Here is a 144,179-nt window from a genome sequence, read left to right as displayed (position 1 = left end):
ATGGTAGGAACTGCGCAAGGTCTGGGACAGGACAGCCCAGGACTGATGAAGGTCAGGGTCTGCTAGCTGCAGGCATCTTGGCTTTCATGCCACTGCCCAGATGTCTTGGACCCAGTGGTGGCACACTGTGGTATACATCATCTGCCCCTATGCCCCAAAATAGGGGCATATGTCCTCAAACACATGTTCTCTGCTCTGTGGGAAGGACCCTGGAGAACTGGTCACAGTAAAGAGCTTTGCCTCCCCCCTTACTCTCCTGCTTCTCTATGGAGGGCAGCTGGGCAGCCTGCCTCCTGCAGCTGGTCCTGCTGCCACCCCACAAAGAGGGGTGACATGTTTAGTGTGCTGCTGTGGCCCAGGCAAGCAAGGGGGACACAAGGAAAAGGCTCTGGGATGGGATTCATCACTCCTCCCACAGCACCGTGAAGCTGCACGAGGTCTGCTCGGATGCATGAACAAGCTGAGCTGTGACATTAATTAGAGCTGACAGTGTTCCTGGAGGGAGTGGCAGAGCAGCAGCACCAAAGCTGCTGCTGCTGGCTCTGTGTGCAGAGCCAGGCTCTGCACCAGGCTAGCCTGGCCACGCCATGGCCCTTGAATCTTGCCACACTGGGGTCTGTGCTCACTTCAGCTCCAAAGATCACAGTGGGAGGTACACTCTCAGCCCCAAGGGACAGGAGAAGCAGTGCCTGAATCCATCTGCCCAGCATTGCTCTGCTCCTTCCAGCCAGCCCTAACTGCAGCTGAGCACTGCCTTTCCCAGTCCTGCACACTTCCCTCTGGCTCTCCCCTCTTATTGTGGCTCTTTGCCTCCAAAGTGCTCGGCCCTCAGCACCACTGTTTCTCAAAAGCTCTTTTCCCATCCCAATTTCCTGCTGAGTAACACTTGCTGCTGTTTCACAAATGCCACTGAGGATTGTCTGCACTGGAACACAGTGCAGGCAACCCAGAGCAGTAAGGGTTCCTCCTCCACTGGGCAGGGAACGGTTAAGGGAATTAGGATAAAAAGTTGATATAAATAATTTGGAAGCTCCTGTAGGAAGATTGCAATTTAGCTTAATTATCATAATTACATTTTCAATCTTCCTGCTAATACTTGTGAAACAATAGAGTCAAGTGTGAATGCAGCTGCCCGCATTTCCTACCAGTAACTCTCATTCTGCTGCTTAAAACAATTCCATGGGGACATTGAACCAGCCAGCAGGGGCAGCAGGTAGGAATATGGTATTTACTCAGCACCTTGTTTTGGGCATAGGGAAGCCTCATTCCCCTCTGTCTGCCACAGGGATTTTAACTTCAGCTCCAGGAACCTTTGGTGTGAAAACATCATCTCTTCTGCTGGAAGTGGAGTCTGGAAATATTTCTTTCTGAGCAGGGAGACTTGCACTTTCTCTGCGCAGTCTGTGGTTGATGACCCCCCCCCCCCCCGCCACCCCGAGGCAGCTCCATCCGTGCTTGTGGGGGCCCAGGAGATGAGACCAGTGCAAGCAGAGAGCCAGGCCTAGGCAGCTACTGGCAGGAATGTTCATTTACAGCAGCTCATCAAAGCTGAGTGTTAGTGATGACTTCTGAACATGGCCAAGACCATGTTTGCCCTGCAGCCTGCTCCTGCCTTTTCTCCCCTGGGAAGAAATGGATGCCTATCTCAGCAGCAGAGGCAGGTCCTGGGGTCTGTGCCCTGCCCACTGCCTTCTCTGGGGGTCCCAGGAGAGCCTGACCAGAAGGTGTCTTGCCAGCACCCCGGCAGCAACAGGCACCATGGCCAGGAGGCAAATGAGCAAAGGGAGGATGCAGCCACAGAGAGCTGAGTAAGTGCTGCCTCCATCGTGCACAGACACCTGAGGAACACCCAGGGCCATGGGAAATGCTTCCCCATCCCAGCATCTGCCTTCATTTGAGATGTAGCACACAATACACAGAGCACTGCTCTGCCGTTGGCTCAGCAGCAACTCCATCCCATGTCCCAGTGTCCCCCCAGGCATCCCCAATACCTCCACACATCCAGCTCTGATCAGAGCAGGACCAGGGCAGCTGTATGAGTTCAGGATCCCTCAGGGCAATCTGCTACTATCCTTGTCATCCTTTGGTGACACTGCGTCCTGTCCTGCCACAGTGCTCTGGCAAGTTATGGGTTGGGAACTGAGCTGCTTATCTTTAGTGCTGCTCTGATCTAATTTTACTTTCTTAAGCAAAGTCCAGGCTTTAGAGAGTGTTTTGTAATGCAAAGGCAATGCATGGCAAGGAGGGGAGTCCCTGCACTAATACAGCAGCTATCCTACATGTACTGGTACAGCAGTTACCCCCACACCAGTACAGCAGTTATTCCCCATGCATGCCTTTGTTGCTGAAATCCTCTGGCTGCAGTGCTGGCTCAGCAAATTTCCAGCAGAGCATACAGCATGGTACAGCTGTGCAGGAGACCTCAGGTCCACCAGGGTCTGCTGGAGCTGGAAGTCACTGTGAGATCTGCCTTCTCTCTGTTTGGACTCCCAGTGCAATACCATAAAGACCTTTTAGTTACTGCTGTTTTGAAGTAAGCTGAACCCCTGCCTCTGCTGTTATCAAAGAGAGAAACACCAAGGAAATCAGACCCTCTAGGCTGCCACCAGAGAGGCAGAGGAGCAAGGACCACTTCAGGCAAAGGGCCTGGTGTGCAGCAATAGTAAGACCCACAGTCCTTATTGCACCTCTAGGCTAACCTAGAGGTGAGGTTCATCAGCCAGGCCATTGATTTTCATTATTTCTGCTGCCTAGTCTGGGCTTCCAGGACTTGGGATGTGACCTGAGCTCAGGTGCACTCCATGGCTGTGCAGCCTCCCTGGGAAAGCAGCTTCATGTACACTTGCACTCATGCTGCCCCATGGCACCTCTGAAAGTAAAGCTCTGCAGAAGGCTATTTCAGGACCCAACATGACTCTCCCTGATGTCAGGACCAATTAGTTATATCCTGCAAAGGAAAAAAAGTCTACTAAAGCCAGCTCTGGTGGACAATGACATAAGAACTTCCAGGTGCTCATCTGGGTTCCCCAAGCAAACCAAGAGCTAAACATAGCCCTGGGAAAGTGACAGGAGGAGGTGGCTTCTGCCCTGTGCACTGAGGTTTCCTAGGGCAGTCATCTCCTGTGTGGGCCATCCCTCCTCTTTAGTGCCCTGACCTTCCCTTGCTCTGGCCCTGTGCAGAGCATGGCTCCTGCACCAGGGCCATAGCTGAGATCAGTTTGAGCTCATCTTGGTGGGTTTGGTTCATGCTTTATCCCACTCAACCAGGCATTAAATCTCACTATCATTTTCCAAGGAGGAAATTTTTTCCTCCCCATTTGGAGGAAAAAGAGGAAAAATAATTAGTCAAAATAGTGAGAGACAGAGAATTTTAGGCATTTCATATTCTCATTGTCCTCCCCCACAATGGTATTATCCTTCTCTAAATAGATGCTGAGCTGAAGACATAACAACACCCTACTTCCCCCAAATAGCTCAAGTGAAACAAATGCAGGAAGTTGGAAGGGGTTGGAGCTGTGGCCAGACAGGAGCCTGGGCACCCCCATGGGTTCCTTGGGGCCACGGGGGCTTCACAGGACTGGCAGCTGAGCTGCAGTGAGCCAAGACCCAGGGTCTTGCCCTCATGAAAGAGGGGCTGCTGCCCTTGCACTGCAAAAGAGCAGGAGGTCCTGGCCCTCAGTCCGCATGTCTGGTGCTGGTGCTGTCCCCCTCCCTAGGAAAGCACCAGCAGGGCAGCCGTGAAGCATGGCAAAGGCAGCAGGAGAGACACAGACTCCACAGCCCATCACAGCTGGCTCCTAAAAGCTGGTGGTGGTGGGCTGGCCTGTCTGTCCCTGGCACAGCACAGCCCTGGGAGCACCTGCCAGCCAGAGCAGCCCCAGTGCCAGCACCTGCCATGGTGTGATGGGAAGGAAATTGGTGTCCCTGGCTGGGTGCACCGGTGCCTGCTGCAGTGTGGGGAGCCCTGCTGCTCCCACTGTGCCATGCATGGCCTGATGGGGACACTACAGTCCTGAGCAGCTGCCAGAGTAAGGTGCTTCATATGGGGGCTTGAGGCTCCCCTGTCACACCTGTGTGCTGTGGGGACAGCACCCCCTGCCCTCTTCCCAAAGCTGAGGTGACGTTCTCTCTCCCAGGCAAGTGCCAAGCCTCACCAAGTACCTGGGGCTGTGTTGGGACCCCAGCAGGAGCTGTTTTATCAGGACCAGGGGTATCACACGCGAGGGCAAAGCTCCTGGCAAGAGTCACGCTGGTTTGTCTCTGGGGAAGAGGCAGCCCCTCCAGACAGCACCTGCCTGCAATCCCTGTGAGCCTTGAGCAGGTTCAGCTCTAGAGCAAGGCACAGTCGCTGCTGCGACTGAAGATGTTCGACTGAAGTCACAGTACTTCAGCAACTTTCCACAATTGTCTTTAATGGCAGAAGTCACAGTACTTCAGCAACTTTCCACAATTGTCTTTAATGGCAGAACCATCAGGAAGGCACTCGAGGTGCAGTTAGACCTTCCCTCCCTGAGGAATGCTGTTAACTGAAACCAAAGAACAGAGGCAAGGAAATTGCTCGATGAAGTAGTTTGGTAATTGTGAAAAAGAAGAACTTGTTTTCTTTGTCTTGCAACAGCAAATTGCACAACATGACCTGCAGTGGCTTCAGCTCTGCAGGTTTTCAGGAGGAGGTTGTGGGGTAATTTAAAATCCACTTTGTGAGGAGGGGAATGATTCTAAGCCTGCTCTGGACTGTATGGTATCCATAGGGAATGTGGCAGTGGCTGATTGAGGTGGCAGTGATTGTGTTTGGTTTCCTATTCAGGTGCCCTACCTGGGCATGGGGGAGCTCTCCTCTCCTCTCCTGTTTGGGGGCCAGCTCAGAGAGGACCTGGCTCAGCCTCAGGGCTTGCCTGTGTTCCCAGGGTAAAGTGAGCTAAGGCCCACTGATGCATTAAGCAAGAGGAGCTTTTATGAGCTCATTCTGCTCTGTTGTTTTAAGAACCATTATGGTGATGATGACTTTTAGCCCTGTAACATAAAAATACTCTTTGTCAAGGTGAAGAGATGCTCTGCAAGTCAACCCAAGATGGAAAGAGAAGAAAAGTCACTAGGAGAGGTCAGTTAGGATTAATTACTTGTCCTGTTGTCATCCCTATGGACCCCAGGCCCAGACATGAGCTGGATGTGCTAGGTGCAGGACAATAAAAAATAGAAGACAAAAATAGGTAGTGCTGAGAGGAACCAGCAGCAGATACCAGAAATAGCCCAGGCCGGGAGAGTAAGCCCAATCTGAGGTCCCTCTCCTTCCTCTCTTCTGATTCTTTCCCTCTCCAGGTGCTGCTGCCTCATCCTGGCTTTGTCATTCAGATGCAAACGGGAATGCTCCAGCATGAGGCAGAGGCCACTGATGCCTTACATTTAATTCAACTCACAGAAATCTACCGGGGGCTAGGAGGAAAACAAAAAAATAATCCCACAAAAATCTTCCATCTCTGTTTTGTCCCAGTTTTAAATGGTACAATCTGTGCTTTGTTCTCAGCTATTGTTGCAAAATTGAACCACTTTCAGCCTCTCACCTTACTGAACTGCAGGCTGCCCCCACGCAGAGCTGCTGAGTGCAGCACGGAATGAAAGCCCTCACTTGGCCTAGAAACCTGGAATGTGCGAACCTCGTTAAAATGCACACAGGGAGCTGGGCTTTGAAGTGGAGTGAAGCCAAAAGCCAGCCAGCCCCCAAAGGATGCTGTGTGGCTGTTCCCAAGATAGGAGCACACCTCCAGCTGGGAGACATGCTGTACCTGACAGTCCCGTAATGCCTCCCCGTAACAGCCCTGGCCTAGAAATAGTTCTGTGCTGGATGATGCTCTCAAGAGAGTGATGAATGTTGCTGACTCTCTGCAGCATCCCAGCAGCTGCCTCCTGCCTTCCCTTGGCTCACCAGCACCAGGCCCTTCCTTGAGGACCTGCAGCACCCTTGTCTGATGAGCACCGAGTTTTGCTCAGCTGGGATGGAGTTAAAACATCTTTGGTTCTGCAAACATTGCAGGCACATTAGCCTCCCCTGGGGCTCTGCCTGCCTGAGCAAATCCAGCATGCAGAGCTTCCAGGATAGTGTTTCCCTTTCTTTTTGGAGACGTGACCCTGGGAAGAGAATGAGCTCTGTCACCTCCTCCAGCTGGGAGAATGCCAGTGCTCGGCAGTGCCAGCTGGTCACTCCCTGGTATCACCATGTCCTGCTCACCCATGGGCTGCACACTCCCCTGCACTCTGTGGGGCCAGGGATGCTGCAACAATGAGTCCTGAGGCCACTCCAGCCCTCTACATACCCTGGGACTGAGGCCACTCTGAGCTGGCTGTAGGATGCTGCCCCCCAAGTCATCCCAGATCCTCCTTCATCCAGTGGCAGGTGGCTCCTGGAGAAGCCCTGGCCTCAGCCAGGAGGATATGGGACAGCAAAGGTACTGCAATCTGCCCAGTTCTTCCTGCCATGCAGCCAGATCCCTGCTCTTGGCTGCTGTGCAGGATCTCTGTGCAAAGCTGAACAGCTGCTGCACTTCATTTCCCAAGTGGCCAATGAACAAAGTGAGCCCTTGCCCATGTGAGCAGTGCTCACCAGCAATTCTGCACAGCACAGTGACCTGCAGTGCTGGAGGGTCAAAGTTCAGAAAGCCATTCTCCCATCCATCCATCCATCCATCCATCCATCCATCCATCCATCCATCCATCCATCCATCCATCCATCCATCCACTCTCTCTGCTAAGAAGGCAGGGATGCTCCTCCTCTCAGCAGCTAATGTAGGGTGGATAATTCACTTATGAAGTAATTTAGTGTAATTCTTAGTTATTAATACTGTGCTTTATATTTTTTTTAGGGTCTGTGTAATTGCTCCCCTGCTCTGACTCATGCTGTTCCAGGCAGTAAGAGCTGTGCACTGTATTAGCACTGCCTGCAAGATGCATGAGCTCCTTAGCTCCTGCCTAGCCTGGCTGAGGGGATCCCCTCCCCTTCTTTTCACACCAGACCCTGACCTGCCCCTGCAGTGCAGCAAGGACAGACTGATCTCTGTAACCTGCTCCAGCTCATGGCTCTGGGCTCCTGCAGCAGCACTGATTTCTCTGCAGTCACCCTACAGGGGAAGCAAAAAGCTCCCTGGTATGTTTTGTCTGTGTCCGTCTTAAGCACTGAAGAAAGGTGCTATTGGAGCCCAGCAGAAGGGTAATTTTTTTTCTTTTTACATGATTGAAATGAGAGTTATATGTGCAAAGCCATAAACTGTATCTGATGCCCATCTGCTCTTGTTCACCCACAGCATCTTTCAAATAATGTCCCAGATCAGCACCCTGGGGGCCCAATTGGCACCCAGGGATCTCCAGAGGCCCCAAGCCTCCCCCCTGCCTGGTTTGCTGTCCACAAGGCCCATTGCATTGCTCCCAGAGGCTGGGCAGACAAAGGCTCTGTGTGAGCAGCCTGGTTTCTGACCCAGACTCCAGCTCCATGACAGGGCTCCCAGCCTCAGCCTCCCATTCCAAGAGTTCATTGAGTGGCCTCAATCCAACCCCTCCCTCAAGGACAGGGTATTTTGCTCAGTCACAGCTCTCATATCCTCCCTACAGGTGAAGTATCCCATACTGTGGGGCCTGGGGGTGTGTTAGTTACACAGCAGCTCTCATCATCTGACATCTGCAGTGAGACGACAATGTTTCCAGAGTCCAGCACGGCACATTTGGCTCGCTGCTAAGCCTGCCTCAGTTTCCCTTCTAGGTGGCTAAGCCAAGAGCCAGCAGCCACATCCCCCTGTGCTCCCTCCAGGGGACTGCAGCAATGACCCTGCCCCTCATTCACATTCCCTTTGGCTCCTGGATTCCATCACCCTGCCTGGGGTGACCCACACCAGCCACCCTGTGCAGAGCCAGCAGGACGTGCAGGGTGTGTGGGGGAGGCATCTGACAGTGAGGCCAATGCCACCCTGCACTGGCACCCTCTGCCAGCCCTCTCCTTGGCAGGGCCTGGAGGCAGGGGATGCTCTGCCTGGGGCTGGCATCTATGGCAGTTCTAGGTAGCTGTCCAGAGGGTCTGCTGGGCAGCCAGGGTCCATGAGTTATTTATTAGCTCTGGGAGGGAAGCAGTGATAAATAATACATTGGCACTCTCACATTCTGTGTGCATGTATCTACAGATAAATATTTCATTCTCGAGGAATACACACAGATGCCTGTTGATAAATAAAAATTGGAAAATGTTCTATTGGATGGTGTTAAATATGACTCTCCCTTTGCATCTGAAGAACATGGTGTACCTGGTGTACAGCACGAAGATGCTAATTTCCCTCAGCAGAGGCTGCCTAAAATGTATCACTGCAGCACACTGGGCACGGTGCCTAGTGTAGCACACACACCCCAGAAACACACAGCCCTGGCTTTTCCTTCCACACCATTATTTTAACATCACTTTTATAACAACACTATTCAAGCAGCTTTTCCAATTATACCTTGCACCGACTGGGCTCAGGACACAGCAGGCAGCCTTCTAAATATTAGCAGAGAGACCCAGAAGGCAGCACATTTCCTCTTGTAAGTGTCATTGGAATTTGCAGTGTGCTCAGGCATGACTGGTGATGCCAAGCTTGTTCCTGCTGTTTAATTAGGCAGGTGGCTTCTCCCATTGGAAAAACATGAGATTCTGAGTGGGATGTGAGAAAACCCATGGGTCCCACTGGCCCTGCCAGCAGCCTGGAGCTGCCTTGTGCTGCTTCTTACAGCTCTTGGGGACCCAGGGCGCTGCTGGGCTTGAAGGCAGCTGGAGGGAGATGCAGCCCTCTCTCCAGAGCACCTGCCCTCAGTGCTTGATGCTTGGAAAGCCCAGAGCCCATGACCCGGTGCCAGGACCCACATGCAGCTTTGGCCTCTGCCAGCCCAGCACCAAGGGCAGGTGAAGGAGTTGTTTTTCCCCTAAATATGTTTTCTAGAGCAGGTCACTCCTGGCTGTCTCTGAATGCAGTGCTGAAGTGGATTTAGCAGGGTCATTTTTCAACTTGGCTTTCACAGAGAAGGTCATGGGCTGCAGATGTCCTGGCAGAAGTCTCTGGCACAGCCTGGGCAAGCAGCACACGCCATGCCTGGCTGGTTCACCAGGAACGCCTATGCAACATACTGACATATTTGGAATTTTTCCAATGGCTGGAGTTGGCTGCACTGACTTGTGATTTTTTATGAGTAACCCTGTTTTGTGCCCTGTTATCACAGCTGGGTGCTGTGCCATGCTGGCTCTGGTCCCAGCAGTGTGCAGGAAGCTCCCAGCATCCATTATACCATGCTTTGTGCCACCACCCAGAGCAACAAGGAGGGATTTCCCACCTGGAAATCCCAGGGACTGGGCCAGGCTGCAGCAGCAGAGCTTGGCGGGGAGACTTTGATCATCAGCCAGGGCTTGTCCCCATCAGCGGTCCCAAGCAGGGATGCAACACATCAAAGGGCAAGGAGGAATAGCTCCTGCTGAGCACAGCAAGGTTCTGTGCCACCAGAGACTGCCCCGGGCCCCTGGGAAAGGCAAGGTCAGGGAGCCGCTGCCCCAGGGAGGGGAGGCTCAGAGGAGCTGTGAGGCAGATCCAGGCTCACAGAGGAAAAATAGGGAAGATGGTCCAAGGAAGGAAACAAAGCAAGGAGGCAGTGGTGGTAAAGCCAGTCAGGAGGCTGGGGGTGTGCCTCCAAGCATATGACTTGTGCTTTCTGGAGCCATGAGGCACCAAGTCACTGGCGTTTGTCTTTAGCAACCCTTCTCATCCCCATCCTCATCCTCATCATTATCCTCATCCTCAGCTGAGCTCCATCACTAACAAAGGTGTCCATCCAGCTGATGATGAAATTGTAGCCATGTTCTTTCCCAGCATTCCCTGATGGGCATTTTATCCTGAGCTCCTCCAGGAAACTGCTCTGCCAGCCAGAGGAGTTAGAACACATGAAGCTCCATAGGGAGCAGGGAAGCGCTGCAGGGTGCAGGACTATTCCAAGAGGTGCTGCAACTCAGGTTTTGGAAACTGGACTGCCAAGGGGACACACCTGGCAGTGCACTGGGGGATGCACAAAGCACCCCAAACCTGGCAAGAACCTGTGGATGTGGTGGTGCAGGATTGCACCTTGCAAAACACGACTTGGCAGGCAGTGGGGAGAAGTGCTTTGATGTCGTGTCAGCCAGGTGGAATTTCAGCCCTGTCCGCTCTTCCTTGAGGGAGATCTGCATCCCTGGGAGGAGGCTTTCAGACAGGAGGGCACCAATTGACACTAACGGGGGCTGCACTGCCTGTTCCCTCTGAGCATGGACTGCCATCCCTGCTCATGCTGTACCTTTATCTCCTGACACCTTCTCCCACTTGCCATGTGGCATCACTGCCAACTGCCAGGAGAGGTTCCTTTTGCCCATCCTCCTCTTTGGCAAAGATTTTTTGTGTGGTAGCACCTTTTGCTTTTCCCCCACCTGGTACTTGCATGAATCATGCAGAGAGATCATTGTGTTAAGCCTAGGAAGTCTGAAGCCACAGTACACGTAACTAATGGAGGAAGTGTGGGAATTTTATTTCTAGTCTGATCTAATCCCTATGCTGCAGGTCCCCACTTCTTCCAGCTCCATTAGGAAATTCCCATGCTGAGTAATTTGGCAATGAATTGACTCAGAAGGAAGATACATTGCACCCAAGCCTCATCTCATCCTACTTTACTATTGGTTTATCACACTGAATAAACTGGAGCAATTGTGCAGAAAATGGCTCCATCCACATCATGCCCATGACACATGAGGATTTTCTGCTCTGAGTAACTTGTTGTCACCAGTGGCCAGCCCCACGTCAGGCAGCAGTTTCCTGGGAACACCAGGAAGTGTAAGGGTGCTATGGGGCCAGGGGCTTTACCCCCTGGGACAGCAGGGCAGGGCCTCACAGTGGGACAGAGCAGGACACAGGGTGCAGTTCCATTGCTGGGCTGCTCCAAGGATGAGGTCAAAGTGGGAAGTCCACCTGCAGATCTGGACCAGAGGTGCTCATGGCTGGGCAGGCCAGGTTGGTGCTCTCCTCTTTACTGCTGGTTTGGGGAGTGATGCCTTCACAGTGGTGGGGCAGGGGCACAACCAGCATCTCCCCAGGAATATGTGCCTCCTCTGAGTGGTGTCTGCAGGCAGGGCAGGCTCTGACCAGTGCCCAGGCCTGGGGCTTTATTCCTCACAGACACTGACCCCACATCCTGTTCCTGCTGGTCCTGGCAGGGGAATGCTGGGATGGCAGGGACAGGCACAAGCAGGTCACAAGGACAAGTGACTGAAATGCCCTACATAACAGCGTGTGGGAGAAAATCCTCTACCCCAAGGACTCTTGAACTGCCTGTGACAACCAGAAAGGGAATAAAAATAGTGCCTATTGTTGTGTGCAGGCAGCAGGCTGCAGCAGGGTTGTGTAATGGTACCAGCCAGCACAGGTTGCCTCTCCCAGACATAGCAGGGCTATGTGGGTCAGCTGGGCACAGCTCAAAATGGGGCCAGGTGGCAGTGGTCCCTGGTGGACAGGAGGAATGACCCAGCCACTCTCCTAATGCCCTGCTGGACCTCCAAAGCTCCAGTCTGGGGCTGCTGCCAGCAGCTGGCACAATTCTCTGCTGTGTTCCCCCAGCCTGCCCTTCCCTGGAGCAGACCAGGTCCTGCACCTCTCCTCTAGCCCTACCCAGCATGCCAGCTCTCCTCTGGGTGCTATCCACTTCCCCTGCTTCCTCCTGAGTTAAAGATCCCAAAGCCAGCCAGGAGCAGCCTCACCACTGCCCAGTGGAGAAGACACTCCCCACTGTGTCCTGCCCACACAAGGGATACATTTACCCCTAATCCTGGTCTGCAAAACTGTGACATTAAGAAGAGGAAGAGCTTCCTAGCAGCCAGCACAGCATCAGCAGGGGCCAGAACGGCTGGACTTGCAGCCGTGCTCCTGTCCTCACCCTGTGCACTGTCAGATTCTGCAGCTGCTGTGCTTTGCTGACTGGCTCACAAATTGCTTTCCAACACCATGGTCCTGTCAAGTGTTTTAGCAAAGTCAAGATTTTGCTCTTTTCTGGATTAAACACAGGCTTGTTGACACCAGCAGGAGCTGGTCTCTGGCCAGAGGTGTGGCTGCAGGGTAAGTGGGTCAGGGAAGTGCCTTTCACAGACACCAGCCGGAGCTCGGGGCTGCCTGCCCGTTAGAGATCGTGCCCGGCACTCCGAAATCACTTGCAGACGTGGCTCAGCACAGGCAAGTGCTAACTGCTACGGCATTAGTGGGTGTTGATGCACCACTATGTCTTAGCCTGACAGAACCCCCTGGCTGTCAGTGGGCTTGGTTGGGAGTCTGACAGGGTCCAGGACAGGGAGCAGAGCAGGCTGGTGTGACTGTCTGATCCACCGAGCACCAGCCTGACCTGCACTGGGGACTCAGGGGGGATGAGCACACACATCTGCAAGGCAAGGGCAGGTGGTCTCCCCCAGTCCCTGCAACCTGAGACCCCATCTGAGCCCTCCGCTCTCCTTAGTGGCAGCAGAAAGCAAAGGAGACAGGTGATAAAGGCAGGAACACCAGACATTCAGCCCAGCAGTAACCCCCACCTCATTGTTTCATGACACAACTTTTCATTCAGCCCCGGGCACAACTTTTCTTTTGAAGTGCCCGAGCAAGATGTTCTCATCTTGCTGTAAATCTTCCCTGTACTCACCAGCACTTGAAGTTTGTCCCCACTAAATCCCTGTGTGGCTCTCTCCCTCCATCTGGGGAACATGCAAATACCTTTAGAGTTGATAAGTCCTTTCTATGCCAACTTTCAGGTTTATTTATACAGCAAAATATGGGTTCATTATAATGTAAATGAGGAATCCCTGGGAAGCAGTCAAAGCAAGCAGGGACATTTGTTTGCACTGTTTCATGTCAGGGATGAAAAGATCAGCTGGCAGGAGCCTACAAATGCCACCTACAAGTGCCACCATGCTTTTGCCATGCTCATGTGGAAAAAGGGCTGGAGGAAAATGGGGCTCCTGTCCATGCTAGCTCTGCTAGATAACCTTCCTTCCCATGGCTCCTGGCCATTACCTGATCTGCCAGTGGCACCAGAACAGATTCCCATTAGGTGCAGCACTCCCCACAGCAGACACCAGTTGTACTGTCTGGCCAGCTCAGCAGCTGCTGGGCTCTGTTCAGCCCTGCACCCAGCAGCCACCCAGCCCATTGCCCAACACCCAGTGCTGCTCACAGCCCCACGCTCGGTCCTGTCTTCTTATCCTGCTCCTTTGGCTCTATGGCCACTAAAGCAGCAAAGCCCTCTGAGCAGGTCACTGGTGCCCAGGATGGCAAGGGGCTGAGGGTTGTTGATGCCCTGCCTGTGCATGCAGCAGGGCAGCAGAGTGGGCAGCAAGAAGGAGAAGGACAGCAGGTGCAGCAGTGCCAGTGTAAGACCTGGCACAGGAGATCATGGTGCATGCCAAGCAGTCACCACAAACAGCAGATCACTACCTGTCCCCAGGGGAAGAGACGGGGACCATGGCCACCACTACCAAGTGTGGGACTGCCCAGGTCCCCTCTGGGCACCCCAAGAGTGCGTGGGGCATGGGGACAACATCCCCTCCCCAAAGGCACTGCAGCCACAGGGACACCTGCAGGGGTGGCAGCTGGTGTTGGTAAAGCAGTTGCTTTACTGGTTGGCCAGTAAAGCAGGTTGCTGGTTCCAGCTGGGAAGGCAGGATGCTGTCCTGGGCAAGGAGGCAGGGCTGTGCCTGCAGCCCCAGGCACCCATGGAACACTGAGGAAAGAGGACCTTTGCCCACCCTCTTTGTGAGCAGAGAGATGGGACAGGATCCATGAGAGGCTGCTGGAGGTTCACCAGCTGCAGGCCTTGTGTGCTGTAGAGGGCTGGATATTTGCAGCTCAAGAGAAAAGCCTCTGGCACAGCTTAATCCAGCTGAAACAACTGTGTTTAGGTAGAGCCACTAGGTGCAAATAGCACCTAGTGACTCTGTCTAAGCACAGGTGCTTCAGCTGGATTATGAGGGAGTTTAGTTGGATGAATATTTCTAGATCAATTGCAGATTTGCTTGATAACACTGGCAGCCTAAGTGGGTTTGAACTATCATTTGTATGGGGAGCAGAGAGCTCAGTGCCTGGTGACAGTGCTCCTGGCCCAGCTCTCAGGGGGTGCCCTGTTCACATCCCCATACAAAATGGGCTGATTTTCCCCGGGATCCAACTGTCCCTGCTAGGATGCCCACATGAGAAAGGCTCCTACCTAGGCAACACCAAATATTTAGCTGAAAAGGGTCTTGGGACACATGTGTTCCTCTTCCCTAAAGGGGTTCATTCCCTGAAAATCCCTGGCACGAGCTTGACCCACTCTAAGTGCCTCCCTATAGGAAGATGCCGACATTGCAGAAATAGTCAGCCTATTTTTAAAGGTTAGGAATGCTCCTAGCAAATCCTTCCCTGAGTTTCCTTCCCCCCAGCTTTTTCTCACCCTCTGCCTCTCCCCTGAGATAGCAATCAGTGATACCGCAGGTTTAATTAATGTTTTTGACTTCCAGCACAGGGATGTGATTTCTCCTCTGTGCTTTTGCCAGGAGTGGTCTTATCCTGCCAAACAGGCAGGTAATCTGGGCAGGCAGGACTGGCTTCATACCTGCAGCTCTAACAGGGTTGTGCCTTTGGGATTTGTGGTAGTGCTGGCAAGGCAGCAGAACCCCAGTACTTCCACCAGGCATCTAGCAGTTGCTAGAAAAGCTGTGAGCTGAGGCAGAGTAATGCCAGGACCTACACAGGGAGGGGAGGAAGAGGAGGCACTCCCTGGCACAAGGGCAGCCAGACTGGGTTTCTGCCCAAGAGGATGCCCTGGTGCAGGGAGGACAGCAGCCAGGATGCTGGCATGATCACAGTCACAGAACCAGTGCATTTAACTAAATAATATTTGCTTTAAAGCAAGAGCAGCATCAGCACTGGCCTTGCAAACCTCAAGCCCTGGCAATGACTTCTCCCCACAGCAAGGAGGGACAAGCTGTTCCACAGGAGCCCAGCCCATCACTGCTGCAGCCCCTCAGCCCTCACTGCCAGTCTCTGCCATGATGCAGCACTGGCGTCAGCATGGGGACACCCAGAGAGTGCTGAGAGCAGCTGGCACATTGCTGCTGTCCAGGGCTGGTCTGGGGCCCTTCTAGTTTTGTCTGAGTATCTCAGACAATATAAAATTAGATTTAGCCTTAGTGCTAAAAAAGAAGTGCTAATACCATTCAGCTGAGGGCTAAAGATGGGCCCACATCTATTAATAACCCTGTCATTTTCACTCTGGAGTGGCATTTCAAGCCAGCCTGCTCCAGCACAGCTGAAGACACTCTGTTACTCGAGAGCCACCTTTAGCTGTGTCTCTGTTTCATGCAGGGTGGCAAGAACACTCCCTGCAGGTGCTCACTTCTCATTACAGGGATGCTTTTTCTCCCGGGGTGTTTGTTCAGTGCTGAGCAGCAGAGATATGCCATTAGAGCTGAGGCAATCTCTGCTGGTCAGTGTGGTCTGGAAGATGGTCAGGCAGCCCTGGGAGCAAGGCAGCAGTGAAGGCAGGAAGAACAGGGAGCTCAGGGCATGGGCTGCACTCAGCAGGCACAGGTCGGTCCAGCACTAACAGAGGCTTTCGGTCCCCAGGGATGTCAGTGTCAAGCTGGGAAGGCAATCTGTGCCAGCAACAGCAGGGAAAGGGAAGGAGGCCTGGACAATTCCCAGTGTCATGGGTCTCCTGTTCTCATGCAATGCATGTTGCAGATGAGGAAGGGAAAGTTCACTGCCACTGCCCCCCTCCCAGTGGTACCCACCCTGTCTCAGGTGGAGCAGGGAGACAGGGGATAAGAGGAGGTGATGATCCTGTTTTTCCCAGTCCTGCCTGCATTCTCATGTTATTGTACTTCTGAGAGCCCCAGAAAAAAACCAAACTGCTATGGTGCATGTGAGAGTTAAGTCTGTTAATTAGCTATTAAACTAAAGTTTTGAGTTAAAAGCTTGCCAGAAAGGTGCCAACTGCATGCAAAGCAGGAGTTACCCAGTTCACATTTTGCTGAACAGGAGTACAAAGCATACGCCTTGCAGTGAAACAAAAAAGCCACGAGTGGATGACATACCCTGAGAGCAGAGCTTTGCCTCTTCCCAGGCATAAATCATCCATGAGTGGGCTGTGATGTTCTCTGCTGTGCCTGTTATCTGCTGTGTGAAGCTCCCTGCAAACATTCCCAGCTCTGCAGGCAGCTTGAGTGCTGCCTCTGGGATGAGAAGGCAGCACCCTGACTTGCTTATTTTACTGTCAGCATCCCCAGGGTCCCTGGGCTAGCACAGCCTCATGAAGCAGGACATCAGCTATCCACCAGGCTGCCTCTGTGCTGAGCCAAGGACAATTTTGCTTGTTCTGCCTCAAAGCATGTCCCATGAACATGACAAACACCCTATGCCTTCACAATAGCTACCCCTCTTCCCCACAGACCCTCCACTGCTGCAACAAAACCTCCAGTGGATTGCCCTCAGGTGCTTCCTGCCCCCCAAACCTGCTGGGTGGGGGCTGTTGGTGGCAGTCTGCATGGTGAGTGAGTGCTGGGCACCTGCTGCAGCCCTGCCAGGTACAGAGACCCCCACAGTGCCTGCTCCTGCTGCTTCTGGGGCCCCAAAAAGAGCCATGCCAGCAGCCATGCCTGCAAGGGGAGGAGATGACCAGGCAGGCAGCCATGGTTGCACAGCCCCTAGTTTCCTTAGGAAACCAGCACAACAGAAGCTCTACTTCTGCCTGAACAGGTGAAAGCAGGGATGGGGCTTGCTGGAGGAGACAAAGAGCAGTGTCAGAGACAGTTACTTGGTCCCCCAAGGAGAGGACAGTCCTGCTGTGGCAGCAAAGCCAAGCTCTGCAGGCTGGCAGTGGCCAGGCTTGGTCCTTGTGGATGCACCCAAATAATGGCTGTCCTGCACTGCAACCCCTGCCTGCAAGGAAAGGGCTGGCTGCTTTTCCCAAAAGCAGCCATAAATGTTGGGTTGTGCCAAGAGCTCTTCTGCTTGTTTACCCATCCCTGGTGCTGCTGGTGGCTGCACTGAAGCACTGAGCACAATGTGTGCTGTCCACCAGCCAGCTTCACACTTCTGATGAGCAAAGAGCAGGAGAGATGGCAGCTTTCTCCATGTCTTGTGTGTAGGGGTGCTGGGAACCATCAGCCTGACTGGGAGACTGCAGGTGGGGCTGCAGGGTGGCCAGGAGAATTTGTTAATTGCTGGCTGTCAAATGCTGTAGTTTGTGTGAAACTTGGGACAGACACCTGCTCACTTTCAGGCACCCCTGCCTGGGCCATCAATGCACACCAACCTCGGCCTTGCTGCTGCTCCAGAGGCTGCTTGAGCAGGGAGCCCAGCCTGGCTCTGCCTGTTTCCTGTTGCCCACTGAAGTATTTCCCTGGCAGCAGGGATGCTGCACTGGCAGGGGCACGGCCAGAGCTGTTGACAGCAGACAGTCAGGGATGCTGGGGACTGTGCAGCCTCCAGGCTGGGTCCCTGCATGCATCAGGCCAATGCAAACCTTCAAGGGCATCCCTGACCCTTGCTTCTGGGGCTCCCTGCTCTTCCTGGGGACCTTCATGTACCCCAAAGGCAAGCTGATGGGCAGCTCCATCCACCCCCTTGCTCTCCAGGCATCACAGAGTGGCTCTGGCTGGCTCCAGCCTCCCCATTCAGTCTGGCAGGGGGGCAGCAGAGCTGTGCTACCAAGCACAAATCCCATTAAACGCTCCACAGCGCTGAGCTGCAGCTCCAAGCTCTGAGCCTCCCAAAGGACATAAGGCTGCTTAGGACACCCTAAGCTCTTCATGCAGATGAGCACTTGAGGTCATCAAAGAGGTCTTAAAAGCTTAAGGCAGGTAAATGTTTAAACTGCTCTAAGTCCTCAGTGTCACAGCCGGGCCAGAGGGAAGTCCCCAGCTAAAAGCCATCTCTGCATAGTCACCCTCTGCCACAGCACAGCAGCACTCAAAGGCCACCAAGCCCTCCCTTCCTCAGCTGCATTGCTCTCCCAAGTCCATCCTTCTGTCCCTGCCATCCTCCCCCAGCTACATCCTCACAGCAAAGGCTCAAGCTGCCATGTCTCTCCCACCATATTTATTTCCTGTCTAGACAGTGGTAGTTTTGATATGCAGCCCTCCAAATCCCAGCTGTGCATTCTGCTACCTCTCATCAGGAGAGTAATGAAATGAATGCTTTTTCGTGGGCAGTTACATACTTAATTCAAGCTTCTACCCCTGAAAAGCCTAAATGAAATTGCATGGAGTATAGCTGGTGCCCCAGAAGTGTTTTCATAAATAAATCTGGAGGTTTCAGTGGGATCTTTCGTACACACTAAATAGGAGTCTGTCACAAACTTGTCCTCTTGCAGAGACACAGCAGAATATCTTTTATCCACAACAGCAGATCAATGCACAGAGATTTTCCTCAAGTGGTTTCTTGGTGTTACTAATGACTTGTTCCTTCTGGTTGCAAAGAACTGTAGTTGCACTAACGGGATACCACAAATTACTTCACTTGCTTCCAAGATGCTGAAGCTGCCCTTAAGCTTAATACTGCAAGTTATTGCAGGTATCTGTGCCTCTCCTCTGAGGTACCATGAGAAAAGCCTTGCTGCTTGTCTCCTTCCCAGGTCTTGTGTTCCTACATGTTTATTCTCAGTGTGGGAACAAACTCAGCTTTTCAGTTTGAACTGTGCATTTGCCCCAGAGAGGACCCTGGATGTGGAATGCTCACCAGCTGAGCTTCCATCCTGCACCTGCAGCCATTTCCCTCCCCAGGCTGTGTTAACTCAGGAAGCGCCACCAATGTAGCATTTCCAAACATACTCCCACACAGCAGGAGCACTGTGCCCCTGCTCAGAGCTGCCTGCCTTGGAGCAGGACTTACTTTCAATCTACCTCTTCATGTTAAGGAATATTTATTGTGCTTTGTTAATCACCAGACTTGATGGTCCTAGAGGTCTTTGCCATCCTAAATTATTTTATTCCTACATCATCAACCTTCAGTTTGCTGTTTAACTGTGCTGGGATACACACTACCTGCAGCACACATGCATTGCAAAATCAAAGCAAATCAATGTTTTATTTTAACACAAGAAACATCACATCCAGCCAAGAGGTTTGACACCTGCACACATCCTCTTCAGCATCCTCCCCAGCCCAAGCCACTTTCTCACCTTCCCACCTTCATCCCATCTAGTGCACAGCACTGCTGCTCCTCCTGTGGCCAGTCTGGTCCTCGTCTAAAATGACCCCATAAAGGGCATCTTGTGACCTTCCCAGCTTTTGCAAGGAGATGACACAAGGACCAGTTGTGACCAGTGCTACAATCAGCACCATTCCCTCTGCAGTTCAGTCGTTCCCAGCCTTGCACTGTGAGAGGGAGGGGAGGGAGGGATGGATGGATGGATGGATGGATGGATGGATGGATGGATGGATGGATGGATGGATGGATGGATGGATGGATGGATGGCCAGCATGTGATGGATCACCATTTTAGCCCCGTGATAGGCATGGGAATCTACTGTTGGGTCTTTCATAGGTTTTATCTCAATGCAGAGCCATAAAGAAAGTGGAAAATGCAGCCAAGCACTTTGATGTGGATCAACACAGAGAGTTCCCAGTGTTCAGGCAGTCACCTCAGACTCCACAAGTCACCAGAGGATGTTTTCTTCTCCCAGCTAAGGGCAGAGACCTCTGAGAAAACCCTGCTCCAGCCCCAGGAACCTGGCATGCATATTTGGAGGGAGGGGAGAATTTCCATATGAAAGAAGGAATTGACTTGAGAAGAAATAGGGAGACTGCAGCATGACACTAACATGAAAAGAACATTCATGAATATGGGCTGGGTAGGAGAGCCCAGAAACACTCATTTCCACATTTGCAAATGCAGATTTATTTTGCATGCAGAACAAGTGCTAAAGGGGCTCCAGGTCCTCCCAGCAGAAACCTGCAGCAGCATGCTTGGGATGCTCCTGGGCTGCTGCACCAAGACCCTGTGGAATGGGGACACATCTGCAGGTCTCATCCTAAAAGGCACTGCATATCACAAACCCCACTGTTGGGATAGGAATGAGGGATCTTCAACACACTGCTTGCAACACCACCTATTCCTCCTGTTCCCTTGTGTACAACTCTGCTCCCTAGCTCACAGTCACAGTTGGGGAGACCCCAGATCCCCAGCACAGCAAAGGTGCCCTTTCTGCTGAAGGATTCTCACATGTACTTCTCAGTTTCTTTAAAAAAATCCAAGCCTGGTCCAGCAAACTGAATCTTTTACCATGGTGCTAATTTTCATACAATTTCTAAACCTAAAAAAGCAATTTATTAAGATCCTATAACTATACCATTACATCATGAGACAGGAAAACAGTGAGAGAACTTATAAAAAAAAAAAAAAGCTCAGGCTTACTCAGCTCTTAATGTAGCCCAAGTGATCATTCAGGCATCCTTGGAATGAGAATTTTGAATTAAGGGTGATGATAGCCTTAAATAATAACCTCCATACTGTCTACAAGGCTTTTATTCTATTAACTCCAGCATCTCAAGCAGGATGATAAATTCACTCACTAATGGTCAAATAGCACTTTTTCTTATAGCTTGTATTTTATTTCTTTTTGGCAGATACCATCTCTGCAATCCAGCCTGTGCCGGTGCTGACAGTACTTGCAAGAAGCTTTTCTATTCAACTGACTTTTAATGACTGAGCAGCTTTGCTGCTAGGGAAGTTTTGGTCCCTGGGATGAAAATAAATGGGACATGCCTTTATTTCTAACTACTCTGTGCTTTTCCAGTTCTTTTTTTGCACAGAAATATCACCCGAGTCCCCAGGACATGAAGGAGCACATTCACAACCCCAGCCCTCTGGTCTCTGCTGCCTGGTTCAGCTTCATTTCTCTTCTCTAGGTTCACACACCTTCATAATTTTTAGAAGTTCAAGATTCCCTGAACTATCATTTATATCCCACACCTGGTCTGTCACTAAGTTTGTGTCAGGATTGCTGCAAGAGTGACAAGGACCCTGCCACTGCTGTGGGAATGCAGTGATTCAAACAAAGCCTTGCCTAAATATCATGTCTTGTCTATGGACAAGGCAGGCAGCAGCAAATAAGTTTTTTGATTTATACTTGGGACACAGGTACAATAAACAATTCAGTAAATAACATGAAATGCCAGCTGGGTATGGCTGAGGCTCTCAGGGAATTTTCCTCTTCAGAAAAGAGGACTATTCAGCAATCTGACATTTAAAGTGTCCTAAATTTCTTAAACTGGACTCATAATTGGAAAATGCAATGGTGGCTGTCACCTCTGTAGTGACAAAGGGGAAAATCCAAGTTCTGATTCCCCTGGCCCCTTCCCCTGCCTGGTATTTTTCCATGGCCTGGTTACCCTTTGGACACATCCCAAGTTCCTTCCTGTGGTGGTCTCTGAAATTCATTTAAATCAGGAAATTACTCTGCCTGTTTTTCTCCACAGACTACATGTGTCCAGGCTGACAAATCACAGCAGGATGGATGTCAACCATGATTTAACCCTTCATATCCATGGCCAGGCCCTTCTGAAGGCTGCCTTTCCTCACTTTCACTGTAAAAAGTGTGCCACAGCTTTGGGAAAGGATAATTTTATTTACCCTTGACTGGATCCTCCTTGACTCCAGTTCCTCATCCTCGGGAGTGCTCACAGCCCCTGGGATTCAGGTGTTTGATGTGGGTGCCAGCTTGGCTGCACAGTGCTGGCACTTGGCTGCCATTGGAACTGCGGGTGCTGCAGGCACTGTCAGGACCCACAGCAGCAAGACCAGCACCCCTGCCACAGGCTGGGCATGAGGGAAGGAGCCACAGGGCTGTGCAGAGGCTCAAAGAGATCAGAGGTTTGCAAGTGTTGGTACAGGATGGGACAAGGCCAGGGCTGTTCTGCAGCCAAGCTTGGGGCAGCTGAGCAGGTCCCATCTCCCCCAGAGACACGTGAGCCACAAGTGCCTTCAGTGATTAACACACATCAGCTCCTGACAGCTCCATCAGCCTTTCTGGGGCATCAGCTCCATGGGGAGGACCAGGGACTTTCCAAGTCTGGAGCACTCCTGGCACAAATGCCTCTGCAATGACCTGGCAGAGGTGCCACCTGAGCTCTTGCAGTGAGAACTGACAGGTGAGGAGGCCAGGCCTGCTTAACAAGGTCCCTACTGCTTTTTTAAATGACTTTCCCAATCCCCATGTGGGAACAGATCACACCCACAGTGGGGCATGGCAGCTGTGGCAGATAGCCAGGCATAGGTTTGAGGTTGACTGTAGCCTTTAAATTATTATTGGGAATGATTTGGGGACCCCAGGTCCTCGTGCAGTGGTGATTCATGTGGCAAGGTCATGTATGTGGGAAACCTCCTAACCTGGAAGCATTATTCCAAGCAGGGCCAATAGGTGGTGCCCAGTCTGACCACCAGCAAACTGCCCAGGCTGGTGCATCCTGCCTGGCACGGCTTTCTGCAGAGGACCAGGGTCAGGAGGAGGGAACTTAGAGAGATGGGCTACACCAAGGATAAACCAGGCAAGCTTCCTGTATCCTCCAGCTCAAACAGCCAAGCAGAGCCTGCTGCTAGAAGACAAGAAGTTGGAAAACATGATTAATAGAGGCTTGGGAACAAATTTGACTTGATTTCTTTTGAAATGGAGAGCAGTTCCTCAGACAGCAGCTGGCATGAGCCTGCACAGCTTCCAGTGGGAAGGGAGATAAATGCCTGCCTGGACACCGTCCAACCCAGTGTGAAAGGACACATTAAGGAAGCAAACAAACCTGTTGCTCTCAGTCCCAAGGTGCTGAGATGGGCTTGTAAAACAGCTTGGGCAGGGGCCACCCCAGAGCATTCTGCCCTCTGCCATCAGACCAGGAGGCAGTGCCAGGCAGTGTGGCAGGGTCACAGCCACTTATACACCCACCCCTGTGTGAGCAGAGCAGGGGCCAGCAGGAGACAAACCCTTCCATCAAAGGCAGCTGGACCAGGAGATGTGGGGAGATGGGTTACAGCCCCTGGAAAAAGTTCCAGAAGCTGGCCAGAATGGATATCAGAGCTGTTGGTTGTTTCAAAGCCTACATTGCACTCACCCTATAAATCAAACAGGAAGGTGCAGCAAACTCATCACAGTAAGATTAAATTGATTTCTTACTGGTGTTCTGCCAATGCCATGGAGCATTGCTTCATCTCACTCATTTCCAGGGGTTTTAATTAAAAGCTTTTTCCCTGCACTGTTTGTGATGTGGGTAAACAAAGCACCAACTCCTGGCCAGAGTGACAGGGAAAGCAAGACTGAGCATCTGTGCTGCACAGCACCTTCTGCTAAATGGGAATAGACTGGGGTCAGTACTGCAAACCCATGTGAGGGTGGGGCTCCAGTCCCCCTCACCCAGGAGGATTAGAAAGGACCTGCTGGTCTCCACTGAACTGCTCCAGCTTGCAGATGTGGCTGGTAGTCCAGCCACAAACCACATAAGTGAAGGGAATTTTATTCTTTTAATTAGAAACAAGCCCCAGCTCTTGAGTAGCCTGCAACACCTAAAGGGCTGTTTGTAAAGAAGATGTTTTATTTCCAGGGAGATGGCTCAATTTAGATGGCTGTAAAACCCATTAATGAGAGGATAAGGGTTCTAGAGCTGTTATAAAATCCACTGGCTCATTTCTTGCTGTATTGTTGCTTACGATTCAATTTTCACACAGGATCATTTGTTTAGCAGACGTTAATGCAGCAAAGGTGAGTTAAGTGCATCCAGCACTCACTCACTCCCAAGGCACAGTCACATGCTCCCAAAAACCTGTCTGCATGACTCCTCTGCCAGGATGGGGCCAGCACACAGCCTCTCCCCACCACAAGCACTGGTGCACGTGGTCCAAGTGCTGCTTGCTGGTCCCTTAGCAGTTCCCTGGGTCACAGAAGGCAGCTGTCCCTCTCCAGCCCACCTCCAGCCAGGGCTGCTCAGATGCCTGCCTGGGGCAGTTCTGCAGAGTCCCAGCATCATCTTCTGGGCTTTGCTCCTCATCCTCACAGTGCTCAGAGTACCCTGCAAAAGCCAGCCCATGAGGACAGGTCCCTTCTTGGCAGCTGCTTTCTTGTACAGGGCAGCCTGGACTATTTTATCAGAGCAAATGGGAGTGGGAAGAATGGGCAGCTACCCATCTTAATGCTAATCCTCTTCCATAGGGATAATAAAAAAATACATCCATTCCCATAGGAACACCATTCAGCTTTGCAGCATTGAACAGAGAGTCTCTTAAAGCAGACAGCTTCTCCTGAAGCTGGCTCTGTATAGTTTAATTAAACTTTACAGACAGCTTCACACACCCAGCTTTGACAGGAAGGCAAAAAACCCCACTGCAAAAGCTCCAGCAAAGTCACACCAGGGCAGAGACATGGCCCCCAGTGGGGAGGAGATGTCTGGGGCAGAGGGACTGCTGGCAATGCCAGTCCTGGGCACTTTCTGTCACCAATGCCCCCACGATGCTGAGCTGTGAGTGCAGCCTGTGCTGGCTGCTGCCTGCACTGAATTGCACTGCACTGTCTCCATTTATTTGATTTGTATTGCCCGAAGGAAAGTGCTTTTGCTGTCTTCATGCACTCTAAGCATTTGGCTTCAAAATAAAAGCTCTGGGGACCTGTCATCACATGCTTTCCTTCCCATAAAGAAAAGGCAAGTTCCAGTCTTTTTGAGCTGAATTGCAGAAAAGTGCTCAAGCCCACCACTGCTGCTCTGCCTTGCTCAAGGATGACCTTGCAAAGGTTATTTTTGAAAGCTGCTGCCTCCTCCTGCTGCAGTCTGACATTGGAACTGTCACATCCTGCCTTCCTGCTTTACCTGGGGGACTCCAGCCTTTGGAGGAGTCAGAAAAGTAGCAGCATGGCTCAGGTTCTTCCTCCTGAGCAAATGCTCTCAGGATTTGATCCTACATACCCACATGCATGGGTGTCCCTGCTCTTCCCCTGGCATCACATGGATGCCCATGTGCATGGCACAGCCCTGGGCCGTGGTGGGATGGGAACAGGTCATGTCTGCTGGGTCTTTCCCCTCTGCATCCGGTGAGCTTCGGCAGGATTTCCTCCTCTCCAGACACACAGAGGCCGTGGGGGAGGCATGTGATGGTGTGTGTGCTTGTGTGCTGTGCTCAGTGCTGCTCCTCCTGCCTCATACACACATGCATGGCCCAGACCTCAGCTCCCAGGGACAGTGGCATGGATGTTAATGGCCTGGGTGAGTCCAAAATGAAAGCCCAGATCAGAGTTGCTGGGAAAGAATTTCTCTGCTCTTGGGAATAAGGAGAGGAAATGAGTATCTACCAGTGCAGATACTCATTCCTTTCTCACCTCAGACACTTTTGTGCAGTACACCTTCTGTGGTCCATTACACAGACACACAGACCATGGGGGATGTCACTGCTGGCAGGGACACCAGACAGCTGCAGTGTGCTCTGGGCTCCACTTTCTTCCAGACACCTTCACACAGCTTCCTGGCACCTCTAGTGCTACCCTGGCACCCACCCACAGGAGCACAGCTTCCTTGCCAGCCCACCACCAGCCAGGCAGCTCATTTCTTACTCTAAGAGGAAGAAAAAGAAGTATTTTAATTATTTAATTTGCAATTGACTCCAGTCCCTCAGATCAAGACATTCAGTACAGAGTGGCCAAAAAATCTGACCCTCTGTTTTGCTCTAAAATATTTTGCTTGCTCCAACACTGGTACTGCAGCAGCACTCACTCCTCCTGTCTCTCACTTTATCTTTGCCTCTCCTCCCTCCCCCTCCTGTTTTTCCCATCTGTGTTTGGAGCAGAGGAAGCGGAGATGAAACACAGGCTGCTGACTCTTCCTGCGGCTCTGGATTGCCCAAACCAATCGACTTTGTTCAGTCTCTGCCTTTCCCTGCCCACTTCTGACAAGCCCTGCAAAGATCACAATGTATTTACTCTTCTCCCAGTGCAGTGAGGAAGATGAAGCACGAATGCTCAGTGTACTGGTACAGAAACTACAAACAAAGGCTCTGCAAATGCAGTGGTCAGAGGATTCCGAAAGCTCTGACCTGACCCAGCACAGAGCCCTGGTTAAACGATTTGCTGAGAGCTGCCAAGAGGCTGTGCAAGCATCAAGCAATGTGCTGCTGGCTGCACAAACTACCTGCTTATTCCCTTTGTTAGGGTTTACACACACACCATGCCTCTGAAGGAATAAAAAAACGGGTCTTGAAAGCTCCTACCGATTCTGCAGTGAACTGTGGCATTAAGGATCTGGAGGGAGGTGACCCCACCAGCTCACGGTTCATTCAGCAGCAGCTCGTGGGTGTTGCTCACCAGAGAGTGGAGCCGTCTCTGGCAGCTCCCTGCCCTACTTCTCTTTCAGAAATACATAATTGTGACATTGTGTTACATAATTTATCATGTTACATCGAGATTGGGGCCGTCCTTGTGCAGTTTATTCTTCTGGGTATTTGAGCTGCCAGGAAGGAGAGACAAGAAGTGCAACCCCACAAACAGCCACTACTTTAGAAAAAGCTTTTAGAGTTTAGAACAGTCTGAGACACCCCTATCCTTGAGCACACAGTCAAAAGGAGTGGCACAAGCAGAGCTTGGTCTGACCTGTGAGATGGCATCTCCCTGGCACGCTGCTCTAACTTCATTCAGGGTGTTGGAAAGGACCCCAGTACATCAGCAGAGCTCTCCCCAGACAGCCTGCTCCTTTTCCAGCACTTCCTTCCATGCTGACCAAAGGCCCAAGAAAAAGGCAGCTGTGAGTGGGTGAAATCCTCCCCACCACTGCCAACCTCACTGGCAGCACCTGCAAGGTGGGCTGTAGAGCCAAGCCAGCCAGTGTTTGCTGGACAAGCACCCTCCCAGAGCAGGGTTACACACTCACAGCCACAGGCAGGCTAAACTGGCCAGAAAACATCTGTGCAGAGCAGCAGAGACTGTGGTGCAAGGGCTCATCTCCATGAAGGTGCTAATGCAAGCAGAGGCTCCAGGTGCCAGCACCCCCATGGTGGCTCCACACCTCCCACAGGACAAGCTTCTTGCGTGCTGTGTTTCCTCCTTCTCCTCTCACCAGGAGGATGAGGTTCAGCTTGTCCAGGGACAGGCACTGCCTGGAGCCCTGTCTTTGCACTCCCAGTGCAGCCTGAGCTGCAGCTCCCTGTGCTTGACATGAGGGATTTCACTGATGTCCACCACTCCCCCCGGCAGCTGCCCCTCTCATCCCACCAGTGGCAGGATGGGCAGCTCCAGCCTCCATCCTCCCCTGTGCCAGAGTGGTAGGGGGGTGTCACCTGCTCAGGTGATCAGTTTTGTGGGCACAGCAGCAATTCCTGCACCAACCAGCCAGCTGTTTAACCTGGAAATGAGTCTATTAGCCCTAGAAATTATGACACTGACCCATCCCTGGGGCCTCCAGCCTTCACCCAAGCAAAGCACGTCCAGCTACAGGACCATCAGGAAGGGGATGCTGACCATGCCTGGGCCAGAGCAGAGGTGCTGTGGACAATCAATGCTCATGATACTTCTCCCAGTGCCACAGTGGTGGCCCTGTGTGGCCCTCCTCCCAATAGCCAAACAGCCAAGGCACACAGTTAAGCACCTCATTGTCAAGAGAGAGAGAGTTTGGAAAACAGAGCTGTTGTCCTTCTTTTCTGGAGAAGACCACAGCTTGTCCTGCCTGACAGGCTGGGTTGATGCCTTGCAATCCACTTTCCTCAAGGATTTTTAATGCCATCTGACATGAGTTAAAAACACTGCATACAAACAGATGCTCTGACCAAGTCTGAAGGGCAACAGAGAATTAGAGATGCCATTTGGCTATTACAAGCAGCTCCAAGGGGATCAGCTCTTGGTGTTGCATAATTTAATACTTTAACCAATTAACTAAATGACTAGAAAAGTCTTTCCTGGTAAGACAAGCAGATGACACAAGCTGGTGGTGCCATAAACAGCAAGGAGCACATGCTGCCAGTGCCAGTGATCTGAGTCACCCAGGGAACAGCCCCAAATACACCTTGAAACTGTGAGCACAAGGGCAAGCAGGGACCTGAGGGCACAAGTGCTGTGAAGGATGAAACTCTGTACAGGGAAGCAATGGCTGAGGACGTGACCTAAGGACCACAGCTGATGGAAGCAACCAGGCTGCCCTGCAGTGATGAGGCCACTGACAAATCACTGTTCTGTGCTAGACACAGCACCCAGAGAAAAATAAAATAAAGGTTAGAAAATATCTCTGGAGGCCTCTGGTCCAAACTTCTGCTCCCATCAAGACTGTTGCAAACACTGGATCAAGACGTTTGAGTTTTGGAGATCTCTAAGAACAGAGACATTGCCCAGCACCCTCTTCCCCAGTGACCTGGCCCAAGCCTGCACCTGTGCACTTTCTGGCACATAAAAATGGGGGAGAGCTGCCTGACCAATAAAACAAGGCTTCAGAGTGAAGGGGATGAAGGCTCAGATGTTCCAGGTGTAGTTGGTGTACACAGACATGTCAGAGGAAGAAATGCTTGTTCCATCACAGCTTGAAGAGACCAAATAGCACCTCATGGCTAAAATGTAACACCTAACAAAAGTCACTTGAAGAGCATTAGCAGTTTTTCTACAGTGAGATAGAGCAGACACTGACAAACTTACTGCAAGCTGGAGGAACCAACTGTTGCTACAGATCTCAAGCATAAGAAAAAGCCACCCCTCCAGCATGAGCAGAGGGGTATTTGTACCTGCCTGCATCAGCCTAAACACCTGCAACCACCTAAACAGCCTCACCAGAAGCATCTGGGTGCATGAAGTCAGTGGATGGCCAATAACAAAAGCCAGTTCAGATGTGCTTGCCATGGGACTGGGCTGGGTGCCAGGAGAGTTGTCAACCTTATGCAGCTGTCCTTCCAAGGTGGCAGCTGATACACACCTGTGAGGAGCCCCTGTACCAGCTGAATCAGCCTTCCATAAGCCTTTTTGTGCTGCTCATACCTACAGTCACCTGTCATTGCATCTTCCTAGGGTGTGGGTGCAGGGCCGGGGCTGGGGAGCAACTCCCTGTGCTCTGGGATGTTGTCCTTCCCGTGGCCATCTTCCTATTTCCTTCCCCCTTCTTGTGACTGAGTCAGCTCCTGTGCAGTCCCAGAGTGATGACAGCAAACCAGGCACAGGAGCTCTCACACAGGGCCCGCATCCCTGTGGAAATGTCCCAGGGCTGGGATGGCTGAGGACCCTTTTTGGGGTGTGGGGCAGCAAGCTGGGAGACAAGTGATGCTGGACCCACAGCTCAGGGGCTCCCACACAATTTGGTCCCCACTCTGTGGATGTGCAGCCCTTGGGTTGCAGCAAGCTCTGCTTCTGCATGTGGCTCTGCTCAGGAAGTGGAAAGAGGCATTAGGGATGCAGAGCAACCCATGCGTTTGTTGGGGAGAGGGGGGCCAGGCAGGGCAGGTGTGAGGGGCTGCAGCAGGGTTACGGCCCAGGGGTGCTTTCATTTAGCCCAGCTGGAGACCTCATCATTCCCAGACACCCAAAATAGCTGCCACCCAGCTCTTGGGTGATCCACAGGCAGAACTATGTCCCAGCCATGCAGTGACCTCCTTCAAAGAGTGTACAATTAAAAAGCGAGTTTGTAATTTGATAATTTGTAGAGAGGAAATTAATTGCTAGCTGTGTCTTGCCTGCCTGCTGTGATGACTAGGGCACCTGCTGGCTCAGGAGCCCTTGGGAAGGGTAATTACTGGGGGGGGATCTTCAGGATTGCAGCACAGTAATGGGAGATGCTGCTCACCTGACAACCTCAGCCTTGGCCATGCACACGTGTGCATCCAGCAGTGTTACTGATATTGGGGTACAGCATCTATTCCCTACAGCAGGGGCAGAACCCTTCCTAGATGCCAAATGTGGGAGAGTCCCCTGCTCTGCCACAGCCCCTGTGGGCAATCACCAACTTACTCCAGCTGTGCTTCTTTTGGGGAAAGAGGGAGCTGTACACGCCTTCAAAAGCAGGTTTCTTTGTATTTTCTTATTACTGCTGGAACCAAAAATGTTTTCTGTGTAAGAGCCATCAGCAGAGCCAATGTGCTCCAGGGAGAGGTGCATGGAGGGACCCCATGCCTGCAGAGCACAGCAGTGAGGAGCCATTTGCCTCATGGGGCTGCTCCTTTGGAGCACTGCCTTGCAGGGTGCCCACATTTCCACTCCAGGAGAGCCCACTCCCTGTGCTTTGGGTGTTGGCTCCTGCGCTGTAAATCACGTGTGGGGGTAGCACAAAAGTCTTATCTGCCCCTCCTAGGATGAAAGGCAGCCACTGCACCCACCCTGCAGGAACCTGCCCAGCCACCCACCTCCACCTCTGCTCTGCCTTGGTGCAATGGCTGGAGAGCCCAAGGGGAGCAGCACCTGCTGATCCATGCTCACACAGAGCAGGACAGCACCACAGCCCACTGCAGCAGCCAGAGGGGTGGAAATCTGGAAATCATTGCCCAGAGCAGGGTGTGCAAATAGACACCCCAGAGCAGAGGCCAAGAACTGCCCCAGCACATGTCAGCCTATCCCCCAAAACTGTGGCCAGAACAAGATACAGCTCTGCACATCTCAGGGTAAAGGCAATTGCAAAAATAAAGATCAGAATAAAAGGCATAAGTGTGACAAGCTGCATGAGCATCATAGGACTGTTGAAGGAAGCAGTGAGCACAAGGAAAAATCTCTGCCCGGACCAGAAAGGCAGAGGGTGACAAATCATGTAGGCAGCAACCCAGAAAAGGAGAGGTATTTGATAAATATTTCTGTTCAGCGCTTGGGAGGCAAAAGGCAAACAATACAGCATGCTATAAAATAAAATATAATCACAATAAAACACTTTCCATCCTCGGAGGGCTTCAGGAAGATGTTAAACAATAGCTACCGGGGTTAGATGTTTAAATCGGCAGGTCTGACACATCGGTGAGCGTATAAAGGAGCTGGGAAAGGAGCACCTAATTAGCTCCTGCGGGTCCCTGGGACTTCCCCCGGGGTCCCAGCGCTGGCACACTGCCCGTACCTCCATGGAGTAAACAGGATGTCCCAGGCCGCTCCAGCTGACATCAGTCCTGTGCCGAGGGCCGGAATGGCCCTGACCGGATTTGGTTGATAAAGGTTTGAAACGGGGAATTATCATTAGTGTCAATTAGCACCATTTTATGAAAAAGAGATCTTGGCATATCTCTGTTCTTGCGATTGTCCCTATCAGTCAGGCTGGTGACGGCGCTGATGTAAGTGGCTTGCGTAAGGCTTTTGGCAGCTCCAGCTGCCGGGAGCGAACGCGGAGTTTGTGCGCTGGAAAGCCGAGCTCTGCGGAGCGCCCCAGCCCTGCTGCAAGCACCGCCCCGCCCTCAGCCAGGTGTTTCCGGGGGCCTCCAGTGGGGATTAATTCTCAGCCCTCCAGTATGTAACACCTCCTCGGTGTCTCAGTGAAGGTGGGAGCTGCCCAGGCTCTGCTGAGGCCATCCTGGCACAGGTACCAGGAGCAGGGTGCACTGACAGCACCAGGGCAAGGGGGCTGCGCCCTGGGTGGCTGGGGGACAATTGCCCCTGAAGAAAAGGTGCCTCTGGTAGGGACGGGACTGATCAGAGCTGTCCAGGAGGGATCTGCAGCCTCCCTGGGACCAAGCCCAGTGTGGGGGCAGCATCTCAGGAGGCAGGGAAACTGGAAAAATGCCCAAAGAAGAAGCTAAGGACCAATGAAGGGATCAGAAGACAGACTTTTAATGGAGAGAAATTCCTGGGACACCATCAATGTGGGCCAGAAAAAGAGGTTAAAGGGCTAACTTGATCCCAGCTTATTAAAGCTCTTTTTGATGTGATTAAATGTTTGGCAGTGCCTCTGTTTGGCAGACGAGGATGAGAGAATGCTGTGGTTAGAAATAAGGCACAGATTCAGTGTGTGAGCACCTTCTGAAACACCCTGACAAAGCCTGGGTGAGTTCCCCATCCCTGGCACTGCTGCGACCAAGGTGTGGGTAGGCTCAGTGTGACACAGCCCTGCAGCTTCACTATGGACAAAATCTGTGCTGACAGTGCAGCCCCCTGCCATGGGCCTTGTCCTTCTGCAGGCCCTGCTTGGTGGGATGCACTGGGGCTGCAGGCAGAGAAAGAATGGGTGATGGGCTTTCATAACTATTGACATAATAGTCTCAGGCAGGGATCTGGATTTACAGCTGGCCTCTCCCTGCCTGGCTAAGCCCTGTCCTTCATCATTTACCTGGAGCAACAAATCATGCTCTCCATGGGCTTGTCACTTACTGGCTTTTCATGGACACCTCTCCTAGGCAATTCCAGTGAAGGTGACTGGTTGCTCCATTTTAGAAGACAGTTTGCTGCTGACAAGAAGCAGTGAAGAAAGCTTGGCTGATTAATATACTGTCATTTTTGACGTGCATACTAGAAAGAGAGGAGTAGATAAAAAGGTGATGATAAGCAGTGTGATAACAGACCTATAAGGGAAATGAACATATACTTCAAACTGGAGGTAGCAGAGCACAGCCCAAGCAACAATTAAAGATGGACTCTGCAATCTGTCCTTGTATGGAGGCCACTGGCTTCCCTGTAATTTGGAGTGTAATTGGAGTAATTACTCAGAGCTCACCCTAAGGAGCATGGTGGAACATAATTTTGGGTTGTTTCTCTCACTGGTGATGTGACAGCTCCTTGTAAATCACTCTGAAGTACCTGGGTGTGATGCTGAAGGAACTGGAATAGGCTGTGCTGGCCCCTGTGTCCAGCTTGTGAGAACAGAGCAAGAGTCCTTCAGCAGCAGAGGTAGTGCTCAGAAATTAATTGCTGGGCAATTATTTAATTCATACTCCTCCTCAGTTCTCCCAATAAGCACTGCTTGGCAGGCTGGACTGCTTTCTCCACATTCAGAGCTGCATCTAATCCCTTCCAGTAGGCAGCTGCCTTTCCTGTTTTCCCCCATGCCAGCCTCAGCACACCCCTCCTAAAGAGCCCTCTGCCAGTGGCTGCCTCTGCCCTGGTGGTTCAGTGCAGCTGCAAACCATCCCTCAGTGGTGCAGCAATGGTCACTCACTTCAGTGAAGGTGTCACAAGTATGCCATGGTTTGGTTATCATGGCAATCCCAGACACTGATCCATAGGCTGCTGCTGGCACTTACCGGTCCCTAGACAAGCTCCATGGCTGCAGTGAGTCTGCAGCATCCCCTGCATCCCTGTCCCACCAAGACTGGGCACTGGAGCTGACAAACCTCCCCAGCATTCCACCAGTGAGCCAGCTGGGGCTGAGGCACCTCCCAGCTGTGAGCCACAGGCAGACAGGCAAAGCAAAGAGGGGGAAGCCACACACCCACCCAGGGAATACAGGACATTTCTTTGCCACCTTGGGAATATTAGCTGAGCAATGGGTTTTGCAGAGGACACTGGACAGTGTGTGGCTACAAGGTGCCAACAACATGAAGCCATTGGGACAGCAAAGCAGGGCCAGATGGAGCTGTCCTGTCTCTCTATGTCCATCTCCAGCAGAGCTAAGAGCAGCACTGACAGGCATGAAGGTGTGGGCGATCCTGGGGGAGCAGGAGGGTGCTGTATTTTGAAAGTCAAAGGGCAGAAGGCTTTGTGCTTCATGAGCAACAGGGAACAGACTGACCCACAGCCTAGTTTCTGTGGCTGCTCTTTCCAATGGAGGAGCTCAGCAGCACTGGAAATCAGACTGTGGCATTAGGCAAGATTGGCCATGGCTGTTTATTGCTTCTCAGAAGCCATGTAGCAATCCTGCTCCCTGCTTCCCAGAGTGTAACCTGTGAGAAGTAGGTGTGCTGCAGACCATGGGGCCTCCTTCCCTAGGGCCGCTGCTCTCAGGGAGCTTGGGACATCACACCCAGCAGGCAGGGAGCCCACTCTGCAAGGTGCCCACTTGGCTGGAGCTCCTGGTGCTTCCCAGCATCGGATCAAGAGCACAGTCATTTTTCCTGGCTGTGGCAGGGCTCTGCCAGGAGGTGTTGATTAGCTTGGCAGGTTGCTAATTGCCAGGAAGGGCCCAGCACAGAGGTCAGGGTGGCTGTTCTCTGGGAAGAGGGAGGTTGGGACACCTTGGTTAAGTGCGTGGACACTTGGGGAGAAGGGGTTGTACCAGTGCCAGGGCTGGAAAAGCCCTGCTGCTGAAGCATGGCTCTCTTTTAAACTCCACTGGCTTTGAAAAAACACAGCCAAATGTCCATCTGTGTCTCACATTGAATCAGCATCTCACATGCTGGAGGAAAACAAAGTCCACAGTATCCTAAAAAGCTCCTCCAAGGTGCACTAAGACAGCTGGGCAACAACTGCATGGTAAGCTTCTCCTTGCCCTGTGCTTAGTAACCACCAGCACCTCCCTCCTCAGTTTTAATGTCTTTCTTTTTAGTTATTTTTCCCCAAATCACCTGCAGCTCTGTTCTGAGGCTCCTGCCTCAGCTTATCCCAGCAAAACATGGAGCAAACATCCATGCTCCTGGTCTGCAGCACAGCCCCCTGTGCCTGTATACCAGGAAAAGCACCTTCTCACCCTCCTGTGGGACACTGCCCAGGATTTAGAGGCTAGACAGGGTGGCATGAAGAACCTCACATATCCACACACCCATGTACAAACTCACACTCACATGCACTTGCCCTCCCTCAGATACTGGTTCCCCTCAGTCAAATGTTCCATTACCCAGGCAAAAGGGACACCTGACATTTCTGGCCAGGTATTGAATGAAGCCAGTCTGTGAGATGGTGACAGTGTTTAAAGGCTTTTGTTTATGATGTCTGCTAAAGATAAGCTTCCAAGAAAGATGAAGATGCCCTTTGGAAGCAAGAGTAAGGCAGGTAGGAGTGCCAGCCTTAAATTACTGTGAAAGCTGACAGTACCTTTTAACATTCAATGTGCAAAAAGCCTGTGTCCCACCATATCTTGAAAGAGGCCTCTTGGATTATGAGCATGACCAATAATGACTGGAGGTAATTCCTGCCTCCTCCTGGCAAGTGCATAAGCTGACAGCAGAAATTGTCTTCCACACTATTGCTTTTCCCTTGGAGGCAGAGGTTCACAAGGTGTGAATATAAATCCATAGAGAAAGCCCAACTGCTGTTCTCCTAATGTGGAACAAGCAGTGGAGAAGAGGAGCCCTGGCTACAGCAGAGTCTGGGAGCAAGGAATGGCCAAAGTTGAGGGCTTTCACCTGGGCAGGCAGAATAAAGCATCACTTCTTGATCTATTTTACAATTTGATTTATACTCACAGACTCTTGATGCAAAGCCTTCTGTGCAGCACACATGGGAAGTGTTTCTTCAGGGATGAAATGTTTACTGGATTTATTACAATCAGCAGCAGGTTTTGTTTCCTCTCATGCTCTCAAGGCTTTAAATACAACACTGTTGGTAGGTATTTCACCTGGCATCAATCTGAAAGAAGAAAAATATCTGAGTCCTGCAAGATTAACTGTCCTTTCTGTGAGAAACATTTATCACTGTTCATTCTGCTCTCCTCTATCTTTATTTCTATCAAATGCCTGTGACCAAAGATCTTTGCCCTATCTGAAAGCATTTCTTCCCCATCAAACACTGATCATGCAACACTCCCACACATACAAATTTCATGTTGCTAGAAAATTACAGTTTCCAGATCAGCCAGAGGAGCACTTTTATTGTCCCACTGTACTCTGTGGAACATGATGTGCTGTTGGCCTTGAGGGGAGGATGTGGGGGCCTTTAATAAGGGGTGATGCTTCCCTCCATCCTCATCCACAGAGCCCTGAGAAGCCCAGCTCCGGGAGAAGGGATCTCCAGTCCTGAGGACCTCCCCAGCATGTTCTCATCCTGGTTTGCAGCATTCCCCAGGCCAGGAGGGCATCATGGACCTTCCCAGGTGATGGTCCTGGGAACCAGGAGCCCATCAACTCCCTTTGCTAACAGCTCAGAGAGGTCCTACAGGCTTGGCACTGGCACCAGAGGGCTGAGAATGAGTTAAGAGTCCTGAGATCAAATTTTCTCCTAAACCAGTAAAACACCTTCTGGTTGTTTGCAAGGGCTATGGGACAGCTGTGACCCACCCCCTGTCCCTCTATCCTGCAGTGGGACATTGCAGAGGGACAGGAAGCAACCCCACAGCCTTCCCCACTCTATTCCAGCCACACGCAAAAGAATGAAAATGTGGGGGACCCCTCTGCTGTAATTTGCTTTGTTTGACCAAGGACAAAACTGGTGCAAGCAGAGGAACTGCAGGAGAGCCATCCCAAACAGCACCAGGGACCTTGCACTGTGTGAGGAGTTGGGCTGGGAAGCCCAAACCCTTGCACACAAGCCCAGCACAAACACTGCTGGCAGTTTTCCTGCTACACTGAACAGGCAAAGATCCATGTTTATCCATAACTATGGAAAAAACATTTATCTGTCTCCACCAAATCCCCCTCTGCCAGCCCTCCCCCCAAAATGTCACAGAGGTTTATCCAGGGGCTGGAAGGTAACAGGAAGCCTGGTTTTATATCAGTGCTGAGTATGGCTGTGAGCTCCCTGAAGGTTGTAGGAGACACCAGAGATGAGGAGCAGACAGAAGCTATGTGCATCGGATACAACACCTTGGATCTTCTTTCATCCAGAAAATAAACTATTAAAGATTTGCTTGAAAGGGGCATTTTCCTTGCCATTGATACTTCCAGCTGTAGAAATAACAATGTATTTCCAATGCTTGCTTCTTACAGCAGTTTGCAAGGAGAAAAAAACATTGCCTGATTATTTCCAAGGCAGCAATGAAACTGAATTAACAATATTTGATAATATAAAAAGTAAAATACAAGTAAATAGTTTGAACTTCAGCAATATTTGCAGCTGATAATGATAATGTTGAACTGGTGAAATGCTATCCTAATGACACAGTCACAGGAAATGAGGAGGAATATTTGCTTCCAGCTAATTGCTGAGCCCATATACTGTGTAACACCACAAAGCACATTCTGAATAAATCATAATTTGATCTTGAAGGTTATGCAACAAAACTTTTCAATTGCCTTTTCTCATCATCAAAAGAATTTTGGGATTACAGGGGAAAATTCACTTTTTCAGCTCTGGGAGCACGGAGAAGCAGAGGTGTGCCCTGACAAGGCAGTTATCTGCAGCCTTTGGCATCACCCCTAGCCCAGACACCCATTCACCCACCGGAGCTCCACACAGCTCCAAAGCCAGCGGGGCAGGTGCAGCTCCTGTGCCCCTGCCCCAGGGGGGCTCACAGGGCTGTGGGGCAGCAGCTCCTCCCTTCAGGGCCCACTGCAGCCACCCCACTGCTGCTGAGCCCTGTGTGTGCCACCTTGGCACTGGGTCACTCCTGTGCACCACGAGCTCCTCATCATTTGCCCATTTATCTTTTCCAGCACAATTCATCATTTCAGCATAAATCAGCTCTCTCACCTGGTTTTGCAGCTCTGTACCATACAAAGCAGGTGTCCAGGGCAAAGGCTCCCCTCTCCTGGGGCCAGCACCTGCATCTTCCCTTGCCAAGCTGAGCCTCTTGGCTCTATACATGACTCAGCTTTCCCCACAATGCACTATATGCATTTTTTTACAAGGATGGTTAAAAATATCACAGTTTGATCTTCCTTATGCAAAAGACTGTGACATCTAAGGGAGAAATTAGAAAAAAGCAGGCAAACTTGGCTCTTAACTAAAACTGGACAGCAGCAGAGCACAGCACTCTGCCAGGGGCCTCCTTCACAGCATCATGCTGCTCCCAGGGAGCTTCTGCAAGTGAAATGAATGGGCTCAGCTGCTCTCCTGGCTTCTGGAATTTGGAGAAATTAGCATGCACCTTACTGTGTTATACAGTCTGAGCCCAGATGGTGTGTAGGAGGAACCCTGAGAGCTTGGTGCATGCCCATGTGATGGGCAGTGTGCTCTGGGCAGCCTGGTGGCAGTGCTGGGACCCCAGGGTGTCACTGACATCCCAGTGCCCTCCCACAGCTGACAGCTGCAGAGGGTGTCTGCAGTGTGGGTCCCGTGGGACAAATGCCTTCCCTGGGCCTGTGTGGGTCAGCCACAAGCATCCCCTCCTTCAGCCCAGCCCTGCTGCTGGCCACAGCACTGATTTAGCTCTGGTCAGGTCCACCCTGCTCTGGCAGCACCAGAAGGTTTCTATTCTACAAGCAACTATAAAGGGCTCGAGCACTAGGACAGTATCAATTGTGGTTTTCTGACAATGGTTCCACAAAAAGCAAAGTTATTTTGAGAAGGGTAAATGCAGCCCAGACCATTATATTTAATTCATGTCCACCCACAGCCCTCCTGCTCTGCTGAGCACGGTGGCACTTCAGACTCCATGTCCTGCCCTAGATGTGACTTTGAGGACAGGGTGACTTCACTTTCTAGTGTTGCTGCTCCTCCAGGAGGAATTCTGGCTGCAGGAGGTCTCCCCCACCATGCCCTGCCACCCTCCCATGCCACCCTGGGCACCCATGTGCACCCTGCCTGGTGCAGCCACAGGCATGTCCCCAGCACCCTGCCTCACATCCTGCCCAGGATGCTCTGGGCTCCTGCTGAGCTGCCCATACCAGCAGAGCAGCGTGGGCATCCCTCCCCTGGGAGGATATGGAAGTGAAACTGGGAAAAAGACACACATCAGCTCTGGACACCTGGCTCCAGGTCAGCCTCCCACACCCTCTAGTCTGGGACTTTTGGGATTGGGGGCTGAAAGGATAGCCAGAAAATATTGAAATACTTCTAGGCCCCATATTGGACAGTGGTTTCTCAGCCTTTGCTTCTTTTTCACTCCTAGAATCAGGACAATGTGGTCCCTTTGCAGGGAGGCTTGGCTGAGCACAGGCTGCAGAAACTCCTGGGCAGGAGGAGCTGCAGAACTGCAAACACCAGTAACTTCATATTGGAGACCAGAGAGTAATTTTTCAGGATTTGTACATGATGCTACCAGCCCAAATCCACCTGACACTTTTATTCATTAAGAACCTTGTATTGTGTTTTTATGACAAATGTATGACTGCCTTGGCACTCACTACTCAGCCCAGCATTATTTAAAATCTTCCCTCATTATGATTATTTGATAATGCAGCCTATTACACACAGCTCTTCAGGGAAGGAGAGGATGAAACACTGTGCATTTTATATCCTCTTTGTTATTTGCTGGTAAGACTTCACCAGAGCAATGACTGGTGAAAGAAATTTAGTGGCATCTGCTGAAAAATATTTGAGGTTTAAAAGTAAATGACTCATGATAGGATATTTCATTACATTTGCTTTAATAATGCTGACTTCTTCTATTTCCTGTTTTTGCAACATTGGCTGCTTTAAAAATGTGAAACACTGAGGTGTGTCAGCACAGGCAGGTTTGCTGGCCTCCAGTTTCTCTTCCACTACATGGAATTTTCTTCTAGATCTGTTCCTGCATCTTTTCCAGATGAAATCTTTTTGACCTGGAAAATTTATTATCTGGTGAATCTTATGCCAGTTTTCCTATCCTTTTGCATAACTTGGGAATCAAGCTGCTAACTTGGGATTGCCAGCCTTCTCAATTGACACTGGCACAGTGTTGGCATCCTCCTTGCCTTCTACACAGGTGTTACAGTGAATTCCCATCATGAAACTGGAATGCACTCCAGCCCTGCTGGACTCCAGGCACTGCTGTTTCCCTTATGCAGAGTGCAGTGGTTTACAATGCCATGCCATCTTTATGTCTATTCCAATTACTGAACAAAAATTGCTGCTGGACACCTTTGCTTTTCTGTAGCACCAAGAGTTGCCCAAACTGCTGAGCACAGATCCTGCAGAGTAGCAAGATTTCCTTTGTTCCCAGGAGAGGGTGTGAACGTTGCTGATCCTACCCAGCTGCATCACCCTCGTCCATAACCTGAAGGCTGCTTTAATCCCCGGGTGATTCCCCAGGGCTGATGCACGGCAGCTGGCCCAGCTCCAGGGGGCTGATGGAGCACAGACCAGGGGTGGTTCAAGGCCAGAGCTGTGGCTCAGTAGGTGCAGCCTGCAGGATGCAGTCAGGCAGAGCACAGCCTGGCATTTGGCCATGCAGCCCACCTGCCTGCTCTGCACCAGTGGCTCTCCTTCCCTGTGCCCACAGCTGCTGAAGGGGGTGCTCCTGGTGAGCCCACTGAGGGCTTGGCATGAGCAGCAAGGAGGGAGATCCCATCCTGGTCTCCCTCCCAGGTGGGTGCTTGGCTTCAACAAGGAGGGGAACTGGGGAACGTGCTGCCTCCCAGATCACCTTCCTGCTCTCCTCAGCTCTTCTCTGTACCCTTGGGTCATGCCCTTCTACATCTCCACTACCCAGCATCTACCAGTGATGAATTTTGTTCCCATTTTATAACCTACTGCTCCCTATCAGCCACATTTTCTTCACACAGGCTCAACATTTCCCTCTCCTGAACAGCTCAGCATCAGTGGCAGATTCTGCCATGTCACCATTATGCCCTCTTTTCCAGATAATGGTTTTTATTGCAGGACCATAGGATCAGTCAGGTCAGCTGAGCATCCTTTACCTGGCCAGCTCTCCATGCCCCCATTCCACAGCTGAGGGCCCAGTCTCACATGCCATTCATTTTTTTCCCTACTGCTGCTGGTGTTTTTAAGAATTCTGTATAAAACTCCCCTCTCCCTTGAGCTCAGCTGATTATGCTGGAAGGAGATGTCTTCGCTGTGTTCCCAAGGTAGCCAGAAAAGTCCTCTAGCACAGAAAAGAAATGAGTTTGAAAGGAAAAAGCATGAAAAACATGTAGGGGAAAAAAGTGCACCTTTTTTTTTTTTTCTGACACATTTCCTAGAGTCCCCTGTGCCACAGGGCATCCACAAGTGATTTATTCCCTAAACTGATCCTGTCCTTAGGTGTCTGTTTATCCTGACCAGCTCCAAGGAGGGGATGTGTTGTGACAAAGGCCACAAACATTTCAACAGCTGCACAATGCACTAAGAGCAAGAGGTCTGTAGGTGATAAATGGAGACAGTTCATGCAGTGCCTTCTGAGAACAGGGCTCTGCTGGCAGCCCGTGGCTTGCACAGATTCAGGATTGTCTCCAGCAGGGTCACAAATTGCTGCTAAACGATGCCTGACCAGGAGCAGGAGGAGAAGCTGGCACTGGAGCTGTGCTGGTGAAGACTGACACTGGGACAAATGCCCTGCCAGGGCTGCATGGTGCCAAATCCATCAGGAATGAGCCAGGAGAAAGAGCTCAAAGGTGCCCATCTGTTCTGAAGGGAGTTGGAACCCCAGGGCATGGTTTCCTACCTGCCACAATGGCAACATCTGCCCCACAAAAAAACACATCTGGGTCTCAAGAACACCCCACAAATGGCTGAGCGTTCCCTCTTTGGTGGGCAATGCCAAAGCCTCCTGCAGGTCCAGACCTGTGGCTCATTCTGGAAACTCCAGGCTCTGCTTTGTTACAGCTTTTTCTTCAGGTAGGCAAATTGTCTAAATTAACACTGAGACTTTTGGTACAATACAGCTAATGCCCATGAAATACCTCAGGAAGGTAATTTGCTCCAAGTGCTTCCCTTGTTAGCAGCTGATTAGTGAATAAATAATTTCCAGAGGAGAACTGGACAAAGCAAACCCTGCTGGCAGTGAAAAGGCTACAGGACTGGGCAGCAATTTCTTTGCAATTAGCAATTAAATCTGCAGAGGCTCGTGATGGTCAGAAATAGAGCTACTGAAAACCTGGCTGAAATATCTACAGGTGCTGGGGAATGTGTCCCTCCATGGCTCTGCAAAGCTTTTGAGGAAATGCTCACAAAACATTGCAGCAAGCTAATAAAATCTTCATTAAAAGGAAAAGCAGGCAGTTGCTGACCCGTGTCCCAGGCTTACTGCTCTTTTCTTTTTTGCCTTTTTCTGTGTCCCTCAGGACAGATTTCACGCTGCCCATGGCTCTGTTGAGGGCAGAGGGGTGGTTCTGGCACCTGCCTGCTCTGCTGCTGCCAGGCATTTCTCAGCAAAGGCAAAATAATAGGTTGGCTTTTTATTTTTTTGGTTTGTAAAGTCAGGAACTCCATCTTAGCGCTGCACCCCGTTGTTAGGCTTTGTGTTATTCTTGGCACGCTGGTCGAAGTGCGCTCAGTTTGAATAGCAGAGCTGAAAAGTAAATACTGTATCCTCTGGGATCCGTGGAGAGGGAGGGCGGGGATATTCCTTAATGGAGCACCCCAGCGCCTGTTTGGGTTAGGCTCACACTAATTGCTCCCTAGGTGAGTTTATACTAACAATTGATTATTTCAAATGGGAAAGAAGTACAAATGAGTAAGAGAATAAACACTGATGGTGTTACGAAACACAGGGAGAGGAGAGCAAAAATCTCATGCAGCTCCAGGACAGGGCTGGAAGCAAAGCTGGGCAGAAAATCATAAATACTGTTTTCTGTACGTGCAATTTCTCATGAATGCTGAATGACATAGAAACTGAATTTTCCCCTAAAGCTTAAGCTAAAGAGATATTTTCCAAAGCCCAATCTTCTACAAAGGAGACCCCTTTGCTCTCCCATCTCCTTCTCCATCCTGGAAAAACATGGGGCTCTTGACATGAGCAGCACTTTGCTGTGAGCCAGCAGGTGAGAAGACAAGGAGCAGGAATCTGTGATGGAGGAGCTCCAGGCTGAGTAACTTGAGGATGAAGCCCACCACATCCTTGCAGAGAGCCTGGCTGGGCCCACTGCAGCCCTCCCATGGGTTCCAATACATTGTGCCCCATCCCTTGCCACCAGCCTGTGCAGGTGGGACTGGTCTCCCACTCCCCACAGCTGTGTCCCCCCACTGCTGTGTGTCACAGCAGCATGCCCCCACTTGCCACTCACCAAGGGCTGCCTTTAGCCTGCTGCATCTCCGGAGGGGCTCCAGCCAGCCCATGAGCAGGCTCTGGAGTCTGCAGATGCCCTTTGCTAGGCAGGGAACCAGCGCTGGCCCAAGGACACGGTGCCAGCCCTCTGGAGGTGAGGAGCTGCCTGTCAGGCCAGTGCTGCTGCTGCTGCAGGGTCACGGCAGCAAATCCCCAGTGCCCAGGGGCAAACTGGTGCTGTTCGATGGTTTTTGGGCATCTTTCACCATGATTGTACTGGCAGCTGCTAAGTACTGGCTGTCCTGGCCTTGGGCCAGCACCACAGGGGATGCTCGGGTCTGAATTTGTGTGCCTGGAGCAACACCTGTCTGAGGATGGGCTGCAGCAGGAGGGTGCAAGAGGGTCAAAAAGGGTTGGGAAGGAAAGTCCCCATTCTTCCAGGAACTGAGGGAAATGCAGCCGACTGGGTACTTAGTGCAGGAATCACCTGTGGGGGTGAGGGCTCCTGGGCAGGCGGTGCCCTCAGGGACACACAGCAAGCTCTGCTCCTGCCCCACAGCACACCCGGGGGCAGCACCCTCCCAAAGGCCGCACGAGTCAGCCCCAGGCCGCCACGGCCTCTCTGAGCCGAGCTCATTAGTGCCTGCAATCAGCAGGGCATGAAGGGGAGATAATTACACAGCAAGCACGGCTGGGCTACGTGCGGGCTCTATAAATAGCACGGCGCGGCCCTCGCTGCCCGCCGCGCTCCCTCAGGGCCCGGGGCCGGCGGCGCGTGTGCGGAGCTGGGCCTCGAGGCTCTCTGTGATGCCTGGGGAAAACCAATAAAGCTCAATTAAATGTTTCATTTAACTACGCTTTTCCTAGCTGAAAAAAACCGCAGTGAGTTTCCCAGTGGACTCTGATTTTGAACAAAAAATAAAAAAAGGGAATTGATTTCTGGGAAAATACCTGAGCAAAAGGTTTCAGCCTGGGGCAACAGTGGCCCCATGCAGGTGTTCCCCCACATAGACTGGGACTCCAGAGAGGGAGAAGTGCTCCTAACCCTACAGAGCCTCCCCTGGCTGCAGGTAGAGAGCACAATGCCTGGCCCAGCTGCAGGGATGGCTGTGGGGCAGGGAGGGCACCTGGCCCCACACAGCCCTGTCTCTCAAGGTGTCACCCTGCAGCATCCATCATGGTCCTTTTGGGCCAGCCCTGACACCCACAGCCACCCCAGAGCTGCTCAGTCCCCAGTAAAAGCCATGTTTGCTCATCACCCCACCCCTCCCCAGTGCTGGTGACACAAGCAGCCTGGCCTGTATTTCCAGCATGGCCATTTCCAAACTTGATGGCAAGGTCCTGCCCTGGCATGTGAAACCCCATGTGTCACTGGTGCCACCAGTGTGCTCTGACCAGTAAACACCATAATAATCCTCTTCATCCTTCAGGGTGCAGCATCACAGTGCGTCAGCTGCCCCAAACCCTGCCCCGCGACAGCCTCCAGCAAGGCTGGTTGCCTTGCCTTGCACAGTGAGGCTGGATCACCTTGTTTTTTGGTGAAAATGTGAGTCTAACACAGCAAGGAACTGCATCTTTCCCTCACCTTTAATCACCTCTTTACTGTTCCTTCCCTGGGGATGAGAAAATACTTGAAGACAAGGTTTTGTGCTATTTGGAAATGAATTGATTCAGCACATCAGAGGGCAGGGCTCAGGATGCAGACCATACCACAGCCTGTTGTCTCTGCACATCAGTTTGAGGGAGGAGAGCCTCTCCCCCCGTAAGTTCATTCATGGGCATGGGGGAAGGGGCCCAGGACACTCCTGCCACATATTTGGTGTATTTGGTGTGTTCTGTTATCAGGCTAACAAACAATCAGCTCCCCACGCCTCTCTTGCACGTGCACATCACACAGATGCACACACAGGGTGTGAAACAAGCTGGGCTGGGCTGGAGGTGGTTAATGTTAATGAGCCATGGGCTGGAGATGGTTAGTGAGCCATGCATGTCCCTGACACAGACCTGTGCAGCCAGCCAGGCTCACTGAGGCAGCATTTATTCAAAGGACAGTGTGCTCAGCCTGAAGCTCACTCATTCATAGCACAGGCAGCTCCCAGCACCCTCCAAATCAACCCTGGCTATGGTGGTGATGATCTTTAAATATCCAGCTTCTTTATTTGCATTCCTCACACGGGATAGATGTGGGATAAGCTATGTGGGGCACCACATTCAACTGCCCAGCAGATACACATCAACTACTTTTTAAACATGATAAGTGCAGGAAACCTCCTGTTGCACAGGACTTCAGTTGTGCCACAGAAAAACAGCCGAGCGTGTCTGATATCTGCAGCTTTATTCTTGTATAAAAGGTTAAAGGCAAAGCTAGAAAAATGAACCTATTGCTACACATTCACTGAACACGTCTAGGACAACATAGGGCAGTAAAGCTTTTATTGCTCAGAAGAACCAACAGAAGGCTTTAAAGCTTATCTAGCATTCAATTTTTTTTTTGTAAATAACCCAATTTAAAGCAGCTTCTCAGTCTTTAAAGCCCTCTCGCTTTTCTGGAATGCTTCAAAAGGAAGATGACCTGAGGACAGTGTCTGCTCTCCAGAGGGACCAGACAAACTCTCTGCATGAGGTGCAGAAATGGGCCACCAAGGAATGACAAATGAAACCCAACTGCCCACTGGGCACTCCTGCTGACCATCAGACAAGGCAAAGCTGCACAGCACCCAGGGAGCTGGGCCCTGCCTAGTGCAAAAGCAGCAGTCTCTGATGGGCCCATGGCTGTTCCCATGCCCCAGCAGCTGAAGCACAGATGGGCACCAGATGGGCACCATGGACTTGGCCAAGCAGAGCCAGGGCTGAGCCCTGGGTACAGTGGCTGTGGAGGCCTGTTCCAACAACTGAACTGCCCTTCCTCTTGGAGGGTGAGGCTACAGGCAGTGGGATATTGAATGCTCTTGGGATCCCTAGATTGCCCTGGATTATGCTGGATCAGAGCTGGTCACCCTTCCTGAGGGACTGTTAGTGCAGCCACTATGGCCCTGCTGCAGTCAGAGCTGCCCCTGGGGGCAGTGGGTGCCTCAGTCTTCAGGGATGGGGGTGTTGCAGTTGCCATGGTAAATTCTGACCTCCCCCTCACACTGGAAGTACTGGTCAAACACATCGTTGTATCCATGGTCCCTCCACCACGTGCAAAGCTGCCGGTTCCACGTGCAGTCAAGCACATGGAAAAGCTCTGGATGCTCCATCCCCACCATAGTGAAGAAATCCTGGTCCCCAAGGTGGCCCTTGAAGTGGTACTTCTCCGTCAGCTTCTGCACCATGGTGGGCTCCAGCAGCTGGTTGTAGAGCTTGGATTGCCTCATGGCTTCCAGGTTCAGAAGCAGGACACCACTGTTGAAGCCTGGCAGCCCATCAGGAGGGGGCTCCCCCACTTTGGTTTGGGGGTTCTCACGGCGATACTGCCAGAAGGTGTGCCTGGAAAGAGAGGAAGAACAGGCACAGGGATGTCAGGGAGGGCAGCCTGAAGAGCAGCCAGCTCAAGTCTGGGCAGGTCTGGATCACAGCAAGGATCTACCACCCACCCAAGGGATCTCACCATGCTTGTCTTCTTCTGGAGACACCCAGCCTCTCAGAACAGCCAGTGCTTCACAGGCCTCCTTTCTTTCCATCCCCCTGCACAGGATATTGCTCAGACTTCAAACCACGCTGCTTTACCATCTCCCAAAGCCTCTTTTGTTTGTACCAGCATCATTCTAGTGAGTCAAGTGGACACAGGATCGCGTGACTGCTCACAGGGCTGTGCAGAGAGACAAAACCACATCCCCAGAGCCTTGGGTGAACCACCACAAGTGTCCTAATTTCAATTACCTAAGCAAGCAGCCCAGAAATTTCTTTGGCTCCTTCCTCAGTCCTGTGTGAGAGAATATACCTCACCATACATACACTGGCTACTTGCAGGAATTGAATTAATCCCATGCTATTCCCCAAGTAGCTGGATCTGCCCTCCAAAATTGCTCCCATTCAGTCTGAAAGTCTTCTTCCCTCAAACAGCATCCTCTGCTGCAAAGCTGAGCACCTGACAGCAGTCTGAGCCTGTTGTGTCAGAGGAGGGAAGGAGAGACCCATGACCTCCACCACTGTCTCACAGCCCAGGGCTGCCAGCACTGCCCTCTCCTTCCAGCCCCCACACTTAATGTGAAGTTACAGAAGGGGTTTTTTACACCTTGCTGTGAAGATAGTCAAGGAGAAACATTGTTAGAAAGAATAAGGCAAGCCTGCCACTGGTTCCTTTTCAAACCTGTCGGACACCACCCAAGTCTCCATGCAGCTCAAGGCAACAAGAACTTGGTAGATTTAACGCCCAAATGTTTAAAGTGGTCCCATGCTTGGAAGCTGAAGCTGGACTCCCTCAGATGTAAGAAGATGCACGGACATTTGCCCCTGGGACAGCTCCAGAGGCAATGCTCTCCACTGCAAACATTTAAATTTAAATTTTTCTTCTAAGAAGCCATGTTGAGCTCCCACAGGCTCTTGCTACAGCTTGTACAGGGATCAGACTATCAAATCCATCCTTCTGGCCTGTGCTCTGGGTCCCAGCACAGTGAGACTGGCCAAGGTGACAGCCAGGATTACACAGCCACCAGCAGAATTATTCCAGCAGAAATGGGATCTATTTTTTTTTTTCTGTTTTTTTTTTTTTTTTTTTTTTTTTTTTTTTTTTCCCAGCAGAAATGTGGATCTGTTAATGATGCCAACTGTGAATATCTTTTTTATTTCCTGATCTGGAGAACCACAAGCATCATGCAGCATCACTTCCTTAAAATTTTCCATTAAGGCATGGATATTTCCCATTTCATTAAGGGTCTTTACACCACTCCCTTCCACCTGATTCAGAACGGAAAGGGTTTTTCCCAGTGCCAGTTTTCCATGGAAGGAGGGCTCAGTCTTGAAGCAGTCGTATCCATGCTTCCTAGGCAAGGGGAGTGGAGGACAGGCTGCCTTGTCAGAGCTCATGGGCAGCAGTGCTCATTGGATCTAAAGGGTGGGGAAAGGATAAAGGGCTCTGCCTCTGCAAAGAGCAGTTGTGTCTTGAGGACAGGCAAAGTCAACTCATGGATGGGTTGCTCCTTAGAAAATGGAGGCAAAACATTCTCCATACAGCATTAGAGGGAAGCTCAACCTGCAAAGACAAGCCCCAGCCATGTACCAATCAGCCTTCTGAAGTGCTCAGATCCAGGGAGTGGCTCAAGCCCACCTCTGCATCCTCTGCTCTCTGCTTCTCCCTGGCAGTGCCAAGAAAGCCATCCCCCTGCCCAGAATGTTATGCTGGAAGCTGACAGGAGGGAGAGGGTAAGCAGTGCCACAGAGGGGAGCATATTTCCAGCTCCACAGCAGTGAAGCTGATTCCTTTCACATTCTTACCTCCAAATACATGCTGCCCAAGCTAAGGGACAAGATTACAGCCACTGCAAGCAGCCAGGATAAAAAAATTGCAAGCACCCAGGCCCTTGGCATTGCCAGGCCATGGTGGGGCTAAAGCAAATCTGTACAACATGACTCAGTTTTTCAGTAGTGCTGTTCCCCAGATGACTTGTGGATGGCTGATAACATGCCCTTTTCTACAGGAAGAGGAGACAGCCTGACAAGCAGCAATTGTTCAGCCCTTCCTCCCAGCACAGGCTGTGACAGGGCTGTCCTCCCCCGGCCGTGTGTGGGGTGTGGGGCTGGCAGGGCCATCCTCAGGGAGTGATGCTGAGGTGAGATCCAGGATGTGATGAGCTGCAGGTGGCTCTGCAGTGCCCATGGTTTGGGATCCTGCTCACAGCTGAGCACAACAGCCTTGCCCCTGTTGAGCTCAGGCCAACCAAGGGAAAGGTGTCCTGGCAGGGCCACTGGCAGCAGCTGTTTAGACAGGATTTTTCTTGGCTTTTCTCTTTCAAGCAGGTTTTGGTCTCTGTCCTGCCAGGACAGAGAAGAGCACGGCTGAAAGGCACCTTCACCCAGTTAGAAGTGGAAGGAGTGATGATTACGAGAGCATTGTTCTCTTCAGAGGAGATGGGGTTGGAAAAGCACAACAACCAGCCAAACAGCTGACACAGCCTGTACCCACTCCACTCTGTCCTGCCTCACATCGCCCCTTGGCACTCACCTCAAATTTTGGCAAAACATAAGGGGAAAACTCCAGGGGCTGGATGAGCTTGCTGCCAGGATGTGCCCTTGAGATAATCATCAAGGAACTGAACCCCAGCTAGATGCAATGGAAATGTCTCCCTGACCCAGGCCCCTGGAGTGGCCGGGATCTCCCTGGGAACAAGCAGCTCAGGCAGGGCAGTGTGCCCTCCTCTCCGTGCCCCCAGCAGCAAAAGCCTGGGCAGGAAGGCAGCACCACCAGGATGCATTGGAGCAGGAAGCTGTTAGCTAGGAGAAAGGGAGGAGAAAGGAAGAGGAGGCATTTGGGGCTTTTGTTTACTGCTCTAACCCATCTAGATGGGAGGGGACAGAGGTGACCTGTGGCCCCAGACCCCGTGCCATGGTGCAGGGGAGCCGTGCGGGGCCTGCCGCGAGCGCCTGCCTGCAGCCCCAACAGGCTTTGCTTTGAGGAGCTGTTTATAAACAGAGCCGGCGTGTGCTAGGAAACATCTGGAGAAGAGCATTTCCAAGCATTCAAACGCCAGGCCCAGGCAGCCCAGATAAAAAACGCTGCTTCCAGCAGGACTTCCCTTGCTGGCCCAGCACAGGGCGCTGCGGCCGCGCCTCCCCTGCCTCGCAGCCCGGCGGTCACGAGCCCCAGCTCACAAAGCTGCCATCACACCCTTCCAAACACCTCGCTGGGGACAGCTGCCAGGCCAGGAGGGACCACTCCAACACCACCTGTACTCTATAGGGCCTTCTCTACAGCAAGAGGCAAACAAATGGGGAAAGACTTTGTTCAAATCTGTGAACTTCCACTCATTTACTTCAGCTCTGGGTTATGGGACAACTTCATGGGATAAGCTGAAAACCTCTGGTAAAGCAGCTGGGTGCCTGAGCTGGCAGGAAAGGCAAGATGCAGGGGTTACTGCCAGCTGGGAGACCAGCAGCAAGCTCAAAGCACTTGCCCCACAGGCAGCAGACTGGGCTTGTGTGCCTATACCCATCTGATGTTCAAGAGGCTGCAACCCTGCCACACCAGCTGTGCAGCTGCCACTGGGCTGGCTGCTGAGGATGTGCACCTTTCCCGTGAATCCACATCTCCAGGAATGCCTCCCCCACAGGCATCTGGGGAATCAAGGAACCAAGTCAAAATGACATGAAGTGAAACGAGATGTCAGGCCAGACCCAGGGTGCCTGTGGTTACAGGATGCTCCTGGAAGGTTGCAGGGTGCAGCCAGTGTGCACTGCATGAGCCTATGCAGCTGCATGGCCTCTCCCTCACCAAAGGGGAAACAAACCAACAGTCATGGAATAAAGCCACAAAAATAGGGAATCTGCAAGAATCTGGACACAATAAGCTTCCCAGAAACAGTCAGCTCCTTGTGGAGCTCACTGATTGCTCCTACCTCTCGCCAAGTGCTGCCAGAGTTTGGGCTGTCTGGGAGAGGAGGATGGGCAGCAGCAGCAGGCCAGTACCTTGAGGATGCCTTTTGTGAGCAAGCCTCTCTCACAGGGGTCAGGGGACCTTGAGCCTGGCATGAGGCTCCTGGAGCACAAGAGAAGCACATGCTGCCAGCCATCCCTCTCTGAGCCACTCCAACAGCAGCCCTGCCAGCCCAAACGCCAACTAAAACAAGCGCACGCTCTCGTACCTCCAAATATGCTGTTCAGTTCCTGAGCCAGAACACGGATGGCTGCCGGCGTTATCCCCAGCTGCAGGCACTTACCCAGCTGGCAAACACTACTGCTCCTGTGCAATGAGCAGTGAGGCACAAGTGCACCTTGCTCCCTGCTCCGTGTGCTGCCAGGACTCCCCCAGGGTGGCAGGAGGACACAGCACCTGGCTGTGGTCCCACCAAGCAATCCCTGGCTGAGCTGCCCACCTGGTGGTGCCTGGGACCTGCGGGGCTCCACAGGGCTGCTCAAAGAGGCAGATGGGAAGGGAGCCCCAGTGTGAAGTATGCAGTGTCCTGATGGGGACAGGGGATGTGCTTGAAATGGGAGACAACACAGGGGAGACCCTGATAGCAGCTTCTGTCCTGCCTGGAGGGGAGGGTGTGGGCAGTGGTGAGGGGAGAGTGATGGGAATGATGGCATGGTCCATTCAGGGGGTGATGGTGGCTTTCCCCCTTCATCCTTAGCACAAAGTAAGAGCACAGCCAAGAAACTTCCCTGCACCCTTCTCCTCGTGGTTAATCCTCACTGGGGCAGGCAGCTGTCAGATCCTTACCATCACTGTGTTCAACTGAGATTAACCTGCAGGCAAAGGCCAGCTCCCCTTCCTCCCTCTCCTCCCACCTCCAGAAGACATTGCAGCAATGCAGGTGGGCCCTTCCAAGCTTCTGCCACACAAAGCGAGGCAACCACCCAGGGCAGCATCCAACCCAGCTCCCTCCTCCTGCCCTGGCAGCCGGACCTCGGCCTGGTGAGCTCAGCGGCTTCACAACAAAGCAGCCCTTGTTGCTAATTGCTTATTTTCCATGTGCAATTGCTAAACCCCTTAAAGAGCCAGGACAGCAGGTTCAGTACCAGCCCATGCCACAGCACCTGAGCTGAGGCTGAACAGCTTGTGCAATCCAGGAAATCCCAGCTCCACGCTTCTCAGGAGCACCATGTATACCCAGTGATGTGCAGTGGCATCGCCAACACAGCAATACCCCTTGTCCTGCAGGGAAAAATGTCAAACTGGGGCAAAACAATGTCAATTTCCACCCTGGGACAAAGGGCAGGATGTGTTGGTGTGCACACCAGGACCACCTTACCCTTCTCTGATGGGTTCAGGGTAAAGGTCCAGCTCAGGCAAGACCTCCAGCCACCCCATGGAAAATACTGATGAAGCAACAGACTGAGCTCTTCAATGAGGACATCAGTAATCCCTTAATAAAAGTCTCACGCAATGCACAAATTATGTCTGTACAGTGCTGGTCTCTACCACAGCCCAGCCAACGTGCCAAACTTTTAAAAGGCCTGTATTTAGAGCAGCAAATTGATTCTCACTGATGACATTTCTGCGTGGACTTAGTCCAAAAGTGGGAACTCTTAAATAGATGACAAATGACAACTCGTGAACACAGCTTGTGAACAAAACCTTTCTTTGGGACAGATTTTCAAGGGTGGCCCTCCTCACCATCAAACATTTGTACACCCCATGCCAGTGCTAAAATCATCCTCCAAATACAGGTGGGACCACAAATCCCTGTCTGGGTCACAGCAGTTTCCTTCCATCTATAGAGCAAACAGCACTGGTGGCAGCGCAGAGCAATGACCTGTGTGTGTGAGACCATCCTCTATCAGCACCCGTACAGGAAGCGGGGCAACCCATCCACAGGGACACTGTAGAACACTGTGGCCCTAAATACTGCTAAAACAGCAGATTTCTATTAACAACTGTGAATAAATTCTGCTCTGGCAGTGTTCTCATGCATGCCTTGGAAGCACAGGCTGCCTGCTCTGGGACACCCTTGCCTGTCAATGGAACTCTCAGGAACAGGGGAAATGCTCTCCCTTCACAGAAGCTCACCTGCTGCTTAATATTATTACTATTTGTGCTATCAATGCACAGTTGTGGTTGTCAGATCTCATGCAATTTATTCATTGTTTTTAAATGACATTTCAAGTTTGCATTGTAGTGGGAATAAATTGGACAGGTCGCATATATTAATGATATTCACAGCTGTAAACAACACAACCCTTTACCTTGTTGGATAATTTTTTAAATCAGAGGTAAAGCTGAATTCCTCAAATTAATTCTGCTTCCAGTTCCTTGCAGGTTCTGTTTGTTCTGTAATTTTGGCTGCTTCTTGTCAGCCACTGCCAAACCAATTCCTAGAACCGTTTTCCCCATGCATCAAACAGCAGCACTTGCTACAAATCAAGTCAAAGTCTTGAAATGGTTTAAAATCCAAAGTGCACAGGGTTTGGGGCTTGCAGGACTGTGGGCAGGCAGCATTGACATCACAATGGCACAAATGGCAGGCACAAACTCTCCTGCCTTTACTCCTGAGGGGCCTGGGGAACAGAACCTTTTGTGGAAGCCAGCTCCCTGCTTCCTCAGGGCAAAAGCCCTTGGAAAAGAGTGAAGTCTCCAAGTCAGGGCCACCTGCCTGCATGAAAAGTCCACAAAACCAGGAAAACTCAGACAGGAGGACCTGCCTGCTGGAGATGGTTATTTCCAGTTCTGGAAAGCTCCATTGCAGGCAGCAGCCCACCTGCAGTGTTACATCTTACAACCACCACTGCTGCCTCAGCCAGGGAAAATCCAGCTGCTCCTTGCTTGCAGCTGTCAGCCGTACTTTGGGGTTTTTTTTTAGATCCCAAGAGAAGGTACAGAATGTACTGTCTCAGCCCAGACTCTCTGACAGCCTGGCCTGGTTATGGATTTAGCATTAGCCTGCTCCCAGTCCAGGATAACTCCTTTCCTCTTCCAAACATCTGACAAAGTGACTTAGCGCCGGTGCCGCTGAGCTCCCACAAACACCCAGCACTGCAAGCGCCGCGGCCGGAGCTGCACAGCCCTGCTTCCACCCGCTAATGGGCTTCTCTGGCTTATTTCAGCAGCTCTCAAACAAACAAAACACATGTCACTGAACACACAGCACACTCACAGCAGCTCCCACATGATCACAAGCAGAAACAAAGCCTTTCCTTTCTACAAAATAATGTCCTGTTTGAGTTGTTCCCAGGTTTTAGGCAGAGGCAAAGGCGAATGGCCTTGCAGCCACACAGGGACCCAAGTGTCGGCCCTTTGTAGTCTGTAGCTGCCCCTTTGATGTAGATATCCTTTCCTACTGGACAAACTTATCATTTCCAACACTGTGGATTCCCAAGATGCCTCAAGCTTTAATTAGCTTCTTGACACAGGGCACAGTAGTAAAGATCTCACCAAATAGCAGAAGTGGAAGCAGCAGCCACCCTTCCAGCCCCAGCTGTGTGCATTCTTGGACCTGTGAAGCTCTGGGACTTCTCCTGAGGCCCACCTTCACAGCAGGTATCTTCCTTCTACCTGGAAGGGGTAAAAGCACCCATCTGAGGACCTGTGGGTTAAGTCCTCCCTGTTGCCAGCAGACCATTCCTTCCCAAGGAGACCTCCAAAGGGAGCATGATGGGGGCAGTTCTGAGGGCCCCAGGTGGTGCTAGCACACTGTGGGCACCCAGAGCCCACTTCCATTGGCAGTGCCAGCAGCAGCAGTGCTTAGGCAGAGAAGAGGCTGGGATGGGAATGGGAGCAGGGAGCACGGCATGGCACATGGGGTCAGGCTGAGGCTGCTGAGGGCAGCTGTGCAATCGGTACCACTGCTCTGCTTCCTCTCACGTGCCACCAGTGTGACCAGACCGGTCTAGAACCAGGAAACACAGGAAGAATGGGGTTTAAGCTCTGCCTTCAGTAATCTGAGAGCTTTCAGGACATTTTGGGGAGTGCCACAGTATTTCCTCACCCTGTTCCTCTCAATCACAGGGCCGTTTTGAAATGAGGAATCCTATCCCTTTGGCACCTGGCAGCACTGAGTTCATGTGTCTGGGAACAGGTGCTAAGCCAAGCCAGGCTGGCAGGGAGGAACAGGTAGGTCTGGGCTGCACTGGTGTGAGGATGCCATTGTCATGCTCTGATGGAGATCCTGCTATGCCCCAGGTGCAGCCCCAGTGCTCACACCTGGTCAGCAGGCTGAGGGGCAGCAGGCCATGCTTCCATCACCAGCCATGGCACAGCTGCACTGCTGGGAGCACAGCTGAGCTGCTCTGCAGGGTCGGGCATGTACCCACACACCCCCAAGGACAGTGCCCTGCTGCCCATCTGGTCGCTCCCATGCAGGCTGCATCTGCAAAGCTTCTCTGCAGGTTTCTTAGCAGGGCTCAAGAGCACCAGAGAGCCCGGACATCTCAATTTGACCAAGATCTGGCACGGAAGGCTCAGTGCAACATAAATATTTATACAGACCATTATCACTCACTCTATGCAGCCTGGTGAGCAGGATTGGCCAGCACAACTGAGCAGCTGAAATGCTGCAGGGGACAACAGGACTTTTAATTAAGGTTATGACTCTGAAGAAGCACCTCCTTGCATTTAAAGCCTTTTGGATGATGCAAACTTTAGATGCAGAGTCTAATCTTTACATCAAAATCACTCCTACTGAAGCCAGAGCTCCTGATCTTGGCCACAGTGTGAACCCTCTGCAGGCAGACACATGAGCAGGCATAAGCCAGCCTGGGAAGAGGCTCTTCTGCAGGCCAATATTCAAACAACAGCCTGGCAGGACAAATCCAGTGCTGCCATAGAAAGCTCAGAGGCATCTAGGAGGCTACTGCACAGTACCAGTGTCCTCAACAACCTCACCACAGTAGCACCTTCTTGTGGGATGAAGTTCTGCCTGCAACCCTGTCCACAGAGGTGTTGACTGTAGCCCATGTCCCAGAATGGATCCAACAGCCACAGGAAGGACAACATGCCTGACCCATGGACAGGATGCCTCTTTTCCCTGCTGCAGCTGGAGAGACAGAAACCTGACGTGATGCCAGTGGCCTCGGACCTCAGATCACTTCCTGCATGTGACGTGGGCTCCTGCCACCTCCCCCTCTGCATCCAGGACTCCCTGCCAGACACTGCAGAGCGATCCATGTCCAGCTTCAGCAGGAGCTACTGCTCTCCACAGGCCACTCCAGTTCAGCCTGAGTGGCCCCAAAGGACAGACCAACACCAGACTGTGCAACAGTTAAATCCCAGCACTGGCCTAGCAGGAGGGCCGGGAGATCCTGTTGCTCAGAGAAATGTGTTTGTCCAAGACAAACAGTGGCCGGGCATTGTTTCAGCATGAGTCAAGCGAGTGGAAACACTCCCGTGCCATCCTGTTTTGCTGTCTGGAGGTTTCCCCTACCTTCAGGATATGAAGAGAGGCTCTGGGATGTTTCCGATTCGCTGTTCTCTTACTCCTCCGTTTCCCGGAATGTCTGTCTGTGCCCAGCACTGCTCATTGCACCAGTGCAGCAGCCTGAGCCTTCTGCAGCCCCAGTCTGTGCCCACAAAGTGCAGCCCACAGCCAGGCAGCCAACGGGCAGCTGATGGAAACAGATGGTGGATTAATCTCCATCCATCTTTCCCATTGCTACACAGCAGGAAAGATGGAAGCCAGGCGCTTTCTGGCCACTGGCTTACCCTGCCGCAGGGAACCGAGTCCACAGCTCCATGAGCAAGCTCAGAACAGCTCTGCTAATTCACCCTCACTGCTAGGTCCTCTGATGCTTTGGGGCAATGCTAGTGCTGCAGAGAGCTGTGTGAAATGGTGAGGAAAACGTGAGTGGCAACACAGAGACCCCACAATCACCCTGTAATCCTCCTCCCTCCCCACAACCCTTTCCCCAACTGAGGCTTCAAGCGTGCACACGTGGCAAACAACGCGGCTTGAGCTGACACCTGTTGTTTCACACCTACAACATGTTTTTATCTTTCTGAAAGTATAAAAATAGTAAAGAATTTTTTTTACAAAGACATCCATGCTTTTTCAGCTCATGTTTGTGTCTGGAAACCCTTTTAGCAGTGAGGTGCGAGCCCCACAGGGTGCAGGGCTTGGCAGGAGGGCAGGCTGGAGTTTGCACAGCTCGCCCCACAACGGGTGATCTGGCGACAAGAAGGATCAAGAACTTGTTTTCACATGAAGATCAAAACAACACAAGAAGAAAAGCACAACATAGCCCAAAGTGACCCAGAATGTCAAAACTGCAACAACAGAAAGTTCAGCCCAAAAATGCAGCCTGTGAGGGCTATTATTGCTTGGCATGTTTGTCCCCACCACGGGTGGCAGGAGGGGGAGAACACAGCTATGGCTTGGGTCAGGTATTCAGTGCTCAGCCCATGATCCCCTGCCTTGTCCCCTGCCATGCTGAAAGGCTCTCCAGTGGAGCCCCTCAAACCTTAATTCAGTCCCTTCCAGGCACACCCAGTCCCACAAACCACATCCAGGCAGCAGATCACCATCCCCACTCCCTAGTTATGCACTGAAATAATGCAAAACCCTGCAGAGACAAAAACAAAGTGATTCCACCCTGTACTAACTGCAGACAAACGAGTGCTTCATTTACCCTGTTCCAGCACCGCTAACAACAGGGATCTGCCCTGCTGGGCCCACCGAGGCCACAGACTCACAGCCTGCAGCCACTCTTGGCTGGGGCTCTTCCCTCCACCCCCCTTTTAAGCTCTAACAATTGCATATGATTAACTGGGGCTGGATTTACCATTCTGGGCACCCAAATCCTGTAAGGACACCCAAAGCAGATACAGGAGCCCTCTACTCTCCAAGCATGGTGTCACCCTATGGAGACAAGACCTCAGCATCCGTGTTCCTCTAGTGCCAGCTCTTCCTGCCAAGAGTACAAATCAGGAGAGAGGCAACACTTATGCCACAGACAGAGAGATGTCTTTTTTCCAGCTCAGAAATAGTGGTGACTTCTGTAGTTCGAGCAATCACATTCTGTCATATGGTTTAGGCTTCCAGGAAGCAATTGGTGGTGACTAACAACCATCAATCTCCTGTTGATGAACTTCTGTCTCTACCCTCTTCCCATCTGGATGCACAAGCAGCAAGAAAGGCTGGTCCAGATCTTTGCAGCTCAGCCTGTGCCCAAGAGTGCTGCTGGTCATGTCCTAAGAGCCTCAGTAGGGAAGTAGGCTTCCAGCAGGGAAGGAAAAGACATACAGACCTCTTAGGCTTTTTTATCTTTCCCCAAGAACTTTTCCATTAGGATTAGCAAATCTAGCCAAGCCATCTGAGATGCTCAAACTCAGCTCTGCTGAGATCCATTAAGGCATCCTGGGATAATTATCTAATCTACCCTGGATTAAAAGAAAACCTGAGGTCCATCCTTAGAACAATGGCTAAACAAAACCAATTTCTCTAAGCACCTGGAAATACCCCTGTGTTCCTGAATCCCACCAGTGGTGGGATTTGCATTATTTCCCATGAGTGGGAAGGACTGGGCCACCCCTTTGTGAGTGGTTTCCAGCACAGTTGGCAGTGGCTGTGGACCAAGGGTCTGAAGAGCAAGGGACCATGAGGCCACCTTCATGCTTGCAAGCCCAGGTCAGCAAGAGCTGCCCATTCAGCCTTCAGTGGGGGAAGCAGAAAATGCACTCCAGGGACCCAGAACCTCACTGTTGCCCAAACTCAATCCCTACTCTCTGCAATATTTTCAGCCAAAACTTCAGAGCGCCAACACACAAACAATTACAGCACCTCAGCAGGCATGGCTGAGCAAACATGACGTACATGATGTACTCTAGATGTACTAGAGTCCAGGCATGGATTTTGGCACTGATGATCAAGAATTTGCCTCTGAAAGTCTTGTGATGGTGTGTGAGAACAAGCAAACAAACCACAGCAACACTGTATGGTTTGCTCATATCAATTTACAAGTTTCAGATTAAGGCCCCCTGCCGGGATGGTGGATTGGTCTCCACCATTTCCATCCATCTCCACAAACCACTGCTCTCTGGGTTTTTTTCCAAAGAGCAACCTGAGTTGAAGAGAAGCCACCAGCCACCTGCTGCCCACTCCCTGCTCCCCCCGGGGAGGGGGCTGTACCTGTACACTGGTTGCATTTCTCTGGCAATCCCAATGACTGCTCCCTCTGGGAATTTGTCAAACTCATCAAACAGCTCTCGGATGTTGGTCTTGTACTTCAGGTCCAAGTCTACCTGGATGATCCGTGTTATTTCTGAAAGCACAAAGAGGAAAAGTCAGCAATAGAAGACAAAAGTGTAACCTGTGATTACCACCAGCTACTGGAGGAGCTGAACCCAATGAGGATTTGGTGTAGTCTACTCCATGGGCAACTCACATTTAACACAATCCAGCTGCAACCTCTGCATGAAGCAAACAAACTTCAACCATCATGAAGCATTTACCACTGTGTGTTTACTTCAGAAATCATTTCTGGTGACCCCCTGCCTCTATCCACTCCCTCCTTCCTTCCAGAAGACTGGTTTTCAATATAACTGACAAAAGCAAGAGGTAGCTTCAACCTCGCCTCTCTCCGTTTCTGGAAGTGCTTCTGTAGTGCCAGCCCTGCAAAATTCCATGTTTACTTTCAGCTACCAACTCCATGAATGTTTCCCACCTCCATCCCAGACAGCATCCATCCTGGCCCAACATATCAAAGCAATTCCCATCATGGACAGCATCAGTTCACCATGTGACACTTCCAGTATCACCTGCACAAAGCCATTAGCTCCCAGCAGCTTGCCACGGGCTTCCCTGAGGAAGAGGCCACAGAGATGACAGCCCTCTGCCTGCACAGAACTGCTGGTGATCTGCAGCAGCCTGGAACACTATTACTGCTGGTGGTACCCTCTCGAGGCAAGGGGGGTTCTAAAGACATGGAAACATCTTCCACTTGCAGTGAGACATCAAGAGCAACGAAAGGCTAGAGGACATCATTCTCAAGGCTGGGCCTGAGGTACTTAACAGGGTCAGGCCCCTGCTTGAATTTGTCCCAGGCTCCTCTGCAGCACGAGAAAGACCGAAAGATGGAGATGCTACTTGGGAGAGTGTGCAGGAGATGTGCCTTGACAAGACTGCTTATCCAGGTGGATGCTGCATGGATTGCAGCAGGCCAAGTGCAATGCAGCAAGTGCAGACAGTACAAGAGATCAAGCCATTAGATGGGATCATCCAGCAACAAGCAAAGCCATGGTCATCTTCTGGCCAGGCCAGCTCAGCCCTTCTCAGGGACTGCGAGTGGAGCCATCCCCAGGGCATTATGTAATGCCCTCTCTACTTATATGTGTTCTAAAAGCCAAGAGCAAATTGGCCAGGTTGCTTAGCACTCAGCAGTAATTGGATTGTAAGGCTGTGTCGATGTCTTTTGGTCCCACTTATGCACAGGTCCCCTTACAGCTCCCTGCAGGCTAGATCTGCCTATCACCACCACTTCCAGAGCAATTAGCAAACCAAGCCTTCATCCTTCCTCCTGCCCAGTACCTGCAGGAGGAAAAGCCCTGCCTGCCCTCACCTTCTGCTGTGCCTATGGGCAGGGCTTCCCATCAGCCTGGTGTTGCTGGGGCAGTGTGCCCATGGTTCCTGATCTCCTCACCCTGTCGTGCTTGGGACAGGCTGCTGGCTACTCCTGGCTGCTGAGAGCAGGAGGCAATGGCTCTGTTTTCAGCCCCCAAAGCCACCAGAGACCCAGAGGCACTGAGAGCAGCCAGGCACCAGCAGTTATCCTCCAGCACAGGAGTGCAGCTTTGCATTTTCAAAAGTGTTCATTGCTTTGTGTTTGTGTTTCAAGCAGATGCTGGGCTGTACAGCAGCTCTGAATTTTTTGCAGATCTTGCACTAATCTAGGACTCTTGGCAATTGGTCATACCTACCACATTGTCCTCATTTAAGAGCAAAAAGGCCCTGTGAGGTTAAGCAAGAAACATACTGCTTACACTGAGAAGCACCCAAGCAGAAATATAAATTAAGGAGAAACAGTATCTAAACTACAACTTGGGCTGTACCTCAATTTATTTTAACATCCATCATGCTCTATCTGCTAAAGGAAAGGCCATGCTCCCTTCAGCTGTCAGTATGGCATTCCCCAGGCCTACCTAGTGTTTACCATCACTATAATCCTCTGTTTGCAGAGATTTAAACCCCAGGCACAGTAAATCACCACAGGCTAAAGCAGGTCTTGACCTGAAAGCAATTTCCCCCAGCTTTCCGAACTGCCTCAAAAACGGCCAGTGCAACTCAAGCATATGAATCAGCAGAGTAGTGGATTTCTGCAGTCAGGAACAAGACAAGTGTCCCACATGCACCCAACCTCCCTGGTGGCTCAAATTACAGTGGGGCAAACCCCCAAATCCAAAACATTACCACACTTGAGAATACCCAGACTGGTCACAAAACTCCAGGACAAGAAGACCTTGGACTTACAGCACAATCTCAGCTCCAGAGAAATGTGGGGAGCCTGAGCCCTACAAGAGACTGGGAAGAGGGGATGGGATTCCCAGGGGCATCCCAGCACTACTCCCCTGGTGCACAGCAGCCTCATCAGGTTTCAATTAAATCAACTGTGAGCCACGTCATCCAATTGTTCTCTAAAATTACAGCTGAACACAACTGCAGTTAATCACAGTAGAGAATGAAAGCTGAGCTTGGAGGAAGCTCCAATCCCAACCCTGCCTGCCCCAGCACCTCAGTGGATGAAAGGCTCTGGAGGGTCCCTGTAGCCCAGCCAGCTGTCCCTAGAAGCCTCAGCTGAGCAGGGAGCTGAGCTGAGCACAGCTGCAGTGCCAGGCAGGGATGCCAGTGCCACAAGAGCCCAGCATAGAGACACAGTTTATTTACACACACACCCTGGCTTCTCCATCCTGCCCTTCCTTAGAGGCTCCCCATGTTTGGCTCACCCCAGCACACTGGTCCATGCTGTGCCCTGTGCTTCCCACAGAAAATACTCCCCAAGAAATTAGACCCAGAAAGCACCAAGTACTTTTTTTTCCTTTTTTAAATTTTAAATTTTTTTTGTTAAAGCAAGCATGAACTGCAACACTGAGATGTAAGCGAGCATGGGTGACATGAAGCATCACTTTGCCAGATGCAGCTTGCATGCAGAGATTAATGGCTGAGATGATTTCTCTGCCTGGGACTGGCAAGGGGCCAGGCACTAACATTTCTGATGTGTCATGCTCTTTTACCCTTCGACCAAGCCTTTGTCCTGGCTGCCATGTGGGGGTGGAGGGATCGTGTGCTCTCTTAGGCACAAGCTGCTCACAGGGATCCAGCTGGAAATGTGGGAAAAGGCTGAGTGCTCTGCTCAGCAGGGAGTTTTCTCACTCTGCCATACTGTGTAGAACCCTCCTCTCTGTTCAGCTCCAGCTCTTCCAGCCACGGCATGGAGAGGGGAGCTGTGCAATTCAGAGATGGTCTCCATTAGCAGTGACAGCTTTATAGGACAGGTTGGCCCCATTTAAAGCTCGTAATCTTTTACTGCTGCCTTGTATCAGCAGCTACAGCAGGGCTGTGCTCCAGGCTTGGCTCAAAACCTCCCCATCCCTGCCCAGAGGCGAATGGCCAGGTTCAGAGATGCCTCATCCCACAACCTCATCCACTGAGGGGGCAGAGGCGGGCAGAGGTCATGTCCCTGTGCCCTGCTGCCCCACATTCTCTGCCAGGACCCAGTGGGGCTACAACAGCACACAGATAGGCACCCCTCTGGTGCCCCTATGAGGGGCACAGCATCTTGTCTGGATGCTTGGAAAAGCACCAAGGAGCCCCTGTGGTAGCAGGCAGCTTCTGCAGCAAGTCTAACAGCCCTTCCCAGGAAGAATGGACCCCAAAAACTGCCTCAGGGCACAGCAGGGATAGAGTAGGTATGCAGTGGCCCAGGCCACCCCACCACTGGAATGACAGGAGCAAACTTGGTCTAGATGAGCAATCTGATTGATCAAGTGACACACCTGTCCATGGCAGGGGGGCTGGACACAGATGAACTTCAGGGTCCCTTCCAACCCAAACCATTGTAAGACTCTATGAAACTGCTCTTCCCAGAAATGTCAGGCAGGATCATGAATGGCAGCAGGGGGCACAGGGAGGAGGTGAGCTGCTTTGGTGGACCTAGCCAGAGCTCTGGGGATGTCATGCAGCTTCATGCCAACAAGGAGAGACTCCTCCAACAGAGAATCATGAAATTATTTAGACTGGAAAAGACCTTTAAGATCATTGAGTCCAGCTGTTAACCTGGCACATATCAGGTGGGAGCACCTTGACTTCCCCTGCATCACAGCAGTGACTTTTGGGACCAGAGGTGCTTCAAGAGGGCATTGCTGGGATTGCTGCCCTAGCTGTGTGACCCCAGCACACCACTTTGCCTTTTCCCACGGAGCCAGCACCTCCCAGTCCTGCAACACAGGGAGGCAGGACCCCACTCCATCCTTCAGGGGACAGTGCAGGATGGTGGCCGGGTGATGGCCTGGACAGGGCTGGGACAGGGAGCTGATAAAGGCAGAGCAGCTCAGTGAACCTTCTGCAGGGCCAGCAGCAGCCAGCATGGGTGACACAGTGCAGCCAAGTGACAGGAGTGTCCCCTGCTGGCTGCAGCTCTGGGTGCTGCAGGGCTGCAGTGGGCTGTGGGGAAGGGCCAGGGGGTGGCTGTTCATTTTGCCACTTGACTTGGACCACCAGAAGGAAGACAGGCAAGCTACCAAAGCTCTCTGAGTTAGAGTCAGAAGGGCTGGGGATCTCTGGTCTGCTGGTCTACAAATGCTGGGCACAGCTGGACAGCTGCCCCTCCACCTCTCTGAATCACTTTGAGCAATGTTTTTTTAGTCAGGCTTTTTAGCTGTCCCCAGCATGACAGGAGAAGATCCCAAGGGAAGGAGCTGTGAAGGACCAGTAGTGACTTTTAGATGGCTGCCTTGGGCCATAATCGTCCTGGAGCAGGGCAGCAGCCACCAGCTCCAGCCGGCAGCGTGCCTGCAGGAGCAACACGTGGATCCACAAAGCTGCCTGTGCTGGCTGTGAAACCAGAATCCTCCGCCCTCACTGCCTCTGAGAGATGTGTGGCCAAGAAAAACTCCACTCCCACAGCCAACACCATGGCCAAGCATGGATGCAGAGTGGGTGACAGGCTCCAGAGGTCCCTGTGCAACCCAGAAGGTACTGCCCAGCAGCAGCAGCCAGCTGTCCCCAAAAGCCTCAGCTGCAGCAGGGCACGAGAACAGCTGCAGTGCCAGGCAGGGATGCCAGCACCTCAACAAGTCCAGTGTGGAGGCACACATTTTATTTACACAAACATGCTGGGTTCTCCATCCTGCCCTTCATTAGAGGCTCCCTGGGTTTGGCTCACCCCCTGCACTGGCAGCTGCCCCTGGCTGCTCTCCCTGCTGCTGTCAGCAGGGTTGTGAGCAGCTTCCTCTCTGGCTGTGTGCTCCCCTGGCCAGGCCTTGTTTTCTCCACACACAGCCTCCCCTCTGTGCCCAGCATTAATCACTGCTGCCTGCCCAGCTGACCTCGGCAGCACCAGAGAGCCTCGCCCAGAGGAAGCAGCCAAGGCAGGGGCAAACGTGCATGTGTGCAAGCATGACACACTCCTCAGAGCTTGCTGCCACTGACCTGGCAGCTGGGGGGCTGCAGTCCCCCTTCCCAGGATATGGTGCTGCTCCAGAGCCCACCCTCCCAAGAGAAGATGATGCTACAAAGCCCTGCACCAGCACAGCTTGCCAAGGTGCAGAGCAGCTTACCTTCCAGCTGTGTGCTTCAACACAGGTCCTGCTGTCTGCCATGCAGCCAAGGGTCCCCTCCGCTCCCTGCGACAGCCCAGCAGCCTCCTCCCCATCAAACAGCCTCCCTCCCTGCACACAGAGCTCCAGGAAGTGCAGGGGTGATGTGCCCCAGCAGCCTGGCTGCTAACCAGCTTTCTGCAGCACTGAGTAGGCACCAGCAGAGCAGAGCAGTGGCTGCAGCACAGCAGCTAATCAGCCTATCAGCTAATTAAAAAATTAGGCTGTCTGCCAGAGATAGATGACAAATCATTGCTACCACCCACACAGGGCAGGCACCTGGATGAGCTCAGGGGTCTGGAGCAGCAGCAATGTTCCCAGGTATGACAGCAGCATCACTTTGATCACCTTGCTCCACACCCCACAGCCATATCCTGAGGGAAGGGGAGGACTCTGCAGGAGATGGATGTGTTCTGTTCCAGGAAATTAATTTTTCCTGTGCATCCAAGTGTCCCCTTGTAATCCATCACGGTCTGTAGGACTAATATTTAGCAGTACTCAACACCTTGGCTCTTGACTGGACTCAAAGGCAGCAACATTGCTAAGCATGCAATAGGTTTTAGGATGGAGGTGGAAATGCTGTTTGCCTTGTATTTAATATATGCTACTGCTGGGGGAGGAGTGTGAAAACACTTTTTGGAGCTGGAGGAAGAGCAGCAGGAAATCTTTTAATCAGACAAAATAAGGTATGATTCCAGGTTGCTATAAATTACAAAAGAGTGGATGGAAAACTGTAAAGTAATGAGCAGGTGAGATGGAAAGGTAAACAAAAAAGAGATACAGGAAAATAAATTTTCTGGGCTCAGATCCCAGTGAAGTGCACACACTGGGGGAAAGGGCTGCAGGCAGATTTTGTCCTTGTTTCTTCCTGCTAAACTCTAATGAGCTATGGCAGAGCAGGGAGAGGCTGTGGGGGAAAGCAGCCCTGTCATCAACACTGGGTGACCCCCAGCAGCTTCCAATCCTTTGGGAATGGGGCAGCTGGTCTGGCTGGGGAGAGAGGAGGGCAGCACCCACCACAGCACTGGGTGATGAGACCCTGCTGCTCCGTGGGAGTGGGGGGAGCAGCCAGCCCTGGCCTGACAGATCTAGGACATCCAAAAATAATCGATGGTGACACTGCAGCAAGGGGCAGGCAGTGGAAATGATGAGAAGTGACACTACCCCGGGGGGCTGTGGGCCACGTCGGCCCCAGAGGCAGCAGTGCCACAGGGAAGGGGTCTGTGCTGTGATGCAGCACTCTGGAGACTTCCAGGCACTTGCTGAGCAGCAGCCACATCCCCCTCATCACAGCAGCCCTTCCTGGTGCCTCCTCCACACCAGGGCTGGGGCCAAGGAGCTCTCCTGCCAGGACAGGCATGTCCCACAGGCATAATCCCACAGATGGGACTAGCAGCTCATCTCAGCAAATGTGGACCCCTCTACAAGGCCACAGCCTCCAGTGTTTACCTGGGGTGGGCTTACTCAGAGGTCTGCTGTTGCCTGCTCCTGAAAAGCATCATGAAAACAACTCTCCCAGCACAACAGGCTCACCCCAGCGAGGAACAATGGCTGGCACAGCTATCCCTATTGCTTGCAAAATGATCACTCCAACATCTTCCCATCACAGGACCTGGCATAAGTGCTGGCAGCTCAGAGACAGGCTGGGAAGGGAATCTGGCTGTTTTTCAAGTGCTTGTGGCACAAAGCAAGGAGGGAGGTTATCAGAAACTATTAACGCTCCCTCCATCGCTGTAAAGATGGAAACATTCTTGCCAGAAAGCAAACCCTTCAGCTACTGCAGCATCCCTTGGGAGCTGTGGTTAGGGAGCACATGGCTGTGGGGCCAGCTCCCATGACTCTGCCACAGACCTCAATTTTCTGTGCCTTTTCCCAACATCTCCCCGTTGGTAGCACACAATCAAGCCTGAAGCATGTGAAACATGGGCACTCTCCTCCCAGCCCTCTCCCTCCCAACAGCTGCATCTCTGCACTCCCTGATGTGGTGGGGCTCAGCAATGATGGCAGTGCTCAGCCAGCAGGAAAGGATCAGGAGTGACGCACTTTCAAAATGCTCACTTACTACAATTATTACAGTGATTTGCTGAGTTCTGTGGGCAGCTGCCCTGTGCACCAGGAATTGCTCTGCAGCTGACAGGAGGAAGAAGGGGGAGTGATGCCTCCCCACCTCCCTCCACCTCAGAGACCTCTGATGCCCTGTGTGACACAGGATGTGTGCAGTGCAGCTCTGTTGAGGGGACACACCACATGTGGGCACCTGGCACCCCACAGGCAAACAGAGTCCGACCTGGGCAATCCTGTGCTGTGGATTGAAACAGTGCAGAGGCAACGTTGAATCCTCATGCACAAATCCCTACAAAAGCAATCAACAATGTGTTCAGGATGCTGCATGTGGGATAGCATTCCTTCCCAGAAGGACACTAGCAGAAGACAGTTACTGGTTGAGGCATTATTCCAGTACACAGAGTGCTTTCCTGGTACCTCTGTGCTTAACCCTTCCCCCAGCTCCCAGGCTCTCCACCTCCACAGCCAGAGGCAGGAGTGCTCCAGGTGCCCGGCCTCGGCACAGGCATAGTGCCCTGAGAAAGCACAGCATGGCTCAGTGCCTGCTCCAACACGTCTCCTGGCTGGCCTTTGCCTTGCCTCCAGCTCTGCTTGGTGGGAAAGGCATAAGCTGATGTTCACAGAGGCCTCTGTCTCCGGGCTGGTAATCCCCGAGCAGACAAAGGCTGATATCAGTTTCGTGGGAGACCAAGCTGGAGCCAGCAGCTGGATCCTGCTGCAAGCAGCACCAAACCCCAAGCGACTGGGGCTTGGTCATTGTCAGGCTGCTTGGACAAACATCATTATAATCTGGTCTGTGCTTAACAATCAGTACAGCTGTTGATAATGAGCTGGAGAAATTGCCCTGTTAGTCTGAAGCCAGGGAGACCACTGGACATCCCATGGATCCTGATGTGTCACAGGTGCTGTCTGGACACTCGCTATGCAGCCAAAGGCACAGCTCCCTGCTGGCAGTCCCTTCCCCAGACACAGTGCTGCTTATTCACCCCCAGCAGCCACCCCTGCTTCCCTCAGCACCCACATCTGTGTCCTCCTGACATGCTCCTGCACAGCTGGCAGCTCCAGGACACACTGGGCTTGCTGTCCAACACACAGCAGATGGCTGTGATTCCCTCCTCCATGAGGCAGCCCAGCACCTGCAGCATCCTGCAGAAAGGAGCTCTACAGATCACCACACTCTGTTTTGAACATCCTTTTCACCAATTTTGATGTCTCCCATTGTCTGTACAAACTTCTGCCTTGTGTGGCTTGTGGTCTCATGGTCCACACCACAACCCCCTGGCCTGGAGGGTTCCAGTCAGCCAGGCTTGTCCCACACAGAAGCGAAGGCCCTCTCTAAACCTCTTTCATTTTTTACCAACAGACCATGCTGATACGCCATGAATTTTGGCAATACATAACAATTAATTCCACTTTGTTCTCCTTCCTCATAGCTCCACATCTTTATTTAGTCCCACAGAGACTTACCCACTTCTCCCACTGGTACCTAGTTCCCCTACAAGCCCCCTGTGAACAGCCTTACCACCAGCAGAACAAGCTCCTGAGTTTTCAGGCAGCAAGTACCCAGGCATCTTCAGCACCTGGAAGATGCAGAATGCTGCATGAGGGCTAACCAGGAGCCCTCTGCAGCCTGTGCTCACGTTCCCACCCTTTATCAAAGCTTCTGCCTTCAGGCTGGGCTGGACAGTAAGAGAGAAACCCTGAGAACTCCCCCACATGCTGCCAGGGGGAGGAGATCACTACACCCAGAGATGCTGCTACTCCCCAAGGAGAGAGCCAGTTTCAGCAGCCAGGAAACTCTGCTACCTCCAATTTGTCAAATACCATCTTCAGTCAAGTCCTGCTAAACACCCTCACTCCATGTGAAGCACAGTACCATCAGCCAGGTTTCTGAGCCTCCCCTGAACTAATGGGACTCCACTCCTCTGTCTAAATTGGCAGAGATAAGCCACAAAGCTGCTTCTGTGTCATGTCTCATTTTCCCTGTGCTTCTTATTCTCCCATAGGGCCATCCTGCTGCAGCACCATCAGCAATACCAATGGACTTGAATACCAAATGGCAGTTTTCAAAGCTCTACCCAAGCTGCTGGATGCTGCTGGCTCTCCCTTGGCCCACCAGCTCCTTAGGAAGAACGCCTGGTAAATAAATTTTTCTTGGAAACAACCTTGGGCCAAGAATGGGCACCAAGAATTCCCTGGGGAGCTCCCAGCCTTCCCAGGCTGCCCTTCTGTCACATTAACTCCTCCTCCCCTCACTTGTGGCACCAGGAGCCTGTCCCCAGACCTTGCCTGCCAGACAGGCCTGCCCAGACATTACTACTTCATGTACCCAAAGAAGGGTGATAAAAAGCTTGCTGGGCTGCCTGATTTACACAACTAAAATGACAAGTGATAGAGGGATCAAAGCCAGTCAGGAAGGAAGAGGTCCCCTCTGGATGGGCCCACTGAAAAGGAAAGTGAAAAGATCTGGGTCCTTGTTCTCCCTCCTCCTCTTTTCACTGCTCTGAGAGTCTCAAGACCATTTCATGCTGGCATTGTCCTCATCTTGGCAGCTCCTTCTAAGCCTGAACCTGCTTGTCCTCTCTGTGTAACTTTCCCCTCACTTCCCCCTTCCATCAGAACCATTCTGATGGATCAAGCACTGCTCCAGCTCCCTGGGCCGGGCCACACCACATTAAATCGGGATTTATGAGCCTCAAGCACAGACAAGAGTTATGCAGTCTGCACTTCTGCGTGCTGCATACCAACTCCCCAGCTGGTTTAAATCAGATTAACTCCACTGATGTAAGACATTTAAGGCAAGAGTGTTCCATGATTTACACCAGCTAAGAAGCTGTTATATTATAACTTGGCAGCTGCAGGTTTTCGATGTGAAGTTTTTTGGGCAAAGATCCCAAGCAACAGTAAACGACAGAGCAGCTGAGTGGCAAACCCCATTTAACCTCAGTGCAATGTGCATGCAGCCAGCGCATGTCCCACAAAAGTCCCTAAAAAAAAAAATAAAATAACCTGGTCTTCCTTTTTTAGTGCCACCAGTCTGCAAAGTCAATGTCCCATCATAATCCATAGAATCCAAACAAATCACTAAATTATGATACTGTGGAAATGCTTCTCTTCAAAAAATGATATATTTGGTAAACTAAAGCCAGGCAATTTTAGTAAAAAGGTCGCTTGCTACTGAAAAAATCCCTATAGACTGATTAATGCAAATGCAAATGAACACACCAGAGAGTTTAGTATTCAGATCAGGGCCTTCATTTCTGCTAGAAGATGCTCAAGCTTCCAATCAAATCTGGATTCCACAAAAAAGTGGGGCTAATGCTGTGGAGCCAGACGTGCTTGGAGAGGTGCACAAAAAGACACAGCACACACGGCAGAACACAACATTCAAGGCAGAAGAAATGGCAAAGAAATACACCAGGAAAAATGGTAATACTGCCTGAAAAAATGGTAATACTGCCTGAAAAAGAGGGTTTGGTCCTTTCTCCTCCAACTTAGCAAAGTGGCTTGTTCAGCCCAGTAGATACTGCTTGTCAGAGTCAGGAGGGCAGCAAGAGCCCAGTGCCATTCCCACATCACCTGCAAGCCTGTGAGTGGCAGCAGAGCTGCAGCCTTTCCTGTGCCTCTCCTTCAGTGCTGGCTGCACAGGGAGGAGGCTGGTGAGCTCCACCAGCCCCATAAATCACCAGGCACCCAGCACAGCAAACCTGACCTCCCTTGCAAGGGAAATATAAATCAGCTTTACTAGCAGCTTCTGAAACAAAAACTAAACTCACGAAACTGTAAAAATGCCTCCTTAAACATCCTGTGCCCCGAACAGACCATTGAAAGCCCTGTCAGGCTGAGGGACAGCAAACAAGCTTTTCAAGAGATGAGGGCTGATGAACTGAGAAAAGGCATTTCAGACTGAGCAGCTTCTTGCTAGCAGGCAGCACGACAGGGATATCTTTAGCACACAGCAAAGACAGAGTAGGGAATCAGGAGTGAATTAGCCAGCATTAATACCATCATTTGTATGCAGTGTACTTCAAAGCGCTCACAGTGCAGACAGCACCAGACACACACAAAATTACCCAAGTCTGGGGGAGAGCCATGTAGAGCACATTTGCTGGAGCCCACAGAGTAATGATCAGTGAGCTGGGATGGGACCCTCAGGGCCACCACTGCCCCACTGTTTAATGAGCTAGTGTGGGAAGGCCATGCCACGAGGACAGAGGCAAGTCCACAAAGGACAGAGGAAGTCTCATGAAGCACAGTAGAGGAAGGAGCTCCTAAGGAGAGCCAAACTAGGACAGGACTCAGCAGGGCCACAGAGGAGGTGTATTGGCTCACATCTCAGCAACAGTGCACCTGAGATCCATGGTAGGAAGTCTGGAGGGAGTATTAGAGCTGGGCAGAGGCTCCAGATGCCAAAGAAGCTGCTGGTGCCAGCAGTGCTAGCCCTGGGAACATGCACACATGTGGGAACAGGCCACCATTGCATGACATCCACAAGCAGCTTTGAGAGGCTGGTCACCTCCTCCTGGGGCAGGTGTAGGGCCAGGCAGGGTCCTGGGGCTCCTTGCCACCACTGCCACCTGCAGCCTGCCATGCCCTGGGAGGACATGTGACCAGCCCAGGAAGGGATGCTGCCATCACTGGTGCATCAGGCCAGCCAGGCAGCTGGCAGGGAGAGCCCAGGGACAAGCAGGGCTGCAGGAGCTCCAGTGAAGGGGTTTGGAGCCCAAGGACACAAAACTCTATTTGTGCAACCAAAGACTAGAGAGCATGCTGGTTCCATGAGAGGCAACTACACACAGCCAGGGGAGGGAAATGGCATCAGCTGAGCTGAGCCCCTTCTGCCAGTTGCCTTGTTTTCCTGCAGAGTTCTTGTTGTTTCTGCACTTGATAACAGCAGAGGCACAATAAGGAAACTTAAGTGATCAGTGGCTGCTAATCAGCAAAGCTTTCCAAAAGCTCCCTAAAGCCAAGAGGAAAGACTCAACAACTACTCCCTGCTGATACTCAAGAGTGCACAGCTACACCACAGACACTTATTTCTGCTGGCACCACAAGGGGAAGGGGGCTGTAAACACACACAGAACAGGCCTGCTTGCTCCTGTCTCATCTCTTATCATCTAGGGCGTAAAAGAAGGGCGAGCTGCCATGTGATAAGGAGACCTGGATGAGGTCTTGGACTGGTAAGTCCATCACTCTGCAGAAAGGAGCAGAATCCTAGGAGTCCATCCCAAAAGTTTATTAGCTTTGTATTTCAAATACCACTGGTTAACATCTCTGTGCAGAAGAGAAAGAGAGCCTGTGTTGCTGGAGGCAGCAGAGCAGAGACCTACCTTTGGGCATGATGCGATGCATTGCAACTGACAGGAAGAAGATGGAGTCGCTGTAGTAGGTCCCCGATCCAGCACTGAAGTGTTTCTGCATGGCCTCAACGATGGGAAACAGCTTTTCTGTCAGCTCGTTCACATCATGGACGATTACCTGGCAGAGACACCAGAAACACCACTCAGCCACTGCTCCTGGGGACAGGCCCAGCCCAGCCCTCCCCAGCACGGGGCGGGGGGGAGGTTGGTAAAGCACAAACAGTGCTGCTGGCACTGCAGCTGCACAAAGGGGCCTGCCTGCCCTGGCCCCTGCACATCCTCTTGATGCAAGAACTGGCCAAGTGCAGGGAAAGGAGGACTTTCACAGCCATTTTGTAACTGTAAGGTGGGCAGAGACTTGAATCCCCTCACACAACCAAGTATGTTCCATGTTTTGGGCTGTTTCTCTGGTCTGTTCCCACTGCATGATGCAAGCACATATCTGGTCTCCCATATGGAGCCCATCAGAAGAGGCAACAGCTCGCTCCAGGCTCTGGTGTGCTGCTGTTTAGAGCCAAGCCAGACCACATCACTTACCCTGAGGACCAAGGCTTGCTCCCTCCTACAGAAGCAGGCTGTGACAGGGCCAGGGACACAGCCCAGATTTGCTGCTCCTCAGCCTGGCATGGAGGCAAGCTCTGCAGCACGTCCCGGCGGGGCTGCAGGGGAAAAGGGAGGACAGGCCGCAGCACGCTGACGAAAATCCAAACATCAGGAGCTACAGCACAGCAGAGCAACTTCTGTAGATGGATCTCAGTCTGTCTGTGCTGGAGTTTTGCTGGTGCTCAGCCAGCCCTGCTCTGCATCGCTCAGCCCTGCGGGAGCCCATGCACCAGCATGGGCCCTGGCATGCCTGCGCCAGCTGTGGCTGTGTCCCAGAAACAGGAGCAACCCCAAATGCACCTTGCCAGCTACTGACATTTTACAAGCTTATAATTTATTTTGGTCAAAGTCCAATGGACAGAAGCTTTCATGCAGCTCGTTATACCCACAGAAGGATACAGGTCACTGAATCACACAAGATAATGAGAGGGATTTTCAGGATAATTAAGAGAGATGAGGGACATGACCCTGGTGCAGATAAGGGGGAGTGCAGGAACTTGAGTGTGGAGACCTGGGGTCGTGCTGCTTTCTTCAGGTCAGGGAAAGCACGAAAAGCCCTGATGAAACTGAAGTCCAGCAAGGACATGACATTGCAGCAGTACTTGAATTTTGTGCAGGGGAACCTATCGCCCTTGTTTGAGGGATACCAAGACACTTCCACAAGCTGGCCCACCTTCAGCAGGGAACACAAACCACAATCTTTGTGGCTTGCTTTCAAACTAAACTATTTCAACGGGTCTACAGTTTCACTTATTTTCCCTACTAAAACTTCATGTGCTTAAAAACAAGGGGCCCTGCACTATATACTTAAAACATGCAAGATAAAGCACTTGCTTTAATTTTTTTTTTTTTAATTAAAAGAAAACCTAAACCAAGCCAAATGCTTCAGAGGAGGTGGCTCTGGAGCCTGTGCTGGTGCAATGACCATCCTCTCCATGGGGTGCACAAGGGGCTGCACTGATGCTCAGCTGGTGCAGAGACTGAGGCAGTGAGCAGTCTGGAGCTTCTCCTTCCACAGCTTTTTGCAGAACACATTGCTCAGACCAATGCACTCTCACGGCAGAGTGGAGCTTGCTGGATACAGGGCTGTGCATGTGGCACCCACGGTACTGAACACACTGAGGTGATGGGGCTGTGCTGGCACTGGCCAGGATGGCTGAGCCAAGGGAGGGCAGTGCTGGAGGACAGGCACAGCTGAGGCCCTGTGCTGGGGAGGGCACCCTAAACACCCTGGCCCTGTGTGCAGGAGCCCTCGCGCAGGCTCCGTGGCCAGCAAGTCCCTCGGCGGGGCAGCCCCGTGCTGCTGTCCCGGCTGCTGGGCTGGGAGCCAAGGCCTGCAGAGAACAGCAGGAAAAACACAGAACAACACGTTCCAGGAAAGTGCATTGGGAGAGCTCATCAGCAGCCACACCTGGCTTTGGGTAGCACAGCACAGTCCCCAAGACACTGCAGGGGAGGAAACTCTGTTACCATTCGGCAACACCTCACCCCGGCCCTGCACGGTTGTGCCATCGCGGTGACAGCGGCCACGCCAAGCAGGACAGCAGCCAAAGGTGACCAAACAAGCAAACCACCACTACTCTCCAGGTGCAAAGGCACTGACAGCCTCTTCATGAAACTGAGCACCACCAGCATGGTGGTGGATGCTCTGCTTCCAGCCCAGCTTGGCAGGGGCAGCTTTGGGGTCTGGCTGGGCTGGAGAAGCATGGAAGAGAAATACAGCACCTGTAACCACCCTTCTGCATCCAGAAAAGGCAGCCTGAGGTGTGTACAGCACATAAAAAAGGGGGGAAAATGCCAAACCAATTCCAGTCACCTCTGAAGTGAGCACACTGCCAAGCACCAGTGGACAAAATTTATAGGAGAAATACTCCTGAAACTCGAGACACAGCATCATCTGCCTTTCCACTCCTGCCAAAGAAAACAGGAAAAACATGTCTTTTGCCCAATCTTTTGTACTTCTGCAAAGCAAACTCCTGAGCAGCTGAATTTTGCTCCTGCAGCCACAGGCCAGGCACTCTCTGGGACTGTGAAGGCTTCTTCCCTCCTCATTGCTGATTTTAGCACAGCTTGTTAATCTGCTGCTAATTTTGTACTTTGTTATTTATTTGTGTAACAGCTCTTAGTAAATCCCTGTAGCTAAATCCAACCACATTTGCTGAGGACATTAAGAAAAGTTCTAGGGGTTTCCTGTGCAAGCACAGTTTTATAAACACAGGTCATGCTGATGAAAGATCCTTTCTAGTGATTCACTAAGAAAAAACAACATGCATTTCTTTTTCCTTTAACTTTCCCTCCTTCCCATGTTGATCATCCTCACAGGTCTCCATAAGTATGGTGCGATGACAGCCCAGTTACATCCACCCCAGCAGCGTCCTTCGTGGGGCTCATCTGAACAGGAAACCGGGATGAGCAGAGAGCCGAACACGCAGTTCGTGTGGTTATGGCAGGGAAGTGGAATCAGTAAGAGACAGGAATCGCACAAGGAGTCGCAGCACACAGCCTGGAGTGGCAGGAAACGGGGCGAGCTGCTGCTCTGTGTAAGCACGGTGTGGGCCGAGGCTGGCCCAGGCTCGCTGCGGGCACCTCCCGCGGGCCGGGGGTCGAGAGAGGCCACAGAGATCCCCCTGCCAGCCGTGTGCGGGACTCGCTGCCTGCCGCTGCTGTCACCAGGCCCCGGTAAGAGCCCACCGAGCCCCGCTGGCAGCACGGCCGCGGGCCGGCTCCGCCCGCCGCCTCCCGGCCGCACACGCGGAGCACGAGCTCCCTCTGCCGCCGCCGCCCGGCTGCGCTCCCGCTGCACATCTGGGCCACATCTGGGCCACATCTGCACGGCCACGGGAGCGGTGACGCCACGCAGCGACTGCCCCCGCCCGGACAGCCTTGCCCTGCCCTGCCCTGCCGGGAGGGTCCAGCGCCTAAGCTGCTCCCACACACCCACTGCCTGCACCCCACAGCCCCTCTGCTCTCTCTCTGCACACTGACCCCGGGGTCCAGCTGGCTGCTTCCATCTCCAGGAGACTTTGAAAGTGCTGAATCTGCCTAGGGAGAGAGATTCAGCCTCCCCCAAAGGTTACGATCCATGTCTGACTCTGGGATTCACGCTAACAGAGAAACCAACTGATCCCAGCTTTGCTAGGATGGGAGGGCAAGGACAGCTCCAAAAGCTGGGCCTGAATCACTTCCTCATGAAGAAAAGGTAAAGTTCAGGGTGTTTTATCAGTCTGGCCTTAGTGGCTCCAGCTGCCCCCTGAGCACTTTATTAAGCCTTATATTTGGGCCTGTGCTAGGAAAGGAGCATAAGAACCAGGAGAGTGTTCTGCATACACCAAGAGGAACAGGAAACGTTCCTGTTCCAGGAGAAACAGGAAACCTTGGAGAGGTCCAAGGATAGAGATGGGTTACTGCTGGAGCCAGCTGAGCATCAGGATCAATCATCTTCAACATTTTAGCAGGAGCACCAGAAGTCCAAGATAGGCATGTTTCCCAATGGTAAAGAAGAGGAATGGGATAGGCTACAACAAGAATAAAGAGGTGCTGTCACCTGCTGGCATTCTAGAAACTGGCACAGGATTAGGACAAGGCTGCATGCTTGTGAAGCAGAACAGCCTCTGCTCTGTACCTAAAAGCAGAGAAATGGACTGGTCCAAAACACACTGGCAACCATAGGCTAGCCAGTGAAACCAGGGTACATCAGGCTCTGCCAGGAAAGAGAGAAGCAGCTGTCCCACTGAGATCTCAGTGAGACCTCACCTGAGGCCTCCAGACCACGCTGCCTGCCTACAGCCAGGAGAGCAGTTCTGGTGCCAGACATACCAAGCCATGAGCCAGGTTTCACTGTGACTCCACAGGCACCTACAGACAGGGGCCAATCCACAACAGACAAATCACTTCACACCTCCAACTCTAACTCCAGTTGCTCTGGAGAAATGAGGCTGGCAAGAGTGCCTGCTGAGAAGTTTGTTTCCCAGAGGGGCAGATGGCAGGAAGGCAGCCACCCACACAAAGGGGTGACTGCAAGGGATGTGCACACCAGAGTGGCCCGGGGGTCCTCTCACTCCAGGAGACATAATACCACAAATGTGGGTTGGGCACCACATCAGCACTGCACCATCATGGGGCAGTCAGTCCATCCTGCTGTGGAGTGCAAGAATCCTCCTGAGGGAGCTGTGCATGCCTTCCAGACAGCTGCATAGTGTGGGTCTCCTATCATGGGTACACGACCTGACTGAGGGCCAGCACTAGGACAGGACTTGTTTAAAGAAAACAAGTGGTAGAATTATTGACCAGGAAAGTGTCTGTATGAAAAATGTTAAGGTTGCACTTCTAGTTTCATCTTGGCAGAATCCAGCTAATAAGAAATACAGGACTTATGAGCAATAAAAGTTACAGCAGGACTAGAGGACGCTTCCAAGCAATGCTCTGCAGCAGCACCTCAGGACAGGAGAGTCAGGTTACCTGGAATCTCTGAACTTAACACCCCTCCAGTTTTCAGACACCCATTTAATGCAAAGGAAAGCCTGACCTTGCATAAACTACACTGGCTGTGGATTCGGGAGGCAGAACCATTTCCCCGGAAGAAGGAACATTGCACGTGGATGCACTCCAGCCCCTGCAGGCTCTCCATTCCTGCTCTCGAGAGCCACTAGGAGCAGGCCAACCTTCTCTCCTGATCGGGAAGCCATCGAGATGCAAGCACACGTGGTCCTTGTGCCGAGATGCTGAAAAGCAGGACCAGCAGGGCCTGCAGGAGAGCAGCACTGCTTAGAGCAACTGCTCCTCTCCAGCACAGGTGGCGTGCCGGAGGTGCTCCCAGGCCACGAGCTGAGAATCACCGGGCTGTGGCGGGACACCTCCCCGCAGGCAGCAGCGGTGGGGACTCAGAACAAGCCCCTCAAGACTTCCGAGACCGGGGAGCAGTGGGAGCTCCTCCAGCAGACTGGGTGCGAACCGCTCTGCTGGGAGCCGCACATGGGCCGCTGGCTGAGGGAGCTCCTTCCCGCTGTTCCCAGAGCGCCGCGGGAAGGCCCCGCAGGACCCCCGGCAGCCCCCGCTCGCTCCCCGGGCCCGGCCCGCCCCTCGGCCCCCGCGCACCTGGTGGCGGAAGGCGGCGCCGCGCAGCAGGTCCCGCAGCAGCCCGAGGCCGATGTCGCGGCTGGCGCCCTCGGTGACGAGGTGGAGGTGCAGCACCTCGGCGGCGCCCAGGCGGCCGTGCCTCAGCAGCGAGCGCAGCGCCGCCTGCGCCTTGTCGCGGAGCGCGGGGTTGCGCTCCGCCTTGGTGAACATGAACAGGAGGTGCAGCCCGCGGGGCCCCGGGCCGGCCGGGGCGGGCGGCGTGGCGCGCAGGCGGCGGGTGGCGCTGGAGAAGGTCTCGCCGCCGCCGCCCAGGTAGTAGAAGGCGCAGACGGCCACGGCCGCGGCCGCCGCCAGGGCCGCGGGCTGCGGGCAGCGCAGGCAGCCCCGGCGCGCCGAGCCCCGCAGCGCCGCCATGGCGGGGCGGCACCGCCCCCGGCCCGCCCCGGCAGCAGGGCGGGGACACCGCGCCGGGCGCGGACAATGACACACCACACACGCTACAGTCAAGTTTTAGATACAAACTCTACGGCCGTACATAACGCGAAAGAAGGGCGGAGTATACAGTCTGTACAATTACAGCTTAAGGGGGAAAAGGGGTTTTTTACATTTTACTGCTGGAATGCTTAAAAAACACCGAGTACAGAGGAACGCGCAGAGGGGAAAAAAAAATTTCATTACTTCGGAGAAAGTAACGTCTCTGCTTGAGGAAACGAGGATTTCATGGCGATTTCTGTCAAAACATGGAAAACTTAGGCTCCTAACAGAAAAGCGAGTGGAATTTTTCCTCCTCTGTCATCTCCTTCCATGGGAAGAGAAACAAGAAAATACCGTATGCAGAAAGATAAAGCAAGCATATGAAAGGGTATATACCAAAGTGGTACACTCATCCTTTTCCCCAGTAGTGCCTCTCCAGAGTTGTCCCTGTTTTAAAACTGTGCCTTTGTGTAAGCACAGGAGCAAGGCGTGTTGGCTGTCGGAATGCAAAAGCCATAAACTTGGGAAAAAGTGTCCATAATGAATGGGGCAGAGATTGTAGCCTGAAAAATTGATTCTCAAAATACTTTATGTATTGAAGAATCAGAATGATCAGCTAAGTCCTTTTGACATGGTAAAAATATCACGTCCTTTGTACTTACATATTATTATTTGCAGTTTCATCAAAGGGTTGTTTCACAGTCACTGTGTTATTTGAGATTCTCAAGATGAAGCAGCAGAGGTAACATCCACAATTTAAAACAGATGGCTGCAGAGAAGCACCAAAGTCCTGGAAACATGACATCAACCCTCTGCTTGTTCTAGTTCTCACCTTTTTAGTTTAGTGCTACAAAGTTTATGCTCTATCCAGGAGACCTAGTAATTTGGACAACACGTGTACTAATGTCATAATGCAAAACAGGAGAAACTTCCTCTTGTACAGGGATTTGCTGACAGCAGTTGGAAGGTCTGGTTGCATTTTCTAAAACTATTTTAGCTCAGTATACAAATAGGTAAAATATAAAACCCCACAGAGTGAAAAATGCAGTATTAATACAGGATCCTTTAGCACTGTAACATTAGAAGCCACGAATGGTACAATCCAAAATCTCCAAAATCAGTGGAAAGACTGCCACTGATATCAGTGATTTCCTGGATCAGGTCCTAATGGGCAGAGAGGCTGAAGTCCACAATGTACTAATGAGCACCTGGAACACGCATCCATCCGATTGCAATGTGGGCTGTTTGTGAAAGCAAAGAAATACCTCTACAATCCAAATTCACCTTCACTCAAAGCCTGTGAACAAATTCCAACTGTCTAACACAGGCAGTGGCATAATTCAATATGATCATTTAGAAATTTAAGTTTATATGCACCTGAAAAAGGCTTTAACTGAGTGCAGTTTATAATGGACATCCTATCATACCCAAAAGGACAGGGGAACAAGGCTGGGGATCACAGGTGACACACCTACTCCCTAATCCATTGAAACTCCAGAGCTCCTGACAAGTCACACCACCTGTCAGTCAGGTGGGGTTCATCCTTTAGCACAGACAGACTGACACTGCTTCCCAGACAGATGAGAGTCAGCAACACAACACATGGATGTGTAGAGCTACAGGAAACAACTTCTAAGTCAAGAGAAATCATCCTGCAGAATTTGTCACGGAGATTTTGTGGCCAGGGAGGAAATCACCAGTGTAGATTTGAAATAAATCTCTCAGACATGTTCTCCAGCAGCCTGGACTGAGACAGCAATTATGCCACTAAGCTTTAGGCAGCTTTACATTCCAGCCAATCCCACTACACACTGCCTGCCAGCCAGGCTGGGAAAGACAAATATCTAAAAAAACCTATGTCTAAGGTGTATATTATGCAGTCATATCTTACATTGTCCCATCTGTACACCAGGAATCTTACTTTCTCTAAGATCTACTAAAACACCCATTTGCTGGTAAATACTGCTGATTAGGAAGTATATTATCATTTCATAGTCAGCTATTTATAAACCAACTTACTAAAAATTACTGCTTACAGGTGATATCCTTAAGTTTCTTATTATTCAGACTAAATGTGCACTTCAAATGGGCAGAATCTGCTTTTCCTACCATAATTGGACCACATACAAAGCAAGAACTGTCTTGTAAGATTATTCTGCCTGGAAATAAATTCCACTGGACAATTCTACAACACTACTAATTTTGTAGCAATAATAATATGCAGATTATTACACATTGGATGCAGAATTATAAATGTTTGAAATACTTTCTTACATGCCAGAAAGTTTAACTTTACCATAGTTTACAGATTTCAATTTGTTTTATCCCAGTTTTGCTTATCTTTCCATGGAGAAAAGCCAATTCATTTCCTAAATACACTTAAACAGCAGGTTAACAATGCCACAGTTATTAGGATTACTGAAAACTCACATTGATACTATGTCACCTAAAAACTCTGTTTAAGCTCTCTCCATAGGGTAGACAAATAGAGGATAAAGAATTGCATCTGCTGGTTTGAGGTTTAGGAGGATTATTATCTAGGTATAAATATCCTGATATATAAGCATATATCTTGAGACAGCATTTATACATGCACAAGGGCAGAGTGGGGCTCACTACTGCATTAAGCAAATGGTCTTGCTGCCCTCACAACCCAGTTGCAGACTGTGCTCATTCATTACTTGACAGAAATATCCACTGAAATTCTAGTTTTTCCTGTGCTCATCTTAGTTTAGACAACACATAAACATACACATCATTGCAAATCATACAAGGGCTACTGCTTCCTGATAGAAGGGATTGATTGTCCTAAACTTCGAGCGGCTGCAAGACATGAGACTTTTATACTGAGCTTAGGGCTTGTACTGAGAACAGCAAAAAGGAGAAACAGCCTTTGTACAACTATTCTACACAAACTTTGTTGGCTCAATATTGACGTTCATGTCTCAAATTTCAAGTTTTCACGTCAAAATACTACAAACAAACCCCACATCATGTCCAAAAGGGTTAAGTTTATTTTTCATGAAAGGTTCCACATGCTCATTTAGAAGGATACTTGCTGCACTGAAAGTTTAATTTAAGAGGAAAAGAAGAAAAAGGAAAATGGACTGCTCTTAGGAATTTGGTCCCCAGGATATATCCCTTTGTGACTGACCTGCAGTCACCAGCATAAAGGCCAGCCTGGTGCTAGAGCTTCCACTGGGAGAGAGCTTGCAGAAGAGCAGGAGCTGTCACATCTGTGAAGAACAGCCTACCTCTAACCAGAGTCACTGCAGGAACAAGAGAATCTGTTGAGCTGCAGTCCCACAAATGGAAGGACAACTCAGTAAATCATTGCCCAAATTCCCTTCCAAACAGTCCCAGAAAATGCAACCCAGACCTTCTGCCAGAGGCACATTGTTTATGGCGACAGGGGGACAGATGCCCTGATGGCCCTGGGCAGCAGAGCTGCTGTGAGCACCCTGCAGCTCTGTCACCCCCGAGCTGCCAACGCTGGCCATGAACAGGGGCTGCTTTACACTCAGCCAGCAGGGACTCAGGGGCTTGAAACATCTTCAGCTGCTGAGGTATATGTACTGGAGAACATAAACCAACTCATACACTTCCCCAGCTACCACAATCTAAAGCTATATTGGAGTGGTCATTTTATCCAAACTATCTAACAAAATGCATACAATTCATTCTGTTAAAGTAAAAAAAGACTTGCACTATAAGCTTCAGGTTCTTTTCCTTCTTGACACTTAAGACTTCTGGGAATCTGACTGCTGGAAGCGGTTTAACTTCTCTGGATTATTTGATGCCATTTGAGAAAAGTCACGAAAAATGTCCTGATAAATTTCATCTCCTAGGTGGAAAAGAAAAGAGAAACAGTTTTAAACATTTGTAATAGTCAACATCACCACCATTGCACAAATGCCCTACTGTGCTATCAATTACTGTGTAACACTTAATTAATGTATGAATACTGCTTCTAGATGGAGTGATGCTGATGTGAACTCTGGGGGACTGATAGCTTGCATGCATGTTCTGTAGAAGCAAATTAAACAAAGCCAAACTATACCTGAAATAGTACCTCACAGGCAGCCACACAGAGGAAAGTTCAGAGTTAGAAAGGAAAAGTTAAAGCACTTTAAAGCAACTTAAAAAGAAAAAAATATTTATTAGCTGTTAAAGAATAAAATCCTTGTTTTTGCAAGGAACTGCTAACCAAGATTCTTTACAGAAAAAAAGAATTATGGCATAAATAAAGATTTACTTGGAACAGAGATCAGAATTCTTACAGCCAAACAGAATTCTCCATGAAAGAAACAATCAGCAAACAATAATATATATATTAAAAAAAGCAATCTTAAGTAGATAAATTATTGTTCATAAATTACTTTTGTCTATTACTTCAGCAAAAATAAAATTTCTACATTCAGTTCATCTACATCTTTCATTACATTTTTCAGTTTGATCTATAGAACAATTGATACTTCCCCTAAAAATCTTTTTTTTTTTTTTACATCTTCACCCTTTGTGCTTAAATGCAACCCTACTACTACAATGTATTCCAAAATGTGTTCCTCCCCCTCCCTGTCTACACAGGAAAACACATTCAGGAGTGATTACTTCTTGAGTCATTGCCAAGTCATTCTTTTGCCACATTAAAATGGACAATTTTCATTCATTTTCACATTCTTTCATCTATTGGAGCATTTTGGGCCTTGAGCTCAAGTTCTGGTTTAAAACACTAACCATACCCTTTCATCTTCAAAAGGAATTTAATGCATCAAACATTGGGTTGGGTCTGGAGCTATGTAGCCATCCAAATTTTAGAGTCTTCCCAACACAGGACACAAGATCCCAGCACTACTGTTTCTTGCTGACAGCTTGATTAATAGCATGACAAAGAAATCAACCCAAAATCTCTCTCATCGTGTACATCAAATATAAACTTTTTTTCCCTAACATGATGTGGAAGAAAAGAATGTTTTTGTGCTTAAAAGTTTGCACTACTGGGAAAAGTTACATTGTTTTTTTTTTTTTCAATTTTTTAATGCACATTTGCAATGTTAAAGCTATCATTCTTTTGGAGATGAGACTCCATTCTTTTAAAAACACTTTCACAAATAATAACTGACCTTCCAGAAATATTTAACAGGCCAGTAACACAATTCTTCCCAGACTTTAAAAGATGAATACATTCAATACTGCTCTACTAGGAAAAGTCAGTTCTAGAGAAATTCCCTTTTGGTTTTCAGATTTAATTTCAAGTATGGTGTCCCTGCCCATGGCAGGGGGGCTGGAACTAGATGATCTTTAAGGTCCCTTCCAACCCAAACCGTTCAGTGATTCTGTGTTCTAGAGATGAAGCAGGCACAGGACAAGTTTTATTGTAACAGCTTGTGAGAACTTCTTGCTCTGAGAGACCAGCACAGAATGGAGTTGTAACATTCACCAAAAGAATAGCTATGAAGGGCAAAAGCAGAATTAGGCTTCTGTGATAAAAGCAATTATGCTTTTAATACAGAAGTGGGTTCCACTGGTGAACGAGAACTGCAGTTCAAGTTGCCACACTTGGTTCTTTCAGATTAACTTGAAAGAAGAAAAAGCTGTTTTTGAAAGATACATTGTGGCTCTGGCTTTGTCTCTATTACATAACAAAAATATTAGATACAAAAATAGACTAAAATAAAGTACCCCTTTAGTTTGTATGTTGCATTAATATGCTTAATACTGTAAACTTTATCATTATTTTAAAATTCTACTTTAAAATTGAATTCTGGAAGTTCCCTTTCCAAGCAATGTTTTCCCTAAAGTGCAGATTATATGTACAAAAATACTGTAACACTGCTTTACCATTTCACACCAGAGTAACTCAAAAGGCACACATCATACATTCAAGAAAAGGTAGGAAGAAAGAGTAGCAATGCTAATATCAAAGAGTTAGCAAGACGTACTGTAGCACCAGGAGATGAGCACTCAAGTATTATACAGAAACAGCACTACTGTGCATATGGCTTCTACCACCAGAAATAACTTCTTAAAGCTGGTTGCAGCTAGTTCCCATTCCAGGAATGCTTTGGAAGACCAACTGTACCTTGCAAAGCAATATATTCATTCTCTCATTAGCTCAAACCAGCCATATACATTTAAATTATAAATTTTGATGCCATTAGCTACATGAGCAATTGTTTATCAGCTGCATTGCTAGAGCTGAGAAGTAGGCAGCTGGCTTCACTCTGGTGACAGCAAACTCATACAATGATATTTACCCTCACACAGCTACCAGCAAATATACAATTGTCTTGAAAATCCCTATTTTCTTCTAGAATCATAATTTTGGAACACTGTAGTTCTAAAGTAAGGGCAGTGCAGATAATTTAACATGTATAAGGAGTGAGAAAGACCTGCATCCCTTAAAACTACAGAAAGCTGTGACACCTTATGACAGCAGACAGGTTCTGTGCTTACACTGACACAGCCCTTCTGTAGCAGACAAAAACATTCAAAACACTCAAATATTGAATCCAACTTTTAAAAGAAACTGCACCAAGTACCAGAGTGAAGGGGGCAGAGCTGTGCTATCCAAAGGCACAGTAAGTTCTCTGGCTGGGACTCTGCTCCAGCTTGTGGCATTAATTTCAGAAGTTATTCTAATGAAAGCCTCCCCTTGATTTTGGGCAAGCTCTGCCTGTTGTGGCCAATCTACTCTTCACTGTCAATCTCACCTTAGCAGCTGTAAAGTGTCTGGATCAGATTGCATCAGCTGCAGTCTCTAGATTCTACTGCTCCAATTTGGTAACACCCCCCCTGCCCAATTCCTCAGTGGAAAACACATAAGGGCTTTATAGGAGTCAACTGAGAGTACTCAGCACTCAACCTGAAAAATAAGGTTCACCTTTCACTTCTGCCAGGAACAGCAGGGTGTTTTAGCTGTCTAACTTCATAATCAAGTGTGCCTTCATTATTGGTACTTGCATGATATTAAATTACCTTCCTATGGAAGCAAATATCACATCAGAACACGGTGTAAATTAGGTCTGAGTGCCTGAGAATAAAGTTGTACATATGCATTAAATATAATTTGTTACTTTCCTGCTGGAGTTGGCTCAAGTATCTGCCAGCTTCTATTTGTTTTTTAACCAAACAGAAAGAAACTCTGCATACAAAAATACATACTTAAGAATGACTGCTTTGTTTCTTTTTAGTATCTTAACAAATAAAAATATTTTAAAATAAAATTTAAGGAAATAATATTTTCCTATTTTTGTCTGGAGGCAGTTTGAAATATTTGATGTACATTTTTTACATTGGTGTGCAAGGGTTTTCGTTTTTTTCTTAAAAAAAGAAAAAGTGGACCATTCCACAGGAAGGAGAATGGTGTCCTGGAATAAGATGAACTCTTCAACAGTCTCTAAGCAAGCTGAGTCAGAAAGCTGCTACTAAATAATGTCAGGTAAATCCTAACATGACACAAATGTCAATGGAACAGCAATAGGAGAAAACTGTGGACAACTACCAGCAAAATAGGGTGGTCATGGCTGTAGTATATACACTGCTATAATGATGATCTTTAAACAGTCTCCTTTTAGGTTCCCTAAGCACTCTGACAAAGTCACACCACTGAATTTCAATGAAGCTTTAGAATGTGTTCGTTTATAAAAAACACTATTGTATGAAGCAATCTTAAATTTCCCTCAGACACTAAGAATCTAATTGTAAACTGATAAATTCCTGTATACACTTCTTATACTGCATTTCAGTGTGGTTATTAGAGGAGTATTGACCTGGCTGCCCATAGAGTCCTTCTGATTCACGCATTTCTTCATTCATCCTTGCTAAACGCAACCTGCCATGCAGAAAACAAAAGGAAAAATGTCATCTTTAAAGCACAAAAAACTATAATGCAAGACCTCTCCTGAATCTCACATCAAAGATGTCATCTATAGATAGAGTATTTTGATTTTTCTTTTGTTCCCCCCTGTTTTTATGTACAGGAATTTTGACATTTATTTTATTTTTAACTTGAAACAGAATAGCAAAATTGAAGTTATCTAGTCAGAAAACAGAATGTACAACTTACAGCGTTACAATATCTGCATTTGCAGCTTCCACTGCTATACTCAATGGATCTTTCCCATCTTCATCAGTGGCATGCTGGTTTGCTCCTCGTTTTAGGAATAAACACACTTGTCTGGTTAGAAAAAAAAAACATTGAAGAATACTTTTGACAATATTGGAAAAAAGCTAATAAAGTGAGGCTAGATACAATGTATTTAGCTTAAATCATCAAAAGTCTCATATATATCAAAATAGTGCAGTTCATCTAGAACATGTTAACAGACTAGTAAGCAAACCATTTATTTAATCCACATTAGAAAACACATTTGTTTTGCTAGTGGATGAGACTGCTAAATCAAAATACTATTTCCTCTCTCACAACCAGAGCTTAAGAAAAACTCTTATCATCTGAAACAGTATTAAAATATCAGAATATCTGGGGCAATGAAGAAGCTTCCCAGGAACAACTAGAGTAAAGGATGGCCATGTACAAATTGTGGGGCGGTGAGTTACCCAGTGTGTCCTAGAACTGTGGCATGGTGCAGGGGCCCCCTTCCCTTCATGTCTCGGATGTTCACGTTGGCCCCATTCTGCAGCAAAAATTCACAAGTAACCAATGAACCCTACAGAATGAAAACAAAGAAACAACTCAGCACCAGATCTCTACAATCAAACCAAACCTCTCCTGCCTTCCCACCACTGAGCCACCCAGCAAAGGAAACTAAAGGGAGTTGCTTCCAACTTTAAACACTACTAGACACAGAATTCCAAACAAAGCATTAACAGGAAAAAATATTTCAGAAACAACTCTGAAAGAACACTGTAAGCATAACTTCAACATCATATTATCATTCCTTAGGGAAGCAAGCAGCTCAAAAGGAACAGTGACACAGAAATATCATTATTTCCCTTGCTCTCCTCCCCCATCAGCAGTGCTGTATATCACATACCCCTCGCACTGCCTGAATGAGTGGTGTTGCTTTGTTTTCTTCCATGTTGACCCAGTTTACTTCAGCTCCATGAGCCAATGCTTCTGCCATGTGAGGAAGATTTTTCTCAAAGGCAGCTTGATACAACTGCAATCCTGGACTATGCTGCTTGGAGTCACAAAACACTGGAGACTCTTGCTTGTCTCCTTCTGAAAAGAAAAAGAATTGCTTACCTAATTCCTGTTTTAACAAGGTACCTCTTGGAATTCTGATCAAAACATAATTTCTCTGGCAATAGGTAGCTCAGCTTTTGCAGAATGCTATGTATTGTTGCCCCATTCTGCCAGGGGAACTCACAGATGCCTTTAGCTCCAGTATTCAGGCACAGTCTCTTCACAGAACTACTACTGCACAGAAAACATTCTCTCCACATTACTGGCACATGTGTATATACTTCAATCTACATATTCCATGTAATTTCTAAGAAATTGTTTAAGGTCTGGAGTGTGCTTCACTGTAAACTGCAAGATATGAATAAAACTCATTTTCTGCAAAGATGTAGTCATACAAATATATCTGAAACACCTGAGTATGAGGCTGATACTGTTCTGACCTAATTTTTGTTAACAGATACCATTGTCATTTACCAACTACTTGCTGTGGCTATAATCTTTTGGACTAAAGCACAGTCTTTCTCTTCATCTCAGTAATGGTTATATGGAGTAAAATCTGGGAGATAAAGATGTTGCTACATAAAAACTTCTGTGAGTTACAGCATCATAAATATTTCTACAATATAATCAAAAAGGATCCAAGCCACATGCTGCCTGCAATAACATCTGTGAACTACTGGATTTAAAACATACCTTAAAAGAGTGCTTTCATGTAGAAGAATAGGTCTGCTTTATAAAGAAATGTTTTGGAAATTTTGAGAAGCCATACTCAATATATCTGTCAGAACAGCATGCTAAAATCAGCAAATAATTTCATTCACCAACTTACAGAACTTCTGAGTTGAAGGAATGATGTTTAAAGACTTGGTCAATTCCACAAAAATAAGAAACAGAAAAATTAAGCAAGAATGCACAAATAACACATAAAACCCTACTGTCTGTGACTCAAGAGGAATTCTATCTCTGGATTTATTTATTTATAAAAGAATCATGCATTTGGGATCAGCCTCATCTGAATGGAAATAAACATAGTTCTTTGAACTCAAGGAGGATTAAATGTCATTTTTGGTAGCAGGACCAAAAGAAAGATCGCTCAGGCAAATTTTACCCTTACCAAAAGCATTTCAACCAGGAGAGCAGACATGAATTGTCTCACCAACACTGATCATTTTTAGAAAAAGAAACTGCTGCCAAGTGATTAAATTTTCATCTTACAGTGCAAAACCTAACACACCTGGTTCATACAAACTGTTGGCTGATATAGTAGAGGCAAGGTGTTCTCTGCTGTCATCAGTGCTTGGCTGGATCCCACTGTCACTGCTTCGGACTGTTTTGGGGAGAAACTGCAATTACTATGCAGAGCTGAAGCTACCTGCTCCTCACAGATACCATGATAATAAAGCAAGCTCTTATACTTGGTCCTGAACATAATTTTAAAAAAATGGCTTGTTCTTGTTCAATATTCTTAATGCATCCACAGAAAAATACGAAGTCACATTTTGTAACCATAACATTTACAATAATAATAAAAAATGTCAAAGATAACTAGAAATGAAAAAAAATCAGGATAAGTAAAAAAGCTTAAATTATTTCATGAAAATACTAAGCAATGCAGCAGCCTGGAGACAACAGATTGAAGCAGGGAGATGGCCACAACACATAATGGATCCCTAGTGCAAACAGTGAACACGCCACAGCTGTAGTACTTACTACTACGGAGTTTTGAAGAGGTATCAAAGTAGGAGAAGAGTGAATCAAGCTCATCAGGACAGAACAGAGACTCCCGCCTCGCCTCGTCGCTACTTACAGCAACCGCTGGGACATGCAGGTTAGCAAAGCACAAAGCAGGCAGTAAGGAAGGGACAGGGCAGGAGAGAACGTTATTGGAAAAACCAAGAGGATGAAAACACCGAGGAGAGAAGGTGGTTAATATGACTCTGAGTTATAAGCATCCCCATTCCAAATCTTTCCCCATGTAAAAGAGCACATGTCTGAAGAAGTCTTTTCTTCCCTACACTCTACACTAGGCTACAACCCATTTAAAAAACAGATTCCATAGTCTCTGCATGAGGCAGAAGTCAATTAATATAAAAATATGTCACCTTAAAAAGAATATGGGTAATACAGCTAAGGAGAGAAGTGTGTAAATACCTTTGTGGGATGCTGCACCTTGTTCCCCTGCCAAAAGGGATTTTTCAGGGCCACTGTGCCTTTTCTCTTCCTGACTTGGAGGCAAAACTTTTGTTCCAGGCTCTGGCAGAGGTACTGATGCAGCTTGCTTCTCTACAAACTTTCTTTCCACATATTTTGCTCTGATGTATGCCTCCTTCTCCTGCCTGTCATATACAAAAGTCCTGGAGTTAGTAAGCTAACATTTTAGTATTTTCATGTATTAAAAGAATATCTACTTTGTACTAAAGTCAGTAACCAAAACTGTAGCTTGGCATTGCACATAAGACACACCTATAGCACATTGTCAGAAAGATGCAAAGCACACTGTCACTTTCTGGATTCATGATTAAATTTTGCATAAGGCTCAAAAGAAAGTAATTTTGTTAAGTTCACAAACATGTATTTACTTTCAGACAGAGACTTTGGAAAGTGGTATGTGGACGAAATAAGCATTAGTTACTCTATGTTACCTCTATTAAAGCTTTATACAAGTTTTCATTGTTAATAACCTACTAATAAACATTTATTTAGTTTCTTACATAAATATAAATTGCAGCATCTGTTACAGGAACATTAAGATTACACAAGGAAACAATAACAAACCCTAGGTAGGCACAGCCATCACTTCCATATCATATACTGAAGTATTTTTCCTTGTAACCTGAGGTTATCAGCTTAAAACAACAGTAGTTGTGTCAAACTGATAAAAGGGGCTGTAATTATTGCTTTAGAACTGCTGAAAAGCAGTTACTCCTAGAAGGAATATCTAGCAAATCTCCTACTTTGTTTATATTATCATCACTGTCTCCAAGTGGCCAACACTTCACAAAATGCAGTTTTCTATACTATAAAACTACTGGGCAGCAAGCAGCACAGAACAGGAAAGGTAGTAAAAAAGCAAGTTTTAAGAGCCTATACAGCAGCACAAAGCATTGGGAATCTACCTTCAAACACAGATTAGCACCAGAGAAATAGAAGATAGCAGTACAATGATTTGAAGGCTGCTGTAAAGCAGCAGAGCTCATGTACAATGTAGGTAGGAAGATGAGAACATTCTGAGGAACAGGGAACAAAAGTCAAATGGAAGAACAAAGTCACTGTAAACAAAAGGAAGAGCCACAGGCTCCTTCCAGGAGCACTCACACACCAAGTACAGCTGGCTGAGCTGGTACCCAGCACAGAGGAAACAAAATCCACATGTCCACAGTGATGCTCTAGAGCTGTCATCAAAAGGAGGGAGTGAGATCACAAAAAGAACAAATGAACAGCAGAAGCACAAGGGACCAACAGAAGGAATGCCCAATAAACAGAGAGAGTGAGAAAAGGGAGAGATACAGGGAAATGAGTATACTAAAGGAGTGTAACAGTTAAGTGGCAGCAGCTTTTACAGGGGGAGGCTAAGGGAAGCAACAATAAAAGGAAGCAACAGGCACTGCTGGTAAAATACTACCTTTGACTTCCAGATTGTGGCTTCTTTACTCCCACTTTTTCCAACTTCGCTTCATATATTCTATTTATAACATCATTTCCCAATTCACACATAAGCTATAAAGCAAAATGGAAAAAACTCAAATATAGTTGCAAAAAGCTTTATCTACCTATTCAGTTGTTTTTAACCTCACTCAGCCTATACTTACAACTTAGTAAATATAAAGTACAGTAACAGAAATAAGCATGGATTTATATGATAATAAAGAAACAATCAGTGAATAGAGAGACCAAATTCTGAGTAAGGTAAGAAAAAAATCTAGTCACTCTTTAAGTGCCTGAAAAAACAACCACCAGAATGACACCTGCAGGCCTCATTACCAAAGGTGTTTTTCCACCAGCTTTGACAGGAGCTGTTCTTAGCCCATCAGCAAGAGACAATTCAATCAACTGTATTCCACCTTACCCAATGGGCATAATCTGATATAATACTATAGAAAAGGAACAAACACAAAAGCCTACTTACAGGAGAATTTAACCCTATTGATTGCAATGAACAGATTTCTTGTTTCTAATACCAGGTAGAATATTTAGTTCTGATATTTACATGAATAATACAAGAGGTACAGCTTTTTTTTTTTTTTTTTGAGTGGGCATGGGGCTTGGTTGGTTGTTTTATCAGCATGAACACATTGATAAAAAATTATTTAACCACAAAGCACATTGTCTTTTGTTTGTTCAGAATAGAGAAGCAATTCCTAAGTGCCAGAACATCACAGCTAGAAACAAATGTTTGCATGAGTTATCCAGTTGCACACATGCATCCATGCATGAATTCCTATTTCAGGATTTCAGTGTCACATGACTTTTATAACCATGGCTCCAGCTAGAAATTTGGCACACAAGAGCAGTTGCATGAGTACTCTCCTATAGGCCAGAAGCATCTCACTGTTAATAGCTGACATTCAAATTTTTGAGTATGATCATTCTTTAGGCTGATGTATCACTTCCAAAAGACATTATTGGTTTGTAAACAGATTTGCCTTTTTATATGTTGAAAGTATCAGATGAAACTTGCTACTCAAAGTGCACTCGGGAAGCTGAAGGTGTTGTAAGCTGTTTTGAATTGCAAGTTTGTAGAACAAATTACTATGGAGTATAAGAAAGTATGAATTAAAATAAACCAACACACAAGTACAAACATTTTCTGCTCAAAACTGCAAGACACACTGGGTACAAATGTGTTTCCTGCATTGAACTTTCTAATGCAGAGGCTTTAGAACAACAATCTAAGTACCAAATAGAAACCTGTTTCAAAAATACTGTACCTTTAGGAGTTCAGGTTCCCATGAATCCAACGTTAAAGATCTTACTTTTGAAAAGTGGACTCCCAAGCTCCTAAACAACATGGGAAAAAACATTAACCTGTAACTACATGTTATATCTTACCTCAGACAGATTTACCATTAATGTATGTAAATAAAGCAGTACCTTAATTCTATTTACAAACAAGGGTCTCTAATTTTCTTTCAATATACCTTTGAAGAGGCAAACACCACCCTTGCTAATTAAGCCAATGCACAAATGAAATGGAGCTGTGAGGAGCTCCCCAACCTGTGTATCCCAGAGCACTCGATGCACAGTGTGATTCCCAGGTTGATACTGGCCCAGCGAGGATCTGCCAAACCACAGTCACAGCAGGCAGCATTGCCAGCAATGCACTGCACTCTCTGCAGAGCACTCTCTCCTTTCAACAGCTTCTCTTTGGTCTCACTCCCAGATTCTAGGCTCCCAGTAGAAGGGGATGATTTCTTTTCCTGTTTCTAAAAGAGAAAAGACAAACAAACCAATTAAGAGACATGCTAAACTAAAGAAATTAAAGTCCCACAGATATTGACTGTACACTAAAATCCAAGAAAAGTCTCTGCTATCAAGGCCAAAGAAAGCCACAGAATAAAAAAAGTTTAGCTTTTTAGAAGATATATAAAACTGAATATAAGAATATCCTATGATTTTTAATCACATTACAGAGAAATCTCAAAAAAAACATACAGACCACAGTAACATTAACACGGTGAGTGAAAGACAGATCAGATATAATTCACAGCCTTCAAAATTTCATTGCATTTCCACTGGAAGACAAACCGGATTGTTTCTTTCCTTCTCTCTCATTAAAAGAGGCTTTATGAATTTAAAATTTTCAGGATCTAAAGGGAGGTAGTTGTTTGGTGGCTTGCTAAACTCACCTCAGATTCATCCCCTTTTTCTCTGTATGCTGTGGCAATACTGGTCTGAACAGCCTTAATCCACGCCTGCCGCAGCTTTTCCGAGTCAGCCTGAAGCATGCAGCTCCTGGGGCAAATCACAAAGTGCTCAGAGACAGTGGCCAAGCAGCTGACACCCAACAGCACATTGCTCAGGGCTCTGTTTTGATGGAGCAAGTTTCTTGCTATCACAAGTTTAGTAGGCATCATCTAATAAACACATTTATTTTAAGGTAACAAAGCAGCTGAGCCTTTGTGAGCTGCAAACTCCTTATTTCAAAATTATTTGCAGGTAATGCTAATATAGACACAGAAATGACTCTTCCAAAACAACTGACAATAGCTTAATTTCCTATTCCTTTTCTTATTCAAAATTTTTCTTTTTTATATCCTCAGATGCATTTTACACCTGTGACACAAGTCACAGGTATCAGTCCTTTAAAACACACTTTCATTTGCTGACATCAAGAGAGTAACTTTAAAGCTCTATGACAAAGAATGAACTACTTCGCTTATCAGCAGTAAAAGAAACAGGTCATGAAGTATAAAACTGTTCCAACACTTGTGGGTTGAAAAAGCACAGGCAAGCAAGAGCAAAATGCATGTTATAGTGAACCACAACTGGGGATGCAAAGATCAGGATAGACAGCAATCTCCTCAAAAGAGAAATCTAAGAAGGAGTGGAAAGTGTAGATAACCTCCAAACCTAAAAGCATGTTGACCTCATATCAAAAACTTAAATATGGTCACATCTCACAATCACTAATGAGGAATCCATGTCCTGCCCTTGCTGTGGCAGGATGCCAAAATTCCCGAAGTACAACCAATGCACTGCTAGAGCTGAAAAATAATTTTATTTTTCGTTTAGTAGTTTCATTTTTAGTAGTTTCATTTAGTGCATTCTGAAGTATAATTTAACATGACTGAGACAACAGCTTATTTAAGTGCTTCTCTCTAATTGCACCAATCAGAAATGTGGAGAAACTGAGACCTGTTTTCTACATTACTAAGCAGCTGATAGTATCAGCAACTACTAAGCCCCAGCAGAGCCCTGCACCACAAGCCATTTATGCAAAAAGCACAAGAATGCATGTTTATTTTAATGCCAAAAGTAAACTAAATACCAGGGACACTTCTCACAGCATCACTTACTCTCAGCCAAAATTTCAGAGAGCAGAATTTTTCAGATACTTTTCCTGTTTTGATCTATCCCAAGAGAAACATTAATCTTACATTTTAAAACAACTACATGTCATTACTTTTATTTTTAAATAAACATATACTCCACTGCTTCTCCTTACTTTGTTGGAGAAACCACCTCAAAACAGAAACGTCTCTCTATGTCTTCACAGTGTTTAACTGTGCAGAGCCGCAAGTCCTCAACAACCACTGTGGGATTATCCTAAGAGACAAAAGTTAACAAGAGAGTCACAGAGAAAAAAATAATATAGTTGATAATAAGATAATAATTCAATCCTGAATTATTAATCATTGAATTCCATTTGCCTGGTTACACTAATTTTTTCCTTCAAAAATAAAATTTGAACTCAGTGGATTTGGAGATCTACAATCCAATCTACTGAATAATCAGCACCTTAAATTTAAACAACATAATTCAAACTAGAAAGATACTCTAAAAAATGTCATTAACTCATTATTAAATCAGAAAACTTATACTTAAATCAGCAGTACTTTAAGTGACACATAAAAAACCCCAGAAGCTAAATGCAGTAGTTTTGAAAATTTGATTTAATTCGTAAAAATTCCATTATGAGCTATCAACATTTTAAAGGTGCAGTTAAAAAAAAGAGCAAGGAGAATTCACAAACACAGAATGCCCAACCAAACATGCTCAAACTCAACTGTGTGTTTTCTTTCCAACCACAGAAATGAAGCTGCTTGATTTGACAGCATCAGATAGCAAGGAACAGCCTCTGATCCCAGTCTGTTTGCAGTGAAGAGGAATGAATTGCCATAAGCTCTTTCCTCTTTTTTTCCCCACTATTTCCATACAGGCTCTATTTTTTCCCAACATGAAAACAGCTACAGCTCCTTGGTGCAAAAGTAGATTCTAGAACAGCAAACAAAGGAGCAGGGGCCCAAAACCTGACTGAAAACGGTCTATGGCTTGGGGCAGAGCTGGACTTGCTGATTTAACATAGAACAGCTGCACTTTCCACCAGCAGCAAGGTAGATACTGACTGCTGAACCACTGTGCATTTTTAATACTAAATACATGTATTTAGCAGCCCTGACTACTTTGTAACAAGCTTTCATGCTTTTTTCCCCTATTGCTGAATTGGGTGTGTGAATCAGTAAGCAATTGGAGGAGCAAGTCCTGAAAGAGTTAAACACAACTGCTCAGAGAACAGCATGGAATATTTGACTGCCAGCAAGTGAGCACAAGCCTTTTGGGACCAACAACTTTTAAAGCTCTAGCTAGGTTACAAAACCCACAGCAAATAAAGTATGTGTGCAATCAGTGCACAGGAATCTCAGAATCTGTCAGTGTAGCTATAAGTCTCATTTTACAAAGGGAGAAACTAATTTAGAAGAAAGCAGTAGGTTGTTGAAGATCACACAGGATCTTCACATCAGCAGTTTCCCCAATCAATCAGAAAAATCATCACCCAAACCCCAAACTATCCCAAGCCAGTTTTCAACTCCTACCTTAAATTTCTTCTGGTACACAAGTTGGTTATTTTGTATTGAGAACCAGCGCCTATTCAAATGAAGAGACATCCAGAGAATACATAACTGATTTTACAGTGCTTATGTGACTGAGATGTGCTAACATACAGTCTACAAAGAGACTGCATGAAAGAATTCAGGAAAGCAATACTGCAGTCAATTTTGGCAAATATTTCATGACATTAATGAAAAAAGGGAAAGCAGAGACAAAACAGAAAAGAAAGCAAGGTTCAAATAATTTGAGTCATAAACAAACACATTCATGTTATGACAACATTAGTTAAGCTATCACACAAAACACTTTCATTTTAAAGAACATTTCCTTCTGCATTTTAGCAGCAAGTTATGATTTTAAGTAGTTGTTTGATAACACAAATTCAGATAGCTTGAATAACAGAAATACTTAAAACCATGTAAACTAATCCTGAAATATTTCTGGGAGTAGAACTACTTACTAAAGCACAAAAAATGCTTTGGTGTTGCTATCCCATGGTGATGCTATCTACATTGGGCATGTCTGAAATAAAAACACTACATATAAAAACTAAAAAAAAAAAAAATTCCAATAAAAACCTTTTAAGTAGGATCCTAAATTAAGCCTCAGCTTTGAAGAAAAATCAAATAAATCAAATAAATGCTTTAACGAAGGCATCCTGTAAAATCCATAAGATAATATAATGCTTAAAAACTCCTCTGAACTGTATCCTTCCTTGTCAAACTCACTGTTCACATAGGATACATCTCAGAGAATGGAAAAATCACTCACACTTTGGGGAAAAAACCCCTCAGATCTCGAAAAATGTTTTATCAGACCACTGAATGAAAAAAAACCAAACCCCAGTAGACATAACCATGCCTTTCTAGCTCTTCTGGGATGCACAAAATAAAAGCAAACCAATAATCACAGTTTCATTTTCACTGACAAAAATGAAAGGAACATACAAGACAATTCAGTGAAATTTACACCTTGTTTTGTTCAGGCTTATAATGCAAACCTGTGTTTACCACAGCATCATTCCTCAATCATCTCCAACACCCCACCTTTACCACACAACACTTTTTCCTGAACTACCAGTTCGTTTGAGTGGTAACAGTACACAAAATATTGTGTTGCAACAGATCTTGTTATTCTCCACAGGCTGTTGAGCTTCAAGCTACAGTTTACTACAATTAGTAACAAGAGGGCCCCATGTATTTATTCAACCACCACAAGCCATTCCTGGAAAGAAGTGCACAAAGATGGTTAAGAAAAATTAATATATACAAAATACGTTAGATCCCAAACAGAAAAGCTAGTATTTGTTAGAAAGGTTAGTGTTTCATAGACAGATGAGATTCTACCTTTTAAGAATCTTTTCAAATGTTGTGCAGATATATTTAATTTAAAAAGCAACAACAGGATCTCTTGTCATTCTTGATTTTTTAAATTTATTAACAGCAGTAGTTTTAGTCACTGCAATTGAAAAGGGATCATCTTTACTAACTATTTACAAATGCAGTAAGTGTGCCCCAAATATAAGGCAGGTTATTGCTAATATTCATATAGGAAACTTAACAAAAAAGCAGACTTGAAAAGGAAATAAACTCATGTCATTTTTCATGTGCTTTTTGTGAACATAACACAAAAGAGAACAACATGAAAAGCAGTGCCTGAGTGATAAAGGGAGTGGTAAAGGGGAAAAAAAAGCAGCCTTGCCCCAAGACAACGAGCAATGGAGCAAATCCCTAGTAAGAGCCTTAGGAAGTGCAATTAACTTCATTAATGCGATGCTTCATTTGTTCTACAGCTAAATATTTCATGAGTTACTCTAGTAAACAAGCTCTAATCTCATCAGTTGGATATAAGTGATCACACAAATTCTAACACAAATTTGTGCCATCTTTAAAACCTAGTCTAGAAGTTTTGAAAGTATTTCAGTTCCTTTTTCTTTCCTAGTAGAGAAATTAAATCTGTTAAAAAAAATTCACTCCAGCCACAAAGGGTGCAGGTTTTGGTGCTTTTCTAAAATAAACTTTTACTGAATGAGATCAACAATTTACGATTTTGGATAACTTGTAAGTAGATGTCAGAGTAAATACATTTTAATTTTTTCCTAACAAGATCAAAGTGTCAGACTGCCCTCCAAGGTGTCAGCACCACAGCAGTTTTATTCAGGCCAAGAACTTGGAGTTATTCCTCATTAACCAAATACCATCAACAAACTCTTCGCTTTACTGTAGCAAAATTCACTTTATTGTAGTCTGCTGGGGGTCTGCACCAGCATCAGCCAGGAACTTCTGAGGTACAATCTCTGTACTGAAGGTGCTGCTAAAGAGTAACCCACATCTATCAGGTTCTAAAAAAAAATTGAAAATCTTCAGGCATCATGTGTGCAATAAGTATTATTACCAAAGTTTCCTTAAATGTGTCATTCTGTCAAAAGCAAGAGAGAACCATGGTGAAGGAGAGAACATTCTTTGGAATATTAAAGTACTCACTTCATAGTGGTTAAATACAGTTGTTCCTGTTTAAAAACAGAATGTTTTCCATCATGTACACCTACACCATTCAAAACTGTATTTATTAAATAGGAAACAATGGAAAATCTAAAGAAAAAAATTCTAATTTCTGAGAACTGAGAGTAATACTGAAAAAAATACAAATTTTGAATTTTACATAAACAATGAATTGTGCTTTATGATTCTCAGAAAGTTTTCTCCTCTAGCTGCTAGCAGCACACAATTAAAACAGAGTAATTAATAATGCACAACATTTAAAAGTACATGTCTATTTCCAATGCAGTTGATAAGGAAAAAAAAATCTCACCAACTTCAATTGGAAAAAGGCAAGACATTGATCTTGTATGCTCAGAAGTTTGAGTGCAGAAACTTGGCTTTAATTCCTTTTTTAGCTAAAAACCAGCTCAATATTTCTGAATCTTTTAAAGGAATTGAGCAGCAGGTATAGTGGCATCCCAGGCAGAATCCTTCTGTTATTTTCTTAGACTGAGTCACTTATACATCCATTGCAAGTAATCAAAATTAAATGCAGGGTTAATGAAGAGCTTTTTGCGTGCCAAGGAAACATTGGGAAGGTATAAAAGAAGCTGGTTGGTACCTGATGTGATCTGGCTTTTTCCTGTCATGTGAAAAAATGGGGCAGGATTAAAACATAAAGGAAAGGAGGAAAAGGGATGAAAAATGCAAAATGAGCAAAATAAGAAAAGAATTAGCATGATCTGAAAATACAGCAGAATTAAAAAGGAAAATATCTATTGCACCCAATCTAAAACCTATTTGGACCATGCTAGTGGTCTGACAAATGCTCTTCTCCCTACACACGTTTATTCTCTATGATATGGACTTATTTTTCATTTGAATTTCTGGGAACCAAAAGAGCTGTCCAGCTACTGCTCCATAATAAATGCACCTGACTCTTGCCCTGATGCCTTAAGAAAACTGGTGTACAATAAGGTGTATCATTTTCCAACAGACAGACATTCATTCTAAACACAGGTGTCCATACCTGTTATTCTAAGACTTTGCAGTACAAGGATATAATTTTGATTCCAGCAAACAGTATTATCTGCAATACTTGTGTGCATTATGTCCTTTTAGTCACAACAAAAAGATTACAAAAGCTCCATCTTTTTCAAAAGTGACACTGAATTGCAAACAGCTCGGGGTTTACTTTGTAGCCTACTCAAACATTTATTTGTTTCTGAAGCCAGTGTCACACAGAACTGTCCCAAGAACAGGAAACTTGAGGCAAAAGCCCAAATAATTAAAGTCTTGAGACGATGAAACACGGGCTGCCAGGTGCTGCAGGAAGAAATTTCATTATGCTAGCAGGACATTAGTTTGGACTGGAAACAAATTTTCATTCACCACAACATATTTGCCCCCCTTCAAAAGGCTGTATTATACAGTCTTCTTTTTTTTTCTCCCCTAGCAATCAGACTTTTCCCAGGATAATACCACTGTGGGGTCCATGGATTCACTGACCAAGACATGCACAGAGAAGATCACATTTCTATCATTTGTCAGCTAGAATCACTCTCCTGTGTCAAACCCACACAAAACCTATCATACCCTCATCTCTTATGCTTTTAATGTTGCCAAGTATCTGCTAACAGGGGCTATCAGGAAGGGTTTTGGTGCCTTTAATTCACTCTTGATGGAATTCTTAAAAAGGTCTAGAACCAACATAAGCGCAACTGAGAGCAAGGAGGGTAAAAGAGAAGCCTCCATTTGAATACATATTACTACTGACAGTGCATTTAGCAGTCAGCAAGGAAGAGCAGTGCTGTCACCTTTGGCTCAGAACAGCAGAAAATTCCAGTATATCTAAGCAAATTCTTCTAATTTTGTTTCAGCTGGTTGATTTTCCATCCACCTTCCCCAAAGATGAGGATATAATAAAGGAGCAAGCTGCTTAATCTGTAAGAACACTAGAACTATCTTGTCTGTCTTGACATTAGCTCAGAACTCCCTAAAATAAAACACATAATGCTCTAAATGTTTCCTCCTTCAATATTTTGTAAAATTTTACAAACAAAACAGTTTAATGCAATGACAAAATCCTTTCTGGTACTTTATAGGGTTTTTCCAGTCACTAGTTAATCTATAGTTTATGGTAAACTTCAATCAGTACAATTCCCCACAGCTGAAACTGTAACACTACACAACTAAAACTTTCCATCATAGGAAACAGGCAGTGACCACTTCTGTGCCTACAGTATAGCAAGCAATTACAAATATATTCAGAAATAATGAAAATACTTGTTTATTTTTATTAAAACATAGCAAAAATGGGGGGCTAGATTCAGAAACTAAAAACTGTCTTCATTAAGGTCTTAAATGTATATTTTTGTATGATAAAAGTAGTTTAATAGCAATTAGTAATGGTTTGTGAACATGTGGAATATAAAATTTAAATGACTGATTCAATTTCAGAACTATTTACAGACAGCATATCCAATCCTATTTTTTGCCTAAAAGCATCCAACTAGTCTATCTCAGTGAGATAAATTATCGAGAATCTAATACTAAAAAGGTTAAAGGTTTTGCTTTATTGAATGCTCCTGTGATAAACAGAAGAATAAACTGTAACCAAGTATCAATTATGTAATAAAGGTAGGCAGCTCTGACTCATTAATGAGCTGTTTATCTTTGCCCTCTTAAATTATTGCTTGGATATGCTTTTTATTATATTGTTCAAATCTGTAACTTAATCTGAAGGAATGTCTTTGTGTATCTTGATTTAATTACATATTCTCCTTATTTACTTTGTGTCCATTTAAATTACCAACATACAGAAGTTAGTTTTAATTGAACCCAACTCTCTAACCACCTGAAAGTAAGAGGCATGTACTCCTAGGAGTGACAGCATGTGGAAGCAGACACTCCTGTGCTGCTCCCTCCTGTCACCTCCCTTGCAGAGCAAGGCCTTCCTGCTATTCAAAAGGGGAACCCAGAGTCACAGTTTCACCATCAGCAGTGGCAAAAAGGACCTTTCAGCTCCTTGGGAATCCAATAAAGGACTTTCCCTGCCCTATTACTGAGATTTTTCTCAGTATGCTAACACAGACATTTTACCTCACACCAGGAAGGTGCTTTTGATGCACATCTCCTGGTGTTCTCCCTTCACATCCTCTGATGCCTCACAGATTTGTCTTGGAGAACTCTGAATTCTGCTTGCATGAATCTAACCCAGAAAGTACATCACAATTACAGATGAATAATCAGGCCAAAGGACCAGACCAGAATCAGTCCAAAGCAAAATCCTTTGTACTAGTTACCCATGACTTGCTAATATAGATACAGTTTAATTGACACTAGTGGCCCTTGCATCAGTCTATGGATTTAATTGAAGTGATCCCAATTTCTTACAAGCTTGTGGTGTGCTGAGATGCTCAAAAAAGTACAGAATAATTCATATTGGAAGGAACACCCACTCAAATGCACATTCTGTCCTTTGAAACCCAGCAGATAGTTTAACAGAGGCACCACTGAAAAAATAGCAGAACATGGACAATAGAGAGCTCTTTATCACAACAAATTACATCTAAAACTCAAGAACTGTATCCAGCTGTGCTGTAAATGCTCCAGCATATATAGTGCCTTGAAAAAAGCACACACCCTTGGAAATGCAAAAGAAATCCTGTTCAGGAAGAAAAATATTTAAATAGTAGTAAAATATACATTGTTAAAGATATATGACTAACAATATATTTTGAATTCCCAAAAGGGCCATCAAAACTACTAAGCAAAAGTCATTGCACAGGACAGGAATTTTAAAGGATAACAACTACATTGCTTAACTTTCAGGAAAAAGTTATTTGAGTTCTTGACTGTGTTTCCCTGCTTCCAGTGGTTATACAACTTCTATTTTACTCTGTCTTCTAACACTTTCCTAGCATATGCTTTCACAAGGGAAAGGTTTGCAAACAACCAGTACAGAAAACAAGGAAAAATGGCTGTGAAGTGTTATCTCTAAGTTAACTAACAGAGTCATCCCAGGGTTCTGTCAAAACTATGGACTCAAGTTACAGAGATTATGAATCAGATGAGAATTCAGGTTAAAAAGCAGTATTTTTATTAGCAGCAAATAGAGGTTCTGAATAATTACCTGTTCCAAGTCTTGAAGGCATTGCTGGCTCGCTTGAATAAATAACCTTCCATAACAATGCCATTGGCTGCATCTACATTGTATTCTAGTTTAGTATCATCACTGGAATAATCCTAGTACAAAGGAACAAGAAAAACACACTGCAGTTCAAATAAAACTTCAAATATGAGCAGTACTGTTGTCAAAGAGTAAATACCTAGGAATAAGGTTTTGCTTGCAACACTTATTAGTCAAACCATGACTCTCAGCCCCTGATGGCTTTTTTAAAAAAAGCAATTTTAAGCAATGAGAATGCTGAAGATTTTTACTTTACCTGCAACAAGGGGAATTTCTTATTCAGGTATTGGTGAACTCTACAGCCAAATAGAGGGCAAACATTGCTGACAGAGCATCTGATGCTTCAACTGTCTGCTCAAATGGTCTCTCATATATTCCCAAGAAAGGGGATAGAAAAGCAGAGGAAAAGAAGCCATGAAAGTTAGGAGTCAAAACTGAGAAACAGTTGCAGCCTGTTGCAGATATGCATAAAGTCAGTCGTGCTTTGGCATTTTCTTCAGCTCTGTCATGTTGACAGCTGAGCTGCATAGGAACTTCAAAGACAAGTAATCAAATAAAGATGATGCTATCAGTTAACTCTAGAGTAAAGCAATCATGGTGCTGGCACTGATGACAAGACCTTAGCAGTAATTTTTTCTTTATGATCTTGGTTAAGATTACAAAATTACAAGTAGGACAAGGGAATATGCATTTCCATCAACCTAATAACAACTAAACCCAGCTAATAACAATTAATAGCAGCTTTCTGAGCTTTAGAAAAGCTGACTGCTTATCTTATTATCTCATCTTTAGCAAAGGTAAGTTAGACTAAGTAATAACACATGTGATGATCATTTGCTTTCACATCTCATTGAGAACAGCATGGGCTCTTCCCAGGGAGGTAGAGTTCAGATATTCAGAGAGTGGCAGGCTAACATCTACTAAGGGTGCAGGAAAAAGCACACATGGAATGACATAATTTTTACAACTTTGTCCAGCAATGAAAATAATATACATGCTGTAATTTTATTTCACTGTTATTAAAATGTATATCTTTAAAGTAGACTAGCAACATATGGCTTCTTCCCCTTAATATGGGTGTAAGAGACACATTACTGAAAATTAAATTTCAGAAGAAAAAAACCAAACAAATTAAATACTAAAAAGACAGAAGATTTTGTATTATGATTTTCCTGAACCTACAGTAGTTACTTTTCATAAATTGCAAACACCAGCTTTGTGTAATAAGTATATCTGAAAGTCTCTGCTTTGTACTTTGCTTCTTAACAATTTGTCTATACATGAAGGAAAAGAGGCAAGAAATATATATAAAAAAAGTAGCTTCAACACCAACATGGTCATTATCCCCAGGTAACAGCCCAGGATGCAAACAACTTTCGTGCTACACATGATGTTTACTCTTGTACATGCAGATGGTTTGGTCCAATCCAAGGTTAATTACACATGATAGTGAAATGGTTACATATATTAAAATGGGCCCTTTAAGCTTCCCACTCAGAACAGCACAAATTCCTTAAAATTATTCACTGTTTTCATCTATTACTAATCTGGATAGATTACCTAATGTTGAAATGTTAAATCTAGATTTTTACTATTGAATTGACAGATGATCAATGCAAGAGTTCTGAAAGGAAATGGAACTATCACATCACTACCATACACTGATCTGAATAAACATACTAGTTACAAAAGAACTCTTCACCAAAACAAAATCAAATTTTTTAATTTATTATTCAGCAATTAATAACTTTGATTTTCTGCCTGTTTTCTAGATCTGAACATGCTGAACATAAAAGACTTCATGTAAGCTCTCAAAATAAAAAGAGAAAACCACTATGCACAAACTTAGACATGCTGATGTCACATTCCCTACATTCCCCGAAAACTGATAAATTACTCTAACTTACCAGCTCCCAAACATAATGAAATCTGCTAAAGAGTTGCATCTTCCTGCCTCAGTGATGCCTGCAGCTCCTTGTCTAGTTGAAGACAACATACATTTCCCCAGTCTTTTTTGTCCAACCTACTATGTAATCACATTTTCCTTTGGGTCTGGAGAACTGCTGCAGAAAATGCAGCTGTCTTTTCCAATGACTCCAGATCTATGCTTTGAAGGTGTATATGGATCATTTACCATGCCACACTCTAACTTAGAATTATCTAAAATACTGAGCCTTCTCATGAAATGCATTTAGTGTCATTTTTAATTACTTCCCTGATTGAATTCCACTTTTACAGAGCAGAAAAAGACATTAAGAGTATAGAGGCAAATGTCAAATATCTCCTTAACTGAACATGGCAGACTACCAGCTGGAGGGGGGAGGGAATAAGGCTTCCAAGTGCTTTATCCATAAAACTTCATTGATAAAGTTGTGATTAGGAAAAACAATCAGAAAAAAAATGCCCCATTTCAATTCCATGGATAAAAGTAGAAAAAAAACCCTGAAATCAGCTATGTTCTGATCTTAGTCTCTACTATTCTACAATAAAAAAAATAGGAGCAAAGCAGTCACATTATAGTTTATTTTTATCTTGGTGCATGGAAAAGTTTAATGAATCATGAAAAATAATCTGGGGTGGAGAAAAATCCACCCATATCTTTCCAGTGTCCTGCATAAGAGAATCACATGTTAATAAACTCAGTCACTGTATGTGATTCAGAATTGTGTATTCTGCCAGCAGGCACACAACTGATAAAGCCTTCATTTTAAACATAATTAAACTAATTAGGTGTCAGGACTAAAGTAGATTTCACCTAACCAGAACTAAGAAAATTTAGCCAGTATTATGTAATTTTCACTGAAGTGCTACATCACATATTTCATTCAGTTTTGAAAGAATAAACATCTATGGCTTCTATTCTGACACTGATTTTTCACGGCTGACTGCTACTGGAAGAGAAACATGTAGAAGTGGGTTATATAAGTGAAGCACACAGCATGCTTTCATGCCTTTTTTTCCACCCTTTTTCTTTAAATGTCCATGGGGTACAGCAAACCAGCTGGCAATGGAAAAACAACTTTCATCTCCAGAAATAATACTAATCTGGTGTGTCACAGAACACTTAATATTCTTGACAGTGTTTCAGTGAATGCATTTTCGTATGAACGTATCAATTCATCACACATCCTTGATTCATTTCAGAGCACGTTTACTGTTTCTCTGTGTATGATTTTCTTGTTCCCCCAAAACAAAACCTCCCATTACTTTTCAGTAGCAGAGCTTTTGATTTACTTTCAAAATTGCTATCAGGCCATGAAAGCTAATCAAACCATTTTACCAGTAAATCTTAGGAACTATATTTTAACATTTAATGTGTAATCCAAATTATTTTTTACTTTAGAGACTCAGCATTTTAAAAGTTTTTTAAGAAGGCAGAAATTGGGAGAGCATAAGTACTAAAGAAAACACTAACCTGAAAAATTAGGCCAGCATACACTAAACAGGAGGTACTAATTGTGCAAACCTCCCATTTAGAAAGCTGCTCCCATTCCCATTCCATTGGCAAGAGATATTTGTCACACTTAAGCTGAAAAGTCCCTCAAGGAAGGGTTTGAAACAACAGACACCACAAGTAACACGGTTTACAGCCCAAGACAGAGTGAGAGAATGTGAGAGTGCCATTGAGCAAACAAGTCACTTGAAATACAAGCACATCTCTGGTTTTGGAGACAGAAGTTAGTCTGCACAACTTCTCAACAGCAGCTCTGGTTTCTGCCTGCTTTGTGATTGTAGTAGCAGCTGGTTTCCTATCACCTTGTTTACTCAATATGTTAATTTTCAAATCATTCTCACTCCAGCTGTTTCCTGAGCACTTCTTTGGAAGCAGATTTTTACTTTAATGGAAAAGGGATTTGAATACAACAAAAGCTTTTTGAAGTTCAATGCAAATACTTTTCCTGTATCATCTTCATTTTAGAACAAAATATTAGGTCTGACACAATACCCAAAAACCATGAAGCTGTTTGCAGGTGCAACTGATTTTTAAAATATTTTCTTAATTAAACGCGTTGCTACGGCACGGGGCTGCAAACTGCTCAGGAAACAAGAGTCATGTCTAATGTATTGACAGTGTGACACCACTCTTTTAATATTAATCTTTACTTATAAAAATATCTTACAAAAATTTCCCAGAATGATCATGAAATTTCTAGATTAATTCACAGCATGTGTTGCTCCAGTTTAATACAGAAAAAATATTTTCTTGCACTGAAAAAAATAAAGTTAAGAAAATGTTTCCTGCACATTTGCTGAGTAAATAGACCACAAAACTTATAAGCAATTAAAAAAAGTAAATCAGATTATCAGCTCTGCTAAAAAAGAAATCACACTATATTGGTGACCAAGCCCTTCCATGACACTTTTAATAGCCTCTCCATCAACAGCCTAATTAAGGACAATGATTATACAGAAAAGTGAGATGGATTATTTAATTAGTGCAATTATTCTGCATGCATATGCACATATATGCAAACACAGGTAGTAGGTGGGTAGGTGTGTGCACGTATGCACTTACCTATACATTTCAGAAAAGGAACTGCTCTTTATCCACACAATGAAGGAAAGGCATCATTCTGAAGCATTAGATTAGAACTTCAGTATATTAAATACATATATACCTCATGGAATATTCAACACAATAAGCTTCAGAAGGTTCAGTTGTTAAAAAACATGGAAGGATTTGGCACTGGAAGATTTGGGAACATAGTGGAAAACAACATGACAAGACATGAGAAGAGAACGGGGAATAAAGTTGCCATCTGGGACAGGGTGACCAGATGACAAGTAGTGATAAAAAGATCCAGAGTCTAAGGCAGTTCTGAAATCCTGATGAGCTGGAAGCTAACTTGGTGTGAAGGTTGGGAAAAGCAGGTAGGATGAGACAAAAACAGACAATGTGATTTGAATAAGGAAACAAGAAAATGATTGGACAAGCTGTAAGAGGAATCTCCAATAAAGCACAGTCTAGGCATTATCAGCACAAAATGAGACAGTGACTTCTCTGATAAGGACAGGAGACAACACTTACAACTCAAAACACAGAACTTAAGAGGACAACATACAGTACATTCTGATTGCCCTGATTATATTTTAGAGACAGCATGAAATTGTCAATTAAAGTAAGCAACAATAAAAGGAACATTATTGTGCTTGTCACTCCTACTAGAAATCAAGAATATTTATATTACACACAGATATGGCTTATCAAGTTTCATGAAGCTTAAAAGTTTCAGTAATAATTGAAACTAGTAGAAATAGTTTACCTGTAAAGCAGCCTTAAGCAGCATTTGAAGAAAAAACAAAGACTGTAAATACCATTGGCAACAGCAGTGACCATAATTCATGGTAACTAGTTATTATTTCTATGGCCAATTAAAAGATAATTGCTCATAACTTATGTCCTTCAGCAAGCACCACTGTTCTCTTAACAGAGAACCTCTCAATTACTGTCCATTCCTGAAACTGAGCCTTTAAGCCCAAAAAACTTAAACTCTGACCTTCAACATTAATTCTCAAGCTCCATCTTTCCCATTCCCCCCTTTCTTCCCCTTCCTTGCCTGCATTTATCTCCTGACTCTAAGCACAGCATGTCAGCTCTGCCCTCATCATCACATCTGCTCAATTTCACAGCAATCCTAATGCTTCCCACCAACTCCTAAAGGGATGACAGGATGCACCAATAAAAATGTTTGCAGCAACCAAAGATGTTCTCTTTTCCCATGAGCATTAATATTGGCTCCTACTAAGGCTACCCAATTTACAATCTCAGAATGTTTTCATTCCTGAATTTATTTAGTTATCAGATTTCATTTCTATTGGGTGGAGTTTTTAAAATTTATGCCACTTGAACAGATCCAGAACATATTTGAATGAGAGTAAGAAGTGTAGCATTACCTTTAAACTGGTATCTAATCCCTTTCAAAAGTGCCTGTAGCTCACTACCAGAGAGTTCAGTGGAAATATTTTTAATTTCTAGCATTATACCTGCAAAACCAATACTGATCTAGAGCTTCTGAAACATCCAAACAGAAGTCATTCCCCCAACATGAATTACCTAAATTTTTCTCAAGAAGTAAAAAGAATTATTGCACAAATCTTTCCCAAAACACCAATTAAAAGTTCTCAATACCATATCTGTGCACAGCTGAACCAACTCTTTACAAAAGTTTACTTTTGTTCTTCATATGCAACAGCAGCTGCCACACAAGCTCCAAGTGCTGCACTTGGATTTGGCACAGTCCAAAGTGAAACTTATTGCTGTAGGGCTGTGCAGCACATACACCTCTTCTACAAACACACAGCATGGAAACACAAAAACCTGTACAACTTATTCAATTCAAGGTAATATGAATTAGGAGTTCTACTGAAATGTTAGAATCTCAGCATTCAAATAAATTCTACTGTTCTATTTATGTTTCAGTAAAAACTAAGCATAATATTTTGTTCAGTAACACAAAATTAGTATCTGCAATCCAACCTTACACTTAATGACATGTCAGTCTGTCTCTCTGCACTAAAAATACCATCCCTTGCAGTTCTGATGCAGAGATGCTGGGGAGAGATGCTACAGATAAGAAAAAAAAGTGTGTGCAGCCTGCCTTTTACATTCTGTTTAGTACCTTTTGTTGAATAGTGGAGTGCTTTTGCTCCATATCTCTCTTCTCCTTCGCAGCATCTACAGCCAACTGATCCAGCTGTAAAGAGAAACAGAAAATTGGATCTTTCAATTATCATAAGAAATTTGGCTCAGTAGATTTCACAATGCTGACAAAAAAAAAAAAGAAAGAACTAACACATTATGTCTAGACATCGCAAGACTTTTCTTTTATTTGCATAGCATAATTACTTCTTTGTCACAAATTGTTTACCTTGAATAACCACTGAAGCCTCGTTTAAAGCACTGCTCTGCCACCCTGAATTAACCTCTACCAAGGTGTACATTTCTTGTAAGCATTAGAAGAACTGTCTCAAAGAACAGCATGGTGCCAAGCATATGCGACTCTGTACCGCATTGGTGCTCAGTCTCCCAGGAGGATGACTCATGCTTTAGCTGCTCTTGCTGGCCTATGCAGCAGCACTGGCAGGAGCAGCAAAAACTAGAAGGAGCAAATGCTATGGATTTTTCCCTCCACAAAGTGGGAGAACTGTCTCAATTAGGATTTTGTGTCGATAGTTTTGATCAGCTGACCAGCAGTACTCGAGCAAGATTGCTTGAGATCTTAGGTAGAGACAATCAAATTAATTTTGGAAATAAAAATATCATTTTGAACATAACTGAGATTGTCACAGAGAATATTTAAGTTAGTATCCTTACAAAGTCTCTGATGATAAAAAGGACACTAGCCAAAAAAAATTTCCTTTTACAATCACAAAAAAAAAAAAAGAGCAAATTTAAGATACCCTGTAAGAGAAAGCTTGATAGGGGTTTTCTTCTGTGGTTAGTTGCTTGTTTTGGTTGTTTTTGTTTTACAGTTTTGATTCTCTTGGTTTTGTTGTTTGTTTGTTTTATCCAGGCCTTCATGTTTAAGTTAGGAATGCAGCAGGGAAGCAGATGTTGCCTGAAAGCCCAGCCTAGAGCCTGTACCACAAGGCTGCCATTGCCCGGCCGGAGCGCGCCGTGCCCAGCGGTGCAGACGCAGCACCGTGTGCAGGGCTCAGCCCGCAGCTCTCCCTGTCTGTGGGACAGGGCATAGCCAGAACAGCAGGAGCACCAGCTCCCAGCTGGGGCACTCATTGCACAGGGCACAGTGACTGACAGATCCTCTGATCCACCCACAGAGAGCATCCCCGCCGCCACCGCTCTCAGAACCCCAGTGGCAGGCCCTGCCAACTCTGGCTGGTTCCCCAGTCTTTTACTTGCCCTGCTTGACATGATATAAATAACAGAAAAGGGACACTAACAGGCCCTTACACCCTTGTGCTAGACATTCTCCAACAATTATGGAGCCATCAGAAAGCTGAAACATCTGGATCCAATTCTGTACTCTGTTACTTTTTTTAACTCTTCTCTCCCTGTCTTCCCCTCTGGCTCAAAAGGCCGTATCAGCACTTGCACACCTTTACAGGTATTTGTGAACAGGAACACATTGAAGGCTGAAGTGTCCAAATGCCACATCTATGCAGCTTTAGCACTTAAAAATAACACAAGCCTCTAAACCAGACTGGGCTCAAACATTGTTTTGCATCAACAACCTGTGGGAAACCCTTTCTCTGGTGATAAAGATGAGAACTGGGTCAAGTGCTGTTCAAAATTTTATAGGGATCAAGTTTCTTGGAATCTGCAAATGGACCCCAAGAAATTCTTCCTTCTACCCCATTAGACGAAACAGAAGGCAGTCACTCAGGGTAGGGCAAACCTCTAATTTACCTTGAATACAAGCATTTGAGGGTACATTTACCACAGCCAAAACAAAACTCTTAACAGCAGCTCATTCCACCAGTTACTTTTTTTTACTATGAAGACAGCATTGCACCATTCCTGTTTTCAAGCTCAAACCAGAGTTTCTTCCTTTTCACTCAGGTGAGCAGCACATCAATTGTCTTAGAAGAGACCAACAGCATATAACTACCAAAAGCTGTAGCAAATCACAACTAAACTATCAAAATCCCAGTCATTATAGGATTACTGAGTAATTTTCTGAAAATTAGGTTTTTCAAACTACTGCATTTACTGGTAAATATATTTTTATAAACATAATGCTCTAACTGGCATTCTGAGGAGAATTAAGTCAGATTAAAATACTTAGCTTTTTGAGTAGTCATCTCAATGAAAATTCAAATGTTTTCTTTTTAAGCTAACACCACATTTCATATGAAAAGAACCAAAAACCATAGTTTCCATGCAAAAGCTCATATTATGCTTGCACACTATTAAAGATTCCCATACAATGATCTGATTCCCAAGGCATCCTACCCTGACCTGAAGTATCCGAAAGCAAAATTGCTTAATCCTGTTCCATCACAATAAAATAGTTATTTTGAAAATACAGACAAAAATAATTCAAAGCTATAACTACACTATTTAAGATGAATTTTATTACTTCAGATGCTGCTAACACTTGTAATTAAGATCATACACAAAATTCACCTAGGAATGAAAACTCACTCACCAACAGAAGGAATCTAACAGCATTTTCACAAAAATCCAGCAAATCCCCGTTATGTCACAACATACTTTGTTAAAGGCAGAAGCTTCAACCAGTACAAGCTGCAAAGCCATCAATTGGTAAAACTTTCAACAGTTATTTACAAATCTGCTTCTGTCATGAAAAATATCCATTATTTAAATGCCAAGGTCTGCTACAAAAGAACAATTGCGCAAGTTGTACAACTTTAGGGTCTTCAGTCCATCTTGCTCCAACTGCAATATATTTAAAACATTCTTAGCTATGGATTTTCTAAATTTAACTCCTTCAGTTGCTATGATACCAGCACCAAAATGAATGCTACACAGTGCTCCTTACCAGATCAAGCAAAAGCATGACCAGACATTCAAAAATAACCTTGTGTTTTCTTGCTCCAATCACGTCAATGAAAGGGAAACTTTGAAGCCTGGCTGATGACATAACCCACTATTAACTCCATAGTTTGTGTCTCCTTTCCCTATCCCCTCTTCCACAGCAGTACAGGACACGTGTTACACAGCCATACACTACAGTTCAACACTTACAGCCCAACTAGAAGGGTGTTGAAGAATAAAGGGCACAACTATGGAAGAGTAACATCCACCTGAACTGTTCAGGTGCCCCGATTATACAAAGACCTGACATGTCTCTACACATAATTAAGACCCAACTGGGGCCTAGTCTAGCAGAAAAGTAACTATTCAGCCATTGGATTGTTGGAGTTATTTTCTACAGCTCCCAATCTGCTCCACTGCACAGCTCAGAACAATTTAATCTCTTATTCATTCAATGCCACTCAATGAATGACATTCAATGATGCTTCTACTCAAGATGAACGTAAAAGTTTGCTGTGAAAGTTTGCTTTTTATTTGCTTATTTATCTGGACAGACACTTAAAAAATTGGTTAGCTCCTTTGTAGATCTGTTTGGGAAGTGGCAATAGAGGGGTTTATATCAGAGCACTTGTTGCAAGTCCTCAGGCAAATAGAAAGTGCTCATATAACTTGCACTGAAAAGCAAGTCAAGACACTGCTGAGTCTTCTTCCTGCACCACAGACAGATGTTCATTTCAATAGTGTATGTTCCAATCTATTTGCATAACCATTTTCAATGTCTCCTGTGTGCAGTTGGCAGTGGTCCATCTAAGCTTTTCATGAGTCCCCTGCTGAAAACCCAGAAGTGTCAATTGTCTGTCCTTAAACAACAAAACTGGGTAAGAAGGATTCCATGCAGGAACTAAATTTTGCACTACTTATTAAAATCATACTTCCATTTTACGGTCTAAGCTGCTAACATCAAAGTTATATTTACACACATAAAATTTTAATTATACAGACTGCATAATTTATACAGTAAATAAAGTATATGAGTAGAAGAAAAACCAGTCTAATCTATTTTTGATTATTAGATATATTTATAAACATGGGTCATATACAAAAATTTTGAAATCCAAATAATCCAGTATCCTGAATATCACAATGTACCTCACAGAGCAGTACATGGCTATGCTTAGTATACAAATCCTAAAGGTAGCATTAATTTTAGTAAACAGACAACTTTCAGTTTGTAGCTATTTTCATTCCTTTCATTACAGCGTATTTTTTATTTTTTGCCTGTATCATACTACAACTCCCTTTTTGTTGAATAAATCTGTGAAGTACCTGATATGCTGGCATATATAAAGATTTCTTCCATTTCAGCATATAGTTATGCATTTTTAAAATAATTTGTTACCTGTGCACCAAGCTCTTTCATGTAGGGCTCAAGTTCACTAAACAGATCATAGCCTTGATGGAAAAAAGCCAGATGTGCATACATAAAGGATAACATCTAGAGGGAACAAAGTAAATATTTATTCTCCTAAAAATGGTATCACATATCACATAAATATGTCATTTAATTCACACAACCTACAATTTCATGTTTAATTTCTCCTCTCATGTCCTGATAATTTTACATCAATAAGTCATAGAGCTTCCAATGTTGTAAAATAAACGTGCAAAGTAAAGCAAGAACAGAACCAAGCCAAAAATTTCAGAAATCAGTTGATAGCATTAGCTCCATGAGCAAAACGAAAGAAATCTACTTAATGGCAGAAAACTAGTTCTAATTCATGTCACCTGAAATTTTTGTTATCTCTCTTTAACTGGGACATGAAAGGTTCAGAGGGGCTACAGAATATTTTACTAATGATTCAAACTCATAAGAGCTGAAAAGACTGTCTGGCCTTAAAATAGAAAACAAGTTGGGAGCAGAATAGCAGGCAGTTATAAACCAACCCAAGTAAAGTTTCTGCTTTTTAAGAGATTAAGAAAATTATGGGAGAGCAACTTCAGACATTTGAAAGAACAGCACTGTTTAATTTGTCACTCTCCATCTCAATAAACTTTTAACAGAGATGTGAAGTAGAAAAGGGAATTCAATGTGAAGCAAACTGGCATGCAGGTATAGCTTTATATTAATTTAGCAGATACCATACTATTCATATTAAAATTTGCCCCGTTCTTAGAAAGAACAGAATTCATCTTAGAATAGATTATAAGTAGCACTTACTGTTTACAAAGTAAAAAATCGGACCTAAACAGCAGAATTCTCAGCAAACAAAGTGATTTTAACCATGGAGCAATTACCAACAGATCAAGAGTAGTGAAAACCTACAAGTGTTCAAATCTGAACCGGAAGGATTGTCAAAAACAGTTAAACATGCATGCCCAGCTACACTACAGGCCAAACTGACAGTCACCAAACTGCCAAATGTATTGATAACATTTCTGATCAATAAAAGGACTAAATCTTTAACATACTGCTTTGTGGTCATATTTTTAATTTCAGATGGATTAAAATATTTGATATACAGAGGATAAAGTGTATCTTACCGATTTTAAGATTTCTGCTCTCCTTTTAGATTGAAGAACATTGATCTAGGAGAAAAGAACAAACAAGTAATTCCTTTCATTCCAAACTTATTTTATTTTCAATTTTCCCCATATAATCACATCCAAGCTTAAAACACTGGAAGAAGACAGCTCAATATCAGACTTCCCAAAATACTGTTAAAAGAAGATGCACTCTAGTTCTGTCATGACATCAGTGATGCAATCAGAGAACGCTTGCAAAGCTTGAGCTTCATGGTGATAGTTACAATTTTCTTATATCAGTAGGGAAAATACAGGACACCACTTGCTTGCTAGAAGTAATATAATACAACTTTCAAGGAAAATTGGTTTTCATTTTCAAGAGATTGAATTCAAGATGTTTCAAGCAGATGAGCCAAGCCAGCCCACCAACTCCTTGCAGAAGTTGCAGTGCTGCCAGGGCAGACTGAAGGATGCGAGCAGGGTTACTTTTCCTCTCAGACTCACAGTATTTAAGTATCCCAAAAATAGTCCCAGGCAAGCAAGAACGTAATAGGTTCAATAAATAACTTCCTGGGTATACCTGGGCTTTTAAGCTAGCTGAAGTCACTGATTAAAGGTGTTGCCCTAGAACTTAGGGCATTCCACATTATATAGAAAAAAATGACCAATTTTTCACATTCACCTAGTTCCCCTATCTTCTTTATCCAATCTTAAAAGGTTGCCATCCAAACTACAGATTTTACTTTAAAAGACCCACTTAGCAGAAACAGGCTTGATTTTTTAATTTGACACATCTATGTCAGTTTAGAATTTCAGCAAAATAAACAAACTTGCTGCAGCTATAATCAAAACCAGATTCTACTTCTATACTTAAGTGGTCATTATTTTGGAAAACTTTCTGCAGCAAAAATAATTGAGATTTGTTTGTATAGAATAAACCCTTGGCCTGTGAGGCAAAGAAAAATAAAAGGAAAGCAAAGGTTTTGAATTACAGTTTAGAGCAAATCTAGCTACAAGGAGACCATAGTTGTGAAGCCATTTTCCCAAAAGAATCACTGAAGCAGACACAATTCCTAAAACTGAATTGATTTTTGTCCACATTGAGAGATGCTGAAACTGTTCCCAGTTACTCTAGATGCATCTGTATCCCAGGAACTGCTCATACTTTGAACATACAAATTCCAGGAGGCAAACAACCTGGAAGTTGTTTGAACCTGCAGTTCAAAGCACACACAAGGAACTGGCCTCCTATAGTAGTGGCTGCCAGCTGCCCCCACCATTTAGTGCAAGTACAAATAATCCTGTGGGGAATAATTCACACCACTTGTTAAACATCAAAATGACCTTAGTGTTTAAAAAGTTGGAGTTCAGAATTGACCACTGACCACCATGTCTGTGACCATGCCCAGCTGATAGGCTCCACTTCATTTTACAACTCATAATGCAATTTATAGAGAAGTTAATTAAGCTTTAAATAACTGACTGGACTGTCACAAATCAAGATGATAATGTCTAATATAAAACCAGCTTAATTGTAAATAGCTGTTCTGTTTTTGATCATAGGAGAAGCTCAGACCTATTTGGGAGCCCCCAACCCCTCACACCATCTGAGTTGCAATAATCCTGTTTTGCTGTAGTTGTGGATAAGTATGAAACAGATGAATTTTAAGTATCAAAAGAAAATTTACTACTGTATTTAAGAATAGAAAGCAGCATGACAAAGAACACCTCTCAACACCGTATGGGAGATTTTCACTAAAAAGATAAAGAATAGTTAAGTTCTTGACTCCCCTTACAGCACAATCCCAAACTCTGAGGCATCTAGACAAGCTGAATACAACCCAAAGCATACAGATAAAATTGCAGAAATACCCAACGTCCTGTATCAGAATTATTCAGGTAATTTGCATTTCCTAGGCTAGGTTACAGTTTTTACTTTATCTATATAAGAAACTGCAGCATATCTAACTCATGAAACATTTAGCTAAGTATCAGGCATATACTGGGGTTTTTTCATAATTAATGTTCAACTTGAAAATTAAACTGTGTCACTGCAGCAAGGGCACTGAATACCAGAGCATTAAAGCAATAGGAATGCATCAATTAATTTTCCTCAGATTTTATTAAAAAGAAATTACTCGCAGATAAAGTTCTTCCTTTTTCCCTGAATCTCCACAGCTTCCAAGAAGCTTACAAAAAGAACTTCTAACATTGTAAAGGACATGTCTCTAACCATATGTAACAAATGGTTTTGAAAAGCTTTCATTGCTGTCCTTACCTGAAGAACATAATCCAGAGCTATGTGTCGAAAACACTTCCGAGTTGCAGTCAAAATATTGGTTGCTTCCTCTACCTCGTGTTGCTTATTCCTTTGAACTTGGGCATTTTTCACCAGAGCATTCTCCTTCTCTTCACTCACTTTTTCAAACTGTTTCTTTGCATCTTTAAATTTCCTAATATCTCTATGGAAAAAGGAAATATGGATGACAAATTAATTCCAAAGCATGAAAAAGAGTTTAAAGCTACACCAGACAGACCAAGCTTGGGACTGCTATAGCTGGTGTCTATTTCAAATTTTATATTCTTCAATACATGTGGGTCAAATGAAATCCACAAATTATGACAGAAGCTTCTTGTCTTTCTTTTCCAAGGGAAGGACAAAATTGAAATGTAACTGAACACATCCAATGCCTACTGGGGAAAAGCTTTGTCCCCCAAGCTTAGACAATTACAATATGTAATTAGATCAGTAATTCATCCTATTGCAACATTTCTGCAGCTGGATCTAAAGCCTCAGTGACTCGGGGTGATTTTTGACAAAGCCTTAATATACACTTCTCAATTTATGGGGGGCAATTTAAAAGAAGGATGTTTCACTTACCCACTCAAATCAGATTTTTAAAATTCCATTTTATGTATAATTTTCCCATTACAAGTGCAAATTAACTTACTCTTTAACGAAAGTCTGAAGCTGTGTTTTAATTGATCTTTGGATTTGGTCAAACAGAATCTGAAAGAAAACATTATTATGTAGGTCAGTAACTTGGAGGTATTCATACCTTCTGATTTCAGAAATACCAATGGTAATTATGCAGAATTACACGAGAATGTAATTATTAAACCACTGTGTCTCTAATATCAAAATATAAATCCCTTCACAGTAGTTTTGAAATAAATAAAAGATGAGGGAGAAAATAACGAAAATAACTCAAACCAAGCATCCTTTGCTACTCTTTTCTTAAAGACTGTGGTTATAAGGAGACATAAGAGCTTCTCTCATCCTGACATGCCTGGTTTCATAGAAGTTTATTTATGTTAATTGTACAGTAATGTTCCTGAAGAAACAACTTTGAATGTTAAGGAGCCTTTTTTTTTTCTTAGACTTTCACAATTTATCAACAATTAAAAGACAAATGAAACCACAGAAAGAACATGCTCTTAACTTCTGGCAAAAACCCCAAAACCACGGATTGAAATTAATGCTGAAAATGCAGCATATATGAGTATTCAGCACCATCTCCTTTACATGAATGTTTGTAAAAAACCACTCACTGTTGGACTACTAAAAGGAATGGCTGATTCTTTTTAAGAATAAGTAATTTAAGCAATGGTTCCAAAATATCTTGAGATTTAGGAAGGCTGGAGGCACAAAATATAATAAATTCATTTGAATTGTAAAGTCTAAGATATTTGTTAAGTTTTTAAGGCCAAGGCACACCTGGATGTGAGATAATTTGAATATGCTCTTATGACCCAAAAAATTCTAACTGGAAAATGAAAACACACATTCCTTCAGCTTCACATCTGCCCTCTGAGTTTTAGGATGGAATGGAACAGGTCAATGACTACTGGATAAATCCTTTTGTCACTTATTGTGCAGACAAAAAATGTTGCCTCAATTTTCAACCCTTTTACACCTCCAATTCTACATAACAGAAATACACAAGGCAGCATCACAAAAATAAAGTTGGCCCAGTTTAACAGAATCTCTCATAAAAGGTAAAGATCTTGAAATATTAAAGAATTTTCTTGAAAAAGCAAGCCAAAACCTCAAAGTTTAAGGTCAAAAAATGTTTTCCTTAAATGTTCTCAGATTCTTTATTAAGATTTGGAAATGGGAAGCTATGTGATGCCAAATACTGACAGCAAAACCTTTACCAGCTCATCTCTCTTTTCTAGAAACACTGAAAGGAAGCATGACTGAGTTAAAGCCACTCATTAGCAGTGGTACTGTACCTTGCATCCAGTCTCCATGCTAGGAGCTCTTCAAGACCAAAGCAACTTGCTCCAACCTCACATCTGACCCTGATTTAGGCAGGCAGTCAAACCATCCACACCTCCTGAGGACCCTTTCAACCAGAATTGTATCTACCAGTAGCACATGGAAGAACCTGTTTGTATTCCCACTTTGGGAAACCAGAAAAGCAGACAACTAGAATAAAGAACTTCTTGACAAACTGGAAGTCAGGCTGGGACTACTCCCACTGCTGACATTTAAGCTTGCCAGTTCCTGGGGAGTGCACCAATCAAGATCAATACCAAAAGATAAAACCAGATGGGAACTCAAATGTTTAGAGGACTCCCAGAAATATGAGCCCTTGCATTCTGCTTACAGTAATGAAGAGAAAAAACGTGCTGGGCAGAAAAACACAAAGAAATAATTTCCCCTAAAAAAACCAGAGAAGTGCCCAGACCATGATCTGATTAGATTTACAACCTTGTCAACATACTACCTTTCATACACTGCAAGTCTAAGAAAGCTGCTATTTGCCATAAGCTGTCACAGCTACTCCCCCACTGCTGAATCAGTGAAGATGCTGCATTAGGCTGGTCCCTGCCCTTATTTGTAGCAAAGCCTCACACAAAAAAACTGACAGTCATCCAGAACTCAGTGGGAGCATCTCCTACCCCTTCCATCCTTCCTTTCCTCTTTTTCCTCTAGCTTCACCCTCCTACTGGCTCTGTCACCTTGGTCAGCAACACACCTGTCACTCTGAGCCAGGAAGCCCTGCTGAACTCAGCAGATTCACAAAAAGCAATGCAGAACCACAACACATCTGGTAGAGCAATTGTGCCTCACTCCTGATGTTTGTGCCTTTGGTAAAAGCCACTTTGTTCTCACTGTGTCTGAGCACAGCAAGGGCATGGAGGGGAAAAAAAAAGCAGGGCAAAGCTAGATGGGTCCTACTTAGATCTGAAAAGAAATCTTCTTCAATATGGTTTGTTCTTTGCTTTCTGCCTTCAAAGTGCCCAAAGGGAAGAGTTGTGCTATGCCAAATTTTACCAAAGCAGTGCAAGCACCATCACGTAGAATAACAACAGCAATAACACAGGACCTATGTCAGAGGTATCCAAAAGAGCAAACCACAGATAAAGACATAGTTAAGAGGGATTCCAGCAGCAAGATGTGTGATGAAGAGGGACAGCCTGGGTTTATCTGCTCCATCTACTCTGCAGAAATCGTTGACATGACAGATATAATTGCTCCAGAACTGCTGCTTTGAACCTTGGCCCTCCCTTTTGTCTCCAACCCAAGAACCACTGTTCACTTACTCCCTTCTTTACAGTTTTCATTAGATTGTACACTCTGTATAATGGAAAGAAAATCAAACACAATGCTATTAACCTGCTTTGCTTTTCCTCCCTTCCATTCTAAAAGCATGCATTTAAAACAAAAAAAGCCTAATCAGACACTTTTAGAAAGCTAAGTTGAAGCTAGCAGACTTCCATTTCATTCTATCTTGTCAATTTTTAAACTCCCAGTGGTATGAAAAACCCACATTTTAAGTGTCCTGCATATTTTCAGCACTTTGGAGACACTTCAGTTTGTTTGCAGCAAATTGCTGGGAAATTAACAAAGAACAGTTGGGCCAATGAAAGAGGAAAAAACCGAAGAACAAACTTCTGAATACAAGACCAAACTCTTTAAAGGAAAAAAATAACAAAATTATAAAATTAGTTTTCAACCCAGGGAAAACTGAAGTTTCTGATTAACTCTGACATGCTAAAAATTACAATTAGTCTTAAATCCTAGCATTTTCTCCTTTCTCCACACTTACCTAAATCTGCTATCCTTCCAAAAAGAAAACTATATGCAGATCATAGGTGCTTCATTTTGTGTATTTATAAAGGATAGGGGAGAAAGTAGCAACTATGGAAAAGACAATCATTATTTCAGACCACTAAAGCTCATAGTCTGTAACTGTTACCATCAGTTTGATTCAAAAAGATTAAACTATCCAGTATTTCCTGTCTTAGAGCACCAAAGCTTACAAATTCCAAATGAAAAATAAACCAAGATGGGAATCTGCAGAAAAGGGGATATTTATAAATACCTTGTAAACAAAACATTATTAAAATAATTATAAATATAAAATGAGAGTTATTTAACACCACTTAAACCATTACTTTGCAAACACTATCAACAAGAAAGGCTTTACCATTAATCTCTCATCAAAAATAACTGAAGATGAGCTATCAGTGCCATGTTGCAGCTAGAACTACTCACATTATGATAATTGATCATTTCCTGTAAGGTGTCAGAGAACTTCATCAAATTGGCCTGTAAAGAGAAAATAAAAGTGGTTTAAATTAAGCCCTATTAAAAACACAGCACAAAAGCAACATTTCAGAGGTTTACAGCTTTTCAGTTTTTATAACTTGGAAATTCATTTTCCTTATAGCACTATTATGAGACTAAAACCACTAGGCTAGGAGAGCATGGCTGTAATAGCAAATAAATCTATTAAAGATACAAGCATGAAAATTGTTACTTCTATCTACCTGTATATAAAGCACCAAACTGAAGAAAAGCAGGAAAAATTCAAATTGACTAAAGATATCGAAAGCACACATACTCTAAAACATTAATTTACAGTATTTAATATGACACTAACTAATATTTTTCACATAATTTTTAATACTCTGACTCAAAAAAACAGGTTAACGTGTTGCAATCACCTGTGCACACACTAATCTAACACCTTTTCTGAAATTTGGCAGACCCATGTCACTGCTGAAACTAAACAGTACAGACACCTGCAGTGCACCACAGCTGGGAAACCCCCACTCTAAAAGAGATAGCAAAGAAAAAGAGCAAAAAGGCAAATAATTCCATAAACTTCAACTACTTCTTTTGCCAACTGCTATGTTGTGCCTTTTTTAAGTTATGTTTCTCTCCCTCCACTTTCACCTCAAAAAACTTACCTCAACCAATGTATCTTTACAGGAATATTGTGCAAGGTCTCGAATTCCATTCATGAATTGCTTGTTTGCTGTACAAAATGCTTTCCCAGTGTCAATCATTGCAATACAAAGCTTCACCAGCTAAAATGAGTATATAAATAGAGAGAAAGCAGAAGGCTTATTTTGATTTGGTTTTTACACCATCATATAAACATGAAAACACTGAGCTTAGTAAGGCTACAAAATAAAAATTTCAAAAGTTACATTCTCACCCTCAGATTCTATGAAAAGCTTTCTACTGTGTAGTAACAGCTATAAAAATACTACTCTAGGTCATTAGATATGCTATTGGGAAAGCTACCACTCTATAAACTTTTAAAATTAGTTTTTACTTGCTTTATTGCTAACTGACATGTTGTGCGTATTTCAAGAGAGTTTTACACAGGCAAAAAGTACAGCAGCTAAAACATAACCCGAGCAAATGATGAGGTTATTGTGGTTTCTGAGGAAAAACACCACAAAACAAACAAAAACGAAACCCACACCAGTTGTTTCATCCTGAGACACTCAGAATACAGGAACAGGAAAGCAAAAGGCTCTGTGCACAAAGCTGAAGAGCCATGGTTACATCTCAGGAGGTGAAATCAATCATGTTTCCACTCACAGACTAATCTCTATGGCTTTCCACCCCTACCACTCACTGCTTCAGTCAGCACCTCAGGCCTCATGGAACTGCAGTCTGATAAGAAGGTCCTCAGTATCTTGTGAGGGATGTTTTCCCCCTTCTTGAACCATGTATGCACTGGGCCATTAATGTAAGGACCACTGGTTACTGCAATTGCCAGGATGCTCTCCTGAGATGGGGGGCATTATGACTGAGCTCCCTCATCCTGAGGCAAGCTGAGAATAAAACCAGAAGATTGAACTTTCATCTCTGAAAGATCTTTCAAGGATGGTAAATAAATTATCATGAAAAGCAACACAGAAGCACTTGGTCCTATGTTGGAGCAAAGAAACCATCCAAGCATCCTTCCTGCCTTAGTTACCCAGTAATTTTTATGTTGACTCAGATCCTTAGGGAAAACATAAAGCTAAGAATGATCTTCCTCATTCTGATGAATGTCCAAGTTGCTTGAACAACGGACAGGAAAAAAAACCCACTATCAACATTAACCTTTTTCCTTTACCTTTGCTTATAAATTCACAAGCCTGAACTGGGCTTGCTTTCTTCCAGAGAGCACAACACTGCATACAATATAGCCCAAAGTCAAAGTTGTGAGACAATAAAACCAAGTTTAGTATGAACAACTGATCAGAAAAAGTTACCAACCAAGCCTAGACAAATTATTACCCTCAGGCCATAGTTGCTTCAGCTCACACAAGAAGCTTGGCTTTCAACTTTAGTATTGTACTACAAGGCCCTGAATAATGCCATTTAAGAAATATGAGAATTCTTTTCCCCAAAACCTTTAAGACTGGTGGAAAAGCCAAACTTGCAAGTTGGATTTTTCATATCCTTTAAATGCTCACACTGGGTGATCTACCAAAACAGATTCCACACCCCTACAGTAAAAATATGTGTTATACCCAAAAGTTTCACCAAGATTCACACCAAATCAAAATTAAGGATCCTAATTTATTTTGCAAGAGCAAGTTGCTAGATTATTAGCTACTAAAAACTAGAAATACTATTACAAGTAGTAAAGAACAAGTCTTCAGGCTTGACACCATCTTATATTTGTTTCCAGCTTTCTGCAGCCAACTCAACAGCTGCAGGAAAAAAAGGTTGTATTCAAAAAGCAGTTAAGGAGGTAAACAAATGACATCTGCCTGCCATGCGAAAACACAGATAAAAATAATTTAAAACATTTAGCACAAACACAAAGGAAAGGCAACTTTATACAGATGAAAACCAAAAATAAGCCACTCTCAAAACACTAGCAAAGAAATAACAAAAGTTTCCAAAGGCGAGGAAACCAATAAACAGATATTAAGGAGCTGAAAAGATGCTACATGTACTTTCTTATATACATGCACAAAGCATGACAAAATGCAGGATGAATTTTACAGTAGTCAAGTCCTCCACACAACAGTGAAGGATATACATAAATACAATATACATATATACATACATATATACATTTATACACACACCGGGCTGCTGTGCCTGAGATTACCAGTGACAAACAGCACGGATTTTAAACCTCCAAAGCAGAGGGTACCCAGATGTCTGCAGTGCATGCCATTGTGATCAGCAGGCTCTGGGTGCAGCAATGACCAAGCCCTGGCTTTTATCTCACTGGGAGCTGAAGGAGTTTGCAGCAGCTCCCCGGGCTGAGTCACAGGGGCTCAGCGAGGGCCACTCAGGAGGGAATTGCACAAGCGAGGCCCCCGCCCAGGGAAGGAACGAGTTCAGCTGCCCGGTGCTGCTCTGCTCCAGCCTGGCCTCCAGCTGGGAGCTCCACCTGGATCCCTCCCCTCTGCAGAGCAGGGTGCTTGGTCAGCCACTGACACTTGCCAGCTGTGAACTTTAAAACAAAACCGAAACACACTTTCTGATGTTTCTGAGACAAACGTTGTTCAATTAAAAGCTTACCTTGTCAAGTTTCAGTTCCAGCTCTGTCACATCTCCTTCTACCTCTTCTAAAGCTGCCCTGTGTGTATAAAAGAGGTTTTCCTTTAAAATTTTACACAAAAATACTCTGAATCTGGGGAGAAGGGGCAGACATGCATTCATTTAACTCATTTATTGCCATCACAGTTTTACTTAAATTTCAGCTATAAAACAGCATAGATTTTAAAGAACCACAAGAATTGCAGGAAATTTGACAGTACAAAGAAGAAAAACTACATCACTGCTAAAATGTGGTCTATTGATAAAGATTTGAGATCAAATTTTATCAATCCTGATATCTATCACACCAAAATAGGCTTCTTCTCTTCTTGTATAGACAATAGTCTATATGTTTGAAGCTAACAACAAAGGAAAGAAACTGAAAGTTGGAGAGAATTTTCTTAACTCTTTTAGTGAACTCCTGGCTCAAACCTGCAAATAAGGCAGCTATTTCATGAAAAACCTTGCACTGAAATTAGGAAAAAATACAGCACTTGCCATGTGTCAATTACTCTGCAGGGAGTTCAGATGGCACACTTGATTAGATCATTTACCTCTGGTCTACACTGGTCAAATCTTCCAGGCCAGTCAAATTTAACTTGCCAATAAAAGCTGCTTTCATGGAGCATTGCTAAAGCACAGATTTTTTTTTTTCCTTCTTCTAAGCTCATGTTTCTTTGGACACCTCCTTCCTTATTGCTACCTGAAAAAAACATGAGACTGAGGATGGATGACTCTTTGACTCTTTGTTCAGAGTCCATGAACATTGCTGCTTCATTCAGGCTGTTGCCTTGAGAGCCAAATGGACTCATTTCTGTCAAGGAAGCCCCTGGTGCCATCACAGGGTGCCCATTCTTTCAGTCATTCCAGCATAACTGCTCATGGAGCCACACTGTTTACCAGTAATAGCCTGCCTTGGGGAAAAAAAAAATAATAGGAAGTTTTCTGAAATGCTTTTTGGAAAATTGGATAAGACATTTCACATTTCAGTCCTACAGAAAAACCCAGCTCTTCCTGGAAAAACTTATATAGGCAGGGAAGAATGATTTGGAGCAGGGATTTCTTAAGCCAACTTTATACCACTGAGGAGAGACTACACACAACCACAGCTTTACTGTCTCTTGCTAATTCCATTCTAGTTCACATGAGTACAAGCCAAGAACACAAAAAAAAAAAAAAGAAAAAAGACTGAATCAGGTCCCAAGTTCAGGAAAAGCAGTTTTTTTACAAGAACAGTTCTGAAAAATGCTGCCAATTGCTTGCAGATCTCAAACACTGAGCATGACATTCCCAGCTTTTGCAGATTTCACTACACATAGTTGCATTCCAATTCTTGTACCTCAAGGCATTCCCACAGTTATGTCCTAGGCTTTATATCCAAGCAACCCCTGTACCTACATTTTAGCTTCTCCCTCTTCACTAGCTTCAGACCATGAATGATTTCAGGCAACATCAATTTCTCTTTTACTTTCTTTATTTTCTTTCATAACTAAATCATTTCCACTTAAGTCTCTAGTTAATCTTGTTTCAGAAAGCATTAAAGAGAATTTAAAAAACCCAAAACCCAAAGGAAGGAAAAGCATCTCAATATTTAGACTTCAATTTTGTATTCGTTTGTTTATAATCACAGTGCAACAAATTTTTATTTGTTTCTTTGGCATTAACATAAAAGCACGATTAAGAAGTTGTTTACAGAACTGCAGCAAGATCTGATAAGAGCATTATTTTTTGTGTCTTAAACTGAGTTCTAGCTCCACAGGACTTAATGAGCTAAAAGTCTAAGATTCAAAATGAACAGAGATAAAGGCAGTTAGAGCAGGCAGAATGAAGACAACACATCTGTTCAGTAATTAAACCTCTATTCCAAGAGGCAAAATTTAGACAGAATAAGCTCAAATGGAAGAAGTACCAGCAGAACATTAAAAACTGAAACAATGAAGGGCAGATCAAGCAAAAAGAAGTATAAAGCAAAGCAGACAGAGGTCTGAAATGCCACAGGCCCCCGAGGCACCAGGCTGGTTCTCTGGGCTATTTCCCACCACTGCCATATGATAGAGGGGTGGCATATCTGGGCCCTACAGCTGGATATGGATTGAACAGCTGTATGGTTCCAGCCAAACCTCACTTTAATTCTACGTTTCTTTGCATAGAAATGACTACTTTACTGTTTCCACCACATAAAATCTAGTAGAAGTTGTTATTATCATGCAAACATATTTACAGGTATTAGTCCAAAACTGGATTACAATCACAAAAACAATAATTTAAAACATTAGCCCTCACACTATCAGAATATAGATATATACATCCAATTATGTACCACCTAGTTACAAAAACTGTCTTCATGTTTCATCCTGGACTAGCAATACATGAAAAACAGCTGATCTGAGCCATGCTATGTTCATGCTGCCCTTGTTTTTCTTAATTTAATACTTTTTGAAGCCGCAGAATGCAAAGGTGCATTTCTCTCTAAAACATCTGTGTCAGGCATAAAGTTCACAGTAAACTGTCATAATTCTGGGTAAATGTCATGTCCACAGCCAAGCCCCACTGTCCAGCTATAAACACAGGAAGTGGTGGTGAAACAGCTGAGGATCAAGTGCCAGACCTGACATGTAACAAAACTGTTGCTCCTTAGTGAAGTGGGAGCTGGGAGCAAGATTTCAGTCACAGTGATCTCAGCCAGAAGGCTCCAGCAATAGGAATAAGGATCAAATCTGGTCCAGTGTATGAGTCAAACATCTGTGGCTTCCCAAGACGTTCAAATACTGCATGGCAATGCACAAAACCAGAACAGCTGCTTAAGGGTGGAGGACAACTTTGATAAATGAGCAGTCTCCCATACTCTTCATGCTCTGTAATGAGGACTCTCAGGAATGTGTTTCTTTCCTCTGCTGTGACTTCTCTCCTCCACCACCCCCCTAAACAAAGTTCAGTTTGCTAGATACAGCTTCCTGCACAGCTGCAGTGCACGAGGAATACAGGAGAGAATGGAAGAAAACTCAAGACCTAACTTTGCAGCCTTTTAAAATGAGGAGAATGTCACCAGTTACCCAGCCCAGTGTATGTGAAGGACAGCTGAACTCTGACATCCATCACTGCACTCCTTTTAGGTGATCAGTGAAAGACTTTCTTCCAGGTTAAGGTACTACAAAAATCCCAGGAATCAAAGAGAACTATGATGGATAAACTCTCCTCTAAAAAAAAAAAGGGTCACTACACATTGCTGACCAGAACACCACATACACCATGGCTATGGACAGGGGTCTGCAGGGCTTGTTTGCTCTCACAGAAGAGTGGTGATCACCAGTGCTTTTAAATTTAGCTCCTCTTCAAACAAAGTCTATTTGCCATTCAAGCCACACCCTGACTTTAGTCTTTTGCTCATTCATTCATCATATTCTATCTTGCATTTTCAGATTGTGTTCCTGAAAATGAGGAGGCAGGAATCAGTGGTCACTCTAAATCAGATGCTGAGAAACAACAAACTGGAGAGGTCAAAGGTGCTGTGGGCAACTGACTAATAATTATTAATTCTGGAAGTAATGCATCGCTATAAAAAATATTCAGAATTATAAAAGCCCAACAATAAAATATTTTCCAATAGCATGTGTTTATTTATTTTCTTTTAACTGAGAAAAGTTTTGATTCATTTATTGAATATACTTTCAGAAGAACAGGAACATGTCACAAAATCAATTGCTATTCATTCTGGGGCTTTTGAATACATTAATATCTTTGGACTCATGAAATGGAAATAATGGATTTTTACCACTGCAGTTTCAGTGGAACTACTGCTAAAGTCTTGTCCTCAAATCTTAGAAAGACACAGCTCTCTTACTTGCACATATTCTGTGCAGAACAGCTCCTTAATGCACAACTTACACTTCACTAGAGATGACATCCTTTCAGCCACCATCCACTACACCTTCAAGACAGATTGAAAAATAAAAGGTACTACTGAGTGTGAAAACCTGGAAATGAGATGCATAATTGCAAGATAAGAATATGAACCCGATGATTTACATGAATGTCTCCTCCTCTATATCAGGTGTCAGGTAGCAAAAAGAACAGTAGACATTAATCAGAGGAACTACTGTGACCTGTAGTGTGATGCAAAGGCAAATTAAAATGCAGGTGTACCACAGAAGATATTACACTTGCTCAGCTGCTTGGTCTGGTTTGTCTCTTCCTCTGCCACCCGTTCCTCTCACAGCAGTTGCACCTTGGGATCACCCTTCAGATGCAAAGCAACTGCTCACAGGTGAGTTCAGAAACAGCCACAGACAGCTGAGGGCAGCCTCAGGCCAGGGGAGCACACCCAGCACTGTGACTAATGGCACTGGACACTGCCACTCTTCACTGCTCACCAAGGGCCATTGGCTGTCACCAGGCTGCAAAGGTCCCTGTCCACCAGCACAGCTGCACAGGGCTGGTACTTTTCAGAGCAAGTCTTCACATTTGTCTGGGTTAAACTTAAGGAGCTTTCTACCTGTGCTTTCCCCTACCTTGCTGAGGTCCTGCTGGGTGGCAGACCTACCCTCCAGCTTCTCAGGGTTCCCTCCAATCACTGTCTACTTCATTTCATTTCCTTCATATATTACAAGGGTGTCCAGAGGCACGTTAACCAGCTTGCCAAGAAGGAATACAGTTGGTACATGTGTTATGGCCTCAGACAACCAGAGACTTAAAAAGAAACATGACATTACTGAGGAACAAAGAAGGCATACATGGAACAATAAGGCCTAATAACTTTGGATAACAGCATGGACAGATATAAGTAGAGTTTTACCAATTATGAGATGTGTCATAACCATAAATATGATCTGAAGAAAGAACACTGTTGCAGCCTGTCATAGAGCCCATTGAAGTCCTGGTTTGGCACTGCAGAGTTTTTTCCCCACTGGCACAGAGCCCCTCCATACTGAGGAACAGATGATGAACTCTCCTGACACACTAAGATAAAATTCCTCATTCATGCTAGTAATCCCTTCATTATTAATTCTTCAGTCATTGCCACACAACATTTTATCAATAGCTTGAAAAAACTTCTATGTGCCCTATATGAATAGTAGGGCTTTTAATCAGAAAGTTGAACCCCCACCCTGAAATCCTAGAAATTTTCTATGAGCCTGGGGAGATTGAAATATGGAAATACATTTCCTGAACAGAAGATTATGATGTTGATGAGTAAGCCAAGTTTTCAGGTACATAGCAAACACTGTCTGCATTTCAAATTTCCCCAGAGACACGGGAATCAAGTCCTCAATATTAAAAGGACCATTCCTCTACTCCTCTCAAGTAAGACTTAGAAAATAATCAAATTAAGTAAAGCAAGGGTATTTATTGAATTAATAAAATTGTTAAAGCAAAGGTCTGCTTGTAGGTATCACTACACCTACAAGGTTTAGTTCCTCCTCAATAATTCATATGGTCTAATATAACAAGTAGGACAAATCCTTTAAAGATGTACACTTCACTTAATTTGTTCCTTACTGCTAGACTACACACAGCTCAAAGATAATGAACATTATAAACAAATCAGTCTTCAAAAAGGAACAAGTTCTATTGACCTTAACATACACGTCTGGAAGCCAAACACATTACCACTAAACTTGCACTAGCATTTAACAGTCTACATGACCCAGTCTATCACACAGACTGTAAGGACTTCTCTGCTACCTGCTGGACCTACCTAAATTTTTAAACTTTTCCTCTCAATACTCTTTTGGAGTAAATTGTCAGAAATGCCTAACAGTGCTATTTTCCCAATGATTTCCCCTAATATTTTTCTCCTAAGCTTTTTCTATCCCAGGAGAGCCTGACAGTAAGCCTAAGCAGGAAACCAGCAACCTTTTTCCTCCACAAAGAGTCTGAGAAGCAGGATTTTCTTCATCTTTCAACTTTAGTGTTTTGTTCATCAGAAGACAGCTGTTAACAAGATGGGGGCACAATGGTGACCATGAAAGGTTCATGGAAAAGAAGTTGATTACACTACAAGTTGGGAAGAGTGCAACATATCACGATACATATCCTGAACAACTCTTGACTAGTGATTTCAACATCCAAGACTGGGCCAAAAGCTTTTTAGGAGGATCTACTATCAGATAAAGAAGTAGGACTACAGTATCAAGATCTTGCAACAAAAAAAGGGCGGCAGAAAGGAGCTCAAGGAACTGATGGTGGACAGAAGCCTTGCTGCTGAAAAGTTGCCAACATCACAGAGCTGCTTTAATCTTTTAAATCTCAGCAACTACCCAGGATCTTGAACACAAAAGCGGCAGATGGAATGAAGGATTTCAACATTTGAAAACTCAAGTATGTAGTAAGGTCAGGAAGTGGAAGCATAAATATAACCATCAAGCAACCAACTGCAAAAGATACAAGATAGGACATCTAACAAACACACCCTGTTAGCCTCAAGATCTGGAGTTACCAGTCAGATGCTAAGGAGTCCTGGCAACTTTGCTTATAAAAGCTGTAAGTAATAACAGTCTGAAGAGCAGTGAAGATACTAATTTGGAAAGATTTGGAAAGACACCCCTTATGTAGAATGAGTAAATATCAGTCCATAGCCCCAGCACAGCATTGTCAGGATCAATATGCTCAGAACTGATACAGCAGCACCCAACCACCAACACAGGAAACCCCGAGCAAACTACAGGCAACTAAAGGTCTGAGTGCTGTGCAATTAAACAAAAAGACACCATATGATCTTAACATGAATCTTGGGTTTGCTTCCGTTTCAGAAAAAATCAGGTAACATCTGTCCCTTTCTTTTTGTAACTCCCTTAGCTGCTAATTTAAACCTTACACCATGGTTAGAGGAGCACTGCTGTGTACAAAGCAGCATAAGCTGGCAAAGTCTTTGTAACCAGAGCTCACCACGATTCAGAAGAGCTGAGGACCATTAGCCATCTACAATTCCACTTTTATCAGGTCGATCTACTTTACTGAAACCTGAGGGAAGTTTCAGATTTGCTATGAAGACTAAGTCCTCAGCAAGTATTTACCCTTTTTGTCCATTTCAGAAGTTGAATATTTCAGTACAAATGCTCTGTTTGGCAGTCAGAGAGAAGGCTGCAGCTTTGTTGTAATACACAAATTCTGAACCTGATTTTTTTATTTAGATATTAGGTGAATATACATATATGGATCTCCCACTCAGTAACCTAAAGTGCATTTTACATGTAAATTAAGAGTTTTATTTTGTAGTTTTATTGTTCCTCCCTACTGCAAAAAGCAGTTTGTTTGCCCTTTATGTCTCCACACTGAAGCATTCAGTCAAATTAATCCAATCTCAGACCAAAAGAGTGGATAAGCATTAAAGCAGGACAGTAGAGAAATATGGTATATTCGTGTTTTCCTCAAATTTACTGCTCTCAAATTTGGAAAGGTCAGTTGCCTTTCCTCCTCGTTCCTTTCAAATGATGATAAACTATTAAAAAAAAAAAGGCATTTGGAACTTTATAATATAAAAACTACAAAATGCATGCAGTACACCCACAGCCCTGGAACTTCTCTGGGTACATTTAGTATCTTTTCTCCCACTACTTTTAGTCATCAAGAGATTTTAAAGACCCTGGGATTTCATTCATCTATCAAAGCTAACTGCAGGTAAGCTGTTTTTCAACCAAACAGAAGCTTACCTATCCTTTAATTATTACATGTTAAAGGTTTTTCATTTCAAATCAACTCCAAATATTTTCAAACAAAATCTTTCAAGATTGATATTTACAATTCAGTGGATATTTTGTAACAGTAGGCACGTTCAATGCTTCCCCTTGTCATTTTTCATCATTCTCTTGGGATAAATCAAGTAAGAAAGAATAAATAGGCAGATAACATTCTTCAAAATCAGACACTAGACAAAAGAAATGAAGTTAAAGGAGTACTTTTAAAAATCATTCTCCACAAACTGGAGATTCTTCTGAAGAATAATCCTGTAGATTCTTTTGAGGAATAATCCCACAGAGTAGGTGTGTAGATGTGTGTAGTCTTTTTAAACAGTGTCCAACTTAGCAACACACAAATTCAGCCAGAAGCTGCATCCTCAATGAAACATCAGATTCCTCAGTGGTCTTGAACAGTTTATCCTTTATCCTTAACAGCAGCCCTGTCTGGCAGAGCCAATGCAATTGTTCTATTATTGCTGTGTGCCTTATCTGATCAAACACTGGTATCTATGCACAGATACACAAATTAAGTCAGCTAAAGCACCTTTGGGAATGACAGAGCAGAAACATGTGATGTCCAGGGCACAGGTCACCTTATCCTGACACATATGGCTAAAACAAATCAAGAGCTGCTTGGGATCAAATCTTAATGAAGATCAATAGTTGTAAGGAGCCTAAGCCTAAGATCTGGCTTAAGAGGAGGGATAGTACACAGCAGATGAGATGCATTCTCCTTTTCCTGTTTAAGGAAGGGGCCTAGGTCATTATTTACTAAACACTTTCTATAGATAGGAACTCCAACTTAGATGGTACATGAAGCCTAGGGAAGATATAAGCTACATTTCCAGTTGGCCTGTGAGTCTTTACAGTGCCTTTTGCTAGTGCCAGTTAAGAACACAAGGCCCAACACTGCTGCACCTACACAACATTTCTTCTTCATCCACGAGTTCTTATTTGGGTTATCTTAACCCAAAAGTATAATAACAACAGCATGTTTTATAAAACCAATAGCATTTTTGTAACACCACATGTTCTTTACATTGAAATTTATCACAAGAATCCAGTCAAATGCTGAATCTGATTACTTACACAAAGTACTCAAAACAAAACCCCCCAAACCCCACACAAACTACATCTTTTTATGCCAAAAATGACCAACATTCAGAGCCTCATTTGTGCCCACGGAGCAGTGGCTTGGGCAGCAAGGGAGTCACTGGAGACCTGGAATCTAGGAAGGCATCAGAGGATGGGACAGGACTTCCAGCACAGACTGACACCAGCCACCATCTCTGTGCCAAGGACAGGGATCCCTGTCTGACCACAGGACAGGGACACAAGAGGCTCAGTGCCTCCCTGGGTAGAGTCCACAGGAGCAGAAACCCAAACCCCACCTCCCAGGTCATATTCCACATCTCTTTTTTGACAGACAGAAGGGATAACATTCCTGGTCAGAACTCTGAATACAACACACTTATCCTTTGTTCCAAAGGATTGAATTCAAATTTCCATCTACAATGTCATTCTGAATATCAGAACACTAAAATCTGTTAAGTGATCTCTGGCATTACATAAGTTATACATATTTTTAATAATAACTACAAGATCACTAAAAACTGAAGACTAGAATATTTCAAATGCACAGAAATGTGTTTTTGATATGCATGTGTTCTTACTTAACATCTGGCACACAGAAAGATAGATATCTGCAATTGTCTTGCATAGAATATGGTTTTTTAAATTTTAGCAGACTGAAGACATTTCACTACATGTCACTACTTAAATTCTTTTGCATTATATCCTACTTGGAAACTTCAAAATCACACCATGCAAATTCCCACTAGCTCTGCTTTATGTTTATCAAGACAAAACCATAGGCAGAGGTCTTCCTTTAACAACTGTTGCTGAAGATAGATCACAAACTCATGAAATGAAAAGGTAGTTTGTGAACATGCACCTACTGTTAGATTCTTGTCCAAAAGCACAATATAACTATTTCAATGTCCATTAATATTGAAATGTAAACTACAAAAATTATCCAAGGGTATTGTCCCGGAATACGGCAGTCTTAAAATATCAAATAGATAACTTAAAACATCAAAAAGGAATCCTGATTTCCAGAAAGACTCATGCCACTAGCATGCCACTTAAACAATAAGTTTACCAGCCATCTTCTTCTCTGTTCAAAATCTCCTCTCATTCATAAAGGGAACTTGAAGGAACTATTTTGCAACAAATTATTTTCTTAGTCTATCACTGTGTCTTGTCAATTTGAAAATGTATACATGAGATCACTCCATAAATTAGATTTCTCCTCACACAGTAAGTGCATCACAACAACAACTGATTTACTCTAGATCTGAGGCCTGGCTGCTTCTAATATTCATAAACATTAACCATACAATCCTTATTCTGCCACATACACAAGGAATCCTCTTGAAAAGATTATCAGGAAGGCAAAACAATGTTTGAGTCTACTGGACTGCTTAAACTGTCCAGTTTATGATCATAATGATAATATCTACTATTTCTCATGTTCATAATCTAATCTTTTAGTCATGTGAAAGAGTGACAACAAAATCAGGATTTACACTGCCTCACACAAAAGTATGGAAAACTCCCGCATGTACTAAAAGAACATTACAGTTATTTATCCACACACTAATGTGCATGTCCTCCCCATGGTCCTCCATTGCAGACAGCAACTTCAGCCCTTATTTTTGGTACAGATCTGCCACTAACAAAAGGCAAAGCACCTAAATCACTACCTAAACTCACAGGAATATCTAAATCTAAAACCAGCAGTATCTGCTCTCAGAGATCACACATGCATTTACACAGTTTAAAACTTCTACATGTGTTCTTAAAATGAATTCTGCATGTACAAGTGAGAGGCAAAAAAAACCCCAGCCAAACCCTGAATTACTAAGAATTTATTCTTCTATTTCCTGCCTATGTAAACATAACACTTCTGCATTTGCAACACCTTGAGATACTAAACTGATTCAGGCAGTAAGGCCTGCATCAAGATTAAGGCAAAGGGTTCTTGCCTGTAAACAGTAATTTCTGTAGCCAATGGAAATTAGACGTTTTTCTTTCCTATTTTTGCCAAAATCAGGTTATAAGAACAGAGTTTGCTTTGGGAAATTTTTAGAATTATTTACTGTAGCAAAAAGTTAGCAATAATTGAAGCCATATTGTTCACTGCACGAAGTAAGAATGGGGAAAATGCTGACTAAATAATGTGGTTCTGAGTGCAAGGTTGTCAAGAAGCTAAGCCTGAAAAGAGATCACAGGACACTGCAAACATTGCTGAAATCAGCACATTTGCTATTCAGAGGCCAACAGTTTCACAGTTTTGTACTGTGAAAAAACAGAGCCACCAAAAAGTCCATCTAGCCCAAGACACAGGTTTCTATCTGATAGTTGCCACCTTCCCAATGAATATTCTATTTACCGATCTTCTTTTCCAGAGATTTTAACATTACTATTCCTCCCCTCCCAAAAAATACAAAACTGCCATCTCCATAACTTTGGTTCTTAATGTAATTACATGAGATGTGCTTAGCCAACATAAAGGAGACACTCCAGGCTAAAGAACAAACCTCTTCAAATCTATATTTAAAACCTGAAAGGCCATAAGGACTTGTATAATTACAGTTCCATTGCACACACACATAAATAAGCTGTCCTCTAATTCTGCAAGTACTCATTAAAGATCAGTTGTACAGGCTTAATTAACATCAGCTCTCCAGCAACCATCCTGCTGCTGTGCTAGAGCAATGTTATGATAATGTGCAGATTTTGTCACTACTTTCACTATAAGCTCCCTTCTCACTGTGGGTTTTTTAAACATTACCAGATAAAAATGTAAAAAGACCAAAACTGAGGAAGTTAACATTTTAAGTTCCTATTAGCAATTTGAGATGTAGTTAAGATTTTTAGTTTGCTCTTGTTAATATAAATCATAATCAAGCAATAAAGAAAAAGAATCACCATTAATAACCCTATCCTTTGTTATTCATAATTGTGCCAGCCAACTTTTTGTTATTTTAAAAATGCAGGTGCACTAACCAAATGAAGACATCCTGGTTTCAGGACATTTCTCTAATCTCCATTAGGAAGGATTGTTAACAACTTACTACTAAGTTTTTTCAGATATTTTCAGATATTGCAGTGTGAGAGATTTTTTGGAGATGTATTTGTGAGTGATCTTCAATGAACCTTCTTTATTCCTGAACAATTTCCCTCAAAAAAAAAAATGCTCTGACATTGCACACTGTGCTCAAATGCATCTCCCTTTCTTTAGGCCAATCATTTCCTTAATGTACATTTGAAAGGCATAGTTACAAATTTAAAAATAAATCCATTGACTAGAGCCTGAGTAGAACAGGACAGTCACTGCAATCCCCACAGAAGTGCAGAACTAGAAACCTAGAATCAGTTTAACTAAGTTTAACTCCACCAGAGTCCCAGAAGCACGGACAGGGATGTTGTACACGTGTAACTTATCGACACCCCTCCTAGACTGTCCTCCACGTCACTTCAGCTACAAGAAGTGAACTTCTGCAGTCTCATACAGGAAATTATAAACGTTAACAACCACGTAAGTATGAGATATGCTAAATGCAAACTCAAAAGGAAATGCTTGGCAGCTTTTTCTTTTGACTTATTGTATCTTTTTTCCTATTCTTCTGCAATAGTTTCCATCCTCCCTTGCCAAGCACGTTACAAACTTGCTTTTCAGTCCCAAATACCAAGGGCAGAAAGCCCAGACCAAACATTTCTTTGGAAATTTGTTCTAAACCAGCTAGGTAAGTCTGAGCAAACCAGATTTTGTACACAGAGTTCTTGGTCTCATTGCTTTTCACACTTGCCATGTGGCTGAGTTCACCCCCAGGAGCAGCCCCAGTGATTGCAGTGGAGCCACATCCACGCTGAGCTATAAACCCAGGCTGAACACCAGGGGTTTGTTGCTCCTCACAGCAGGTTAGGAAGCAGCTGCCCTCCAACACCCTTCCCCACTGGAACTGAAGGGATTACTCTCCTGATGTTCCTATCTTTACATTTTCTCCAGAAAGTAATGAGCAGACCTAAGCATATGGGTTAGGCACTTTTGATAATTTCGCTGACTGCTGAACACAACCTCCAAATAGGTTAAATAAGTTACTTTCTTATATTACTCATAGTTTAAGTGACAAAATGTTTACTACTATTTGGGAAACAGATGCTTAATGACAAACCATTGGTTACACAGTGCAAAAGAAGTGAGAAAAAATACATCATAAATCTGGAAAGCCAGAAAATGGGACAAGTGACCTCTTCAACCTGCATGCCCTGGATAAGCATGAGGTGCAGCTCAGCTGGCCCCACACAGACAGAGCAGGGCCAAAGCCACAGGAGAAGAAAGCCAGCACATAGCAGGGAACTGCAGTGCCAAGCCAGCCTCACACACAGGCCTGCCCCCAGAGCAGGGCTTTAGCTCAGGCAAAATGGAAGACTCCTCAGATGAGTCCCTTTAAAGGGAATACACTATAACCACAGTTATACCCAGAAACTACCCAAAAATACTTTTACTAAGAATGGTAATTGACAACAGTTTCATTTATATTTTGATCTACCTCATTCACCCATCATCTGTTCTGCAGCTGGGGTCTCAGGAAATGAATAGAAATTTAAATGCAAAAAATTTTAAACTTTGGCAACAGTGACAGATAAGGACAAAGAAATGATCTCAAAACCACAGCTTTAATAAAAAGCCTGGATCAGCCTGAATGTTTTTGAAGAGAGTTCTACAATTGCATAGATTATGAGCAATTGAATTTTGCTTTTTCTATTACTTGCTGTTTATCAAAATTGTTAACTGCTACTTAGAGCAGCTGTATTTCCACATCATTTAAAATTGCTTTTCCTTTCTAATAATTTAGTTCCAATGATTCATGTGGTTGCTACAGTGATACCTCATTGAGAAAAAACATTTTATAGGTAGAAGAAGAAAAAATGAAAATGAAACAGCAATGTAGAAGCCTGTTCCATTAAACTCTGAAACTTAAACTCTCATTGTTTAAAGGAGAAAGAATTATTTCACAATGCTATTTGCATATTTAAAAACTACTGCAGGAATGCATGATTATGTACACAGAACTTGCCAGCACAGCTCAGTTCTTATTGTTCAAGGGCTGCTCCAAAACCCCTCCTCAGCCAACTTCTTCATTTGATGGGAAGTCATTGACACGAACTGCAAACGCATTTCCTCAGCAGATCTTTGGTGTGTCCATGTTTTGGGAGAGGGGATCATGACAGAAAAGCATGTGATTTCAGCAAGACTATTTTCAAAGCAAGTTTAGAAAAAAAACATGACTACACATTTGCATAAGTGTGCCTGAACTCATAGCCTTTCCCACTACCTCAAAAATCAGTTTCTAAACATCAAGTCTCCAACTACAAACTGATTTGGCATATTCTAAGTTTACAAATCTAGTGATACAATAAGCCATTATTGCTTCAGGTTTTGTAATTCAGAGATTTCTTTATCATCTACTGTAGAGTGAAAAAAAAAAACCTGGTATGCCTTGCTATGAAATAACTCATACTTCTGATGTGAACCTTTATAGTCATTATTATCTCATCACATATCAGCACCTCAACAGCTACAAACCACCATCCCTCCACAAGTACTTCAAGCAAGGAAACAGACCTCAGGTGTTGTGATTTGGGGCCAAATTAAATCTCAAAGCCAAGAAATATCAATATGAACTTCACAAGAAATAGATAAGCAAGGAAAGCCATGTGGCTGAAGCTGACTGTAGTAGCATGTTTTGAAAGATTTAAATAGTTCCCCATGAAAACAGGGATTCAGTGACTCAGGAACTCTGATTCACCCGTGTCCTCCCAGTTATCACCACAACCATAAGAAAGTAACCTGTGACATTTTTATTCATTACATACCTCCCAACAGTTTTATTTAACAGCTCTGACAGGTATACTGACAGGAAGGACAGAGGCTACACCCTCCTGCTCAGCAAGGTCAGGAGAAAGCTGCAGCTCAGCTTTGCTACAAGAACGCAGAGCAAGAAGCTGCTTTATGTCCACACCACCCCCTGCAAGAACACAGGACTCTGTCACAACCTTGCTCTACATTAGTGTCTCTATCATCCCTCAATAAAACCACTGCAGTAACCTTCAATCAGAAGGTGTCTACTCTTTGGGTTGGGTAATTTATATGAACATTAAGAATAACCAAAATTTTAACAGCAAACATTGATGACTAATAATGAAAGATATGGAACTTTTTCAGAAATACTACAGGAATTCTGCCTAGCAATTTTAACCATTTCCTATCAGTTAAAGGTTGGAAGGATGTTTTGATGGCATCAAGTGATTACAGCATAAGGTTTTCTACAATTTATTCAAAGGTAGTAGTATCAGACTGGGAGAAAGACCATGAGGTACTAGAACACCCTAACAAGGGGTTTTCTCCAGTTTCTTTTCCTCGAAGGAAAGGACTCAAGAGGGGCAAAAGGAGAATGCTACAAAGTAAATTCAAATGAACTAGTAGCCTTACCTTGAAGAAACAGCAGCACACTTCTGCTCACAAATTTAAGTCACAACTTCTTGTTTGCTTGAGTGTATTTAGCACTTCAGCAGGTATGAGTAAGTAAATAATAATAGTACTGGTATATTTCTGTTGTTAAATTATGCCAATCTACAACTGCATTGCCACCAAATGGGATGAACCAACACTAAATACACTTCTCTCAGAATGTATATACACTAGCAAGCATGTCCAGCTCAGGACACAGTTCTGTGAAACAGCTAAGCCAATGTAAAAGTTGCCTGCTGCCCTAAGGGAGGTCTCACTCTCTACTGCCTTCCTCTAGCCTTGCTTCTGGCAGTGAAGTTTCCTCTCTCTACTCCCCATAAGCCTTAGTAGGTTTCACACCCACTGAGACGCTGACACAACTCACTAACCTGGCAGAGAACCATCCAGTCTCCTCTGCCAGGGCACCCAGCTCACTGAAGGATCCAACAACACACGTCACAGCCACCAAAAAACCCGTGGGAGAAGCAGCCAGCGACAAACTGGCAGCAGAGGCAGGAGCAAAGCAGGGAAGAACAGGAACTCCAACTTCTGCCAAGGGTAAGCCATTCAACCAACCTTCCTTCTCCAACTTCCTCTACATCCCAGATACCACAGGATTGCTAAAGCTGATACAAAGAGGAGGCGTGAACATACGGCCAGAGAGCAGAGGAAGAGCAGCACTATTTCCCTCAACATCCAGAGCTCACCACAGAGCCACAGGCACTTGAGATATGAGCTTGGCATGGGACAGGACAGGCACAGCAGTGACACATCACGTCATGGAGCTGTTTGTGTGTCCACCATCTAGCAGGGTAATACCAGGCACAGAAACTGGGTGAATGTAAGCACACACCAGCCACACATCCCAAAGAGAGGCACAATTATGTTGATTAGATACAACGGTGTAAAATACATATATAGAATGGGTAAAAACATAAGGAAAGACTGAGGGAAATGTTGCCTGACATAAGCAGAAATAACCCTATAGCAATGATAGACAACTGGTCACTCGACTGGGGAAAAACAAAGGAGTGCGTGCCTTGCTCTGACAACAGGAAGTAAGACGATACTGAGCTTGTTTGCTGCTGGCACCCCAACAGTGGCCACACCGAACGCAGGCAGGAGACGCTGGGAACTGAAGTGTGAGCACAACTCCGAAGAACCGAGGACAGATCACCAAAGAGTTCACCCTCCTGAGCCCGAGTCTCAGCTGACATTGCTGGGCTGACCAGCATTCCCTGCACCGCCACCATTCACCCCCATCTCCTCCAAGGCGTGACCCCAGCAGTGCTCACTGCTCACTGCTCACGGCGGTGCCTCCGCAGGAGCCCAGCCCTGCACGCTGCCCACCCAGCCCCGCACACCCAGCTCCGCACACCCTGCCCCTCTTCCTTGCACTTCCCACACCGCCCTCCCCTTCCTCCTCAGAGCCCCCACACCACGGTAGCACCCACACAGTCCCTGCCTGCCCCTCCACCCAAGGCCGGCTGCCCGCAGCTCGTCACACCTGTCACCGCCAGCGCCCGCACAGCCCGGCCCGCCCCGCACACACCCGGCCCCGCTTCCTGTCCCCCGGCACGACCCCGGCCCGGCCCTTCTCGGCGGCACCTGAAGCGCGGCGAGTCCTTCAGGCACTCCTCGAAGTCCACGGTCACCTTCATGGTGGCGGGGCGCGCCGCTGCCTCCGCTGCTGCGGCTGCTGGCGGTGGTGGCGCGGCGAACCCGGGGCGAGGCGAGACCGGGCCAGGGCCGGCGGGCGGGGCGGGACGGGGCGGGGCGGGGCGGGGGCGGTGCTGGGGGCGGGGGCGGTGGCCGGAGCGCCCTGTGCCCGCCCCGCCCGGGCGCGACTGACGGCCCGGGCAGCCAGCAGCGACCGCCCGCGAGAGCGGGGGCCGCGCCGACCAATCACAACGCGAGAGGGGAGGGCTCAGTAGGCAGAACGCCCAATGAGCGCGGCCGCTCAGACGGCGCAGCCAACCGCCGGCACCGCAGCGATTGCTCCCGCCCCAGCGAGCTCAGAGTGACAGCCGGGACCACCAATGGGCAGGCGGCCGCTCCAATCGGCAGCTCCGTCTCCGCGGCTGCCCGGAGCGCTGCGGCCACAGCCCGGCCCGGCGTTCGTCGCCGTGACGCTGCGTGGGGCGGGGCGGGCCGGGTGGCGCCGGGCCCCGCTCAGCCCAGTACCTGCTTGGTGTTTTTAAATCTCAGCTCTTCATTAAACCGGGGGATGGCTCCATCGCGGCCGAGACACGCGCGGGAATGCCCGGGCGGGCCCCAGAGCAGTTGTACCGGGTGGAGAGCGGCCGCTTCCTTCAGGCGGCTCCGCCCTCAGTCCCGGCCCCCCGGCCCCAGCGAGCCAGCGCCGTGCAGGGGCGGCGGGATGGGCACGGGTCCTGCTGAGGGTGCCACCAGCGGGGAGAGAGAGCCAGCCCCGGTGCTCTCCGGTGTGATTCACTTCTAGATAGAGGAAATAGCTCGTCGGGGAGACTCAAAGGAGTCTTTGAAGGAGAAACGCAAACCGCAGGTTTTCCTGTCAAGGACTATCAAGTGTGCATGCTTGGGTTTCTTACCAAACCTTTGTCCGAGAATACTTTTTGAACTAGAGCAGATCATATTTTGAAGTAGAGTGAACAGGACCATGTTGCATTCTCCAGTTTGCAGTGAAGGACAGCAAAACATTGTAGATTTCTATTCATTTAAGAGAATACAGAAAAAGATCTTTAACTAGTTAGGTGTTAATGTTCCCAGATGTAAAACTGACAGACAGGAGCACCACGCAGCCCCACTCCTCCTCAAAAGAAGCGACAGAGAAGTAGAAGTTGCTATCCAAGTTAAACTTGTCAAAGATGAAGCAGTCACAGGTCACAGGCTCCATCCCGCGGTCACAGGGACGATGCTGAGAAGCTGACAGAAGTAGAGGATGTTCACTCTTGCCTCCCCCTGGAGCTTGAGGAGCTCCATACCTGCTTCCAGCGAGACCACCTACCCCCTGCAGCTTTCACACCCCAGCATCTGCACTAAGTTTCACCCCTTGTTTTATCTCTTTTGTTTTTTCATATTCTTCCCATTCTCTCTCCCCACTTCCTTTCAGTGCTGCGATGATAAACATGGAAGGAGGGAAACAGAAGTTCTTTCCAAGAAGCTGAATGCCTGCTGTACCCTTACTGTCCCGCCCTCACTTAAGGTGTCCTTTCACAGAAGCAGAGGGACACTTGTTGGTTCAGTCAGTTGTGATTTAGAATGTCAGGGTTTTTTTTTCCTAAGACTGTGAAATGTCAGAACAAACTACAAGTTACACAGATTTAACAACTATATTTTTGTAAGCTGTCCCTCACCAAAACTAGCCAAACTACCTCTATTTTGATTAGGCATTCGAGTCACACCCACTCAGGAAAAGCAGCATGTTAATATTTGTATCACTGAGGCTGCATTTATGTTGTTAAATTTACTTTTCAACTGAAGTATGTAACTGAAAAGAGCCCAGGTCTGTTTTGAGGAAGAGTTTTACCTCCTAAGAAGTAGCTGCTCTTAGTCATTTTCCATTACTCCGTGCTAGTGAGTGATGACTTAGTGTTGACCATGAAGAGATACATCAGTTGTGCTTAAATATTAAAACACACAAAGAAAAACACCTTGAAAAATGCAACCTTTTCTGTGGTACTATCTCAAGTTCATTACTTAGGTTACCAGATCTACCCTCAGGTCTAGGCAAGCCAGAAAATCTGTGTGAACAAACCAATTTACATCAAAGTTACAATGAATGAGTCATGAGGAAATTGCAATATTGGTTTAAGAATTTATCTATGAACACACCTGCAAATTTTAACTGCCAGTTTCTTCTGAAGAGCTCCAAGAAGCCAAACATTAGATTAGTATTAGTGTCATAAGGCAGTAATGAAAACAATGGTTTTATTTATGTTGTGACACTTAACACTGGTTTCAAACAAAATAATTACATTAGTGAGGTGGCATCATAATACCACAAAAAAGCATGTTACAGAAACAAAGAGTTCTGGTAAGATGTACAAGTTTCACATGAGACAGTGAGCTGTGGAAAAAGTATCTGCAGTTTCCATGAATTGTACAAGTTGGTGGGAAAGAAACTATGGACAGAAAACATAAAATCTATGCACATGAGTTAAGGCTCTTATTTGTAAGTGATCTTCCTAATGGAAGCATATTGAAAATGCTTTCTCTAAACAGGATACAGCTTGAGGACTTAAACCTGTGCAAGAAGATTCACAATTATGGTGCTGTGGAGCTCACTGTCCACATAAGTAGGCGCTGTGTTTGTTTCCTCTTTACACCACTCTGAATTGTACACATGAGCATTTACCATGTGCACCTAAAGATTAAGATGTGCAAGCAAGCTAAGTCCTCATCAAATGCAAAAAGAGAAAACACATTTCTTCTCTTGTCCCCATTCAGCAGGGAACTCTAGCTGGTATTTCTCACGCAGAGGGAAATCAGACATCCCTTTGTAAAAAAAACTATATGGAGTTTCTGGAGCTACTGCAAAGTAAAAGTTGCCTGATTTAGCTTTTAAAATGCATCAAGGTAAGCACAGAAAACCAAGTAAACCAGCCTTTCAGTTAGAAGCAGTGTCAAGGGCATTGGGTTGCATTGGGTTGCTTCCTCTTCTGTTGAGGAAGACAAAGAAGCACCATGAACAGAATTTTTGCGAGCACTGAGGAAAATGCAGAGAACAAAGCCTTTAAAAAACCCCAAACTAAATCAAGTTTCAAAATAGCATCAGACTTGGAATTTAGGTGCTTAGTGGCACAGAAAAAGGGAGATCACCCAAGCAGCTCAAAATCACCTGAGTGATAAAGGGGCCTACTGTACATTATGTGGTTCATTTAAAACCATCTTCATGCATTTGTGTACCTCCCTCAAAGCTTCATACTAATTTCATTTAGGATTTTGGAAGCCATTACAGGAAAGGTCTTTATTGGAAGTAAGCAAAGTTTGTTTGTTAAACAAAATGCTTTCTAGACCTTGTAAGGTACAAAGA

General features: G+C 45.9%; 2 protein-coding genes across 4 annotated transcripts; both read right to left on the bottom strand.

The window, feature by feature from the left end:
• Window positions 1-45,121: 45,121 nt before the first annotated feature.
• XXYLT1 (xyloside xylosyltransferase 1) lies at window positions 45,122-77,698 on the bottom strand. The gene is made up of 4 exons (XM_066556787.1): window positions 77,303-77,698; window positions 71,576-71,723; window positions 58,501-58,633; window positions 45,122-46,273 (listed from the first exon to the last, which is right to left on the bottom strand). The coding sequence occupies exons 1-4, from the start codon at window positions 77,696-77,698 to the stop codon at window positions 45,877-45,879; spliced, it is 1,074 nt and encodes a 357-aa protein (XP_066412884.1). The 3' UTR covers window positions 45,122-45,876.
• Window positions 77,699-77,782: 84 nt separating this feature from the next.
• ACAP2 (ArfGAP with coiled-coil, ankyrin repeat and PH domains 2) lies at window positions 77,783-140,875 on the bottom strand. 3 transcript variants are annotated; one of them, XM_066556333.1, is made up of 25 exons: window positions 140,774-140,875; window positions 123,893-123,950; window positions 121,318-121,437; window positions 120,620-120,673; window positions 117,063-117,121; window positions 116,390-116,573; window positions 114,130-114,174; window positions 112,988-113,083; window positions 108,749-108,823; window positions 102,072-102,184; window positions 98,559-98,579; window positions 95,441-95,492; window positions 94,072-94,172; window positions 92,753-92,858; window positions 92,121-92,329; window positions 91,835-91,904; window positions 90,529-90,623; window positions 89,058-89,242; window positions 88,617-88,721; window positions 88,141-88,233; window positions 86,755-86,942; window positions 86,318-86,427; window positions 85,827-85,937; window positions 85,531-85,592; window positions 77,783-81,602 (listed from the first exon to the last, which is right to left on the bottom strand). In XM_066556333.1, the coding sequence occupies exons 1-25, from the start codon at window positions 140,824-140,826 to the stop codon at window positions 81,499-81,501; spliced, it is 2,469 nt and encodes an 822-aa protein (XP_066412430.1). In that variant the 5' UTR covers window positions 140,827-140,875; the 3' UTR covers window positions 77,783-81,498. The 3 variants fall into 3 exon arrangements, with proteins under 3 accessions (XP_066412430.1, XP_066412431.1, XP_066412432.1); XM_066556334.1 differs by lacking the exon at window positions 88,617-88,721; XM_066556335.1 differs by lacking the exons at window positions 88,617-88,721; window positions 98,559-98,579.
• Window positions 140,876-144,179: the final 3,304 nt, after the last annotated feature.

The sequence above is a fragment of the Molothrus aeneus genome, chromosome 10 (genome assembly GCF_037042795.1).
Source record: "Molothrus aeneus isolate 106 chromosome 10, BPBGC_Maene_1.0, whole genome shotgun sequence".
Classification (NCBI taxonomy): domain Eukaryota; kingdom Metazoa; phylum Chordata; class Aves; order Passeriformes; family Icteridae; genus Molothrus; species Molothrus aeneus.
This window is presented reverse-complemented; position numbering and strand designations above follow the sequence as displayed.

Excerpts from the sequence above, each read along its gene's own strand:
- XXYLT1 (XM_066556787.1), bottom strand. The coding sequence starts at position 77,698 with ATGGCGGCGCTGCGGGGCTCGGCGCGCCGGGGCTGCCTGCGCTGCCCG. Across the intron at positions 71,724-77,302 it reads GCGCCGCCTTCCGCCACCAG|GTAATCGTCCATGATGTGAA; the intron begins GTGCGCGGGGGC and ends TGTCTCTGCCAG. Across the intron at positions 58,634-71,575 it reads GCATCGCATCATGCCCAAAG|AAATAACACGGATCATCCAG; the intron begins GTAGGTCTCTGC and ends TTGTGCTTTCAG.
- ACAP2 (XM_066556333.1), bottom strand. The coding sequence starts at position 140,826 with ATGAAGGTGACCGTGGACTTCGAGGAGTGCCTGAAGGACTCGCCGCGC. Across the intron at positions 94,173-95,440 it reads TGTACCAGAAGAAATTTAAG|GATAATCCCACAGTGGTTGT; the intron begins GTAGGAGTTGAA and ends TTTGTCTCTTAG. Across the intron at positions 92,859-94,071 it reads GAGGTGGTTTCTCCAACAAA|GAGCTGCATGCTTCAGGCTG; the intron begins GTAAGGAGAAGC and ends GATTTGCCCCAG.